Source organism: Armigeres subalbatus, chromosome 2 (genome assembly GCF_024139115.2).
Source record: "Armigeres subalbatus isolate Guangzhou_Male chromosome 2, GZ_Asu_2, whole genome shotgun sequence".
NCBI lineage: Eukaryota > Metazoa > Arthropoda > Insecta > Diptera > Culicidae > Armigeres > Armigeres subalbatus.
In genome coordinates, this window is record NC_085140.1 from 290,451,705 (window position 1) to 290,573,600 (window position 121,896).

General features: G+C 38.5%; 4 protein-coding genes and 1 long non-coding RNA gene across 11 annotated transcripts; 1 reads left to right on the plus strand and 4 right to left on the minus strand.

Annotated features, from left to right (window-relative positions):
• Positions 1-12,407: 12,407 nt before the first annotated feature.
• LOC134212392 (17-beta-hydroxysteroid dehydrogenase 13-like) lies at positions 12,408-49,310 on the plus strand. Of its 4 annotated transcripts, none has more exons than XM_062690183.1 (6): positions 12,408-12,546; positions 12,766-13,019; positions 13,090-13,419; positions 44,951-45,207; positions 45,350-45,463; positions 45,526-47,012. In XM_062690183.1, exons 2-6 carry the CDS (start codon positions 12,831-12,833, stop codon positions 45,599-45,601), a joined length of 966 nt encoding a protein of 321 aa, XP_062546167.1. In that variant the 5' UTR covers positions 12,408-12,546; positions 12,766-12,830; the 3' UTR covers positions 45,602-47,012. The 4 variants fall into 4 exon arrangements, 2 of the variants coding, with proteins under 2 accessions (XP_062546167.1, XP_062546166.1); XR_009979263.1 differs by lacking the exons at positions 12,408-12,546; positions 12,766-13,019; positions 13,090-13,419 and adding exons at positions 28,130-28,368; positions 28,439-28,768; positions 49,188-49,310 and having other exon boundaries at positions 45,526-45,674; XR_009979262.1 differs by lacking the exons at positions 12,408-12,546; positions 12,766-13,019; positions 13,090-13,419 and adding exons at positions 28,130-28,368; positions 28,439-28,768; positions 49,182-49,301 and having other exon boundaries at positions 45,526-45,674.
• On the minus strand, positions 48,064-111,885 carry LOC134212391 (angiotensin-converting enzyme-like). Of its 4 annotated transcripts, none has more exons than XM_062690181.1 (7): positions 111,814-111,885; positions 51,147-51,223; positions 50,858-51,077; positions 49,725-50,795; positions 49,381-49,664; positions 49,161-49,311; positions 48,064-49,104 (listed from the first exon to the last, which is right to left on the minus strand). In XM_062690181.1, the coding sequence occupies exons 2-7, from the start codon at positions 51,155-51,157 to the stop codon at positions 48,961-48,963; spliced, it is 1,881 nt and encodes a 626-aa protein (XP_062546165.1). In that variant the 5' UTR covers positions 51,158-51,223; positions 111,814-111,885; the 3' UTR covers positions 48,064-48,960. The 4 variants fall into 4 exon arrangements, with proteins under 4 accessions (XP_062546165.1, XP_062546163.1, XP_062546162.1 ...); XM_062690179.1 differs by lacking the exon at positions 111,814-111,885 and adding an exon at positions 79,416-79,458; XM_062690178.1 differs by lacking the exon at positions 111,814-111,885 and adding an exon at positions 75,063-75,308.
• LOC134216523 (uncharacterized) lies at positions 89,492-90,931 on the minus strand. Its single transcript, XR_009980706.1, has 3 exons — positions 90,814-90,931; positions 90,133-90,495; positions 89,492-90,068 (listed from the first exon to the last, which is right to left on the minus strand). It is a non-coding gene; the product is annotated as an uncharacterized LOC134216523 (long non-coding RNA).
• LOC134216524 (uncharacterized) lies at positions 96,791-98,878 on the minus strand. Its single transcript, XM_062695390.1, has 3 exons — positions 98,515-98,878; positions 98,252-98,406; positions 96,791-97,156 (listed from the first exon to the last, which is right to left on the minus strand). The coding sequence occupies exons 1-3, from the start codon at positions 98,730-98,732 to the stop codon at positions 96,834-96,836; spliced, it is 696 nt and encodes a 231-aa protein (XP_062551374.1). The 5' UTR covers positions 98,733-98,878; the 3' UTR covers positions 96,791-96,833.
• Positions 111,886-115,277: 3,392 nt separating the features above from the next.
• On the minus strand, positions 115,278-116,416 carry LOC134216525 (serine/threonine-protein phosphatase 6 catalytic subunit). Its single transcript, XM_062695391.1, has one exon. It carries the CDS (start codon positions 116,275-116,277, stop codon positions 115,363-115,365), a length of 915 nt encoding a protein of 304 aa, XP_062551375.1. The 5' UTR covers positions 116,278-116,416; the 3' UTR covers positions 115,278-115,362.
• Positions 116,417-121,896: the final 5,480 nt, after the last annotated feature.

Consider the following 121,896-nt stretch of genomic DNA (forward strand, 5'->3'; position numbering starts at 1 on the left):
ACTTCATCTGCGTTTGCTTAATGAAGCCTCAAGATGATGAGATGAGGAAAAGCCATTTTGAGTAGACCATAAACACATTGCTTGCTCAAACAGGCGTAAAACCGTATTCCTTTCCTAAACATTAGGAGGAGATCCCCCAGTGCCGGACACATAAACCATTTAACGAAAAACTCTCTAATTATCCGGATTATGTTTACATGTACCTATATCATATACACAAAATATGATCATTGATGATTCATAAACACTATATTTGATCATTTGAACTCGTTTTTCGACGAAGTATTTTGATGATGAATTTTGGTGAGAATTGTCGCGGTTCAGAAAAGTGTCCCCGAGTACCGGACACTATTGCATCATGTTCAAATATGACCAAGTTCCTATTACATGAGTGAAGACATCATTTAGAATGGTAATATTTTTCACTTGCTTCAAGTTGTAGATATTAACACGTGTTAGTAGAGCTTATTTGATTCTCCAGCTCAATTTCTTACATCCTGCTCAAAATTCCCTCTATTCTCAATGACATCTTCAATTTTTGTTTTTGCTTATTTCTATGGCTTTCTGATACCTTAGTAAGAAAAAACAATTGAATTGAAGTAAGTTAAACAAAACAGTTGCAAAGAATGGCTATTTGATCACATGAAAAAACTTACTGTCCGGACCCGGGAGACGGACAGCTACCATATACAGAAATTGATTTTGCATCATAGATACATTATATTTATATATCTAGCAAATCTCGCTTAACTTTTCAAAAGGTCCTAAGTAACATTTTTTTCATGAATTAATTTGAATAGCGCAATCAATAGAACAGCATGAAAGCTATTGATTGCTGTATTCAAATAAATTCATGAAAAAAATGTTACTTAGGACCTTTTGAAAAGTTAAGCGAGAAATCATGATCGCTATTTGATATATGAATAATATTGACCATCTCTACATAATCATAATGCATTTGACTAATTTTAATATTGTTGATTCAAACCTTTTGAAATAAGGCGAAACATGAAAATTTTTGACATTTTTGTTCAATTTTAAATTTTGTACAAAGTTTACAACATGAGAATCTGATATTCCATGCAAGTAAAGGACTTTTCAATAGCTTTCTTTTGTACTACATGAGGTGAAGGAGGGACCTCTGCAAGTGTTGTTTTCAGAAGTGTCCGGTATTGGGAGGTGTCCGGCGCTGAGGGATCTCCCCCTACAATTTGTGGTACATATAATAAAACTTAAAACTAAGATTCGTAGTTTTACTTTTATAGCCATCAAGGTACGTCAGGATGTTGCAGGCTCAGCGACGACAGCAATCGAGAAAAATACATCATAGGGGGGAAGACGGCTGTGTCAGGTTTTGTTCTATTATTGTCATGGGGGTTTTTGTCGACCACATTTTATGAAATTTGGCCACAATATTCTTTGATATGCAAAGATTATTTAGGCCAAATTTGAACATAATCAGTCATAAAAAAACCCCTGACAATAATAGAACAAAACCTGCCAAAGCCGTCATTCCCCCTATAACACCTTTAAAAAAACTTTAAAATCGTTGGACAAAATCTCACCTGTGTCATATCGATGCCCCTAGCTTGTAAACGACGTTGAAAAGCAGCACCGGAATGATTGAAATAAAAAAAATGTGGAATACTTCATTAAATCTGGAGGACATGAAGCGGATTGGATCATGAAGGCCATATACCGCATGGCGTTGTTCAAGCTGCAGAAAACCACGTTCACGGAGACTTCTCTCGGGTGCGTATATGTTCAAATGTCCCAATACTTCAGCGCAGTCTATATCACCCACCAGCTCCAGTGAATATATCTTCTTTCTTCTACTGTCTGCAGCCCCAGTAGCCTGCACCGATCTTCGTAGGGTGGTAGATTCTGCGGATCATGATACACGACGCCTAATATGGACACCATATAACGGAGCACGATTCCAATATAGAGCGCACTAGTGCACTGCACCTCCTTAGCCGTGCGGTAAGACGCGCGGCTACAAAGCAAGACCATGCTGAGGGTGGCTGGGTTCGATTCCCGGTGCCGGTCTAGGCAATTTTCGGATTGGAAATTGTCTCGACTTCCCTGGGCATAAAAGTATCATCGTGTTAGCCTCATGATATACGAATGCAAAAATGGTAACCTGGCTTAGAAACCTCGCAGTTAAAAACTGTGGAAGTGCTTAATGAATACTAAGCTGCGAGGCGGCTATGTCCCCAGTGTGGGGATGTAATGCCAATAAGAAGAAGTAAGAAGAAGTAGTGCACTGCACAGTATAATGACCGGAGACATAGAGGATCACGTAATTTGCGTGTCAGTTTGAAAATAAAACCCAGCTGCCTGTTGGCCTTGGATATAATGCTTTCATAGTGTAGTCGGTATGAAAAAGCTGGATCGAGGATGACTCCCAGGTCACGAATATGGTCAGTGCGCTCAAGATGCTGATTCAAGATGGTATAGTTATGTAGAATTGGCCGTAGTTTCCGATGAAATGTTATGACGTTGCATTTTCAATACTAAGAGTTAGTTATTCAACGAAAACACTTAACAGTTCTTATAGCAGACAGCAGTCTTGGATACTATTGTCTACAACTTTCACCCAATCTGCATAGAATAACCGATAGCCGGGGGCAATAGCCTGGACAGTTCGTTGATGAAGATTGAAAATAGCAGTGGACCTGGGTTGCTTCCTTGAGGAACGCCGGACTTATTCGAGAAGAATTTCGATGAATGATTACCGATTTTAACGCTCAGCTTACGGTTGGTAAGGTAGGATTCCATCCAGTCAACGTGATCTACTCGGTCAAATGCTGATTTGAGATCAGTATATATAGCATCGATTTGAGAACCTGCATCAATATATTGTATACAAAAAGAGGAAAAATGCATGAGGATTGTGGACACTGATCTCTTGTGGTAGAAACCATGTTGATCCGAGGAGATATAGCTTTTGCAGCATACAAACAGTAGCTCGTAGATAATGATCTCAAAGCCTTTAGAGCTAGCGCAAATTGAGCAAAATTGCTAAAGGACGGACCACGTTACTTGCACATTTTTTTCAGAATGCATGATGGAATTCCGTCAGGGCAAGCGGTAGTCGAAAACTTCAATTTATCAATGGCCGTCTCAATCTGTTGAAAATCGATTAGTATATTCATCAGCATGCATGTGTTATAAGCTACATAGGTCCAACCTTCTTTAACTTCGTCATTTGATGCGATGAAATTGTTGAAAGCACGTTTGATATGTACTGCAAATAACTCACATTTTTAGGCAGACGTGCTAACATTATCGTTTCCAAGAAACATTTAAACCGGTAAGCCATTTTCTTTGCATTTGGAGTTGTCAAACGTCCAGAATTGTTTGAGATTTTGCCGAAGCTTTTCTTGAGCCCTTCAAGTGTACCTTTGGTAAAACAGCTTATTGTAAAACCGGTAGTTGATGCTCGCATGGCTGAATTGTTGCTTAGCATATGGACATCGAGTTCGACAATACTTCCGTAAATAATTCGACCTAACAGAATATCATGCTCCTGTGGTCCAAGATTGTTTTGAATGGATCACGCTATGTTTAAAGGCAACTATTATGCAAAGTGAATGCACCTCGGATGTTAAGCCGTTAGATCATAGTTTTTGACCTCTAGTTTAAGGATCTGCGTCGATTAAAATATTTCATCGGTGAAATTTTGACTTTTTTACTATTTAAGGTAATATTTTTAACCTAAAAACCTTTTCTGATTTTTTAATTTTTATTTTTTTTTTTTGAAACAAGTTTAGGGAATATAATATCCAATCACTTCTTTTTTTCCTGATGCTTTTAGAAATATTTTCATATAAAAACATTTTTCATATGATGAAAATAGTAGAAGTTATATTAAAATTACTGCCAGTCTTAAATGTTCTTACGGTTTATTATGAATAGATCTGGAGCCTTCCTTAGCCGTGCGGTAAGATGCACTACTACACTGCAAGACCATGCTAAAAGTGGCGGGGTTCGATTCCCGGTTTTGTCTAGGAAATACTGTCGCCTTCTCTGGGCATAAAGTATCATCGTAGCCTCATAATATACGAATGCGAAAATGGTAACTTGGACTCACAGTTAATAACTATGGAAGTGCTAAATGAACACTAAGCTCCGAGGCGGCATATGTCAGAGTGGTTGATGTAATGCCAATAAGAAGAAGTATTACTAGAAGTATTAAATTTAAGAACATAATATCACTCTTTAACATTTCAAATCAACAAAAAATTGAAACCACGAACTAGTTCAAAGCGGTATTTATGTTCTGTAGTTCAAACTTGATTGAACCTCAATGGACGTCTGCATTATGTGACCACTGTTATATGCTACCACCGTGGATAGCAGTTTACTTGCATACTGTTCGTGGTTATCTGGCTTTTTGTAGTTTTGCTAGATAGTATAGAAATTTATGTGGATGGCTTCTGTTGTTTGCTCCGTATACTTTGTAAGGCCTCCCTGTGATGCGCTCAATTCAAGAACATGGAATTTCAAAATAAGAAATTTTTCGGTGATTGGTAGCCCGGCTGCTATCCAACTGTCACAAAAAGCTCGTATGGCGTCTGAATAGATTTCCACCAATGTTAAAACACCCCGTTTAACTAGACTTCGGCAGTCACGCCCAGTGAAACCAAGTTGAGCGTGATCAGTTGCGTTGACCTCTGATGTCCAGACTTCAGATTTGCCTGGATTTTTTTTTTGCTACAGGGCCGAAAATTTGGTAGACCAATCCCACCAGCTAATGTAGCGCTGGAGGAGGGGTTTTGTCTAAAATTGTGTCATAGTCTTCTCCTTTCAGAAGATGATTATGAACACAATTGTAATATAATCGAGCATCTTCCTTGACCTGTCCAGTGTCCAGCGTGAAATTCTGTTTCTATGGTAACAAGTGGTGCAGGGTTGCTGGTTTATTTAATAAACACGTATGAGATATGCAGTTACACAAGAATTCGCTATCGAAAAATGAAGTATATGTGGTGTCAACAGTATTTTTAGTATAACTTCTGCTACTTTCATCATATAAAAATTGTTTTTATATGAAAATTTTCCTTGAATTTTCAGAAAAAAAATGTGGTGCCTGGATTTTATATAACTCGCTTCAAAAAAATTTAAAAAATCAGGATAGATTTTTAAGTAAAAAATATCCCCTTAAAGGGTAAAAAAGTCAAATTTTCACCGATGAAACATTTCAATCGACACAGATCCTTAAACTAGAGGTCAGAAACTATGACCTAACGGCTTAACATCCGAGGTGCATTCACTTTGCATAATAGTTGCCTTTAAACATAGCGTGTGGATTGCATAGCCTCGATGTGTCTGGATATACTTGGCATATCATTCTTACGGTTAGGAAGCAGATAAACAACACCAATGCTTATTTTTTGCTTTGACAATCTGAGTAATACTCAAAGCTGTTCAAGAGATCTGTCAACAGGAGTATGGTCAAGACAACAGTTTAAACCAGCAGAGATAGCAATGAGTATTCCACCACCTCGGGAATTGCACCTGTTCAACTCATTTCGAACATTCCTGAGCACAGTGTACCTGTCCCGAAAAGTTGCGCAGAAAATATCTTGTCATCGAGCCATGTTTCTGTTAGGATAATAACATCGTAGCACGTTTCAGTAACAGCCAGAAAAAAATCATCATTGACCGCAATCCCCGAACATTCTGATAGTAAATGAGTAGTTTTTCGTTGCAACTCGGCTGATTAGGATTAATACACGATGAGCCAGATGAAAGTGGCCGCGAGGAAGACTGGTTGGTTTGAGCACTAGGTACACCAGAAGTAGTAGATTTAGGGCTAACGATATCGCTCTGAAATAATTGAGAGATCGCAGCAAGCCATGCGCTTGGATGGTTGCTTTGAAATTGCTGTCACGTTTTTGTTCGTTCCAGCAACAAATAGATTTGGCTGATGACTATATTTTGCATATATGCTCTAGAAGAAAAAAAGTTTATGTGATCTGAAGTTTAAAATTTACGTGTTTGGTGACTTTTAATGAAGTGTGTTTCTTAATTGAGTGCGCGAAATCGTTTGAGGAGTTTGTATACCGGGACGTCCTTGGTGCAATATGTGTGGCTGAGTGAAAATATCAGAAATACATGAACATACATACATTGATACATTGCTCAGAATAGATCTGGAAGAGTGAAGTGAATTGTTTGTGGACACTAGAAATGATCATCGTTTCCTCAGTTCATTGAACCGGAATTGGATCAATTTGGTGAGATTGTTTCAATATGTTTTTATATGATTCCAAAACTAAATACGCGCTGGATTAAAAAATCCGGAAGTTTGTTTATGGATCCATTATCCAATTGATAATGGTAGCATAAACAGGCGGGGCTTATTGTAAGTGAAAGTGGCCTCGGACTGGACGTGAGTTACCAGGCAGTCTGAAATGGGTCACTGGAGCTGCGATAGAGCTAACACCTTCTAACTCCCGGGCTAAAGCTGACTTTATTACAGTCAGCTTTCTTCCATAATACCACTGCCAGACAGTGGGAGTTAGATTGAAGATACATACATACATACAACGATATCGCTCTGAAATAATTGCAGTCGATTGAGAGCGGGAGCAGCATCTCTATTTACATCGGAAGGACATATACTAAAATCTTAACCTGGACCAGCCAGTTCGATGTGTTGGTATCCTTAATCCTGGGATGATGAATCGGGTCGCTGAGATGATGAATCAGATCGGGTCACATATGACGAGGGTCGCTGATAAGGTTGATTGGTTTGTACAACAAATTCATCAAAAGTCGTTGTGTCACCATGGCTGACAACAAGCGGTAATGGTAAAGTCGCAAAACATGTGGCGAATTGTTGTCACCACAATATCAGTTGTGAATTCACCTTAAAATGAAGTCATCTCACCTACAGATATGCAATCAAAATGTCTATCGCGGTTCTGTTTTCAACATATTCATGCATTATTTCGAGGCACCCTGTGGCGCAAATATCAAACAACTTCAATTATAGCGAAGCGGGCGGCCTACTAACAGCAAATACAACTGATTTCAATTTTATTTATTTTAAGCTATTTATTCCAATTAATACCATGATCTGATATGTATAATAATCGTGCAAGGCACAATTTCTTATCGGTAATGGTGCCTTTCTTGTGCATTGTGAAAAATATTTTAAACTTATAGCCTTATCTAGCCGATTTTAAATAAGAAACATCCCAGGACTTGGAAAAATTCGGGATTTCCCGATTCACGCGATATTATTTTTGAAATCCAAAAAATCACGGGATAAAAAAATCTATGTTCACTTCAGGTTTACTAATTCTGCTCACAAACGTTATTTGTTTGGGTAATAAACCCATTACATCTTTTTGTCTTACTCGTATACTAAGTATACGTAAAAGCTATAGGATCATTCCAAAACTGAACTTTTAATATAAGTTTCGGAAACCCATAGTGTTATATAAAAACCAAATCAGCTCGAATAATCGCGGATTTTTAATACTTTATTGTTGTGATTTTATATAATTATAAGTTCATCACCTAAAAATAATTGAGGTGATGTCTGTACACACAATAAGGCATTTTATGAGACAGATCGAAACAGCTGTTTTTCTCGTGTTTATCTACTTTGACAATTAGTGGGAGCCCGTTTGTTTGTTAATTTCGCGCTGAACATTCCGATGGGTCCTATCATCAATTCTGCCTGTTTTACTTTTCGTCTACCAGGGTTTTAAAACAAAGTTTTTCATACGATTCTTAAAACGTGGCATTAGATTATTCATAGCATTGCATTCTAAGCATTAAATGCTGAAGAAAACACGAATGAAAAGTAAAACGTTACAAACATTATTTTGTGTTCGGACCTAACGGAATGTTCACGCAGAATCATACCAAAACAAAACACTAGAAGTAAATAATCGGGCCACCACGAAACGTCTCATAAAATGCCTTATGTGTACACACAATGCGAGACACACTTTGTTGTACCTGCTATTTTGGTCATAACGATAGTCAACTTTTCTCAGGCCAAAAACTTCAGAACGCATAATGAGCGATCGGTCAAATGTCTGATGTTAAAAACATGTTTTTGCTTTTCTCGTACAACAAATTTGTACTAAAAGGTAATCATGTCACTCCAAAAACGAACTTTCTATAGATGCCTCGGTGAGCCATAGTGTTTTTTTGTTATATACACTGTAAACCCGACAATACTCATTAAAGAGTAAAAAAGCCCCAGTTTTTGCTAATATATGAATCTGTCAAAATAATGGGTACACTGACCCCACAATCATGGGTCACACACTAATATGAATCATTTCCATTTAATCAACATGCAAATTGGAGTGACTAATTATTGTTACAAAGTGACCCATATATGTGGGGTCAGTGTACTTTATTTTTTTCGATAATGTGTATTTTTTCCCCATTTTAATGTTCAAAGCTTTTACCCATTAATGGGTGAAAAACAACTTGATCACATTGTTGGCACAGAAGAATCACATAATGGAGGCTGAAAATATTTCCGCGTATTTCAGTGAGTATTAATTTGAATTTATTGATGTTTTAATAATTTAATGAAATATAATTTGTGTGATATTTCAGCTGATGGAAAGTTCGTGAGTATTTCGCTACCGGAAAAGAGAAAATCGGCCACAACTGGTGCCGACGGGAATCGAGATAATGTGCACCCAACCTGTAAGGACCATCTTTGAGACAGGATGATCCATCGGTATTTTGCTCCTGTTATCGAATCCCCTCCCTCAGAACAATATTAACACATGTTTATCCCCTTCGACGTCGCGAAGGACGGTATCGGAAACCAATGTCAGCACCCAGAAACAATTGCCAATCGCCGACAACACAGGGAGCAGCTCGCTAGGCTGGTGTTTATTGCTGAACTAACGTAATATGTGTTTATATTTATAATGAATGTTTACAAATGAATAAATACGATAATTTTGATGCCAAATATAAATATAAGGTCTTCATACAATGATTTACTTATTAACGGATACAAATTTGTTATAATATTTTCGGGAATAATTTTTCTAAATAATAAAGAGTGGTTTTTACACATTTTCTTAAAAAGGGCTTTGGAAATAATGGGTAAAAATCACTCGGTGATTTGACGTACGAGCGGTTTACCCATTAATGAGTAAACGCTGTTTACTCTTTTAATGAGTTGAACTATTTAAGTTCATAATGGGTACTATTTTACCCATTAAAGAGTACTTTGGTGGCACAGTGTATAAATTATAGATAGTAGAATCTATAGATGAGCGAAAGCATGGCTGAGTCGATTTTTTTGCCCGTGCACACGCGCATATGACGTCACAGCCCTTAACGTTTCCATTGAAATCGTGACGTCATGCTGGTTTGGAGACACGTTTGACAGTTCGTTTGGAGACAGAGGATTTATCTTCGCTCATCTATATATTCCACTATCTATAGTGCCACCATACTTCCTGAAGAATTCAGGAGTATTATAACCGCATTTCTAATTATTTCTTTCTTTTAATATGATAGAGGACATAGTTGGAAAAGTACTATGAAGACAGTCGATATCGCCGCGCTTCAATTAGGCCGACAAAATATTTAAAAACAATTATGTCCCCCCCGTCTCTCGGTTTTTTTTTGCCCAGAAATAATATTTTGAGGGGGCAACAAAAAAAAATCGGACAAAACATTCTTTAACAAATCCGAGGAGTTTTATTGATTTTTCCATTTTATTATTTATTTTTATTATACCCCCCTTTACCTTTCAGAGACCAGTAGGACTTCTTCTTCTTATTGACATTACTTCCCCACACTGGGACAGAGCCGCCTCGCAGCATAGTGTTCATTAAGCACTTCCACAGTTATTAACTGCGAGGTTTCTAAGCCAGGTTACCATTTTTACATTCGTATATCATGAGGCTAGCACGATGATACTTTATGCCCAGGAAAGTCGAGACAATATCCAATCCGAAAATTGCCTAGACTGGCACCGGGAATCGAACCCAGCCACCCTCAGCAAGGTCTTGCTTTGTAACCGCGCGTCTTAGCGCACGGCTAAGGAGGGCCCAGTAGGACATAATTTAAATTAAATATTTGTAACGGCCTTATTCGCTCAGCGCATATGAAAAAACATGATTTCAGACACTTTCCCGCACAGCACCATACCAAAATATTGATGGGAATGGGATGCTTATGGAACTTTATTGAATTGAATATTCACTGCCGAAAAAAAAACTGAAAACTTCATCGGAGAGCAAATGTATACACCGGGACACCGACACACTTTGGATTTCTAATTATTGGAACAATTAATTAAGATGCGGTTTTCGTTGAGTGAAAGCGTAGAATGTAGTATAAGGGAAAATTCAATTTCCATATACGTTCATACAAACTTGAAACGGCTTGTGCCCAGTCAGGGGAGCAAAATAGATTTTTTGAACCACCCTACTAATAATCTTTGCTGTAATAAATACGACACCAATATTACAAGTACAAGTTGCACCAATACCTTTAAAGTTTTGTGTTGGGTACTCAACCAACCTTCAGCTTAAGCAGCACTATGTTCAAGTGAATATGGCATACTCTAAATATGTGCATGAAAATGCATTAAAATAACAAAATATTTTCATGCTTATATAATATTTGAGTTACGTAATTTAGCTTAGAATTCCTGCAGTGTTCGTGCTTGAATGCTCAGCTGCGAGGCGACAATTATCAGCTTTGGGATGCGAATCACTCAATGAATGTTGAAGGTTCATACAGTAGGGGAGACTCGATCCCCTTTTCTCATTTCCGATGTATCACAGCCAAAAGCATATAAACTTACGCGGTTTTCACACAGATTCACTAAGAACTATATAATTTAACTTTACTGATGTGGAGACGAGCCAGCCTGGGAATTAGTTTGTATTTTTTTCGACAGATTGTTGTATGGGTGACATGAGGGCTCAAGTGTCCCCATATTGATGCAACAACTTAAAATACAAATATCCTAAAATTGTGATGGAATGTTGTCAATTGTATCAGTACAGATCATTTAGCATATTTATTACTCTATGCTGTGAGAAAATGATAGCGTTTGGTCACTGTTCTGATAAGTTGTTCAAAGAGTCAAAACACATAAACCATCCTGCACAATAAATACGATTGTCAATCTAAAAACTAACTCACCACTTAACAATCATTTGACTAGAGAATCTATACTTAAAATACGCTAGAACAAATCTACTTTGGTTCTCAGTAATACAGTCTCCCCACCTTCCCTTAATATCGATAAAATAAAAATGTAGTCAACGCTTTCAGAGTAGAATAGCAGTATACTCACTCGGTTCATTATAATAACACATCGTCGACAAGCACTCTTACCATTCGAAAATTTTGTTTGAGCAAATATTCTTAAAACAATACGGGTATTCCCTGAAGAGTTCCGAAAGATGCTATATTTCAGACGTGGGGCAATCAGTCTACCTTTGCATTGCAATGAATACATCTTAGAGGTGGCTTTGAAAAAACAGCTTAGATTCTACCGCTGTTGTGTATTATGTGTATAATAAGAATTGAGTTTGGCGAAATAGAAATAGACATATTTAGAATCGCCTATTTAGTAGCCTTGCGAGCAAAGGCGTAGGATCGCCAATCTGGAGATGACGTGTTCGAATCTCAATCCGTTCTAGGATGTTTTCGGGTTGGGACAGTTTCATTTCAGCTCGAATGTGGCAGTACAGAGGACTATCTTTTATTATAAGTATTTCACCAAACTAATTTAGTTTATCATTTTCTAGAAGGAATAATGGATTATAAATCAATTTCGCAGATTTTATAGGTAGGTGTATTCGAAGAGCACAAAAAAGGCCCTTTTCTCCAGTAAAACTCAAAGTAAACTTAAAAATAACAATTCAATAATTTTTGAATAATCCTTCTTGCGGTGCAAGATAACTGTTAACATACATCGAGTAGTATGTGATTTTAAATTTTGAAATGGTCAATGTTAGGGTAATTTGAGTTTAATTTGTAAATTGAGACAGAGCCAAGATGTATGCTGCGAGTATAGAAAATAAAATTCAGTTTTTCAAAATTAGTATATCACTTTAAAGTTGGCATTGGTTAACACTTAAATTAGCATTCTGTCACTAGTGTCACTAGTTCATTTCCAGCTTATGGCAGTTTACAAGTTTTCGCATACATATTTGTACATATTACATCATACTTTGCAAAGTGCGAAGTGAGATCGCAGTACCTTGCAATGAAATCCAACCACTGTTGTTTTACTTGAGTGATTAGATTCGATGTCTGGTCTGGCGTTTCTTCTCATAGTGTAAGAATATGCATCAGCAGCAACATCAGCAACACTCGGGCCCATAAAAAAATGAATATTATGGCCTCTACTTATACTAAGAATATGTGGCTATTCAATCTTGAACTTAAAAACGATAGTTCAATAATTACACATAAACCTGCTAACAGTGCAAGATTAGTTTAGATCTCATCATAAAGCAGTTGATTCGTATGACCGGATGGTTCGTAGTGTTTGAATTTGATTTGAGTTTAATTCAGGTAGGTACGTCGCCTTGGTGTACGACAAAGGATAAAAGATTACGCAATTACTCAAAATCCTAGAACATGATTCTTATTGCTTCAAAATGGTTTCAATCAATCTCACGGTACTGGTTTACGTAACAATTTTTTCTACATTTGTTGATTGAGATTGACTTGCTAATCATTACAAAATGAAATCGCACTGGTGTTATTTTTCAACGGTTATTAAATTGGCAGCGAATAGTCAGTCACACAGTAGATATCAAATAAGCAACAATCATTCGTGCCTAACTTAAGCGTAAATGATGACCGAAACGCGATCACCAATGCTTGGAAAAGTGACGTCTATGTATAACCTGATTGTGGAAGTGCTGCTCATGATGATCGATATCATCAAAGTGACGGCGATGAGCCAAACGATTTTCTACGGAAGACTTTTCCGTTTAGTTTTTCCAACGAGGCTTAAAAATGTTTCTGGTCAACTCGTGGTGGTAAACTATTGCGCCAAATGTGTAACGCATGCGAAGAAGAGAGTTAAATAATTTGGTTTCGTTCACGTAGATCACCGGTGGCGCTGGCGGCCTTGGGAGAGAGCTGGCTCTCCGGCTTGCAAGTCGAGGATGCAACATTGTCATAGTGGATGTGAATTTGAATTCTGCTGAGGAAACGTGCGAAGAATTGCGTGAAAAAGGCATTTCTGCCTATGCGTACAAAGTGGATGTGTCGTCATACGATGAGGTCCGAGCACTGATGGATACTATTTACAGAAAAATCGGCCCAGTAGACATTCTGATCAACAATGCAGGGTTGATACATTTCAAGTTTCTGCAGGACAGCACTGTTGAAAATATTAACCAATCAATTGATGTGAATTTAAAAGGATACATTTGGGTAAGCATTTTTAAGAATTTTAGCTTTCAATAATTGAAATTAGTACGACTGGGTTTGAATCATGATTCAATGCATCGAATATTTTAAAGTTGTATGCGTATTCTAGTAGACGAAAATAGCTCAATAATGGCAAATCGTAATGAGATATCAAAATGAGACATGGACATGATCAGTGTTGGTAAAATCACTCATAAATCTCAATCAACGAGCCCTCCAGCGAGAATAAACATGTTTGCGATTTTAAAGGAATGGATCACGCCTGAAATTTTCATTTTTATTTCATTTTCAATTACTGCAAAACCATAATTTTGATTCAGATCCAAAGAGAATTCCTATTTTTCAATCTCGACATCTCGCCCATTTGTAGCACAAAGAATGCTAGGGCATCACCTCGTCTCCAGACCTCCATCAGAGCCTAGTTTTATTTTTTGACGTTGGACTTACGTCTTTCTTTACTATACAGGGTGTCATTTAGATTTTTGGAAATTGAGAGCGTTACGCTGGAAGGGAAGATTTTGAACGTTACTAGCGCCTTTATCTATCGATGAATTTTAAGGATTTATATATCAATCAACTCGGAAACTCTCCACCATTTTGCCTATTTCATTGAAACTTAAGATTATTAAGATTATTTCAATTCTTGTCAAAACCAGTAAAAATTTCATATGTAACCAATCCCGTGCATTCCTAACACGGACATCAGAATGCGGTATGTCACAGGCCTTCGGCTCTACTGGAAGATTTTCTTTGTGTATAATGAGCCATCCAGACTACGAGCTATATCACTTGATATAGAATAGCTTGACATCAAAGTTCACAAATATAATCTTCACTGTAAATAATGCATATGACGTCTCATGTCAAGATTCTCTATATCACCAGTCTGAACGTAGTCTAAAAGAAGCAGTGCCTGCCGTGTGCGAGTTATTACAACTTGTGACAGCAGCGCGTACTGACGTGCTTTTTGCTCGCGCATTTTTGTTTCGTTTGTTCGTTCGCTGTTCGTTATGTTCGTTATGGGGCTGTTCGTCCACATTGAGAGTTGACGTAAAGTCAATGTCAACTTCTCTCCACGAACAGCCTAGATAGCCGTGTGATGTCGGCAGCTGGTTATCTGGCTAAGAATAACATTACGGATTGCCTGTTCCAGTGGTAAAAGTCCACCATACAGGTGACCCCTAATTCTCGGTGTGACGCGGCTTTATGCTTACCGTGGCTAAGAATGAATGGTTAGGGGGTCCAATAGGAACCTAATCGCAAACGGAGCCTGTGAAGCACCAGGGCCCCCTTCACAGTATTTAGCCCTCGCTGCGCTAACCGGATCTATGGCGTAGTTGACTTTTTTTCTCCGAGATAATCGGCTACTCTTATTCAATCTCAACGTGTGGTTAAATAAGAGTGGGGTTATGAATATGTGTTTTACTTAATTTTTCAACAAATTGTCACCTATATGGGTTCGCATTATGCGTTTACAATGTACTTTGTGTTTATATGGATTCGCATTATGCGTTTTTCACAGTGAACTCTGTGTTTCGTCTATGAAGTTCGGCTTCGGCTACTTTTGTTTAATCTCAACGTGAGTGTGGGGCTATGAATATGTGTTTTCCTTAGTTTTTCAATGAAATGCCACCTATATGGATTCGCATAATGCGTTTTTTTCTTACAATGTACTTTGTGTTTGTCACCTATACGGATTCGCATTATGCGTTTTTCACAGTGTACTCTATGTCTCGGCTTTGGCTACTCTTGTTCAATCTCAACGTGAGTGTGGGTATGAATATGTGTTTTACTTAGTTTTTCAACAATCTGTCACCTATATGGATTCGCATTCGCATTGGCACAGGAAATGCTGGGTAAAGCGTACCATTGGTACTTCGCGTACCTGAAGGAATAAAATAGACCCCATCTTGCGGCCCTTAGCCTCTTACCCAGCAACTCCTATCCCTACCTCCCCGTGGTGCTGGCCGGGATACGAGCAACCTTAGGGAAGATCGGGTAACCAACCCCGGTGGGAACTATGGTCGTATGCTGACAGGGAAGGGGGGTTTGCTCCTCTCCGGAGGTGCAAATCTTACTGAGCGTCTGTTATCCATGTCAAGATCGGCTCACAACAGCGTCTGTTCTACATGTTAGGGGCGGCTGATCATCGTCCGAGTACCATCGAGCGCAACTGTGCACCATGGTTCACCGGGAATAAGGAGGAATGGTCCTCCGAAAATTTAGAGGGTTTGGTGTCAGGCCCTGCAAGCCGGACTTAAAAAAAACATACGCAACGAACAATCAACAAGAGAGTACGGACCAGAACCATCGGCGAAGACCACTGCGACGAAAAAGGACTAGCGATTGGAAACTCGGTTCGTGGAACTGCAAATCTCTCAACTTCATCGGGAGCACACGCATACTCGCCGATGTGCTCAAGGACTGTGGATTCGGCATCGTAGCGCTGCAGGAGGTTTGTTGGAAGGGATAAATGGTGCGAACGTTTAGAGGTAATCATACCATCTACCAGAGCTGCGGCAACACATACAAGCTGGGAACATATTTCATAGTGATGGGCGATATGCAAAGGCGCGTGATCGGGTGGTGGCCGATCAATGAAAGAATGTGCAGGTTGAGGATCAAAGGCCGGTTCTTCAACTTCAGCATAATCAACGTCCATAGCCCACACTCCGGAAGCACTGATGATGATAAGGACGCATTCTACGCGCAGCTGGAACGTGAGTACGACAGCTGCCCAAGCCACAACGTCAAAATCATCGTAGGAGTTTTGCACGTTCAGGTTGGAGTTTAGACTGACTATTGAAAAGTTCAGCGCCCACCGGCTGACGAACGAAAACGGCCTACGAATAATTGATTTCGCCGCCTCCAAGAATATGGCCATTCACAGTACCTACTTCCAACACAGCCTCCCGTATCGGTACACCTGGAGATCACCACTGCAGACAGAATCACAAATCGACCACGTTCTGATTGAAGTACGGCACTTCTCCGACATTATCGACGTCAGGACATATCGTGGCGCTAACATCGACTCTGACCACTATCTGGTGATGGTTAAACTGCGCCCAAAACTATCCGTCATCAACAATGTTCGGTACCGACGACCGCCGCGGTACGACCTAGAGCGACTGAAGCAACCTGATGTCGCCACTGCATACGCGCAGCATCTCGAGGCAGCGTTGCCAGAAGAGGGTGAGCTCGATGGTGCCCCTCTTGAGGACTGCTGGAATACAGTCAAAGCATCCATTAACGACGCAGCGGAGAGCAACGTCGGGTATATGGGTTGAAGTCGATGGAGCGATTGGTTCGACAATCGTGCAGACAGATTCTGGAGGAGAAGGATGCAGCGCGGGCGGTCGCGCTGCAGCAAGGTTCCCGGCAGAACGTGGAACGTTATAGACGGAAGCGGAGACAGCAGACCCGCCTTTTTCAGGAGAAGAAATGCCGCCTGGAAGAAGCGGAGTGCGAGGAGATGGAACAGCTGTGCCGTTCTCAAGATACACGCAAGTTCTATCAGAAGCTCAACGCATCCCGCGAAGGCTTAGTGCCGCGAGCCGAAATGTGCCGGGATAAGGATGGGAGCATCTTGATGGACGAACGTGTGGTGATCGAAAGGTGGAAGCAGCACTACGAGGAACATCTGAATGGCGCTGAGAGCACAGGCAGTGAAAGTCAAGACAGCGGAGGAGATGACTACGTCAGTTCAGCGGACGATGGTAGCCAACCAGCCCCCACCTTGAGGGAAGTTAAGGATGCCATTCAACAGCTAAAGACCAATCAAGCAGCTGGTAAGGATGGTATCGGAGCTGAGCTCATCAAGATGGGCCCGGAAAAGCTGGCCACTTGCCTGCACAAACTGATAGTCAGAATCTGGGAAACCGAACAGCTACCGGAGGAGTGGAAGGAAGGGGTTATATGCCCCATCTACAAGAAAGGCGACAAGCTGGAGTGTGAGTACTTTCGAGCGATCACCATCCTTAATGCCGCCTACAAAGTGATATCCCAGATCATCTTCCGTCGTCTGTCACCATTAGTGAATGAGTTCGTGGGAAATTATCAAGCCCGCTTCGTTGACGGCCGCTCGACAACGGACCAGATCTTTACTGTACGGCAAATCCTTCAAAAATGCCGTGAATACCAGGTCCCAACGCACCATCTGTTCGTTGATTTCAAGGCGGCATACGACAGTATAGACCGCATAGAGCTATGGAAAATTATGGACTAGAACAGCTTCCCTGGGAAGCTTACCAGACTGATCAAAGCAACGCTGGATGGTGTGCAAAACTGTGTGAAGATTTCGGGCGAACACTCCAGTTCGTTCGAATCGCGCCGGGGACTAAGACAAGGTGATGGACTTTCGTGCCTGTTGTTCAACATTGCGCTAGAAGGTGTCATGCGGAGAGCCGGGTGTAACAGCCGGGGTACGATTTTCAACAGATCCAGTCAATTTATTTGCTTCGCGGATGACATGGACATTGTCGGCCGAACATTTGCAAAGGTGGCCGAACTGTACACCCGCCTGAAACGTAAAGCAACAAAAGTTGGACTGGTGGTGGATGCGTCAAAGACAAAGTACATGCTTGATACCTTCGAGGTGGTCGAGGAATTCGTCTATCTCGGATCCTTGCTAACGGCTGACAACAACGTTAGTCGTGAAATACGAAGGCGCATCATCTGTGGAAGTCGGGCCTACTATGGGCTCCAGAAGAAACTGCGGTCGAAAAAGATTCGCCACCGCACCAAATGTGTCATGTACAAGACGTTAATAAAACCGGTTGTTCTCTACGGACATGAAACATGGACAATGCTCGAGGAGGACTTGCAAGCACTCGGAGTATTCGAGAGACGGGTGCTTAGGACCATCTTTGGCGGTGTGCAAGAAGACGGTGTGTGACGGCGAAGAATAAACCATGAACTCGCCCAACTCTACGGCGAACCCAGTATCCAGAAGGTAGCTACAGCCGGAAGGGTACGACAAGGGCGTAGCCAAGGGGGGGCAGGGGGTGGGCCGTCGCCTCCCTCTAAATTGTGGAAAAATTGAACTGGTACTGAAATGAATTCCCTCAAACATGTGCACTTTACGATCCAATCATATACAGAAATAGGTGGTTGAAATTCAAAAGATTCCCAAAACTTATTAGGGCATCCAGGATCCATAATATATGAAAGTTCAAAACAACTCGAAACATTTCGGGCTCAAAAATTTTCCTTCTAGATCCGTCTAGAACAGAGGTTCCCAAACTGTGGGTCGCGACCCCCAGGGGGGTCGTGGGCTGTTCAGTGGTGGGTCGCGAAAGACAAATCTTAATTCATAATTTTGTTACTATTTTGTCCCACAAATCTATTCCATATTTTGAATTAGGATCTAACTAATGATTGGATGATTAAAGAACAAGAAACCTGACGAGGTCAACGGTCTTTTTTTGTTATACAATATTTGGGCAAGTAGAAAGAAGTCTTATACAATCTAAATATAAGCCCCGAACACAATCCAAAACTAATCCTAATCCAATTCGAATCCGATCTAAATCAAATCCAAATCTATTTAAAATCCAATCCAAATCTAATTCAAATCCAATCCAAATCAAATTCAAATCCAATCATCATCAAATCGAAATCCAATTCAAATTCTATCCAAATCCAATCTACATCCAATCCAAAAAATTGGCGGATTTTTGACAAATACAATGATGGGATATAAAGCAATTTATTATAATTTGTCTAATCTCTAACTCAAACTCATTTTTATCCAATTTCACAAAATCAATGGATTTGGTGCTGGTGGGTCGCAAGCAATATGGAATTCTGCTAGGTGGGTCGCATATCCAAAAGTTTGGGAACCTCTGGTCTAGAAGCTCCCCTGGGAACTTCTGAATTCCTCCGGAAAGTTATCCGGAAAGTAATTCCTCTGAAAATCGTTCGAAAATCCTTCGAACGAATTCCTTCGGAATTTCTTCTAGGAACTTCTCCGGGCATTCCTCTCGGAACTCTTCCTTTAATTCCTCCGGGATTACTTCCTGGAAATTTTACGGGAATACCTCCAAACATTCAATAGCGAAATCATCTAGCATTCCAATCTGGAATTCTTTTCGCAATTACTTCAGAATATCCTTCAAGAAATCCTCTAGAAATATCTTCATGAATTTCTCCTGGAATTCGTCCAAGTATTTCCCCAGAAATTCTTACCGGTATTTTTTCGGAAGTTTCTTCTGGTACTTCTTTAGGAATTCCTTCAGGAAATTCTCCGGGAGATTTTCCGCGGAAGTGTACTAGAACTCCTTCCGGACTTCACTCGGATATCTGCCAAGAGTTCTTCCAGAAATTTCTTCGGAACAATCCGCAGAGATTTTCTTCAGCAATTCATCTGGGAATACTTTCAGGATTTCATCTGGGAATTTCTGCATTGATTTCTCCTGGTATTTTTCTGGGAATTCCTTCAGATATTTTTTCGGAAATTCCTTTGGGAACTTCTCTAAGAATTATTTCAGGACTTCCATGTGGGAATTCCTCCGGAAGTGTTTGTGGAAGTTCCTCCGGGAGTTTTTCCAAGAAATTCTCCGGTAATACCTCCAGGAACTTTACAGGGAATTCCTGGACGATATTTGGCAGGAATTTCACGGGCAATGGGATTTCGGAAGTTCCTTCAGAAATATTTTTTCTCTTCCTCTAGGGTATTCCACCGGATGTTCCTCTGAAGTTCTACCAGTAGTTCCTTCGGGAATTCAATCAGGCTTTCTTCCAGGAATTCATTGAACATTTCTTAAGGCAATTATCTACAAATTCCTCCAGAAGTTCCTCGGAGAATTTCTCTGGGAGTTCTTACGGGAATTCCTCCGGGAGGTTCTTTTAAGAATTCTTCCAGGAGTTCCTCCTGGAATTCTTACGAAAGTTCCATTGGGAGTTCATCCTAGAATTCTTACGAGAGTTCCTCCAGGATTTCCTCCGGAAATTCTTCCTGTAGTTTTTCAATAAATTCCTCCAGAAGTTCCACCGGCAGTTCCTCCGAGAATTCCTCTGATAATTTATCAGGAAATTCCTATAGAAAATCCTCCGGGAGTTACTCCGGAAATTACTCTGGGAGCTCCTCCGGGAGTTCCTTTTCAGAGAAACACCCGGAAAAACTGCCGGTGTAACTCCCGGAGGGATTCTAGTAGAAACTGCTGGTGGATCTCCCGGAGGAATTCCCGAAGGAACTGCCGGAGGAGCTCCCGTAAGAACTCCCGGAGGAATCTCAGGAGGAACTCCTAGAAGAATTCCTAGAGGACCTCCCGGATAAGCTCCTAGAGAAACTATCGGAAGAACTTCGGGAAGAATTTCCAGCTTAATTTCTGAAGAAAGCCTAAATGATTTCCTGAAAAAAGCCTGAATAATTTCCTGGAATAGCTTCTGGTGGAATTCCCGGAGAAACTCCCGGATGAATTGCTGGTGGAATTCCCCGAGAAACTCTCGAAGGAATTTTCTGGAAGAATTTCTGAAGAAACTCCCGGAAAAAAATCTCGGAGAAGCTTCTGGTGGAAAATCTATATAAATTCCTGAAGAAGCCTAAATAAATTCCAATTTTGCCGAAATTCCCAGATGAATTTTCAGAGGAACTGCCGATAGAACTACCGGAATAATTCTCGAAGGAAATCCTAGAGAAATTCTTGGTGGAAAGGCCGCTGGAACTCCTGGAAGAATTCCAGGAGGAGTTTTCGGAGAAACTCCTGGAGGATCTACCAGTGGAAATCTTGAAGTTTTCAGCGGAATTCTTTCAGGATTTCATTGCGAATTAATCTAGGAATTCCTCCGAAAATTCCATTGTTGATTTCATTTTCGGTATAATTTTTTCGGTATAATTTCTGTATAAATTTCCGGTGGAATTCCTGGAGAAATTCTTCGAAAATTTCACAAGAAATTATTCGAAACAATTCACGGAAAATTTGATGGAATTTACACAAGAAATTCGAAGATTTTCGTGAAATTCTCAGGAATATTTACTGGCAATTCTGCGGAATTTCCACGGAATATTCTTATTCTTAAAAATTATGGGAAACAGCACGAAATTATTTGAATTATTGCAGGGAATTTTGCAGAACTTATAAAGAAGTTCGTGAAGATTTTTTTGGAGTAAATAATGGTGGAATTTTCGGAGCGATTCCCGGCAAAATTTAAGGTGGAATTCCTGAAGACACTGCCGAAGAAGTTGGTGGAGGCATTCCTAAAGAATCCCAGATATAATTTCGGATAGAATGTTTTGAAATTCAGATGTATGGTTCTAGTTTTCTTAAACTTATGGAAGAATGCAGGATTTTTATAATAATTGTTACAGCCGATTTTATATTCTTTCTGAATACTAAGCTCGTTAATAACTTTCTCACTTTATTCAAAAATATCTGATGAGCAATAAATCACGCATTTTTAAATCCATTATTGTTTTAATCATTATTGTTTCGATTTGGTTTCATGTGGGTGTATAAAACTACTACGATATAGAAGACGAAAAAATCGGGCCCCCCCCGGCTCGAAATCCTGGCTACGCCCATGGGGTACGATGGGCAGGACATGTTGCAAGAATGCCAGACAGCAACCCTGCAAAGATGGTGTTCGCTTCCGATCCGGCAGGTACGAGACGGCGTGGAGCGCAGCGAGCGAGATGGGCAGACCAGGTGCAAAACGACTTGGCGAGCGTGGGGCGTATCCGAGGATGGAGAGATGCGGCATCGAACCGTGTATTGTGGCGTCAAATTGTTGATTCAGTGTTATCTGTTTAGATGTAAACTAAATAAATGAACGAATGGATTCGCACTATGCGTTTTTTACAATGTACATTGTGTTTGTCACCTATATGGATTCGCATTATGCGTTTTTCACAGTGCACTCTGTGTTTCGTCTTTGACGTTCGTCCATTGTCCCTAGCTTAATGCGTGTGAGTCTACATAATTGGCTTTCCTATAAATGGTATATCATATGCATTTGCATTGTGTGACTTATCCAGTATATTTTATGCTTCGCGTATCATTGAGTTTTACAAAATGCAACGTATGTATGTATTATTGAATGTATCCTCCTTCTCCAGAAACCTGTTCCATTCTCCTTCCAACATCACTTCCTCTTCCATTCCCCTTTTCACTTCCTTTTCCGTCAGGTAAATGATGAGAAAGGCCAGTGAAGGCGATGGCACAAATCTCCCAAATTGAGGGGAACGTGCCTCCTGAGCCGACGTTCTGATACCTGATACACAGCGACAGCATGCAGTCACCATCGGTAGAACTGTCGGTGGGTGGTGGGTCTGCGAATATGCATGAAAGAAGTGGGCGCATTTTTTTTGTCATACTGTGCTTGATGATGGTCGGATGCAGTGGGGTCGGTTGTGATGGATGCAATCGCCTATCGCATCGCTCGGAGTTCACGGCTAGAGGCCGATGATGTCTGAGGCAGCGAGTGCAGCGGTGGTGAATGAAGAAGAATAAAATCAGAGAGATTTGGTCTGCTCATCCAGGTAATTGGTTTCATAATCCACATGATCCCGGGATGGGTACGAGTCATGTCATATGACTGACCATATGTTAAGTTGTGCTTGGTACTAAACAACACGTACATTAAAACATGGTTATACTATAACAGTTCTGATTCCCTAGCAAACTGATGAAAATAAAAATTTGATTAAAATATAATTACTTTTATTTTTCGGAGGTGAACTAGCCTTGGGCTAAAAACCTCTTTAATAAAGATTATAATAATAATAATAACTTTTATTTTTTTGCAGAAGGTATTAGCAATTAAAATTTCGCTGTATTACATGTAAATGTTTTAAGAAAGGCCGCAAAAAATAATATCTAAAAGAATATTTAAATAAACTTTATATTATTCTTTGTTTTTCATTTTCTGAGAAATTGTATTATTTAACTTTGATGTTTTCATGAACATCGATTAATCTAAGAGGAATTAGAAGGATTCATGAGAAGACTGTGGGTGAACTTGGAAAGCTTCCGAACAATTCTTGAATAATTTTGTTTAAAAAAAATCAGGAGTTCTGAAAAAAATTGGTAATTGAGAAAATTTTAATTAACATTTGTTACATTTTCAATGTTCCATAAATATTATAAAATTAAAGCTTAAATGTATAGGAGCTAGAATTATTCTTATATAATCTTGCCTCACACACGCCGTGAAGCCCAAAGTTCGAAGTGTTCCGCGTGTGCACAAGTGAAAGCCTGTTGGAAACCTCACTACATTGACCGGAGTGAATGGTCTATAACAGTGAATGGACGAACGGTGGAATCCGTGATTAGCGATAGCCACGGGCATCGAACCCGCCGCTGTAACAGTGTCGGCAAGTGTGGCCAAAGCCGAAGTTCCAAAAACGTTTCCCAAATCGGGATTCCCCGACCTTCCGCGAGTGCAGTGTGCGCAAATCCCTCCCAAAGCTGAACCATTGCATCGGTACTAGGCCAGGGTTCACCATCCGGCGGCAAGAGGCCGCCATATCAGTAGAATCTGTAGGCTAGGCCCCCCTTGGGATGAGATTAAGGTAAGTCTGCATACTTAGTCCTAGTCTTGGCAAACCCCAACTTGTATACTAATTAGGTAATTTGAGATTTTTTAATCCGGAATATTTCTCTAAATGTTTACAAAGAAAATAAAGAATAAGTTCCATAACTTTGAAAATTCTAATATTGCTATATGTATTGGATAAAAGTTTTCAATCTTTAATGGTGAATAATCGGCATGAATATCTTGAAAAACAAAATTCTAAAAATTCCGAATTTTAACGCACTTTTTGCACGATTTCAGAAAGTGTTTTTGAATAGTGAAAACAAAAATGTACGTCTTAGAAGATCAAAGAACATTATCAATAAAATTCTGAAGCAATTCCATGGCATTCTAGAGTTTCTTTTTAGACGATTATTTGAGTCACTTCAAGGAGGAATTGTGCTTCTGCTTTTTCTTCATATTTAATAGAATATTATACAGGAATTTCTTGAATTAATTGATTGATTGTCTTTTAAAGAGATTTGCTGCCCTAGGCTGACTCATATTTGGAAATTCTCTGTTCTAGAATTAGAATCCACAAAAAATTAATTGCCTCCGGAAGCTCCCCCAATGGCCTCGGAACTGCCTTCATGTTGGCCAATATCCCCAGAATCATATCCGGATGACATTGTCTTGCAAAATGCTGAAGTTTGATACCCATATTGCCATAGTAGTGTTGTTTTGAAAATGGCCGATTTTGAAATTTCCTGAAGCACTTATAAGAGCCTCGGAACTGATCCCAGGGTGGCCAATGTCCCCATAATCACATCCGAATGTCATAATCCCACTTGTCTTGCAAAATACTGAAGTTTGATACCCATGTTGCCATAGTTTGTGACATTTCGAAAATGGTCGATTTCGATGCTTCCGGAGGCTTCCTCAAGGGCCTTGGAACTGAATCCACGGTGGCTAATGTCGTCAGAACCATATCCGGATGCCATATTTTGACTTGTCTTGCAAAATGCTGGAGTTTGATACTCATATTGACAATATTGAGCGAAAATATTGAACTGGCCATTTTGGGGCCGGTTTCCAAAGGGTCGAGGAAACTTATTTTTGGTCATTTCTGGAGCATGCCACACCATGATTTTGGGTTCTGATATAATTCCTATATACAAATATTCCGAAGTGGTATCTGTCGAAACCTATCGAACGACAACGGCCAACGGTGCATAAATTTTGCAGCCTCCCGCGGAATGGTAATCCGAAGCACTTTCTTCCCCCGCTAGAATATCCACAAGGCCACATGGAATTCACCTAATCAAGTAACGGAAAACCAAATCGAACATGTTCTAATCGACGGTAAATTCTTCACCGTCATCAGGAACGTACGCACTTACCGCAGTGCGAATATTGAATCCGACATTTTCGGGGCATTTCAGTGCATTTAAGGGGGGGGGGGTGGGGGGCTGGGTCCGGAGTTTTAATTAAGTCGTTCACGTCTTTGATCTATTACAACATAATTATTCATGTGCATATAGGCCTTTGATGTGAAAAATGTTCTTAAGTGTTCGGAATATGAGTCAAACAGTATAGAATGGAATGATTATTGTCAACCGGTTCATTTTCAGCAAGTCTCCCTTATACGCTGTTTGTGGCAAATGAAAGTGTGCAATTATTCCATTTGTAATGCGAGCGTTGTTGCTATAATTGAACTACACACTTCACCCGATCACTTCAAGAATAGATTAAATAGGGTAACTGTTATGGTACTTCACTGCACAGCAATAATGAGAAGCAAGGCCACTTCTATTTATTTTTTGCAGACAGAAACGCCAAATAAGCAAATGAGAACCGTTTAAACCGATGCATTTATCTTCTGCTTCGAGAACATAGATGGCTAAAACAAAATCAAATTTATGTACATGGTACAGAAAGAATGTTCCCACATGAATTTCAAAGTATTAGACATTTTCTCAATTCATAATCGTTGAGGCATGCTTATTGATTATTTTTAATTACCTTCGTCGGGGGTGACAATTGGTTAAATGGGGTGAGAATGGGTTACTGTTTAAACTACTAGAATGTTTGAATGCTTGTAGAATGTATTGAATGTATCTGAGGGCAAGAAGACTAAAATATAAGAGACCTTTTTGAACGATTTTGCTCTACGACCTCCAGGCTGCCGGTGAGAGCGATGACCCATTCTCACCCCCCAGACGCATTGTCACCCAATGGCGGTATTCCATCTATAGGTTACCGTCATAAAAAAGACATCTTTCTCATTCATCTTGAATCCGAAACAAAAACCAACCTGTTCTATTGCTGAAAACTAAGACAGATTCATTCTACAGTTTGTCTTTACTTTAGGCGTACCTAGAAGATACCTTAGGGCCCTCCTTAGCCGTGCGGTAAGACGCGCGTCTACAAAGCAAGACCATGCTGAGGGTGGCTGGGTTCGATTCCCGGTGCCGGTCTAGGCAATTTTCGTATTGGAAATATTCTCGATTTCCCTGGGCATTAAAGTATCATCGTGTTAGCCTCATAATATACGAATACAAAAATGCTAACTTGGCTAAGAAACATCGCAGTTAATAACTATGGAAGTGCTTAATGAACACTAAGCTGCGAGGCGGCTCTATCCCAGTGTGGGATGTAATGCCAATAAGAAGAAGAAGATAACAAAATTGATAATATTTAAAAAAATAAAAAAAAAATCACAAGTTTTTGAACAGGAAAACTATTTAATTATTCTTATGATTGATAGGTTGCTGTTTTGATAGAAAATGTGGAGAACATTTTTATCGTTTGAAAAGCGACTGTAGTATGATAATTTTGAATGTTAACATATCTATCTTGAAATATGTCCCAACTCTTTTTATTCTCTTTGAAAAAAGAAATGCTAATTAAATAATTTATTTTTATTTTATAAAATTATTTAACTCAAAACAGATTAGTTTTTTTTCTATTTTTAATAATAAGCCATAAATACATATTTATGACTTCTGAATAAAAACAAACTTCCAACTGTTTCGTATTTTTAAGAGATCGTATACTTTTTGTCTTAGAGCAGAGCAAATGCAAGGCAAAGGTTCAATTTTGCATAAGCCTGTCTTTCATTAGGGTATTTAGCCACCTTTATTTAATTAGAGCCATCTATTCGATTACAAATGCTTCAGCTAGGCACATCCCAGTTTCACAAGTGGATGCAAATAAAGGTTGACAAATATTAACGAGAGGTAAAAATATCAACAAACATTGATGTTTAGATCCACAGAATGGGAATCCCGACGAGAATCGACGGTATTACCTACAACCATTCTGTACACTGGCACTAAATATCCACCCGATCAAGCCCATATTTATTATCTCACATAGCGTGCCTAGCGATTATATTCAAATCAACAAGTGGTCGCTAATCGACTGAGTGATTTTCCAAGTATCAGGCGGCCTAAGCATGGTGTGATTGATTCCGATTGTGTGGAGACTTCATATCTCACACGATGCTTTCTCGGTTTCCTGGGTATAAAGTGTCACGTCCATCGGCTTCCAATGTGAGGCTGCAAAAAAAATACAAACATGGACAAACCATATCTAAATAAGAAAAGGGTCGTCTAATATGAAAATATTAATTATTCGTTATTTTTAGTTCTTCTTGCACGGGGTTTAAGTTATCTTTTGGTATAAATTGAGTTATGTATTTGGTTTGGTGTTAGAGCCTCACAACAATATTTGTTTCAATAAGAAAACTTCCATACAATTTTAGAAAATAAACGAATTTAAAATCAGGATGTATTCTTAAAATCTTTGAAGCCCACATTCTCTTGCTTCCAACTTCCTCAATTCGTTCTGGGTATCTAACCATCTCTATCCGCCTTTCATTGCACCGAATTTTTGTTCATGGATCTGTAATTCGGCTTGTTAAATATGATTGTACCAACATACATAGACCGATTATAAGGAAGCGAGCTAGCTAAAAAAAAAATGATGAGTTGATTTATGGTGCAACTTATTTCAAAGTACCGTAAAGCGAGGCATTTTGATTAATCTTTCGCATTTTGTCCCAGATTCACGGTAAATGCATATAAATCCAAATTAATTTCAACATAATCTCAGTTATCTTAAAGTCTGCCAGATAGTTATGCTAGGCTTCCCAAAACGAAACCGCTAAGGTGTTGCTTTTGTTTTTGTTTTTTTTGCAACGGCCGAGGGCTAACATGATACCGCGAACGAGCGAATAGTCAGTCGCATTGAAGAGTTCAAATAAGCAACAGCTAGCCGGGCCTAGCCTAAGCAAAAACCATGACTAATTCTGTTAAACCGCGCTCACCGGTGCTCAAAAAAGTGTGGTCACTTGTTGCCCTGGTCGTGGAAGTTGTGCTCTTAGTGGTCGATATAATCAAAGTGACGGCGATGGGTCAACCGATTTTGTTTCAAAGCTTTTTTCGTTTGGTGTGGCCAAAACAGCCCAAAAATGTGACTGGCCAGCTAGTGATGGTAACAGATTGGACCGAATTTCCAACGAATGAGCAGAGAGGAGCTAATTAAATTGGTTTCGTTTACATAGATCACCGGTGGTGCTGGAGGTCTTGGAAGAGAGTTGGCCCTCAGGTTTGCAAACCAAGGGTGCAACATTGTCATAGTGGACGTGAATTTGAAATCTGCAGAGCAAACGTGCCAAGAGGTGCGGCGAAAAAATGTTTCTGCCTATGCGTATAAAGTGGATGTGTCCTCATATGATGATGTCCAAAAACTGATGGATACTATTTACAGGGAAGTCGCACCAATAGACATCCTAATCAACAATGCGGGTTTGATTCATTTTAAGTTTCTGCAGAACAGCACTGTTGAAGATATCAATCAATCAATTGATGTGAATGTGAAAGGATATATTTGGGTAAGTGATTAAGCTTTCGTGCCATCTAAAGTACTGCGTTAGCGTTTCACATTTGAATCTCAGTTTGATAGAGAAGTGATAATTCGTGCTGGATTATTTTCTCACAACCTCGCGCATTGTGGCGCATTCGAGGTTCAAATCTGCTGAAAATAGAACTGAGCGATATGACAGTTTCATGCTCTTGGATCTCAACTGTTGAAAAACGAATGAATTGGTCGAAAACAATCTTTTTTTGCAATGCCTAAATGTCAGCCCGTTCTTCATTGACCAATAGAAAGAAATAAATGTTAATTTATTATATTTTAATTTTAAATATTTGTCTATCGAGTTTTGTTTTATTACAAAATCTATTCGAACAACGTTTGTTAGATTTTTTGCAATTATAATCTACCGAAGTCTGTATGTACACGAATTGGGCATTTGTGAAAGATTCTTGGCGGCAACTCGAATTAACTTAGTCTGACTTGCTCGAGTTTTCTGTCAACAAAAAGCTGTCAAGTATCTTCAAGCTATTTTTAATTTGATTTTCTCAATGAGCACCCAACGATTGAATGAACAACGACTCGAAGCAGATTTAAGTGGTTGATGGAAAGGCAAAAACTCAAAAGTGGTTGCAATGTACTTCAAGCTCTTGTCGAACAGAGCCGATAATTTTTATATTTAATTCCCTAGCAGCTTTATTTATGGATGACGCCATACTCATGATCAATCGCATATATTTGGATCAATTATCTTCCATTTGCTTAGTACCACGCGCTAGTCATGAGCTTCGAGAGGAACCATCAAAACTGAATATTCAACATCCACTTTAATGATGAACGAAAGCTTCAGAGAAGGGCTATCGTGAGTCGACAGTTCATATTTTGATTGATATAGAGACCGAGAGGAAGATTGAACATCCTTAACCCGGGATGGTTTCAGGTGAACAATTTTGAGCAAAATGAGCATAATTCTTTAGACTTAGTGAAATTGTACCGAGAAGTAAGTCAATGTATCAAGTTTTTAATATCAAATTATTATAGGCGCTTGAAACTCCATGCCTTCCTAGAAGAGCCTAGAAAAATAAGATCCATAAATCAAGCCACTCTAATCTAGAGTGTTTCATAGTGTAACATTTCCATTATAAATATCACGCTTTTTTATGAGTCGTGTTCGCAATAGACATCGCGCGCGTACAAGTAGGTATTCTGTTTTTTCCTTTATGCAAAAACCCAGATTGATCCACCTAGCGGTGATGGTGCCTTTCTCGTTTCTTGTGAGTGAGTAATTTCTACTCACTTTTGGTATGAAAAAAAAGGTATTTTGGCCATAATTTCTGAGCTCATAGTCCAATCCGACCAATTTTTAATAGGAAAAAATGGGACATGATTCTGCGTCGAATGTTGCGAGTAAATCGGCCAAGAGTAAGTGCCTAAATAGAGAAAAATATTTTTCTTGTAAATACTAGCCATAACTCCGAAGCCCATAGTTCGACTGGGTCGGTTTTCGATACGAAACAATGGGACAAGATTCCGCGTCGAATGCAACTTGTTGCGAGCAAATCGGTTGAGGATAAATGCCTAAGAATTGAAATGGTATAAGATAAGTGCCTGAAAAATCAGTGAGATTATTTTGCGCACACACATACACACACAGACATCACTTTAATTCGTCGAGCTGAGTCGATCGGTATATAACACTAAGGCTCTACGGGCTTCCTATGAAAAGTTCGTTTTTGGAAGCGAACATATAGCCTTTAAGTAGGGGAAGGTGGGTAGACTTGATCCCCAGGGAGACTTGATCACCCCCTGTTTTATCGAGAACTAAAGTAGTTTTGTTCTAGCGTATTTTTTAGTATAGATCCTCTAGACAAATGACCTTTATGTGGTGAGCTATTTTTTGGATTGACAACCTTATTTATTCTGCAGGGCGGTTTGTATGTTTCGACCTTCCTAAAGATTTTTTTATTTGCCTCGTAAAATTTGAATAACTTTTCATAACAATGACCAAATGCTTTCGTTTTTTCACAGCACAAAGCCATAAATGTGCTTAATAATTTATACTGGAGGAAATGTCAACATTCCATCAAAGTTTTAGAATATTTGGATTTGAAGTTATTGCCTCAATATGGGGACATTTGATCCCCCATTAATCACCCATACAAAAATTCAAAAAAATATAAATCTGTTCTCTGGCTGCTGATTTTTTGTAGATTTGGCAGATTTGATGAAGGGTTGGCAGGAAACATTATTTATTGGGTAGTTGTCATAGAAAGAGGATCAAGTCTCCCCACATTTAAAAATAACATGTGCTGTCGAATTCAATAACAAAAATCGTTCATGTATACGCACAGCAATTCGAAAATTGCGCGTGTTTTGAAGGAAAAATATTTAAAAAATCTGAGGGCACCTTTCTAATTTTAACAAAGCAAGCTCTTGAAGAGGGATCAATTTCCCCCGAATATTTTAAAAGTAGACTTTTGACAGCACTCTAAAAAATCGATTATGTATCAATAACAACAATATTTTAAGGACTGTCATACATCAGTAAGGTTAAATACTATATTTCATAGAGAGTCAGTGTGGAAATCGCGAATGTTTATTTATTTTTGGCTGTGATACATCGGAAATCAGAAAAGGGGATCAAGTCTACCCAGTCTCCCCTATACTTTGTATACAAGAAAGGCTAAAAGAATTTTGGTCATAGCTTCTAAGCTCATAGTACGATCGGGTCAATTTTCAATAGGAAACAATGGGACAGGATTTTGTGTCGAATGCAACTTGTTGCGAGGAAATCGGTTAAGAATAAGTGCCCAAAAAGTGAGCTAGACTTTTTAATGTGCTTTTATGAAAAAAAAAGTATTTTGGCCATAACTTCTAAGCCCATAGTCCGATCGGGTCAATTTTCAATAGGAAACAATGGGACAGGATTCTGCGTCGAATGCAACTTGTTGCGAGCAAATCGGTTGAGAATAAGTGCCCAAAAAGTGAGCTAGACTTTTTAATGTGCTTTTATATGAGTTTTTTTTTATCCATAACTTCTAAGCCCATAGTCCGATCGGGTCAATTGTCAATAGGAAACAATGAGACAGGATTCTGCATCGAATGCAACTTGTTGCGAGCAAATCGGTTGAGAATAAGTACCCAAAAAGTGAGCTAGACTTTTTAATGTGCTTTTTTATGAAAAAAAATCTTTTGGCCATAACTTCTAAGCCCATAGTCCGATCGGATCAGTTTTCAATAGGAAACAGTGGGACAGGATTCTGCGTCGAAATCAAATTTGTTGCGAGCAAATCGGTTGAGAATAAGTGCCCAAAAAGTGAGCTAGACTTTTGCGCACACACACACACACACACACATACACACACACACAGACATCACTCCAATTCGTCGAGCTGATTCGATTGGTATATAACACTATGGGTCTCCGGGCCTCCAATCAAAAGTTCGTTTTTGGAGCGAACATAGTCTTTACGTATACTTTGTATACGAGAAAGGCAAAAAGTATTTTGGCCATAACTTCTAAGCCCATAGTCCGATCCGGAAACAATGGGACAGAATTCTGCGTCGAATGCAACCTGTTGCGAACACATTGGTTGAGAATAAGTGCCCAAAAAGTGAGCTAGACTTTTAATGTGCTTTTTATGAAAAAAAGTATTTTGGCTATAACTTCTAAGCCCATAGTCCGATCAGGTCAGTTTTCAATTGGAAATAATGGGACAGGATTTTGCATCGATTGCAACTTGTTGCGAGCAAAACGGTTGAGGATAAGTGCCCAAAAAGTGAGCTAGATTTTTTGATGTGCTTTTTTATGAAAAAAATCAGTTTGGCCATAACTTCTTAGCCAATAGTCCGATCAGGTCAGTTTTCAATTGGAAATAATGGGACTGCAACTTGTTGCGAGCAAAACGGTTGAGAATAAGTGCCCAAAAAGTGAGCTAGACTTTTTGATGTGCTTTTTTATGAAAAAATGTATTTTGGTCATAACTTCTAAGCCCATAGTCCGATCGGGTCAGTTTTCAATAGGAAACAATGGGACAGTATTCTGCGTCGAGTGCAACTTGTTGCGAGCAAATCGGTTGAGAATAAGTTCCCAAAAAGTGAGCTAGACTTACGTGCTTTTATATGAAAAAAAGTATTTTGGCCATAACTTCTAAGCCCATAGTCTGATCGGGTCAATTTTCAATAGGAAACAATGGGACAGAATACTGCGTCGAATGCAACTTATTGCGAACACATTGGTTGAGAATAAGTGCCCAAAAAGTGAGCTAGACTTTTTAATGTGCTTTTTTATGAAAAAAAAGTATTTTGGCCCTAACTCCTAAGCCCAAAGTCCGATTAGGTCAGTTTTCAATAGGAAATAATGGGACAGGATTTTGCGTCGATTGCAACTTGTTGCGAGCAAATCGGTTGAAAATAAGTGCCCAAAAAGTGAGCTAGACTTTTTAATGTGCTTTTTTATGAAAAAAAGTATTTTGGCCATAACTTCTAAGCCCATAGTCCGATCAGGTCAGTTTTCAATAGGAAATAATGGGACAGGATTTTGCGTCGATTGCAACTTGTTGCGAGCAAATCGGTTGAGAATAAGTGCCCAAAAAGTGAACTAGACTTTTTGATGTGCTTTTTTATGAAAAAATGTATTTTGGTCATAACTTCTAAGCCCATAGTCCGCTCAGGTCAGTTTTCAATAGGAAATAATGAGACAGGATTTTGCGTCGATTGCAACTTGTTGCGAGCAAATCGGTTGAGAATAAGTGCCCAAAAAGTGAGCTAGACTTTTTAATGTGCTTTTTTATGAAAAAAGTATTTTGGCCATAACTTCTAATTCCATAATCCGATCGGGTCAATTTTCAATAGGAGACAATGGGACAGAATTCTGCGTCGAATGCAACTTGTTGCGAGCAAATCGGTTGAGAATAAGTGCCCAAAAAGTGAGCTAGACTTTTTAATGTACTTTTTTATGAAAAAAAGTATTTTGGCCATAACTTCTAAGCCCATTGTCCGATCAGGTCAGTTTTCAATAGGAAATAATGAGACAGGATTTTGCGTCGATTGCAACTTGTTGCAAGCAAATCGGTGGAAAATAAGTGCCCAAAAAGTGAGCTAGACTTTTTAATGTGCTTTTTTATGAAAAAAAGTATTTTGGCCATAACTTCTAAGCCCATAGTCCGATCAGGTCATCAGGATTCTGCGTCGAATGCAACTTGTTGCGAGCAAATCGGTCGAGGATAAGTGCCCAAAAAGTGAGCTAGACTTTTGCACACTCACACACATACACACACACATACACACATACACACACACACAGACATCACTCCAATTCGCCGAGCTGAGTCGATCGGTATATAACACTATGGGTCTCCGGGCCTCCTATAAAATTTCGTTTTGGAGCGAACATATACCCTTTTACGTATACTTAGTATACGAGAAAGGCAAAAAGTATTTTGGCCATAACTTCTAAGCCCATAGTCAATTTTCAATAGGAAATAATGGGACAGAATACTGCGTCGAATGCAACTCATTGCGAACACATTGGTTGAGAATAAGTGCCCAAAAAGTGAGCTAGACTTTTTAATGTGCTTTTTTATGAAAAAAAGTATTTTGGCCATAACTTCTAAGCCCATAGTCCGATCGGGTCAGTTTTCAATAGGAAACAATGGGACAGGATTCTGCGTCGAATGCAACTTATTGCGAGCAAATCGGTTGAGGATAAGTGCCCAAAAAGTGAGCTAGACTTTTTGCGCACACACACACATACACACACACACACACACACACACACACACACACACACAGACATCACTCCAATTCGTCGAGCTGAGTCGATCGGTATATAACACTATGGGTCTCCGGGCCTCCTATAAAAAGTTCGTTTTTGGAGCGAACATATAGCCTTTACGTATACTTTGTATACGAGAAAGGCAAAAATAACGTTCCATATGTTAACTGTCAGTATAAGGATCTTTACGAAACACCACAAAAATTCGTTCTAACAATTTTTGTTCATTACGGTTATATACTGGACCTGTCTGAACTGGGCTATTAGATTATGTAATGCACGAGGGGAAGAGCTGCGGTCAGACTTAGCACTTTATGAAGTGCGATATCGCGATTAGGACTCCCGATCGTATCGCAGTCTTCACCGCACTTATTCTATAATATCCGAGGAAGTGGCCTTGAACGCACATGGTATTATGTGTAGAGGGGACAGATAAAAACTTGTTCCAATTCAGACTGCGTCGCAACTTTTTATTGCATTGCAGCATCTGAACTTCAACGATAATTTGATCACAGACAAACATACATACATCAATCTGAAAACAAAAATCCTAAATGATCACTTTTCAACATTGATCAGGAACCGGCGGCGTTCGCATTGGTTTTATTCGTGTTCGACACTTGTCATCTGGCGGCCACGCAGGACCACCTGTTGGCGAATGCAGTTTATTCTAAATCTCTGTTTTTATCCTAAGAGGCCGTAGACATATTACGTAAGCACTTATGGGGGGGAGAGAGATCTGTCGTTTTCTTACGCACCATATAAATTAAATATCATTTATATCAAATTATCGACTGGGCATAAAAGTATCATCGTGTGGGCATAAAAGTATCATCCCTGGGCACGTTTTCGACTTATTTTTTGTCTTTTTATCTGCAATATTGAAATCTGCAGATTGAAATATGCGATACACCGTTCGACTAGAAGTGCCTTCCTTCCTTTGAATCCAACTTTGGCTGAGCTGGCGCTACTTCCGAAATCAAGTTCACGAAACGCGGGACTTCTGGTTTAACGACCAGAACAGGAGAAAACTGCAGCTGAGCAACTCGGCTAACCGGATTTTAAGTGGATTCATAACTTCAATATTGTTTTTTTTTTGTGGTGCATCCAAGTATAAATATAAATTTTATTTTTGTACACACCCCGAAACATCTACCTTGCAGTCCAAATTATTAATATGGAAGTCAACCGATTCATCTGGTAGAGTAAATACCAATCGGCTCAGACCGGTCAGAGTCAGAAGATTTGTTATCAGATTTGAAATCCATACCTTTCCGGCCCTGTTTTTATTGATTTTCTATTAATTCTGTATAATGATTTTAGTATTTGGAAAAGTTGTCTAAAAATCAAATATGAATTAGAAATTATTGAGTTCCCGACCAGTTAGTCACAACAAAATTATATCAATATGTGTTACACATAACAATATCTGAAATAATTTTATTATAAATTCTCTGTCTTAGATGAAGAAAAGAAAAAAATCATGATCGTCATAACAAAATTATAACAATATTTGATCTAATTAAAACGAATAGCAATATTTGTAACACAACTAGTTTAAATTTTGTTCTTCCCAAAACATAAATTGTAAAAATTCTAGATATTTTTATCACATCAAGTTATATTTTTTGTTCCATAGTAATTTTAAGTAATATTTTTGTTAAAACTAGATTTTTTTGTTATTTTAACTACTAATGGTACATGTTTTTTTCATGTCTTTATTAAGGAGACTTTCAGCCCGAGGCTGGCTCGTCTCCGTAATGGTAAATGTTTTATAACAACCTTTGTTATAACAAAAATTGCTGTAACTGAATAACAAGTTCTGATATAAATCTGTTATTATCTACTGGTCAGATTCCAATGTGTGTTATATGACACATTCCAGCGTAACGCGACACCATGAGGAGCCGACTTTCAGCGAGAAATTAGGTCTGCATTCGAAAATTAGCCTCGGGGACATATGATTAAACAGGTGTAAAATTATCCTTACTAAATTTCCTTTCTGATAGAATATTCATTTTGTGATTTTTCGCTTTGAATATGATAAATATAGCGCGCTGCATTTCGTAACGCGTCACCATCGCTGAATTACACTTTTTCGCATTTTGAAATGCAATTGCGTTTTCAGCTCTGGTATACGGTTTGGAGTATCGATTTATTCTAAGCATTTCTCGTACACACCAGCAGAAATGAGACTGTGAATTAAAATCGCAGGAAAAAACGGAAATTATAATGAAAATAACTGAATTGATATGAACACCGCCGCGTTACGCTGATCGACAAACAGTCTCCTGCAAATGGTGTCGCGTTACGCAAACGTGTTTATCGTTGATAGAATACGTAATTTCAGCCGATTTCGATGCGACACGTTATATTCGACACAGAATATTATCACATTATCTATCATTGAATGTAGTTCGAGTTGGTGGTTACGATCTGGGGTTTCAGTTATTAAAGTTTGAGGGACTAACCGGCACAAATATAGAACTGTACCAATTCCATTCGTATCACATATTCAGTTTTAGAAACAAATTAAATGGTAATGGGTTTTCCTATTTTTATATTAGTCACACCCAAGTATGACCCGGATCGGTTTTTAAGTACGTGTTCAGACGATCGATCCCCCTAGAAGTAAGTTTTTTTACACTGAAAAGTTATATTGCCTTTTTTCTACGTTAACCATTTTGAAAGGTGATGATGGCCCAAGAAGCTCAGCAATGTTGAAGAGGAATATTTCTGTCGTTTTTTGTTCTACGTTTCTACTGGAACGTTGTCTGTTTTCAACTTTTTATTTATTTCCGAAAAGATTGGAATACGTCTCATGTCTCAATCAATGTTTATCACAAGAACGTATACGTCGTGCCCTGAGTGCACTACTTTTAACTACATTTTCAATCTTTACGCTATCATCAACACAACTCAGAAAATAATTACTAAATTTTGAAAATAGTGTTTATGTCCTGGTGTAAAATAATTCTCGCTTAACTTTTCAAAAGGACCTAAGTCACATTTTTTTCGTGAATTAATTTGGATAGCGCAATCAACAGAACAACATGAAAGCATATGTTGGGAGTACTCAAATTAATTCATGAAAACATGTTACTTCGGTCACTTTGAAAAGTTAACGAGAATTGTGTTAGTTTTGTATATGCATTTAGGTCAAAGCGAAGTTAATGAGGATGCCAGATAAAAGATGTGATGTGCATCGTTTATGCACTGCAAAAGATAAAAAAAATGCTGGCAGCAATTAACTTCGTTTTGGGGATAATTTCCAATCAGCCCGTAGACCATTATTTCAATTTCTGAAATAGTCTTAGTTCTGTCGAGACACTCCGGTCAATGAAACCAGCTAAGCACGCATCTTATTTTCTTACAAACATAAGAGAGAAGATGCCTGATTTGGTCGAAATATCATTCAAAATTACCTTTGTATGGGTCCCATCCTACTGCTCAATCTATGGCAATGAGAAGACGGACTCGCTAGCAAAGTTAGGTGCACAGGAAGGTAAGGTTTATGATAGAAAATTCTCGAGCAACGAGTTTTTCCCATTAGTCCGTCAGAGTACTCTTCAGAGTTGGCAAAGGAATTGTACGCTATTTTCCATAGCTCCAAAAGTTTCTGGGCGAGCGTGGTTCAGAGGTGAGGACATAAGTCGAGGCTTCATTCGCGTGAAGTTGAGAATTATGCCCAATCATTGTTCACTAAACGCACATCTTGTCGATAGCAACTTATGTAGGTTCGGAGTCAGTTATGATGACATCGATCACGTAGTTTGGTTCTACTCGGAAAATAACGTCTCCAGAGATCAATTACTGAATACCCTTGTGACCCGAGGTAAACAACCCTACAAGGAAGTTCGTGGTGTTTTGGGAGTAGTTTTCTTTGTACTTCTGACATCAAAATCTTTTTGCCTTTCTCGTATACAAAGTATACGTAAAGGCTATATGTTCGCTCCAAAAACGAACTTTTTATAGGAGGCCCGGAGACCCATAGTGTTATATACCGATCGACTCAGCTCGACGAATTGGAGTGATGTCTGTGTGTGTGTATGTGTGTGTGTATGTGTGTGTGTATGTGTGTGTGTGTATGTGTGTGTGTGCGCAAAAAGTCTAGCTCACTTTTTGGGCACTTATTTTCCACCGATTTGCTTGCAACAAGTTGCAATCGACGCAAAAACCTGTCTCATTATTTCCTATTGAAAACTGACCTGATCGGACTATGGGCTTAGAAGTTATGGCCAAAATACTTTTTTTTTTTTCATAAAAAAGCACATTAAAAAGTCTAGCTCACTTTTTGGGCACTTATTCTCAACCAATGTGTTCGCAATAAGTTGCATTCGACGCAGTATTCTGTCCCATTGTTTCCTATTGAAAATTGACCCGATCAGACTATGGGCTTAGAAGTTATGGCCAAAATACTTTTTTTCATATAAAAGCACATTAAAAAGTCTAGCTCACTTTTTGGGAACTTATTCTCAACCGATTTGCTCGCAACAAGTTGCACTCGACGCAGAATACTGTCCCATTGTTTCCTATTGAAAACTGACCCGATCGGACTATGGGCTTAGAAGTTATGACCAAAATACATTTTTTCATAAAAAAGCACATCAAAAAGTCTAGCTCACTTTTTGGGCACTTATTCTCAACCGTTTTGCTCGCAACAAGTTGCAATCGACGCATAATCCTGTCCCATTATTTCCAATTGAAAACTGACCTGATCGGACTATGGGCTTAGAAGTTATGGCCAAACTGATTTTTTTCATAAAAAAGCACATCAAAAAATCTAGCTCACTTTTTGGGCACTTATTCTCAACCGTTTTGCTCGCAACAAGTTGCAATCGACGCAAAATCCTGTCCCATTATTTCCTATTGAAAACTGACCTGATCGGACTATGGGCGTAGGAGTTATGGCCAAAATACTTTTTGCCTTTTTTCATAAAAAAGCACATTAAAAAGTCTAGTTCACTTTTTGGGCACTTATTCTCAACCAATGTGTTCGCAACAAGTTGCATTCGATGCAGAATCCTGTCCTATTGTTTCCTATTGAAAACTGACCTGATCGGACTATAGGCTTAGAAGTTAGGGCCAAAATACTTTTTGCCTTTCTCATATACAAAGTATACGTAAAGGCTATATGTTCGCTCCAAAAACAAACTTTTTATAGGAGGTTCGGAAACCCATAGTGTTATATACCGATCGACTCAGCTCGACAAATTGGGGTGATGTCTGCATGTGTGTGTGTATGTGTGTGTATGTGTGTGTGTGTGCGCAAAAAGTCTAGCTCACTTTTTGGGCACTTATCCTCAACCGATTTGCTCGCAACAAGTTGCATTCCTATTGAAAACTGACCCGATCGGACTATGGGCTTAGAAGTTATGGCCAAAAGATTTTTTTTTATAAAGAAGCACATTAAAAAGTCTAGCTCACTTTTTGGGTACTTATTCTCTACCGATTTGCTCGCAACAAGTTGCATTCGATGCAGAATCCTGTCTCATTGTTTCCTTTTGAAAACTGACCCGATCGGACTATGGGTTTAGAAGTTATGGCCAAAAAAAATTGTCCATATAAAAGCACATTAAAAAGTCTAGCTCACTTTTTGGGCACTTATTCTCAACCGATTTGCTCGCAACAAGTTGCATTCGACGCAGAATCCTGTCCCATTGTTTCCTATTGAAAACTGACCTGATCGGACAATGGGCTTAGAAGTTATGGCCAAAATACTTTTTTTTCATAAAAAAGCACATTAAAAAGTCTAGCTCACTTTGTGGGCACTTATTCTCAATCGATTTGCTCGCAACAAGTTGCATTCGACGCAGAATCCTGTCCCATTGTTTCCTATTGAAAATTGACCCGATCGTACTATGGGCTTAGAAGCTATGACCAAAATTCTTTTAGCCTTTCTTGTATACAAAGTATAGGGAGACTGGGGAGACTTGATCCCTTTTCTGATTTCCGATGTATCACAGCCAAAAATAAATAAACATTTGCGATTTCCACACTGACTCTCTATGAAATATAGTATTTAACCTTACTGATGTATGACAGTCCTTAAAATATTGTTGTTATTGATACATAATCGATTTTTTAGAGTGCTGTCAAAAGTCTACTTTTAAAATATTCGGGGAAATTGATCCCTCTTCGAGAGCTTGCTTTGTTAAAATTAGAAAGGTGCCCTCAGATTGTTTAAATATTTTTCCTTTAAAATACGCGCAATTTTCGAATTGCTGTGCATATACATGAACGATTTTTGTTATTAAATTCGACAGCACATGTAATTTTTAAATGTGGGGAGACTTGATCCTCTTTCTATGACATCTACCCAATAAATAATGTTTCCTGCCAACCCTTCATCAAATCTGTCAAATCTACAAAAAATCAGCAGCCAGAGAACAGATTTATATTTTTTGAATTTTTTCGCCAAATTTTTGTATGGGTGACTAATGGGGGATCAAATGTCCCCATATTGAGGCAATAACTTCAAATCCAAATATCCTAAAACTTTGATGGAATGTTGACATTTCCTCCAGTACAAATCATTAAGCACATTTATGGCTTTGTGCTGTGAAAAAACGAAAGCATTTGGTCATTGTTATGAAAAGTTATTAAAATTTTACGAGGCAAATAAAAAAATCTTTAGGAAGGTCGAAACATACAAACCGCCCTGCAGAATAAATAAGGTTGTCAACCCAAAAAATAACTCACCACATAAAGGTCATTTGTCTAGAGAATCTATACTAAAAAATACGCTAGAACAAAACTACTTTAGTTCTCGATAAAACAGGGGGTGATCAAGTCTCCCCGGGGATCAAGTCTACCCACCTTCCCCTATTTAAAGGCTATATGTTCGCTCCAAAAACGAACTTTTTATAGGAAGCCCGTAGAGCCTTAGTGTTATATACCGATCGACTCAGCTCGACGAATTAAAGTGATGTCTGTGTGTGTATGTGTGTGCGCAAAATAATCTCACTGATTTTTCAGGCACTTATCTTATACCATTTCAATTCTTAGGCATTTATCCTCAACCGATTTGCTCGCAACAAGTTGCATTCGACGCGGAATCTTGTCCCATTGTTTCGTATCGAAAACCGGCCCAGTCGAACTATGGGCTTCGAAGTTATGGCCAGTTTTTACAAGAAAAATCTTTTTCTCTATTTAGGCACTTACTCTTGGCCGATTTACTCGCAACATTCGACGCAGAATCATGTCCCATTTTTTCCTATTAAAAATTGGCCGGATCGGACTATGGGCTCAGAAGTTATGGCTAAAATACTTTTTTTCATACCAAAAGTGCGTAGAAATTACTCACTCATAAGAAACTTGAAAGGCACCATCACCGCTAGGTGGATCAATCTGGGTTTTTTTTTTTGCAATTCCTCATCATAATACTTGGTTTACAGTATACGTCTTTGAGTGATAAAACGGCCTACTTTTCCATACCAACCAAATGGGTCTTTAATGACCATTATGCAACTAAAATCCATTATAGCCCTTATTTGGGTGCTATAATGAAAAACTAACATCAGAACAGTAGCTACATGACCATATTTTGCCGACCAAGCTTTTTCGTCATTGCAAAAAATAGCGTGTGCAACTCGTTGCAAAACTCGATTTTTTCAGCACTCGTAGTATTTATCCAACTCGGCAAGCCTCGTTGGATAAACGTACAACTCGTGCTGAAAAAATCATCTTTTTGCAACTAGTTGCACAAACTACTATTTTTTGTTTTCTTTAACGTTTTTTTTTGTTTAGTCCATGCCTTTCTGCTCCGTAGGATAATGGTGTGAGATATGAGCAAGGGTAGGAGCGAAAATCAAAGAGTGTCGCGCTCGCGAGTGAAGGTGAAAAAAACGTTCCGTTCTATCAAACTGAAATTTTCAATTTTCGCGAATTTTATCATAAAGTTACATATTTCATTTGATTTTGGTGATGTGAACACGGAAGAAATAAACTACCCAATAGTGAGTTCAATTCACCCAACCTCGAACATCCGTACGGGAAGCCAAAATTGAGTAAACTGGGTCGAAGTAGTTAATTTAATAATTTATTTGGGTAAATGGAGGTTTATTTCACTCAATTTCGACCTCAGGTAATAAAACTCAAAATTGGCTTCCCGTATTGAACTGGCGTCGTTGGATTGTTTCGCTCTTTTGTTTTTGACAACAGAAGAAAGAGTGGATGAAAGAGAAGAGAAAAAATAACTCAAAAGTAAGTTTAAAAAAAACTCAACGCTGGGTACTTTTTTTCTTCCGTGAAGAGCAAAGCATCGCGAGTTCATATGAATTTGGGGCCCCACACACGATCCGACATGTTGTACAACTTTGGCTCCGCCTCCAGGAAATTTCGTTAGGGGCCCCACACACGCTCCGACGTGTTGTACAACTTCGACTCCGCCCCCAGGAAATTTGGTTCGGTCGGAGGCAAGTCGGATCGTCTGTGGGCAAGTTATACGACTGTTGGACAGTACAACTTGCCCACAGACACTCCGACTTCACTCCGACCGATCCTAATTTCCTGGGGGCGGAGTCAAAGTTGTACAACTCGTCGGAGCGTGTGTGGGGCCCTCTAGGGGCGGAGTCAAAGTTGTACAACATGTCGGAGCGTGTATGGGGCCCCTTAGGTCGGAGTAAAGTTAGACCGTCTGTGGGCAAGTTGTACTGTCCAACAGTCGTACAACTTGCTCACAGACGGTCCAACTTAACTCCAACCGAACCAAATTTCCTGGGGGCGGAGTCAAAGTTGTACAACATGTCGGAGCGTGTATGGGGCCCATTTGACATCACTAGATGAGTATTTTCGATTTTCAAGATCCTTCAATGGAAGAAGAGGACCATGCTGGTTAATAATGAAACTTTGAACAATAAAGCTGATGTGTTAAAAATAAGACATGTTATTCATACGTATGAATATATGTCAAATCGAATTAATTAATCATGGTGGTTGCAGAAAAAGTGTTATCGTGATGTTATTTTTGCCCATCATCATTGGAACGCTTCTGTTCTTCGTTATCCTGAGAAGAAAAGCTGAACGATGAAGAAGACCAAAGAAATCGAAATATTCTACGCAGCTCAACGGATTATGCGGTGAGCTCATATCATGCTATTTATTTGAAAGAATTTTGCAAAAAAAAATCAATACGATTTCACTATTTCTAACATCCATCAATTTCTTTTGGTATCAATCGTTCTTCTCAATACATTTATGAAATGAAAACGTTTGAAAACAGATGGCAAGGTTTGAGGAGGAAATCGTGTCAACGATTTCGTGAAAAAGTTGCACATTTAATTGACTTTCTACTAATTGATACAAATTTACTAAATCAGATTGTTAAAATTTGTATCGCGTCCAGTCGTGTTATTTATTCAGACTAAGGCCGAAGTGGCCTGTGCGGTATATAAGAGTCTTCTCCATTCGGCTCGGTCCATGGCTACACGTCGCCAACCTCGCAGTCTACGGAGGGTCCAAAAGTCATCTTCCAGCTGATCGATCCACTTCCGCTGCGCACCTCGCTTTCTTGGGCCCGTCGGATCGTTGTCGAGATCCATTTTACCGGGTTACTGTCCGACATTCTGTCTACGTGCCAGGCCTACCGCAGTCGTCCGATTTTCGCGGTGTGAACGATGGATGGTTCTTCCAGCAGCTCATGCAACTCGTGGTCCATTCACCTCCTCCACGTACCGTCCGCAATCTGCACCCCATCATAGATGTTACGCAGCACTTTCCTTTCGAAAACACCAAGTGCTCCAAAACTCCACGAGCATCGTCCAGGTCTCGTGTCCGTAGAGGAGTACCGGTCTAATGAGCGTTTTGTAGATTGTCAGTTTGGTACGGCGGAGAACTCTATTCGATCGTCTTGCGGAGTCCAAATTACGTACAATTTCCAGCCACTATGCGTCTCCGAATTTCTCTGCTAGTATCATTTTTGGCAGTCACCAGTGAGCCCAAGTCCACAAATTCTTCTACCACCTCGATTTCGTCACCACCGATGCAGACTTGCGGTGGATGGCTCACATTGCCTTCTCTTGAACCTCTTTCTATCATGTACTTCGTCTTCGACGTGTCGACGTGTTGATGACTAGTCCGATCCGCTTAGCTTCCCTCTTCAGTCTGATGTAAGCTTCCTCCATCTTCTCAAAGTTACGTGCCATAATATCTATGGAGAGGCAACAATGAATACTAGTCTATCAAATATGGTCCGTTGCAGCATGCACGAAAAACTGATTTACAGATTTACTGATCGCCCCATAATTGACATTTACGCGCTTGAAAACGCGAGATGAGGACTAAAACGAGCATTGTGGCAGCCATTTTTGGATTTGGTCGTAATATAAGTTTCACAAGGAATAGCTGCATTATTGAGACATTCAAACAATAAATATATTCTTAAGAGCAGTAATAAATAACCAAACCATTTAATTTATTTTTCAGACAACCAAAATCCTCCTGGAAAAAATGAAAGAAAGGAAACGTGGCCACATTGTGGCCATTTCTTCGCTGTCCGGTGTGCACGCTTTTCCCTGGGCTGTTGTCTACTCTGCAACTAAATTTGCCGTCAACGGCTTCATGCAAGCGATAACTGAGCAGCTGCGTTTGGAAGGCTACGCTGACCAAATTCATACGACTTGCGTATGCCCGTACTACATTGCGACCCGAAAGGATATCGTCGACTTTCTGCAAAAACCTCGGTGAGTTCTTCAGCCATTGACTATTTAAGGACTATTTTAACAAAAAATGGAAAGCGTTGAACATTTTTTCTAAATTTTCATCAAATTCAATCTCAAAGGAATACATTTATGGATTTTTGTTGATAAAATTGTACTGTTTTAGATTCAAACTGCTTTCAACACAGTACACAGCACGTAATGCAGTCGAAGCGATTTTACGAAATGAATCATTCGTATCTGTACCACCAATGTTCGACCTGGGTATAAAGATAATGTAGTAAGTATTGCCAAATCAACCCGAGGATTTTATTTTTTTGATTCTAAAAATTTTCGTTTCAGTTTGTTTCCACTAAGAATACAACAATTAGTCCGAGATTATGTCATGAAAGAATGTGAACTGCATTCATTACTATGAAAATGCGGTTGCCGGCTGTGCATCGAATAAACTAGAATAAAATAATCATGGCCTCATGGAAATCTACCTAGAGGTAGTTGCATTGTATTTTAATTGGAAGTTGCCTCCGTCTTCTGAATAAGTTGCAATTTGAATGTCAAAGCTCTGTCGACCGCCGCTGTCAGATGCACTCGAATGCACTTTCGTCATTCGTTTGACATAGTGCGTAAATTTGAATAAATTACGGGTCTGTCTCATTTGGAGAATTAAATCGAAATTGACCTTAAAAGTGACATTTTAATAATAATTATTGAAATGTCACTTTTAAGTTTAAATTCAGTTTAATTCTCCAAATGAGACAGATCCTAATAACGTTTGCTTATTGGAACGGTGACATGTTTCAATTAGCAACTTTATGTTGTGTACTTACTTTAATAATAATAATTTCTTAAGAATCATGCGATAGAATATTAACAATGTTATGACGAATAAATACATCATGAAATGAAACCATTGTTGATTACTTAGTACTTTTATCGGTTCCAGTGAAGACATCAATCTTTGTGATTCATACTACCATTTTTGTCTTCATTTCTGGGAACACGAACACGTTTCCTAAAACACGAGTAAAGCTCAACTGGTGTACATTTGCATGCTCTTTCTTGATGATCGCTGTTCACTAAATATAAGAGCTATTTATTACCATAAACTTACACACTATGCCCAGGGAGTCAAGAATGCTTCTCATTCGAAAACATCCTGGACCGGACCAAGAATCGAACTCACCATCTCCAGATAGGCAAGGACTGGACCCAGAGAGACTAACTGGAGACTGGAAATCCAGAAAAAAGGCATTTGACCGAAAACCACAACACAAGTTCAAAAGTTGTTTGGCCGGCTATGCCATTTGGCCACATATACCACTAGACCGAAATCATCTCGGCGAAAATGTCATTTGGTCGAAATGGGCATATGTCCGACAACGTTGTTCGGAAAAAAATCATTTGGCCGCGCGGGTAGATATTTTTGACTATATGATTCAACAAATGACATTTTCGGCCATATGACCCGTTCGGCCAAATGGTCCTTCCTGCTTAAGGACTTTTCGGTCAAACGACATTTTCGGACAAACGATCTGTTAGGGCGAAGACATTTTTGGCGGCTTCTGGCCTGATGTCAAACCAATTTCGACCCGTTTCGACCGAATAGAATTTGGATAGATAACGTTCGACTTAACGTGCTATTCGGTCAAGTTGCACTCAAGCAAATGGTTATCCGCGGAATTACTTTAGGCAAAACGATGGGGGTGTCAGGCCATTTGGCCAAAGGTCATTAGGCCGAATTAGCAAAAAGAAGCAAAAAGTGAAACATGAGTAGTTCTTTCTTCACCTTACCCCTTCTTCCTTCTTCTATCTGTTTTCTTCTTTCTTCCTTCTTCCTTCATCCTTCTTCCTCCTTCCTTCTCCCTTTTTCCTCCTTCCCTCACCCTTCTTCCTTCTTCCTTCTTCCTTCTTCCTTCTTCCTTCTTCTTTCTTCCTTCTTCCTTCATTATTCTTTTTTCATTCTTCCTTCTTCATTCTTCCTTCTTTTCTTCTTCCATATTTTCTTCTTTCTTCTTCCATATTTCTTTTTCCTTCTTTCTTCTTCATCTTCCTTCTTCCTTCTTCCATCTTCCATCTTCCTTCTTCCTTCTTCATTTTTCCTTCCTCCTCTTACTTCTTCCTTCTTCCTTCTTCCTTCTTCCTTCGTCCTTCTTCCTTCTTCCTTCTTCATTCTTCCTTCTTCTTTCTTCCTTCTTCCTTCTTCTTTCTTCCTTCTTCCTTCTTCCGTCTTCCTTCTCACCTCTTCCTTCCTCGTTTTTCCTTTTTTCTTATTCCGTTCTACTTCTTCCTCACGTCACACTATTCACTTCTCACTCCCCAGTGCTTATTCAGCCTAATGGCCATTCAGCCTAATGGCCATTCGGCCTAATGGCCTTTAGGCCTAATGACCCAGCATCAACGATGGGTAGGCCGTTCAGACATCATCATTTGGCCGAAGGCTTCAAGGTCGAAAGTTGATTGAATAGATCATTTGACCGAAAATACTAGTCGCTAGGACCTGTTCAAAATGTTATTTGCCTGAAATGGACAAACGGCCGAAAAGTCGTTCAACCGAAATAATCCTTTAGTCGGAAAAGTCGTTTGCTCTAATAGGGCATTTCACCGAATCCCAAGTAGTTGGTCATTGTATAGCAAAACCCCCATTTCAAGACCGTTCCTTTTAGCTGATTAAGAGGCTAAATAAGTCTTAAAGTCTTAAAGCTACTTCTGGCTCCCGAAAGCTCCAATGCGAACTATAAGCAACTTCAAGTTCAAGTTTCACCTTAATTCAGAAGAATTTTAGAATAATTTCTCGTAGAAATTCGGAAAAACAGAAGAATTTTCCGTCGAAATTTAGAACAATTCTCGCTTAACTTTTCAAAAGGACCTAAGTAACATTTTTTCATGAATTAATTTGAGTAGTGTAATCATTGCGCTGCTGTTGATTGCGCTATTCAAATAAATTCATGAAAAAAATGTTACTTAGGACCTTTTGAAAAGTTAAGCGAGAATTTATCAACGTTTCTGAACGAAATGATTCGCGGTTTGCGGGAGCCTTTTAAAGCGATTCTGTCGTCGTTGATATGGAAGCGTAAATTGAACATTACCGGCGTCGCGACGATGAAATCGCTTAGGTCTGGGGGAGCCTTAAATGTGCGGCTATCATCGTGGTTGATACACAGAATACGAAACACTATTTTTTATCGATTTATTCATGTGAACTTCGTTGCCGTGCAGTCAGCGGCGTCAGTCGTCTTGCGTGCTGTGTAGTGTGGGCTCGACTTCCGCTCTAGTAAAGGAGAAAACTTTTCGTAAAGCGGAACATTTTCCACTGGTCCACTGGGTGTTATGTGAATGTACTGTCCGTTGTCCAATGCTAGGTGTTGAGTATTTAGTCTGTGCGACCTCTGGTCGAAGACGGCGACCCTGTCTATTTTATATACCAAAAAGATTTATGTCAGAAGTTACAAATCAGATCCACTCTACAGCAGAAGAAACGCGTAGAAAAAGGGAAGGTGGTTATGGTACGAAAAATGTTGAAGTAGGAATGTCACAAGCAATGGGGAAAATAAATAATATTCTTCCATCAATCTAATGTCACGAGTTGAGTTGTACTGAAACTTGAACAGTATAAGCTTGAACAGTGAACAGTAAATTGACTGGTGGAATTAAATGGACAGTACTTAATTCGTCTTAGACGGTTGAATACATTCCACTAAAAGAGCTTTATATATTTTTTTTTGAACAGTATATTTACAAATTAAACTTTTTTACTTAAGTAAAAGAACACATAATTTTTTAAAGCAAGAAGTATGTCGATAAGAAGATTAAAATACTGGAAAGAATATTAGAAGTCATGTTTCTTGCTAAACTTCTTCCATTTCGATCTACCAACGGTTGAAATAATGCAATATCTTCCATTTTGGAGCTCCATCCGATTATCTGCAACAAAATAAATTTTAGTATCCGCAATATCACACGTGCCTATAGGAAATTACCAATTCGCCTCTATTTTGCAGTTCCAGCCATGCCTCCAGGGGCCTAAAAAAGTCCAATAATGGTTCCACAGATAGACGAGAAGTTTTACCCCTTGTTAAGAGTTTTATCAACTGTGTTGTTGTAAGAGATGCCCCTTGTTGCATTACATCACTGGAATTGAAACAAACAAGAAATTTTATTTGTTTTATTTGAATGAATCCGAAATGCCTGCAAAATTACCTCAGTATTCTACCGGCTTCGCGCGAGCGATAGAAATCGCACGTGTGCAACGGTCCAACGTGATGCGATGCCTGACATAGTTCCGAGAATACCTGGAACTGTAGCACAGTGGCGACGAAATACCTAATGTAGTCCTGATCAGAGATAACGTGATACTTCGCCCCTGGGTCGAAATGTTCAAAGCCTCGAGCCACGGGAGGAATAATGCCTTGATATCGAAGCCGAAGCTCCCACCAGCGAGCATTCATGCCGACTGGACCTTTCTCGAACACATACCAGCGCCACTGAAAACAATAAACCAGATTTAGTTCATTTGCTCATTCAACATAGCATTGTTTCTTAACCTTTTCAAGAGCCAAACTGAAAGCCATGAACGGAAGTTTGTCCAAAGCCACACCTAAAAGGTATTCGATGTTAACCATAGTATTGCCATTTACTACCGATACCGGTGTATTAAGTAATCCCAATTTTTGCAGATGATTTGGGCCTCCGACCGACAAACTAATAGCATTTGCAATGGCTTCATGGAATGCGGGATTCGGTCCTTCACGGTACAGAAAAGGCTGACTCGTGTATTGCATATAATACTGCACGTGTGTCATTTCATGATGTGCATTAACGAAGTCCTCCAGGTTGACTTGCGTACATTGTTTAATACGAAAATCAACCTTATTGCAAAAGTCCCAAGCGGATGCAGTGCAATGACCAAACATCTCATTCGCCTGTTGCAGCACCGAATTACGCCAAAACTCCGGTGCCATTGGAGGAAGACCAATAGATGTAAAGAACTCCTCAGCTGTTTGAAACATCTTCAACGGGGTGTAACCTTGCCGCACTAGTTCCCCTGTGATATCTGGTGTCTCAGGTGGCCCTGTTCTAACGATGTCCAAAATATTCCTCCAATTTTGAGCCCATATGTTACCTAACAGATGTGCCGGAAGCGGTCCGTCCCTACGAATTACATGCTCACCATATTGTCTCACTAGACCCTTCCTGACCAGGGTTACAAGCTGTTTGTAGAGTGGTTGCACTTTGGTCCACAGATCACTTACTGTGAAGAAAAAATCGCTATCATCATAAACCGAACGCATTTGGTCTCCGGCGTCGCTGAACCCATGGCGTTCAGCAGCTTGGTTCGCTAGGTCCAAATATCTCATGAACGTATTTTTCACCGGTGGTCCAGTTTTCTCATGCCATGATAACCAATAATATCTCAACTCGGGTTCAACGCGACTTGTTTCTATTATCTGTGCGACGTCCGGCTCTAGCTTCAGGTCGCAATACGCCGTATAACCGGTAACGTAATTCGACGGTTTAAAACTGTCTGCTCCCAATGATGTAGGGTGTGTTCCTTGGATTGGACAAATTTTGGCATTGTTGTAATTTTCCTTCATCAACGAAATGACATGCGCTAACTGAAATTGACCGTTTTGATGAAGTGAAAAAATCTGCTTACTGTTGAAATACACGATCATACCTCAGCGTACTTATCTTCTCCCAAACCGCACCGTCCAGGTTGAACAATCCGTCCCAACTGTCGCCGTATGCCGGAATCCACAATAGTAGATGAATCGAACGAAGCGGCCCGTCTCCAGCTAAGGCATTCGAATTTGGACGCCAGGTTCTGTTGTTCGCGCATGCGGCGCTTATTGAACTCCGTTGAATTGGTAGCGTACTTCCATTCACTGCTAGCAACTCTGTGGTACGAATGATATAAGGTGTTTGAATTGTATAAATACATGATACTACATAAAATATTGTCTTACCGATTGCACATTTCGGCAGCTTCACGATCAAAGTCCCGTAGAAACTGGATGGCATCTCCCAAGTTATCATTGGTTGTCTGTTAAATTATAAAGGAAAAAAGATGGGACATAAATTACTTGTAGGTAATCGTGTATATAAATAATGAAAACCTTAAAGAGCACGGGGTTGATTTTAACAATAAATTACATAAAAGAAACACAACTTTGTCGTGGAATGACACCCTAGCAACTCGAGCAAACCGAAGTCAATCTTTACAGAACAATGCACATTGGTCCAGGTAGCATACAAAGCGGTAATAAGTTGTTCAAGCCGAACATAGCAGAGATAGAAAAAACTTTGTTCTACAAAGTTGCTCCTAACTGTGAAGGGCTTTTTGAGGTTTTCATAAAAATTAGGGTGGGCCACATTTGAAAAAAATAAATATAAAACTTTTTCATTTGCAGAGATACGGCTATACAATGTTCCGCGAAGTTATAGTTCAGCCAGATTCCAAGAATTTTGCTAAAAATTATCTCTCCCGCTCTTAAATTGACTGATTTAGAGCAATTTTCCCAAGTTTACTTAGGGTGACCCTCAAAAAACAGTTTTTCGCTCCAACTTTTTTCTTTCAAATTTCTCAGCAATATGATGTTCAGAGCACTTTTGTGCTTTGCAGGGCGCAACTTTTCATGGACTTAGCGTTGCCATATCTCATACAGATCAAAAGTTATTGAGGTTTTCTTCGAAAAACGTTTTCTTCTAACGGCTCTAACTATGAAAGGCGCAAACATTTTTCAATCTGTTTTCTCGACCTTATTCTACTACTTTCAGGCTTCATTTCAGGGTGTTTAAATCGAGGGATAATTGAAAATAACCCCATATTATTGCAATGAAAATTACCGTTTTTTTTATTTTTAAACACTAATTTGCTATTTTTAAGTGTTTTGCTTCCATGGCTTACTTTGTGATATGGCAAACGCCACACCATTTAGTTATAAAGCCTGAGCAGAAGCTAATATCTTGAAAACAGCAGTTTTTATGAACTTGATATGAATAAGAGGTAACATGACAAAAAATAATAACAAAAATTAATATCCAAAATAAATACTTTAGGCATAATATTATCAGATATTTTAATACAAAACAAAAATAATTATGATATTGTAATAACAACATATGTTATGCTTTGAATATTTTGTATATTACTTTTTGTTATTTCGTATCTTATACATGTCAGTAATTTTCGCTGAGACCGAGCCACTATTTGCACGAGGTCTTTGAAAATGCCCAAATTTATGTTCATTAGAATGCTTTCGGCGAGTTTATTAGGGACAAGGATGTTATCGATCATTTAGTAATCTGCCTTCGATCATTTAGTAGTTTTTCAATAACTCATTCCAGAGGCTAAATTTCAAAATGTGTTGTATGGTGGAGTTCTAGTGAAAAGGTTTATCTACAACTCTGTCTAACAGTTCGTTGTTTAAATTTCACTAATAACGGAGCTATAGGGCTAGTGGCAGTAACTTAGACTAAATGATTCCATATTTTGTTATCATTTAGTATAAGTATAGCAACTAGCACCGTAACTCCTTTAGCAGTGGAATTCGAACATCGACCTGTTAAGGAGAGTTGTAGAAAAACCTTCGCACTAAAAGTCCACCATACAACACATTTTGAAATTTAGCCTCTGGAATGAGTTATTGACAAACTACTAAATGATCGAACGCAGATTACTAAATGATCGATAACATCCTTGATTAGGGATCCGAGTTAAATTTTTCAGAAAGATGGACCCCTCGTTAGTTATGGACGAAATCACTTTTATGGACCCCTCGATTTTTGTCAATTCTCGATTCACCAAAACTGTCATAACTCCAACATTTCTCAACCGATCTTATGGATCAGCATATCGTTGGAAAGAAGAAGAGTGTATCCTCAATTTGCAATAGTAACAATGGGGCAATCCAATATGGCTGCCAGCTAAGGCTGAACTTCTCAAACATGGTAGTGAGCAGCTTTATGAAGTTTTGCACCATATTATGTCAAAAATATGGGAAGACGAGGAAATGCCTGCTAGCTGGTTGGACGGCCTCATTTGCCCTCTCTTTAAGAAAGGACACAGACTGGATTGCGCCAATTATCGAGGAATAACCCTCCTTAATTCGACTAGTAACAATGGGGCAATCCAATATGGCTGCCCCATTGTTATTATTGCAAATTGAGGATACACTCTTCCTCCTTCCAACGATATGCTGATCCATAAGATCGGTTGAGAAATGTTGGAGTTATGACAGTTCTGGTGAATCGAGAATTGACAAAAATCGAGGGGTCCATAAAAGTGATTTCGTCCATAACTAACGAGGGTCCATCTTCTGAAAAATTTAACTCGGATCCCTAATAAACTCGCCGAAAGCATTCTAAGGCAGACCCACACGAGGCATATATTTACAATACTTTTTCATCAAACTTTTCATCAAACTTTTCTTCAATATTTTCACTGATTAGTCATGCCGTAGCTGAAAAAACTCAATTGTTTCTTGAACTAATACGAATCAACTAGCGGTATAACGCACAAAACACGCACACACGCAACCGTCATCGACTACTGTGAGCAAACTGCGGGGAGATGAGGGGAAATATTGAAAGGAATATCAAACTTTTCTGATTTCCCTCAATATTTACTTCAATATTTTGGGTTCGCCCTCACACCATCAATCTTGTTCTTCAATAATCAAGAGTTTGTCAAACTTTTTCCGTCATGTGGGGTCTGCTTAATGAACATAAATTTGGGCATTTTCAAAGACCTCGTGCAAATAGTGGCTCGGTCTCAGCGAAAATTACTGACATGTATAAGATATGAAATAACAAAAAGTAATACAAAAATATTCAAGGCATAACATATGTTGTTATTACAATATCAAAGGCAAAACATAACTATTTTTGCTCTGTATTAAAATATCTGATAATGTTATGCCTAAAGTATTTATTTTGGATATTATTTTTTGTTATTATTTTTGTCATGTTACCTCTTATTCATATCAAGTTCATAAGAACTGCTGTTTTCAAGATATTAGCTTCTGCTCAGGCTCTATAACAAAATGGTGTGGCGTTTGCCATATCACGAAGTAAGCCATGGAAGCAAAACACTTAAAAATAGCAAATTAGTGCTTAAAAATGAAAAAAACGGTAATTTTTCATTGCAATAATATGGGGTTATTTTCAATTATCCCCTCGATTTAAACACCCTGAAATGAAGCCTGAAAGTAGTAGAATAAGGTCGAGAAAACAGATTGAAAAAATGTTTGCGCCATTCATAGATACAGCCGTTAGAAGAAAACGTTTTTTTCGAAGAAAAACCTCAATAACTTTTGATCCGTATGAGATATGGCAACGCTAAGTCCATGAAAAGTTGCGCCCTGCAAAGCACAAAAAGTGCTCTGAACATCACATTGCTGAGAAATTTGAAACAAAAAAGTTAGAGCTAAAAAACTGTTTTTTTGAGGGTCACCCTAAGTAAACTTGGGAAAATTGCTCTAAATCAGTCAATTTAAGAGCTAGAGAAATAATTGTTTTAGCAAAATTCTTGAAATCTGGCTGAACTATAACTTCGCGGAACATTGTATAGCCGTATCTCTGCAAATGAAAAAGTTTTATATTTATTTTTTTTCAAATGTGGCCCACCCTAATTTTTATGAAAACCTCGAAAATCCCCTCACCGTTAGGAGCAACTTTGTAGAACAAAGTTTTTTTCTATCTCTGCTATGTTCGGCTTGAACAACTTATTACCGCTTTGTATGCTACCTGGACCACTGTGCAATGGCATGCTGGCTAAGTGCCCGGCTCACCGCAGTCGTCCGATTTTCGCTGAATGAACTATGGATGGTACTTCCATCTGCTGGTGCAACTCGTGGCGTGGTTCATTCACCTGCACCCCACCATAAATAGTAGCACTTTTGTCTCGAACATTACAAGTGCGTTTTGGTTCCCTGCGACCATTGTCCAGGTCTCGTTTCCGTAGAGGACTACAGGTCTAATAAGCGTTTTGTAGATAGTTAGTTAGGTACGGCAGCGACTTCTATTCGATCGGAGCGTCCTGCAGAATCCAAAGAATGTACGGTTTCCTACCACGAAGCGTCTCCAAATTTGTACACGAATTCTTAAATCACCTCAATTCCGTCACCACCGGTACAAAGATATGGTCAGAGGCTCAAGTTGTCCTCTCTTGATCCTCTTTATATCATGTACTTCGTTTTCGACGTGCTGATGAATAGTCCAATCCACTTAGCTACCCATTTCAGTCTGATACAGTCTTCTTCCATCTTCTCGTTAATTAACTGACATCACTTCGTTATAACCGTACCACTCATGCCAATCCATGTCCTTTGTATCACCCCCTTTCCGTAACCCTCTGCGCATTTAAAAGGAACTCAAGAATGCACCTGACTGAACCTTGACTACGGCCCTTATCCGATCTATCGTCGTGACCATCCGTGTCACTTACTTACTTATGGGTCCTGTGCAACCCGAATGGTGCAAAGGGCCAACTGTGTGGCTGATCGAGCCCACTTCCGTTCCCGAATTTCAATTGCCATCGGTTTCTTGTTACAACAAATATGACGCTCGTTGTTTGAGATCCATGGCTACCTAATTTAAGCACAGATTTTACTAGTCTATGATGGGCTACACAACCATGTGGCACCATTGCCAATTCAAAGTAAACTATTTTTCTCAGTGTTTCACATTATCAATACACACTATGTAACACACACACTAACTCACAATCATTCTGCACGCAGAAAAAACTATTTTAAAAACAATAATTTCTCGCTTAACTTTTCAAAAGGACCTAAGTAACATTTTTTTTATGATTTAATTTGAATAGCGCAATCAACAGAAAAACATTAAAGCTTTTGATTGCAGTACTCAAATTAATTCATGAAAAAAATGTTACTTAGGTCCTTTTGAAAAGTTAAGCGAGATTTCTTACATAAATTCAAAAAGAATATCGCATTGTTTTGGCGGTAATAAGAATTCTTATTGAATCAACAATCCAATATTTTTGTTTTTACAAGACATTGGAAAGCTTGAGCTTTGAAAAGCTTTTTTGAAAATTTCGAATAAAAATAGAATTGTTGATTCAATAAGAAATTGATGTTAAATTCAAATATATATTTTTTTAAATAAATGGATTTTCATTTCATATTATTTTGTTCAGTTATAATGCATAGATTTATTTTGATTGGTATTCATGATACCATTAGTATATAATTTTTATTCAAGTTTCTGGAATCTCTAAATTGATACAAATCATTATTATTTGAAATTTCTGGCTGTGTTCCATGGTGGCTGGTAGATTAACAACTGTGCTCAATCAAATATCTGTTGATCTGAAACAACATTCGTCTTTGTACTACAAGTTCGGAATAAATTTTGAATGATTCGCTTACCTAGTTAGAAATATCAGATAACTATTATGTTACTTCTGCTCCAGATGATAGCGGCTGAAATGGTTGGATTCTTAAAATCCAACAAGTATCCGGGATATTTATGTCATTCCACTGAAATAATGAAAAGCAAAATAGTAGTTTGTGCAACTAGTTGCAACAAGATGATTTTTTCAGCACGAGTTGTACGTTTATCCAACGAGGCTTGCCGAGTTGGATAAATACTACTAGTGCAGGAAAAATCGAGTTTTGCAACCAGTTTTTTGTAATGACGAAAAATGGGCTTTAATATGATAAATCTATACCGAAATTGTACAATCGAATTTACTCCACATGATCATTCATGTCAATAAATTATGTTGCGGCAGAGAACAATAAGATTCCATCTTATCGTGCCAAATTGCATAGCTTGAAAAGCTATGAAGCGATGGATGCAATTGCCTTTGCAAAATTGTGATGTTATGTCCAAGAAACCCTTTCATTTATTACAAGACGTTTAGAGTACACTATTTAAACACTCACCCAAACTAATTCAGCTAAATGTAGTCATGTAACTACTGTCCCAATGTAGGTTTTTCATTATAGCACCCAAATGAGTGCTATAATGAATATTATGCAACCCATTTGAGTTGCATAATGGTCATTAAAGCACCCATTCTGTTGGTATGGAAAAGTAGGCCGTTTTATCACTCAAATGACAACTGTAAACCAGGTATTATGATCAGGAATTGCAAAAAGTAGATTTTCTAACAAGAAAACATATAAAACATACCTTGATTAATGGAAATAAACCCATTCGCAATAACTTGTATATTTACTATCCGAATATTTGTAAAATTATGTGATATGACATCAAGTGCAAGTCTATCAAATTCCAAGTTAAATGTTGACATATGGATCAAGCCGTGAATTTCAAAATGCCTACTTTTTTAACAAATATGTTACATGAATATATATAATATAATATAATATACTAACATAATATAAATTTATTAAGTGGATGTCTTCCACGACGGCAGTGTTGTTAAGAAATGAATTATAGTAAACACCAAGTGTTAAAAAATTACAAAATTAAAGTTGAACTATTATCAAATTATAAAAAAATTAAGTGTGTAATACTTGGTGTAATAACATTTCTCAACTTAGTAATCGAGAATATTCTAATAGACGCATAAAAAGATATGAATAGTTTTTCTTGGGCCCTCCTTAGCCTAGCGGTAAGATGCGCGGCTATAAAGCAAGACCATGATGTGGGTGGCTGGGTTCGATTCCCGGTGTCGGTCTAGGAAATTTTCGGTTTGGAAATTGTCTCAACTTCTCTGGGCATTAAAGTATCATCGTGTTAGCCTCATGATATACGAATTCAAAAATAGTAACTTGGCTTAGAAACCTCGCGTTTAATAAGAAGTTTTTTTCTTATTTCTTGCACAGATGTACACATTAAGGATCCCCCAAACACGAGCGACACAATTCTATCGCATGGCAAAAGCGATTCTTTTGCAGTTGGTATGGAAGCGTAAATAGAACATTGCCTGCAATGACCCAACGATAGAATCGTGAATACTTTATCGCGGCGATGAAATCAACGAAACCAAATATTATATTTTGTTTACAAAAACCTGCTCAGGCTATTTTCAAATGTATGTATGTATGTATGTGAGCTTTTCCAAAAAGCTCATTCTTTCAAGTATTGTTAAAATAATAATACTTCATTATTGATTTTATCTTAACAAATCTTATTAAAATAATAAATTTTGTAGTATGTTCTATAAAAAGTGAGGATATGAAAACAACAATCTTTTTTTTTGGTTCAATGTTATCAATTTTCTGTCCGTGTGCTCAAAATAAATTTTCTTTCATTCGTTAGTAGTCGCTTACCATATACGCACGTTTTTCATTTTCACTGCGCAACCCTTTACTCTGCGTCAGTCTATTCTATCTATCTATCTTCTTCTTTCTTCTTCTATCTTCTTCTTCTTCTATCTTTTTTTATTTATCTTTTATCTATATATATAAAAACCAATCTATGTATGTATGTTCGCTAACTACTTCTGAACCACTTGGCCAATTACAACCAAATTTGGTACACGTACATTCTATATCCTCAGGGGAAGTTAACAAAGGGGTGGGATGGTCATTTGGAAAAGGGGGAGGGGTGGTGGGAGGAGTTTTGTTCAGAAAACGAACAATTCTGTGTAACTTTCAACTCCCAGGACCGATTTCAACCAAATTTTGTACACATATTCACTACGAGGAGGCGATCATATGGGAATAATTTGCGAAAGAGGGGAGGGGTCTGATGGGAGGGGTATTGTTCAGAAAACGGGCAATTTGGCGTATCTTCTGAACCCCTGGACCGATTTCAACCAAATTTGGTAAACACATCCTCTATCCCAAGCAGAAGATTGCAAAGGTGGTGGGGTGGTCATTAAGAAAGAAGTAAGGGTATGGAGGGAGGAGTTGTCTTTGGAAAATGAGCAATTCAGTGTAACTCCCAACCCCCAAGATCGATTTCAACCAAAATTTGTACACATATTCACTATGAGGAGCCGATCATATGGGAGGCTAATTTGGAAAATAGGGGAGGTGTCTGGAAGATGGGTTTATGTTCAAAAAACGGACAATTCAGTGTAACTTCTGAAATCCTGAACCGATTGCACCCAAATTTGGTACACACATTCTCTATCCTTAAGGAAAAGATAACAAAGAGGGATGGTCTTTGGGGGAGGGTAAGGGGGGAAGGGATTTTCTTCGAACAATTCATTGTAACTTGATTTCAACCAAGTTTGAAGCACACATTCTCTATTCCCAGGTGAAAATAACAAATGGTGAGGGAAGGTCATTGTATAAAGGCGGAGGGGATAGGGGAGAGGAACTCTTTACAATACAAAAAATCAGGATAAACCCCTGGAAAAGGGGGAGGATTTACGGAGTGTATTGTTTAGTTAACGATCGTTTGTAACTTTTGAGCCCCTCAACCGATTTCCACCAAATGTGGAACACATATTCTCTAACATAAGGTTATATACTAGATGGGATGGTCAAAGGAGACAGGAGTGAGGGACATGTGAATGAAACGAACGTTTTACGTACTTATTAAATGCATGGGTCCGTTTGAACCAAATTTGGGACACATACTTTAAATCCTAAGGGGACGCATCAGTACGTCAGGCGTGAAAAACGTAAGACAAAATGTACGATAGGCATATCTAACGTTGGGCATATGTACTTCAAATTTCCCATTCTTTAGTTATATAATTTGGAAAATTGCCTGGAAACCAATCCTTATAATAAAAAAAATCACCAAAAAAATAAACTTTCTCCCGGAAATAACATATCCCCGAAAATAAAATTTTCCGCAAGTATCATATCCTCGAAAACATTTCTTCGGAAATGACATTTCGCACGAAAATGAAAATTCCTCGAATATGCAATTCCTAAAAAAATACGCAGATATCCGAATCCGAAAATGGCACTTTCTCGATCGTGACATTTCCCAGAATATAACATACGTTTCCCCAAAAATTACAATTTCTCTAAAATGATATTTCTCCGAATGTGACATTTCCCCGATTATGCCATTCCCCTGAAAATGAAAATTTCTGAAAATGCCACTTCTCCAAATTTTTCTTCTCCAAAAATTACATATATCATTTATACCCAGAGAAGTCGAGACAATTTCCAATCCGAAAATTGCCTAGACCGGCACCGGGAATCGAACCCAGCCACCCTCGGCATGGTCTTGCTTTGTAGCCGCGCGTCTTACCGCACGGCTAAGGAGGGCCCCTGTCATATTCTCCGAATATGACAGTTTCGTAAACATTTTTATCTCGGTAATATCATTTCCTAGAATATCACCAGCATTTATTTGTCGGAATTATTGTTTTAAAAGTGATATCTACCTTCTTTTAATCATTGGATGTTCTTTAACCAATCCTTTGATCTTCTCATCAATTGAGGAAGTATCAACAACAAAACATGGGGGTTATCGATTACCAACTGGTTTTAGCGAAATCAAATTGGCAATTCCAGCAGATGCGAAATCAAACTGCCAATCCTGGACAAGGCCGGGTACATACAGCTAGTAAATTAAAAAATCCGGATTTTGGCGCGTTATTTATATGCCTGTTTCTCCAGATTTTTTTTAAACTCACAAAGGCAGCCCTTGTCTTTTTGATCCGTGGGCCTATGTTGAACTTGGGTCCGCTGTCTTACACCATTTGGTTACCAAGATATTATAAGCTTTAAACATTCTATACTGCCGCTAACCGCAAGTCGAGAACATCTGTATATGGACGCCATATACAGATGTGCTCGACTTGCGGTTAGCGGCAGTATATAGCCGTGATGAACTTACCTTTAAGATAAAAAAATCACGTTAATAAAGCATTAAAAAAAACTTTAAACATTCTCCACTGATTGCGCAACCACTGTGAAGTTAGAAGGAGTCACCGTGTTCACATCCAAATCCAACGATTTGGCAAGTACAATTCTCGGTCCGGTATAGGATGTTTCCGGGTGGGAAACATTCTCGACTCCTTGGGCATAGTGTATCCATTGGACATGTCACACAAGATGCATACTCAATATACTCATGTAATCGTTTAGAACCTTCATGATTATGGCAGCTCGCGGTTTGGTTTACAGTCAATCGTCGATTACGACGAGGAATAGTAGCGGTGATAGAATATATCCATGCCTGACACCAGCTGTGACCCGGATGGGGTCGGACAATACCCCGTTGTGCAAGACTCTACACGGGAAGGACTTATATTGTGCCTCTATGAGGATGATAATTTTCTCGTCTTAAAGTGCCCTACTTATATTCTCGGGATTGATATGGTCGAAAGCTTTTTCGTAGCAAATGAAAACCTAATGAAGGGACCCTTGGAAAACCAGCTTCAGAATGATACGGAGCATTACATACTGCCTCGCCAGTTATCTCATGCAGTCCATTCTCCATATATTTATATACATATATACGAAATAAGCGATGCAACTGTTGAACGTATGTCATGGGATCAACTTTGAGCATATTGGTTGACATGCAATCGTCCCCGGTGCTGTGTTGGATTTCCGGCTGTTTTGCCACATTGAGAGTTGACGTAAAGTCATTGTCTACTTCTCTCCCCGAACAGTCAAAATAGCTGTGTGGTATCGGCAGCCAATTATCTTGCTAAGAGTTGCATGTTCTAGTGGTAAAAGTCCACCATACAGGTGAGCCCTAATTCTCGATGTGACGCGGCTTTATGCCTACAAATGAATGGTTAGGGGGTCTAATAAAAATCCAACCGCTAACGGAGCCTGTGAAGCACCAGGACGCCCTTCTCAGTATTGAGTCCTTACTGCGCTAACCGGAGCTATGCTGACTTTTTGCTTCTCCGAGATAATCGACTACCGTCGTCGGGGGTGACAATGGGTCAAATGGGGGTGAAAATGGTTCACATTTCAACTACTTAGAATGCTTGTAGAGTGGATTGAATGTATATGAGTGCAAGAAGATTAAAATATAATAGATCTTTTTGAACGATTTCGCTCTACAACCTCCAGACTGCCGGTGAGAGCGATGACCCATTGTCACCCCCGATGGCGGTACTTTTATTCAATCTCAACTTAAGGTTAAATAAGGGTGGGATAATGAGTATGTTTTTATTAGGTTTTTCAACAAATTGTCACTTATATGGATTCGCATTATGCTTTATACACATTGTACTCTGTGTATGTGCTGTCAGAATTTATGCAACTGGGACGTCAGGAAATTCGTCTATTGTTCGGTTTATTTACCACATAATATTGCACTTCAAAAGGCCTTCCACTAATTGTCGGCAGTGATACTAATGCTGATCACATCATCTGAATTAGCTCGGATATCAATCTGAGAGGCTCCAGCTTGATAGAATACCTAAGTAGTACCGAACTTGGTTTACTCAGCATAGGCAATCGCTCAACCTTTATGGTATCTAATAAAGCAGAGGTATTAGACACAACCCGACATAGTCACGAGTTGGCGAATTGGCATGTGTCAGATGAGGAACCCATATCTGACCATCGATACATCTACTTTGATCATTTGGATGTTACTTCGGAGACCTTGCGTTTTGGAAATCCTCGTTCAACCAACTGGTATCTTTATTCAGAGTTGCTCTCCACCAAATTTCGTGGATATCTACCTTCCATAGAAATTCCTACCGACTTGGATGATGCAGTTGATACTACAACGTTGCACATCATGGAAGCTTTCAAAGAAGCTTACCCTTTGCGTTCTGTAAATCCTCAAGAGTAACGCTCAAGAAGCAGTGTAGGAGGAGTTGGAACATACGCCATTCAGCAGGGACGGATTCTTTCAAGTTGGCTCGGAAAAGCTTACAAGAAGGCTCTACGATCTACTGAGCGACCCGACTACAATTCTTCTGATGAAGAATCTTTAGAGCACTCATTTGATACGCACTTCCCTAAAGGTGTCGATATAACATCTTTGGATGTTCCTGATGTCTTTTTATGTAGGTACGGGTGAGCCCATGTCAAGCTCGTAGAATGAATCGATTCAATGGGCACTTGACAGTTTTGCTCCTTACAAATCTCCAGGAGCAAATGGGATCTATCCCGTTCTTCTTCAGAGGGCTTTGGAGCATATTAAACATGTTTGAAAAAAGCTTTTAGTATGCAGTTTCGCAACTGGGTATATTTCCGTATCCTAGCGGGATGTCACTGTAAAGTTTATCCCAAAAGGAGGACGTGCTTCGTATGAAGAAGCAAAGAGTTTTAGACCCATAAGTCTAACCTCATTTCTTCTGAAATGCTTAGAACGTATTATCAATCATCACATTCGTGATACCTGTTTGGCAAACATGCCTCTTCATGTTAATCATCATGCTTACCAATCCGGAAAGTCCACCGTGACTCTTAAACACAAGGATGTCTACGATATCAATAAAGCATTCGCTCAAAAGCAATCGTGCTTGGGTGCTTTCTTAGATATTGAGTGAGTCTTTCGATGCAATATTGGAAGCCGCACGTTGTCATGGGCTTCTCAATAATGGCGGTTTCCCTACCTATGGATTTGCCGACGACTATCTAACATTGACAGTGGGTTTGTGCATTACTATCTTATTCGATCGATGCAAAACGCTCTTCGCTTGAAAGTTGGTGTCGCCAATATGGCCTTACGGTTAATCCAAAAAAAAAACATCTATTGTTTTTTTCACGGAAAAACTTAATCGTAATGGTATTCGTCCATTACATCTTTTTGTTTCTGAAATCAATGTAACTGATCAGGTAACGTATGTGGGTCTAATTCTTGATTCAAAGCTTTCCTGGACTCCTAACATTGAGTTCAAAATCAAAAAGACGTGTATGGTTTTCGGCCAATGCCTTTCTTGTACTTACTGATTATGGGTACTCGGCTTTATGGAGGAGAATCCTGTAAACCGCAGTTCTACACACACTACGCTGTTACCTCTTATGGTTAATTGGGACAAAATTTTCCTCGCTCCAAGTGATCTTTAGAAGTTTTCCTTATAGGACATTTGCAACACAATTTTTCTTGTGGGATGAGTGGACATCTATCTATTTGGAGAGAAGTATGTCGGACAGCATTGTTTTTTACACTGACGACGACTCCCACCTCGGAGGTAGAGCAGGTGCAGGCGTCTTTTCGCGTGAGCTGAGATTGGAACAGTCCCACTCACTGGGTAAACACTGCACTGTCTTTCAAGCTGAATTATTTTTTCATTATGTGTGGAGTGCTATCCACACTGTAGCGACGCATTATGGGCAAATTAATATAGGGGAACTGTTCCGTTTTTCATCTCACTGAACATGTATTCATCTCATCGCAAAACAAAGAAATACAGCAAGAATCTTTTCGCTTGTTTTTGCTAACAACCGTGCTCACTGGTGAAAAAAATCACAAAAATAAGAAACAAACCAAATACGATTTCATTGCTTTGTTTTTGATGGGATGGAAATAGGAGCTATGTGATGAAGTGCCGAACCGTTCCCTTACTTCTGTTCAGATAGCCAAGCAACTATTAAAGCTCTCGCTTTGGACACTCAAGGTTGAAGTTAGTAATCGCATGTCGAACTCAAATTGAGGAATAGAATTCAGTTGGTACTTTACACCCATTGGCGTAACTACAGGGGGGCCAGGGGGGGCTATAGCCCCACCTAGGATCTGGCTAGCCCCCCCTAGAAATTTTTGTAACTTTGTATAAGTATTGCACATATCTAGTCCACTGATTATATACAGGGGTAAATGCAGAGAAAGGATTATCTTCATTATCCAATCCCTCTCTTCAACACACTACAGCAAGTTGAATCAATTCGCTCAAGTTTTTGAACTTCGAGCAATTGTTAAAAGGCTTGCTCATGACAAAATCTGGACCCCTCAAAACACGTTATAACTTATGAAATACCAAAGGAAATACCTCATCAACAAGTGTATTAAAGAATATATTATTTATTAGTATTACAAGTACAGTAGACGTTCTATAACTGCAAGTCATTTAACTGCAATTCGATAGTTGCAACAGTTTTGCAGTTATCGGACCGCTAAACTTCAAACTCAATGACAGCTGCAGCTGACGTCGATTGACAACTGTTTGACGTCTAGAATGCATTGCAGTTATCGAACGGCATTCGTTCACTGAAAAGTAAACATTTTGCAGTTATCGAACGGCTACTGTACTTAATGGATAATGGACAATTCCTTGAGATTTTCAAGTTTTTCCAGGGTTTTGTGAGTAATTGTTATCTAAATCGAGCGTATGATCTTAAACTTCCTAACTAATACCAATCCTAAAAGCTGCCGCGCATTATTATCACTGTAGGCTTCTTGAGAAAGGTTCGGTAAAACTCTTAGATTTCAAGTAGAGGTAACTAAAGTTGAATAAGAAAGAACTTTGTATTCTTTCGGATGGATTTTAGAAACTCTGCATACTATTTAATTCTCTTAACTCCTATTGTCGCTGCAGCAATGAAACCAGTGAAAATGTCTCAGTAGGCGCGAAACAGAAAGATGTGTTAAATGTTCTTATGTGTTAACAAATGCTCCTATAAGTTAATTTGTTGCAATTTTTTTAACTAAATTGAAAATTAACGACCAATAAGTTGTATTGGGATGTAAAACTGATTTTTTTTTAAACCATCCTAGAAGTTATTCTAACAGAAAAGAAAGGTTAGTTTGTTGTGGTCAGATCGTCGTTTGAAAGCTCGTAGGAAGTGTCAGGCCACTGAATTGAAAGCTGTCGAGAAGAGTTTGAATTACTAATATTTAATTTATAATGTATTCTGGGTTCGAAGCAAATAAAAAAATCCTTTGAAAATCAGGATCGTGCTTCACATTCTATTTACGGCGAGCGCAACACCTATGGTTTTTTGAACCTATCAAGAATTTTGGAAATCCTACGAGATTTCTAGATTTTTGAAACTGGGCTGAGCGTCGATGAACATCATTTGAAATATTTAAGTCGTCCATTGATATCTGGTAGACCAACAATATACATCAGTTGAATCGAGCAAAAATGGTAAACTTTCTGTCTTATTTGTTGTAAATTAGAAAAGTTAAAAAAAAAGTTAGCCCCCCCTAGAATTTTTCATTAGTTACGCCAATGTTTACACCTTATATGGGTACCTGCCCATTCTTCAATAGCTGGAAACGAGCTCAGAATGGAGCATCACATGACTTTATTGGTCCTGAGCCAGCTATTCCAATATCCATGTGTTGGGTGAAGCTTTTGATTAAATCTTGGGCTGTCACTAAGCACAAATGGCATTGAAATATTCTGGATTCATGTCATCAAACACAATTGTGCATCCTGGATCCATCTCCGGTAGTAGCAAGCTATTTAAATGATCACTGCAGTGTCTTAGTGAAGGCCTTGACAGGTCACTGCCGACTGAACTATCGTTGTGGTAAGAAGCTATGAGCTTTTGTACGTTATTACCAGGGGGAGAAGGTGGAGCACTGAATCCCTACCCCGACATGTTCTGGTTCTAAAATGTAAACAACAGTGTTAATTCTCTACCACCTTTTAGTTATGGCGAGGGAATTTTTGTGCACACTTTAGTTTTCGATATTTTATCAAAATTAAACACTCAATCATGTAGAAACATAACGAGGTGGTATGCTTGAGATACCTGCTTGATTAAAGGGACTCGAAAAAGAATTTATTTGCAGTAACTAACCGAATATAAAAATGTTCGCATTAACGATTGCGCCCTAACAGTGGTTCTAAGCTTCGATGCGTTCGATGCAGAGTACACGAGCTTTGTTCGCCAGTGACAGGCGTATGAGGCCCTTGGTTATTACACGTACATAATTACTTTTATTTTTGATTACTTTATTTTCCGTCAGGTTTGTGATGAAAAAGGCTGTGAAGGCGATGGCACAAATCTCCCAAATTGAGGTAAACGTGCCCCTGGAGCCGACGTTGTGATACATACCTGATACCCTATTTGGGCGCTGTGGGGCGCTGGAGGGGGGGGAACATACATTTTCAGTGCAAAATGTAAACAAACGAGCATAAATTCCATACAAAAATCCAAGATGGCTGAGTTGGGGATATTGACAAGTCGGATAACCTGTACATAAAAAAATCTTGCAGCAAGCCATGACTCTGCCTCTTCCAGTCAGATCTCCGCGGCGTGCACACGCATCCACGGAGACTTGCTGTCATAACTTCGTTCCGGCCATTTATGCTACGTTTTGACAGGGCAAGTGAGTTGAACAACTCAGTTGAATTCAATTGACTTGCCAAAAGTTGAACATGTTCAACTTTCTTTTCGTTCAAGTGAATTGAATTAAGGTGTTTACACGTTCAGTTCGCGTTCGATTCAAGCGACTTGCTCAATTCACTTGCCTTGTCTAAACGTAGCATTATGGTCATACATTTTGGCGATCCTGCCAGTATATTTTTTGGATCCTGTCGCTGATTTCATGAGGTGAGTTGAATTCAAGTGATTAAATTGTGACGAGTGATATATTGTAGTTTGCAAAAACACAAGGCGCGTCTCGAATACCGTCGGAAAATGGATTGTGGTTTACTAAATTACAAGACGCGTCTTGAAGACCACCGGAAAATGGTTTGTGGTGGCGCGTCTGAAATGGTTTGTAGTTTGAAGAACCACAATGCTCGTCTGGGAGACCATAGGAAATAGGTTTTGTGGTTTGTAAAATCACAAGACGCGTCTGGAAAGCCAGTGGAAAATGGTTTGATGTTTAGAAAACTATAAGGTGTGTCTGAAAGGTAGCTGAAAAATGGCAGTGGCAGTTTGTGAAACTACAAGGTGCGTGTGGAAAATGGTCTACAGTCTAGAAAATTTCAAAGTCCTGTGAGCATTGATTTTGATAAAAATAAAAAATAAAATTTTGGTAGCCACTTAGCGGCATTAGTGTACATGAGACTACCAGTTGAGCTATGGTATAACGAAATCTGAGAGAAATGAAGAAATATTCTGCACTGTTCAAAACTATTCGGAAAACCAAATATATTATCTGGAAATTTATATTGGAAAGTACTGAATTGGCTATTAACCATAGCTGAATTACCTGTAGGATCGCATATCTTTGACTTTGCAAAATAATAAGGTTGCCGGATTCCACAAAGCTATTCGGAAGTTCAAATTTATTATGCGTAAGAATAGTTTGGAGTAATTGGCTAGCAGTACAAGTTTACACGTCTATCATTTGGGAATAATATCTCGGATTTTGCGGAATTTAAGATAAATGTCATTTGCACGGAGTTTGCTCGGAAGGTCAACATCAATATGCTGAAGTTCAGATTGATGGTGATACGCGAAACTAAAACTTGGATTTAATGAACGGAGTTGGATTGGATTTGGAATGGATTTGAATTGGATCTGGATTGGATTTGGATTGGATTTTGATTGGAATTGGATTGGATTTTTATTGGATTTCGATTGGATTTGAATTGGATTTTGATTAGCTTTGAATTGGATTTTGATTGGATTTGGATCGGATTGGATCGGATTGGATTTGGATTGGATTTGGATTTGGATTGGTTTTGGATTGGAATTGGATTGGGTTTGGATTGGATATGGATTAAATTGGATTTGGATTTGGATTAAATCTAGGTTGGATATAGATTGGATTTAAGCTGTATTTGGATTGGATTTGGGTTAGATTCAATTTGAATTGGATTTGATTTTATTATCGTTATTAGGTTGTTTTTAAATCTTATTAGTAATGTAAGTTCAGCACCGCTTAGTTTTGGATTGCATTTGGGTAAGATTTGGAACGTTTATGGAAAAAATTGGTGTTGTATTTGTTAAAATCTCGGATAACAAAAAAAAACCATTGGCTTCGTAAATTTGTTGTTCTCTAATCATCCATTCATTACTTAGATCTTTAAAGCTTGTATAGATTTGTACCACGGAATAGGAACGAAAGTATAAATCACGTTTTATATTTCTCGACCCACAATTTGGGGTGGTGTGTAGTTCTTTTTGTGTGTAATTTTAAATGGAGTTAACCGTTTGCTCAAATGCAACAGATGTTCACCTTCGTTTTCGTTTAAAATACCCAGGAGAAAAACATTGCATTGCTAGAAGATTTTTTATTGCGTTTTTAATGAGAGAAAAGGAAGAATGTGGGGTTTGAGTAAAATGCCTTCAGCGTGTGTTTATATAGATTTCACACCCCAGCGTGACACCATCAGCGAGCAGCAAGCCATGACTCTGCCTCTTCCAGTCAGATCTCCGCGGCGTGCACACGCATGCACGGAGAGTTGCTGTCATAACTTCGTTCCGGCCTTTTAGGGACACACAGGTGCCTCCACTAATATATTTTGCAGGAATAATTACAAAATAAGCGATGCAACAGTTGAACGCATGGGCGTAGCCAAGGGGGGGCAGGGGGGGCCGTCGCCTCCCCTAAATTGTGGAAATCTTGCACGGGTACTGAAATGAATTCCCTTAAACATGTGCACTTTACGATCCAATCATATACAGAAATAGGTGGTTGAAATTCAAAAGATTCCCAAAACTTATTAGGGCATCCAGGATCCATAATATATGAAAGTTCAAAACAACTCGAAACATTTCGGACTCAAAAATTCTCCTTGAAATCCTTCTAGAAGCTCCCCTGGGAACTTCTGAATTCCTCCGGAAAGTTATCCACAAATTCCTCTGAAAATCGATCGAAAATCCTTCTCATGTAATTGTAATTCCTCCTTATCTAGAAACCCCTACTATTTTTTTTAGGAAATTCACGAGGAAATTCCTTAAAGATTTCTTTTCTTCTCTCCAAGATTTACTTCTAGATATTTCTTCGGTTATTCTCTCTTCAGGAAAAATCCGGCATTTCCTTCAGGCATGCATTCGAGAGTTCCGTCAAGAATACATACGGAATTTCTTCCCAAAATTTTAACAGAAGTTTCTTCAAAAATTTATGACGGAAATCCTCCGATTTAGCTCCATAATTTCACTTGTAAATCTTTAAGAAATTCCTTCGGAAATTCTTCTAGGAACTTCTCCGGGCATTCCTCTCGGAACTCTTCCTTTAATTCCTTCGGGATTACTTCAGGAAGTTTTCCGGGAATACCAATTTTTAATAGCGAAATCATCTAGCATTCCAATCTGGAATTCTTTTCGCAATTACTTCAGAATATCCTTCAAGAAATCCTCTAGAAATATCTTCATGAATTTCTCCTGGAATTCGTCCAAGTATTTCCCCAGAAATTCTTACAGGTATTTTTTCGGGAGTTTCTTCAGGTACTTCTCCAGGAATTTTCCCGGGAGATTTTCCGCGGAAGTGTACTAGAATTCCTTCCGGACTTCACTCGGAATTTACTCGGATATCTGCCAAGAGTTCTTCCAGAAATTTCATCGGAACAATCCGCAGGGATTTTCTTCAGCAATTCATCTGGGAATACTTTCAGGATTTCATCTGGGAATTTCTGCATTAATTCCTCCTGGTATTTTTCTGGGAATTCCTTCAGATATTTTTTCGGAAATTCCTTTAGGAACTTCTATAAGAATTATTTCAGGACTTCCATGTGAGAATTCCTCCGGAAGTGCTTGTGGGAGTTCCTCCGGGAGTTCTTCCAGGAGTTTTTCCAAGAAATTCACTGGTAATACCTCCAAGAACTTTACAGGGAATTCCTGGACGATATTTGGCAGGAATTTCACGGGAAATGGGATCTCGGAAGTTCCGTCAGAAATATGTTTTCTCTTCCTCTATGGTAATCCACCGGATATTCCTCTGAAGTTCCACCACTAGTTCCTTCGGGAATTTTATCAGGCTTTCTTCCAGGAATTCATTTAGCATTTCTTTAGGCATTTATCTACAAATTCCTCCAGAAGTTCCTCGGAGAATTCCTCTGGTAGTTCTTACGGGAATTCCTCCGGGAGGTTCTTTTAAGAATTCTTCCAGGAGTTCCTCCTGGAATTCTTACGGAAGTTCCTTTGGGAGTTCATCCTAGAATTCTTACGAGAGTTTCTCCAGGATTTCCTCCGGAAATTCTTCCTGTAGTTCTTCAATAAATTCCTCCAGAAGTTCCACCGGCAGTTCCTCCGAGAATTCCTCTGATAATTTCTCCGGAAATTCCTATAGAAAATCCCCCGGGAGTTCCTCCGGAAATTACTCTGGGAGTTCCTTTTCAGAGAAACACCCGGAGAAACTGCCGGTGAAACTCTCGGAGGAGGTAAAACTGCTGGTGGATCTCCCGGAGGAATTCTCGAAGGAACGGCTGAAGGAGCTCCCGTAAGAACTCCCGGAGGAACTCCTAGAAGAATTCCTAGAGGAACTCCCGGATGAGCTCCCAGAGAAACTATCGCAAGAACTTTTGGAGGAATTTCCAGCTCTGGGAAATTCTGCTCTGGCTATTTCTGAAGAAAGCCTAAATGATTTCCTGAAAAAAGCCTGAATAATTTCCTGGAATAGTTTCTGGTGGAACTCCCGGAGGAATTTCCGGAGAAACTCCCGGATGAATTGCTGATGGAATTCCCGGATGAACTCTCGAAGAAATTTCTGGAAGAATTTCTGAAGAAACTCCCGGGAGAATTTTTAAAGGAACCTCGGGAAAACTACCAGAAGCATTCTCGGAAACAACAGAATTCATTTTATAGACAAATCTCGTCTAGCTGAAACCTTTGTTGGGGTTTGTAGCTGGACCATCATCATCATCAGAGGACCTCCCGGAGAATTCCCTGAGGAGGTCGCAGAGAAATTCTCGGAGGAGCTTCTGGTGGAAAATCTATATAAATTCCTGAAGAAGCCTAAATAAATTCCAATTCTGCCGAAATTCCCGGAAGAATTTTCAGAGGAACTGCCGATAGAACTACCGGAATTATTTCTCGAAGGAAATCCTAGAGAAATTGGAAATGCCGGTGGAACTCCTGGAGGAATTTTCGGAGAAACTCCTGGAGGATCTCCCAGTGGAAATCTTGAAGTTTGCAACGGAATTCTTTCAGGATTTCATTGCGAATTAATCTAGGAATTCCTCCAAAAATTCCATTGTTGATTTCATTTTCGATATAATTTCTGTATAAATTTCCGGTGGAATTCCTGGAGAAATTCTTTGAAATTTTCACAAGAAATTATTCGAAACAATTCACGGAAAATTTTATGGAATTCACACAAGAAATTCGTTGATTTTTCGTTAAATTCTCAGGAATGTTTACTGGCAATTTTGCGGAATTTCCACGGAATATTCTTATTCTTAAAAATTATGGGAAACAGCACGAAATTATTTGAATTATTGCAGAGAATTCTGCAGAACTTATAAAGAAGTTCGTGAAGATTTTCTTGGAGTAAATAATGGTGGAATTTTCGGATCAATTCCCGGCAAAATTGATGGTGGAATTTCTGAAGACACTGCTGAATAAGTTGCTGGAGGCATTCCTAAAGAATCCCTTATAGAATTTCGGATAGAATGCCAGGAGCAATTGTCGAAGGAATTCCTGGAGAAAGCTTGCATATTGATTTTTCTGCCTATTTTATAATAAATATTATTTCAGAGAGGATTTGTTTAGAAATTCAGATGTATGGTTCTAGTTTTCTTAAACTTATGGAAGAATGCATAAGACAAGACTTATGGAAGAATGCAGGATTTTTATAATAATTGTTATAGCCGATTTTATATTCTTTCTGAATACTAAGTTCGTTAATATTTTTCTCACTTTATTTAAAAATATCTGATGAGCAATGAATCACGCATTTTTAAATCCATTATTGTTTTAATCATTATTGTTTCGATTTGGTTTGGATTTGGTTTCATGTGTTAATATTCATGTGTTTTTATAAAACTACTATAAAACTACGATTTAGAAAAAAGTTGCCCCCCCCCCCTTCTCGAAATCCTGGCTACGCCCATGGTTGAACGTATGTCACGGGATCAAATTTGAGCATCTTGATTGACATGCGATCGTCCCCTGGGACTGTGTTCACTTTCATGCTTTAGATCAGCGGTGCTAAACCTTTTTCTTTTAAGGTACCTCCTCAAACTTTTTCACTCATTGAGGTACCCCCAATTTTTGTCACCGTTAATGAAAATAAGTGTAACATATGAGATATACGAAAAACGAACCTTGGAATCAACAGTATATATGACCCTCCATTTTTCACATGTTTTTTTTATCCAAAAATTAGTCTAATTTTTTTGTTATTCCGTGAAACTTTCCAAATTAAACTAAGTTTATACGTCAAGCTTCCTACAAGACACAAAAGGCTTCCGATTGTCTTGAATGTAGGCTTCTGAGTCTTGCCGCCCGAGCCTCTTGAAATGAAAGATTCGAGCCTGTTGAAAGAGTGCTTCCAGGCAGTTTTAAAGGGCGTCTCTGAGCTTTTTGAAAGGAGGCTTCCGAGCCTCTTGCAAGAACGCTTTCGAGCCTTTTGAAAGGAGGATTCCTAGCCATTTGAACGGAGGATTTCTTGAAATAAGGCTTACGAGCCTGCTGAAAGGATGCTTCACGTCATTGCAATGGTGTTCTATGTGTTTCTTAACAGGAGGCTTCGGAGCCTGTCAAATGGATGCTTCCGAGCCATTTGAAAATTCTAAGCTTCTCGAAAGGATCCTTCTAAGCCATTTGAAAGGTGGTTTCTGGGGTTCTTGGAAGGAAATTTCCGTGCCTCTTGAAAAGAAACTTCCATAGCTTTTTAAAGGAGACTTCCGAGCCTCTTGCGATGAGGCTTTCGACGCTTTGAAAGTAGACTTCCGAGGCTCTTCAAAAGAAACTCCGGACCCTTTTAAAGGAGGCTTCCAAGCCTTTTGAAACGGATCTACTCACACTATCGGAAGAAAGTCGTGTTTGCCTCTCAAATAGGGGCTTCCAATCCTTTAGATTTTAGTTGAAAAATATATAAGATTTTTTTATCTCAATCAGACATATTACATGAAATATTTTCAAAATTTGTTTCTTAATCCTTCTGTTCTTTTCACCTTTTGTCCCACATACCTTCATACCCTTTGCTGGTTGTGGTATAGGCAAGATTAACTGGGTTTCAATTTACTAATCGCCATGCTTATTATGTACAATACAAAATTTAGAAATAAAAATTAATCAATTATCGAAACCTTATAGATAATTTTTAATTAGAATTGTTTTGTAACCGCAATTCTGCATTTTGCCCGAGGTACCCCTTTGGGCCAGCGGAGAACCGCTGCTTTAGATGGGCGTTTTGACCTGTAGCAGGATCTCAGCTGCTCAGTTGGGTTATAGTAAGGTTTCGAACCCGGGTTCTAAATCTGGCAACGATTGCATTAACCTTAATAGGAAGGTTCCAACTTGGCTTAGTAGGAAGTTAATTCCATGATGCCGAGGAGCGCGTTCTCCTCGTAAACCAGAGTATATCAGAATTTGTCCCGATGGAATTCTGTGTTTTCCAAAATTTGGCATACGGGTTTCATGTAGCCCTAGGATCTCAAGCTTCATGCGGCATACCAATTAACCCTGCTTGGCTAGAAATAAAACGTTCAATGTCCCTGTTTATTTCTTGAATTGCACCAACAGATTAGATACAGTCCGAATGATGATTCTTCGACTAACACGTTTATACCGAAATGAACATCAGCAATAAAACACACAGCATACAGTGACAAAGTAACTTCCTCAAAAACAACTTAGATAAATTCAAATTTATCACAAATATTCACAATCCATCCGATACAGTTTCAGACCGGTTGTTCTAGTCACAGTTCGTTGAGTCTTAATACCGACAATATCATAGCATAAATAAAATATAGTAGAATTACAGGCGAAGTAGAATCAAACTTGTACATGAACGTTAACACTTCTCCCAAGAAAGCTGATAGAACACTTTGGTGAAAGAAACTGGTCGCGCTTGGATGCACAATAAGGTCGTAGTCTGTAGTGCGCGAACCGTTTAAACGGTGCGACACAGTATAACACACCCTCGAGGCATGCGGCTTCAGCCTTTAAAATTTCCATGCCGGCTGTGTCTTAGAGAAATTTACATACTCCAGTTACGATGGGTATCAATTATCAAATTTTTCTTCACCTACTGATTATTACCTCTGTGTATCTGAGGTCACTTATTTGTGCACTCGTTCCGTAAATTAACACATATGCTAAGCACAACACTAGAATAATTCTGGCACCCATCTTCCTTCACATCACAGTTCTTGCATGTATCACAAATATTCCTGAAGATTATCGAACAAACACCATTCGATGAACAGCCGCGACGTGATCCCACATTCGATACCGTTGAATTCCGGACTGGAACTAACTCCAACCGAAGCTGCTCACCAGATGCTATCCCCGTGGGTATGCCTCAGAAGCGCGCGTACGCGCTATGTATGTACAATTGAGAATCATTTCCTATACATCTCTCACCGCGATCCGGTAAGATAGATGTACTTACATGCGGTGATTATTATGATTGTTTCAGGAATCACTCATTGTGACGATATTTTTTCGTAGATGTCTCCGCAGCGTAAGACGCAGACAGTTCTGAATGAGCATAACCTACCTGATTTGAATAAATATAATTGTTCGTATCTTGTGTAGCTATCAGGGGGAGAAGGTGGAGCACTGAATCCCTACCCCGACATGTTCTGGTTCTAAAATGTAAACAACAGTGTTAATTCTCTACCACATTTAGTTATGGCGAGGATTTTTGTGCACACTTTAGTTTTCGATATTTTATCAAAATTAAACACTCAATCATGTAGAAACATAACGAGGTGGTATGCTTGAGATACCTGCTTGATTAAAGGGACTCGAAACAGAATTTATTTGCAGTAACTAACCGAATATAAAAATGTTCGCATTAACGATTGCGCCCTAACAGTGGTTCTAAGCTTCGATGCGTTCGATGCAGAGTACACGAGCTTTGTTCGCCAGTGACAGGCGTATGAGGCCCTTGGTAGCTATGCAATTGAAGATTTATTTTATGCTACTTGGAGTTTTTTTTTCGTTCATTTTCTTTCAGAAGCCACCTAGGTATTTATAATCCAGCAAAAAATGTCCATATCCTAAATAACCCTAGATCGAATCCATCAATGTATGGGCCGGTATATTTCTGTACAAGAATCGGCGTAAGTATGCCTGTTCAAAAGTTACATAAAGCTCTATAGATGAAGCCCGGGGTCAATCAAAATCTATGCCATTTCGTCGAAAAATATTTCGTAGAATGACATTCGGTCTAAAGGACATTTTCTTTTTTTGGTCGAAAGGACGTTTAGTCGAAATGAAAAAATCGATGGAGAGAAATCTATCAATACAGTTACGCCTTAATAATCCTAAGCGCGAGATTTTGTCGAAAGCAAATTTTGGAATGAAGAATCTGGTAAACATTTGGTCGAATTTCCGTCGAATGGATATTTAAAAAGAAAGGAATTGAAACCAAATGATTTATTTCGGTGTTTCAAAATGTCACATAATTATTGCTCCGATCAGTGAATGAAACAAGTAGGACATGTCCTACACATGAATTTTCCTGAGTCAAAGCATTGTGCTACTCATAGTTTGTAGATCATATAATGTGGGCTTCGTGGCCGTGCGGTTAAGCGACGTCAATCGTCTAAACGCATGTGCTGTGAAGTGTGGGTTCGATTCCCGCCTCGGTAAGAAGAAAACTTTTCGTAAAGTGGGTGTTGTGTAAATGTCCTTGTCCGTTGTCTCATGCTAAATGTTAAGTGTTCAGTCTGTGCGACCTCTGATCGAAGACGATGATTCTGTCTTTATAGATCATATAATGTAGGTTTTTATTTTAGCTACAATGTTGTTTGATAAATTTAATTTAGATCCTCAAAAATATCATTCAATCATAAGAAAGCTTTACACATTTAAATAAATCTCAGATGTCGATTAATTATTACCGAAAACTCAGCAGCAGAACAAACGTGCAAATAATTTCTCGGATTTTCGGTGATTGGAGAAAAAGTCACAAAAAATACAGTGACATTATTACCGAACTAATCTGTTGTTGTATCAGTAGCTGAAAAAGAGCCTAAATGAGCCTCAATTTAAGATCACAAGAGATTTCTGAGATCTCAAATCTTAAATATTTATTCTCTGAAAAATCTACTTAATGCTCGTGAAGTGCTTAGAGCAAGGGGTTGTCGTAATCTGCAAAGCGTATTATACAAAAGCATAACCATGCATGCTCATAGCATAGCATAGTTACGGTGTTTTTCTTTTGAAATCCTTATTCAGATTGCTATCAGAAACCAAGGTGGGTGTGAAACTTGATTCCAATCTAGGATAAAAATCACAAAAGCATGAGGATTACTACTCCTGGCCACGCCCATCTTCACGGTAACTTAGGAGGGGAAGGAAATGTTGGTGTAGTACTTACTTAACGAGAGGCCCCCGACTCAGCGACACCCTCATAAGTACCACGGAGTTGGATATTGGGGAAGGTATACGTTGGGTCAGGATTTGCCTGTAGCTGACAATGTGACCGTGGTAGATCTTACACCGTAACACACCACGCAAAGGTGTCTACCCAACGTTACGGGGGTCTACAAAAGCGTATTATAACAAACGACACAAATAATCTGAGTAGCTTGTGTTATTTCTTAATAATAGACAATCAGGCATAAATAGCGTTGACGGTTATATCATATCCTAGCAGTTAGATAAACACTGCTTCGCTTCTCAGTTAAAGTTAAAAAGTACTTGAGTGATAATTACTTGAAACCATTAAAAATTTGAAGAAACTTCTGGGATTCGTAACCTCTGCTGAACGTTTGTAAAAATATTCAAATAACATAGCATTCCAGAATGGAAACCAGGGAAAGCTTTTTCCACAAGCAGGGCTTACGAATTTATGAACAAAAACAAAAATTTAAAAAAAAAAACAGGTTCGTCAAAACTCTAGTGGAAATTTTTAGTTTTCCCCGACACAACAAACTTTGAAAAATCATAACTCAAAATCAAACAAAATGTTTAGGTAAAAACGCAAGAAAATGTTCTAAGTGATCTGGGAAAAATAGCTGAAGTCGTGCGGTAAGATGCGCAGCTGCAAAGCAAGACCATGCTGAGGGTGGCTGGGTTCGATTCCCGGTGCCGGTCTAGAAAATTTTCGAATCGGAAATTGTCTCGACTTCCCTGGGCATAAAAGTATCATCGTGTTAGCCTCATGATACTTGGCTTAGAAACCTCGCAGTAAATAATTGTAGAAGTGCTTAAAGATAGGCTGACCATACGTATCGTATTTAACGGGACAGTCCCGTTTTTTAGACCTTATTGTGCTGTCCCGTCGTAATTTAAAAAATCCTCAATTTGTCCCGTTTTTTCATTGATTCTTCCAAGAAGCTCGAAAATATTATTTAAACCATTTCAATATTTTAGGCAGGAATCTAAAATCAAATACAAAGAAAGTGTTTTTATTGGAGTTTTATTAGAGATATTTGCAGCCCTCGGCATGCTCTTCTCTGTACAAAGAAAGTGGACGAAACCCATAAAAAAAAGTGTGAGATGTTATGTTATTAGTGTTGCTTTTAAAAGAAAGCTATCTATACCGTTTTGTATTTTCCATTGATCAACTTTTATAAAGATTATTAACAGTTAATGACAACAGGTACTTCTCTGGGAGATTTTTTCACACATTTTCATTTTAACGATTTTTTTTTCTGCTTATTTCGGAGGCATTAAAATTTGGCCAATTCCATCAGTGGATTGGATTGAACGGAAGTATTTCCTGAAAATCAGGTCACGCCTCAACGTCAATAAAATGAAGCGCAGGGACGGACATTCTAATTGTCAGATTAAGTTCATTTTCGACTATTGTTTTTGAATCTTCCGAAGAAAGATTCATTTTTTTTCAAATCTGCTTTACCACATAATTTTTATTCATTTCATTCTTTTCGAAAGATTAAGAATCATTCAAAGTCTTTCTGAATAATTCTGAATGTTTCAAAATCATCCACTGTAAAAAAAACGAAGGTATGAACAAAAAATTTATAAATTAACTGAACAGAATCGAGTTTAAGGCAGTTTCAACTCGAGGAAAAATTTGGTCGGATTGAAGGCTAGATTAAGGTCCTCACGAACTTTAAGGCTAGTTTACACATCAGGAGCTTGATTGCAAATTTCGCTCCCATGTGTATGGACGGGATTTATGAGAATCTATTACGAAAAATTAGCAATTCGGCCTTATTTAAAATACAATCGGGCGGAGATATCAAGGAGCCCGAGCTGTAAACCAGACTACAAGCTGGCCAGGTTTTTTACTTTTCGCGACGAATTGCATGAATCCCGCTTTTATTGGGAGCATATGGGAACAATATCAATGGACAAGCTTCCCGGGCTTTTAACGTAATTAAAGTACTGTGAATTAATTAGATTTGCATTTATTCTCATGCGCCAACCATATTCATCGAAATTATTAAAATTACATTTTATCAATGTTCTTACCTTCTTGAGACTCTTATCCGCTTATTATTTCCTACCTATATTCATGGAAATGGGATTTGGCATGGGAAATCAATAATCCCACCCTATTGCTTTTTTGCATTTGACTTTTAGTCTTTTAACATTTTTTCTAAAAACTATTTTTTAGCCTTTTAATGTCCAAAATCAACCTTATAGCCTATTCAGATTGGGCTATTTATGACTTTGTTAAGTGAGAGGGTATCTAATTATTGTTCAGACTGCAGCAAGATAATATATCTTGACGTTTCCATGTTTCCTCATTTGCACGCTAATACAGGGTTGAATTCAAGGAGAGATTTAAAATTTAATTTGCGAAATCAAGCATTTGTGTGGCGGCAATCGAACATTTTTTTCTGAACAAAGTTTCTACGAAAAAAAAAAAATATGAAAAGGGATTTTCGAAGAATATTTTAAGCTCTCATTAAAGATAATGAGCGAAGCTACATTCATTAGTTAGGTGCGCCGTTCTTCAGGGAATCAGACTATTCCTCAATTTATTTTAAATTTAAAAGTATTTTGATTCTGTACTATGATCGAACGGAGATTTGATAGAAAAATTTAGATACTTTTGGGAATTCTCTCACAAATAAATAAAAAGGACGATTGGACCAATTTTCAAGAAATATTATCGAACTAAATGTATTTCCACCAGTATCTCCATGTTTGAAGGGCAACTCAGCAATTTTTTTTTTTTTCAAAAATGGAAACTGAACCATTGCGTTCTACTCGACAATCAATGATACAGCTTCTAACAAAATCGAATCGTGTGAATGTGATATTTATAATTTAAACTGGATTTTGGATGAATTAATGCATTACCAATCCATGTTTTATTTAAGGTTATTCTACTTTATACATACATCCCATTCAAATCGAACAGTTGTCCCACGTGAAAAATGTTGAAATCCAAAGTAAATTAAGCCATTCAAGGAGCAGAATTGAAACAATTTATGAAATCATGTTTATTCATCAAATATATTCGTTTTACAACCATTCCTACGTTTTAAATTGTCTTCCGCATTGGCCCTTGAACTTTGAAAATTTATTCGATTTGTTCTATTAAATCTAGGTTTAAGTTAAATACTTCATGTTAATTCTAGAGAGCATCTGTTTTTTAAACAATTCATGTTGAATAAGTGGAGAATAAATAATTATCATCATTATTTTTCATCATATAAAATGCTTTCCACAAAACCATCACAATCCGAGTTATTCTTCAGCGCTCAGAAGATTTCCATCTAACATGCATTCCTTAGCCGTACGGTAAGACGCGCGGCTACAAAGCAAGACCATGCTGAGGGTGGCTGGGTTCGATTCCCGGTGCCGGTCTAGACAATTTTCGGATTGGAAGTTGTCTCGACTTCCCTGGGCATAAAAGTATCATCGTGTTAGCCTCATGATATACAAATGCAAAAATGGTAACCTGGCTTAGAAACCTCGCAGTTAATAACTGTGGAAGTGCTTAATGAACACTAAGCTGCGAGGCGTCCCAGTGAGGGATGTAATGCAAATGAAGAAGAAGAAGATGCATTCGACCCTGCTGCGACAGAAAGAGCATGACTGTCAACTACGAAACGAAATGAAAACAGAGAGAATTTTCTCTCTGGCAAAGAGAGCGTGACGCTTGTCAGTTTTGTTTTGTTGAATTTCTTCCTGCATCCCAGTTAGAACGAAAGCTCTCTCGTAATAATTGTTCGTAATAAATTCTTTATGACTCTTTTTATAGCCTATTCAGATTACGTCATTAATGACATAATAATTGGCGTTTCAGGGTAAATACGCTTTATGATGTCATTATTTACGTAATATTCCATACATTTTGCGCTGTCAAAAGATACCCGCTAAAAAGAGTCATAAAGAATTTATTACGAACAATTATTACGAGAGAGCTTTCGTTCTAACTGGGATGCATGGAGAAATTCAACAAAACAAAACTGACAAGCGTCACGCTCTCTTTACCAGAGAGAAAATTCTCTCTGTTTTCATTTCTGTTTCAGAAGTTGACAGTCATGCTCCTTCTGTCGTAGCAGGGTCGAATGCATGTTATATGGAAATCTTCTGAGCGCTGAAGAATAACTCGGATTGTGATGGTTTTGTGGAAAGCATTTTATATGATGAAAAATAATGATGATAATTATTTATTCTCCACTTATTCAACATGAATTGTTTAAAAAACAGATGCTCTCTAGAACAAATCGAATAAATTTTCAAAGTTCAAGGGCCAATGCGAAAGACAATTTAAAACGTAGGAATGGTTGTAAAACGAGTATATTTAAACATGATTTCATAAATTGTTTCAATTCTGCTCCTTGAATGGCTTAATATACTTTGGATTTCAACATTTTTCACGTGGGACAACTGTACGATTTGAATGGGATGTATAGGGGTAATGACTGCTTTGGCAGGTTTTGTTCTATTATTGGCAGGGGGTTTTTATGACTGATTATGCTCAAATTTGGCCCAAACATTCTTTGCATATCAAAGAATATTGTGGCCAAATTTCATAAAATTCGGTCGACAAAAACCCCCCTGCCAATAATAGAACAAAACCTGCCAAAGCCGTCTGTTCCCCTATAGGGTATATAAAGTAGAATAACCTTAAATAAAACATGGATTGGTAATGCATTAATTCATCCAAAATCCAGTTTAAATTATATCACATTCACACGATTCGATTTTGTTAGAAGCTGTATCATTGATTGTCGAGTAGAACGCAATGGTTCAGTTTCCATTTTTGAAAAAAAATTAAATTGCTGAGTTGCCCTTCATACATGGAGATACTGGTGGAAATACATTTTAGTTCGATAATATTTCTTGAAAATTGGTCCAATTGTCCTTTTTTTATTTATTTGTTAGAATTCTAAAAGTATCTAAATTTTTCTATCAAATCTCCGTTCGATCATAGTACAGAATCAAAATACTTTTTAAACTTAAAAATAAATTGAGGAATAGTCTGATTCCCCGAAGAACGGCGCACCCAACTAATGAATGTAGCTTCGCTCATTATCCTTAATGAGAGCTTCAAATATTCTTCGAAAATCCCTTTTCATATTTTTTTTATATTTTTTTTTCGTAGAAACTTTGTTCAGAAAAAAATGTTCGATTGTCGCCACACAAATGCTTGATTTCGCAAAATAATTTTAAAACTCTCCTTGAATTCAACCCTGTATTAGCGTGCAAATGAGGAAACATGGAAACGTCAAGATATATTATCTTGCTGCAGTCTGAACACCTCGTAATAATTGGATACCCTCTCACTTAACAAAGTCATAAATAGCCCAATCTGAATAGGCTATTAGCGGGTATCTTTTGACAGCGCAAAATGTATGGAATATTACGTAAATAATGACATCATAAAGCGTATTTACCCTGAAACGCCAATTATATGTCATTAATGGCGTAATCTGAATAGGCTATTAGGCACTTAGGCAGGGTGCTTTTTTTCAAATGTTCAGAATTGGAAAAGTTTTTGATATTGGTCAATAATAAAATCCGTAATGTCCTATGTCTAAAATAAAAGTAGACTAATATAAAATTTCAAAATTCCATATTTTTTTTAAATATTCGAAGATGCGTAATTTTCTGTTCCTCGTGTTTTCGTCCGCGTCCCTTTGAAGATTGAAATATTTGTAGTTGTAGTTTGTACTAACTTAATACAATAGAAGGTTATGGTGGTAAATGATTCCGTATAAATTATTTCTATATTTAATATTTCTTCTACGGAAAATGAAAATTAAGCCCATAAATTTTGAAATTTCCACAGCTCTTGAATTTTATCACAAGGTTTTTTGACATGTCCCGTTTTGCAAGCGCGTTTGTTCCGTTTTTTCACCGAAATGATCTGGTCAGCCTATTAAAGAACACTAAGCTGCGAGGCGCCAATGTTGGCTTATTTGTCTTATTTGTCTTATTTTGCCAGTAACATCAAGCATTACATCATCCGCGAATCCGTCTATTTTCACGCCGGCCGGGAGATTGAAACGTAATACTCCTTCATACATGATATTCCACCGTACCGGTCCGAGGATCGATCCCTGTGGAACACCTGCTGACACCTCAATCGACTGCTGATCAGCATCGATATCATACACAGTGTAATACTAATGACACACTGGTGGTATAAGTACCATGGTACAAGAATCTTGAAATGAGTACCATACCATTTATTGTCTTTCAAAGATAGTCTTGGAATAATTTTCTTGTCCTCTTGTACCATGGTACAAGTACCACAGGTGTGTCTTTAGTATAAGTTGAAATTTAGCTTACGTAGGAATATATTGTAGATCCAGTTGAAACCCGAACTGAGCTCTCGCGACAATCGCATTTTCTCCCATTTCTGGATGTCACAACTGCATCGCAAGTAGTGCGCATCTATGCCATAGCCGTGCGCCATCATGCGCACCACCCGCGATGCAGTTGCGGCACTTGGAAATGGGAGAAAATGCGATTGTCGCGAGAGCTCAGTTCGGTTTTCAACTGGATCTACAATAGAACATGCGACTCACCTTTTGGACTCATCCCAGGGGCAATCTAGCTTTCCTAGCCGAGTGGAAATTTCTACGTTGGGAGAAGGGCTTCTCCTTTCTGCCGCCTGCCCCTGTAACCGTGTCACTCCGCACTATCGATCGAACTCGACCCGTTCACGTGTTACTTCCTTGGACGGGGAGGTATTCCAACAACGAGAGATCACGAAATTTCACAATTTCACGACAGTTTTGCACTACGGGAGATGAATAGGGGGAATCTTCACTCGCGATTGTTATAGTGATTTTTGGCACTGCCTCGTGGATCTTCAACCACGCCCTATGGACCAGTCTCTTCCACGATCGCGTGGGGTTTTTTCGTTAGTCACTACCCTCGTCACATGAAACCCCCGGTTTTGGACAATTCGCGAATAAGAGGGCTCTTCACTTATACGGAACGCCACGTCGGTCACGAAACGGAACGATCTCACCAGTTACTTTTGAGGGTACTCGACTACCATAGGCGTAACTAGAGTCTCGGTCTAGGGGGGGCCATGGCACCAGCTGGTGGGATGTAATTTTCAAAGGCGATTTAAAGCACTGTGCGCATGGATTGCAATAGAAATTGTTTGACTAAGTTTATTGCTCATTCGTCCTAGAACTAACATAAAAAAATCGCGAATAATACAATTGATTTCCAATGATGCTGTGATTGCTTCAAAACGCTGTGTCTGTGTCAACTTGTCTTCTCCATGTTACTAAATGTGGATAAGTGTGTAATCTAAGATTCAAGAATCTTCTTCGAATTATTTATAAATGAAATTCGATATGAGTATATTTCTGAAACTTTTCAAGCATTTCCATGATTACTTAACGCATAAAGATCTCGATTTTTTGGAACTTGAAATTTTTGAAACTCTTTAGATGTGGAATAAATTCCACGAAATTTTGTCATAATCAATATAAGTATTCATGCAATTCCAAAATGTATGCTATGTGTTGAAATAGTTAAGTATCGATGAACAGAAACTTGGAATCCAAATGTGTTTTTATGAGTCATAAATTCCATGAATCATAAAATTATGAGTCATAAATCAAATTCGAGAATAACATAGGGTTTTTGTAGTTACTGACGTTAGGAATAGGCTTTATTATGGTTTTCTGAATAGGTTAGAGATTTCTCTGCAAAAATCAAAGGGACTTGAGAAGCAACCAAATCGATCTGAATTGTGCTGCAAAAGAAATGTTTTCTGATGCGAACTGGTTTCTAAATCTAATTTTTTTTTATCCTAAAAAACAAATTCTAACTAAAACAGGCACAAAAGAGTTTTCCGATGATCCTTAAGAAATCGCCAAAAAATTAAATGAAACAAGATCCTTTAAGGATTATAAAAATATTTCTTTAATGCAATCTCTGTTGAGAGTGCGAAGGTTGCCTAAGCTTTATCCTAATACTTTCAATGGAATGCGTTGTTGATTTTTCTGTCATTGTAACAAAGATTCTTAAGTTTTATAATTTTATATCTTTCTGTGCCAGAATTATATAGCGAGAGCAAAAAGCTCCATAGGAATTTGATCAACTGTTTTGCGGCATACCTTGCGATTAACTCGAAGATTTTCGGAAGAATGGTCGTTCGAAATTTCATTGACCGGATTTGTGTAAATGTGCTCATTTTGATGTTGCTTCAGTCTTTTTTGAAGTGGATGGTAGTTTAATAGAACAGAAATATTTATATCTTAATACAATTATGTTTTTATGTTTCTGCGACCAGAATACTAGTCAAACAAATGCAGAACAAATTTATTATTTTAAGCTAGCAACTGAATTAGAAGCAGCATTGATTTTAGCTTAAAAATCGAGAAAATGTTCCCGGGGGTCCAACTTAAATATTTCGATGCTTTGCTGAACAAATGGTCATAGATGTGATAACCCAACAAAAAATATGTTTATAAAATTCATAATCAAAATTAAGAAATATGTAGGAAAAATGTAAATGAAATAAAAACTGACTAGGTTGAATTACTTTTCAAAACTTTCTGGGGGGGCCACAAGTAGCTCTGGAGGGGGCCAGGCCACCCCCCGCCCCCCTCCCCCCTTATTTACGCCAATGTCGACTACCGAGATTTTTAGAATTTACTCGTCTTATCACACTGACGACTCGAACAGAAGAGAGTGAACTTAGTTTGCATGATCCACTAGAACCCCCCTTGTAGACCGAGTTTCATTCGTTCGGGCGGAAGACACCTACCGTCAACTGGGGGGAAGATGATCACTGAGGTGAAGATGATCATTTGATGTGTCAGTCAAAAGCGCCATTTTTTTTTATTAAACGGTAGTCAACAATATTCTCCGTTCAAGTAATGTTACCGCTAGGTAGAAACCCGAGTTTTTCGATTATAATCATGAAAATGTATTTTGTGGAAGAAAGAGAGAGATAGTCATAAATGACACTATTTTCCTTCCAAATATTGATTTCGTAGACTTCTTTACGCAGTAAATTCAACATTCATACAAATAACCTAGTGTATTTTGACTACTAGGTCATAATTATTTTAGTAGAGCTGTCTTGATCAACTTCACCCCAAACCAGATTACTCAAAAAATGTGTGATAATTTAATTTATTTTAATAAATGCAAATGCATTTCAGAAAACTAAAGTTGTTGATTATTGCAACGTTTAGCAGTACATGTTTTGAAAATATTTGTTTCGATTTAAAATGTAAACACACATTGTTATTGCATGTTTTGTCTTAAAAATGATCATCTTCCCCCCAGTTGACGGTACCAAACATTTTTGGCATTGCGTTTTTCGGCAATTTCGTATTGTCGGAGTGGGATGGCGGTGGCGGTGATACCAAATAACAATTTTTTAACAATAATAACAGTTTCCTAGTTCCTAACGAATAAATTTTATAATAGGTTTTAGATAATTTTAAGTTTGTTATTATGAGACATTTGTTGAAATGTAACAACAGATAATCCGGAACTTGTAAGCAGTGTAGTGAGTCAGCAATAGCTGCCCAGCTTGCGTCATTAAGAGCATTTTTACATCTAATGTAATCAATGCACAGTACCTAATAGGGAGCGTCCACAAATTACGTAACGCTTAGAGGGGGGAGGGGGGTTGGGCAAAGTGTGACGACCCATACATAATGTTTAGATGCTTCATACAAAAAGTGTGACATAAGGGGGAGGAGGGGTTGAAAATGCCTAATTTTTGCGTTACGTAATTAAAGGATCTTCCCATACCTGTTCTGTTCAAACCACGCGCTATCCTAGCCGTACCGATTGTATTGCTTCAACGGTAGAACGACCTTTACCGAACCCATACTGGTTACTTGATAAGTCGCCAGCACATTCCGTATGAACCGACAATCTATTCAGGATCACCCTCTCCATCAACTTACCATTTGTGTCGAGCAAGCAGATTGGTCTGTAGGGTCTCCCGGGGGCTTCCCGGGCTTGGGCAACAGAACAAGTTTCTGCCGTTTCCAACTATCTGGAAAAAAAATCTTCATCCAGACATCCTTGGAGGCAACTCCTGAACATATCCAGATTAGTAAGAATCGCATGTTTAAGGACCAGGATTGGAAATCCATCAGGTCCTAGTGCCTTGTTCATCTTAAGTTTTCTTGCAGCGATGATAAGCTCGTCGTCACTTGCGGTACCACATCAACTGACTCGTACGGTGTAACAGTCCGATGCGTCATGCTTCGGAAACAACCCTTCCTTCGACGATCCTGGCAAAAATCTCCTGGGACTTTTCAGAAGGTGTGTTATTAGTCCTCTCACTACTATCCTATTACTATTACACCCAGGTTTTTTTTACACGGTTTGGTTTCAGTCGTTTAAGACCTTCAGCGTCAATGAAACAATGAGTTAACCCCACGAAAAAATTCACAAAAAATCAAAGAAAATTCAGGGGGTATTTAAAAAGCTGTGAAAGTTGAGGTTAACCGAGAAATTAATGAATTCCAACCGTGTAAAAAAACCTGGGTGTACTATGAAAAATCCGAATCCGAAAAAAAATTCGTTGGAGTTACCCAAAAATACTTATTGGAGTTTCCGAAGGACTTCCCGTGGAATGATTTCCCGTAGATATTCGGAACAATTCCCGAAGACAATTCTGAAGAATTTCCTATGGACCTTCCAAATAATTTTCCACGGAAATTCTAAATAATTTATATTAGAAATTCCAAACATTTTCGTTTGAAAATTCCAAACAATTTTGCTTAAGAATTCCAAACAGCTAGAAATGTTCAATCAAAGGTAATTGCCTATTTCCGGGGATTAAACCACCCGACTTGGACGTTAATTTACAATGTTATGAAAACTCATATGTGAATATGTACGTTATGTGGAAGATATTGATTTGGAAAATGTATTGGAGGTAACCACTTTCCCTTCGATGGGACACGAACCCATGACCCTACAGTACGCTAGACTGGTGCTTTAACCAACTAAGCTACGAAGGACCTCCGTCGGCTAGAAATGATTTGGTAATCATTTAATTATTTTTGGTAATTGAAATCCATAGCTTATTTGAGACCCATCGAATCACAACGCCATTTACCATAAAGGCATATGACATAAAGACATAGAGATGAATCTACCTACATTGTGTTGAAGGCTTATCTGTTCATCTTACATATATAAGGCTCTATTATCGAGTAAGGTGGGTAAATACATACACAAAAGATCTGGCAAAAGTTAATGCGCATTTGTCACACTAACCTCAACCTTAGTCGGAACGGTTCCGACGCGACGTTTCTGTGTCGTTTGACATGGCTGGCTGCTCACGTGCCACCATCACCGAGAGTGCGGGTAATTGTTTCCCTTTTCCTAACATTGTCACCAAGCATCAAGATGATCTTTCGGCGAACAAATCTAGACAAACATTTCAAATGGGCCTACCTAACATCTGCCATAATCTGAGAAATATGGGATGCAATATTTGCCAGACGAAAATAAATCTGAATTAAAATTCCGACTTCGTTCAACGATTTTTAAATCGTTGACAGCCAAAATAATAGTCGTAGAACTGAATAAAAGTTATGGTTTTCTAGTACAGGTCATTTTTCTTGGATTTTAAGATACTTTTGTTACTTCGGACCCTTTGCATTAGAACAATCAGATGGGACCTGTTATATTGGACATTTTACTTAAATCAAATTCACATAGGACCTTGAATGAAAATTACTCAAACTTTGAAAAAGAAAGCTAGTTTTAGGTGGATAGTACAGAGGATCATGCATAATTCAGCGAATATTCATATTCTTCAACATTAACTTGTTGCATATTGGAGCGGTGTATGTATTTCGACAAGAAATCGCATCATGTACAGGACATTGATAGCTTTGTTGATAGGATCTGATACTTGAATACATACATTTAACATCTAACAGAGTATCCCGTCTGTTGCAGGGCAGTCCCGTCTTGCATTATAGTAGCTAATACTGTGTATATACCTTCCATTTTTGAATCCACATCCTTAGAGATAAAAAGAAAAGGTGAAAATTTCGGAGTAATGTCGAACCGGGGTTTCCGACTTTTCCGCCCGCCAGCAGTGGCATCGGGACGACGGATACTTTATTTGTTCGAATAATCTACAAAGTAACTTATCCGGGAATGTTATATTTCGAGAAAAGCATATTGATCTCGGGCATACCGGAAATCTTCGAATAACTGTTACCTCGCAAACAAAGGATCGCCAGCGATACCAGTGATGAGGTTTTTACGGCAGGTGAAGCGACATAGAATGAAGCATTCTGATACTTATGTCGGAAGTCATTCGTGATAGAGTACAGAGCAATCTTTTCCGGATTATCGTTGGCTATAATCTCGAAGTCTGGAATCGTAAGGGCATTCAAATCGGGTCGATCGAAACACACCCGATATTAACTGGACATCACATCAATCGCCTCTATGGTTTACGTTAACAGACCATCCTGAGGAGAACGCAAAGGAGCCGTCACCTTAGTGCCTACCGAAAGCTGTTGAGGAATATCATTGGGAAGATTCCGAACAAAAGAAAGCTCTTCTGATCGCTTGGACTGCAGTAGCTCAATCTTACGCCGCTTGCGTTCCAACTCACGACGTTCCTCCTCTAGAACGTCTACCGAACAACATCTTGGTTTTCCCATATTCCTTCGAATTTGGTCCCACTCAGCTCTGAAATTTAAAGATATATTTTTATTTATAAACCCGCATTCAACCCGAATTTAATTCCTCGTACCTTGTCAAATGCCTTGTTTTTCAAATCCGGTTACATTTCCCTCGGGCAAAACTGGAAGTCATTCTCGCCCTCGAGCAACGCTCGCTCGATATTGGCTTTCTTGTCCAGCAGGGCCACCGGATTGATCACCCGCAGTGCACTCGTCCCTTCATCCTGATCTTCATAGCCTTTCTTCAAACTTTCCTTTATCTTGACGTACCGCGATATCATTTTCTTTTTCCAGAACGAGTCCAATTTTTCTCCGGAGTTAACATTCCCTTCTGTGCCGCCGAACCCGTCCCCGGGGGGGTGCCACCCTTCCGTAGGCTTCCCTTTGGTGGGATCCGATTGTTGATGACCTGTTTACTGTTTCTGAAGCGGGTCCTGTAATTTGTTTGCTTAATATACCATAACAACTTAAAATTCTAGAGTGCTTTGAGAATAGGTCGTATGTGCAAAAGAGAGCCTCTCTTCGGTTCCATTCTCTTTCGATTATTACAAAGCTATGCACAAATTTACGTTGGATTTTTTGGCAGAAATCTAAAGACAATAGCTTTGTCTAGCGTGCTAAAGTGAAAATGTTGAAAAAAATGCTAAACTTGCCGATCTATTAGCGAAAGAGAGCGTGAACAAAGAGAGTCTCTCTTTTGTACATACGACCTATTCTCAAAGCAATCTAGAATTATGCTTGTACAAACTTACCTTAACAGCGTGTCTTTCGTGTCAGATATCAGATCGGATATATACCTTAGAAATAAATTTAAATCTTTAAAATTAATAATTAAACCCTATTAAACCGACGGACAACCGAAGGTCCAATCTGATAATTTGACAATGTTTTGGTGAATAGCAGATTGGACTGTCACATTGCAAAACGGCCAGTCGACAGATCTGTGCGATATTTTCGAAAAGTCAGATTGGCCGTTTTGCACTACTATATTTTTTTTAGTAAAAAAAAAGTAAAAATCGATCTGATTCAAATTTAACATAAAATTTAAAAGGTAAGTAATGTTAATAAACTAACAACTCGATTTGTTTACTTTTGTTAGATAGGACCATATGAAATATTTCTCTAGAAATGCTTAAATTTACTCTCAAATAGGTAAACATTAACTGATGTAATGAAGACAAGCACTATAGTTTTTCGGCAGTAATACTATTGCGATTAAACATTATGTAGACTAACAACACTAAAACCTCTAGTATTTCTAGTACTTACCTAGTTTTTACTATATGTATACTAGGGTGGCTCAAATTAGTATGGGAATAACTTTTTTCAATTTTTTTGATGGTCCGCCCTCTTATTCGGTTCTATTTGATCAAGGGCCTCATACGCCTGTCACTGGCGAACAAAGCTCGTGTACTCTGCATCGAAGCTTAGAACCGGTGTTAGGGCGCAATCGTTAATGTGAACATTTTTATATTCGGTTAGTTACTGCAAATAAATTCTTTTTCGAGTCCCTATAATCAAGCAGGTATCTGAAGCACACCGCATCGTTATATTGCTGCATGATTGAGTGTTTAATTTTGATAAAGTATCGAAATCAAAAGTGTGCATAAAAATTGCCTCGCCATAACAAAAAGGTGGTAGAGAATTAACACTGTTGTTTACAGTTTAGAACCAGGTGCTAAACTCGTTGGAAGTTTATATGCAAAAATGTATGCAGAAACATCCAAAAACAGTAAATTGTAGTTGGGACGGCACAACTTACGAAGAAGAACTATGATACTCATTCAGATATTGAAAAATTCAATACAGAATGTTATGCAGAACCGAATAAGAGGGCGGCCCATCAAACAATTTAAAAAAGTGTTTTTTAACCCACCCTAATGTATACACTTTTTTTTTTGCTACGGCTCGCCTTAATCTTGGCCTGTTGCCAGGTCAAATTACCACCAAGTTTTGTTTTTTTTCGCCTCTAGCTGGAAAAGTTTGGCGTGCACAAACCCACAATATGTTCTTGTTAAAGTTGCTGATGAAATCTATCGTTGTGGAGCATTTGGTTTGATATCTGAGTGCTAGTCCAGTAGGGGAAGGTGAGGATACTTGATCTCTTGGGAGACTTTTTTTTATCGAAAACCAAAGATGATGTTGGTTTGCGTGGGAGTGCTATCACATTTTTATTCTTTGTTCACTAAAGCAGATAAGTCGTTTTGGAAATTTGGTATTTAATTGAAACTTCTTATACTATTGACCAAATCCTATAAATTTTTCACAGCACAAAGCCTTACATGTGCAAACTGATCTGTACTGATAAAAATGTCTTTTGTGATCAAGTTTGTCATTGTATTATGTAAATGGAAAACGGGCAGACAATTCTTTCTGTAGCTAAAGAGTGAACAACTGATCTAGTGTAGGATGTAAAGTGGACTGAAGTCCGTTTATTATTCCTTCTGTTTAAAAGCTATCGGATACAAATTTTCTGAAGGGATGTTCGTGAGTTGCGAGTGATAAACCGCAGACAGACGTTTAAGCTCATACATTTGAATTCGATTTTCTTGTGTAAATTTTCAAATATAAATACGTTGGAATTGCATAGCACGCTAGCGCCGCCTATACAACTTATTGCTACATGAAAACTGACGTTTTGCCGATCGCCTTCTATCTCACCCACGTTTGCCACCCACCGAACCATGGAAGCAAAACAGAAACACTCAACAAAGATCACCCCGCACGGCCGCAAAAATCCTTTCTATTATCTGAACGATTTTACAATCGACTTAAACAATGTAGCTAAGCGAATCACTTTACTTGCAGTTCTTGCCACGATATAGTAAAGAAATTGTGAACCTGCGTGTATGCTATTACCATCTTTTCGGAACTATCGCGTTGGCTCTTTTACCTTAGATCCTTTCACATGCGTGTTTTTTGGCGGTTGTGATTCAAAACATATGCCAGGACCGAAAATCGTAGATTTTTTCATTGCAAAACCAACGAATAGTCCAGTCAAGTAGGACATGGAAAAGAATTTAAAAATCAAAAATGAATTAACCCCTCCTGAGTAACTGGCGTGCTGAGCTTTCTTCGATTCATTTTTCAACAGCGCGTGTGTGCGTGTTCATGTATTTTTATTAAGAGTCCCATTAAAAAACCGATCAAAAAACTAAAAAATTTGGCGAAATAAAAATCAAAACAAAACGGCAAATAACATTTTCCGGGTTTGCCGTTTTGACATGTGGCGCCATCTCTTCGCTTATTGCTACTTGGCAATCCGACGGCCATGTTTTTTACACAAGTTATGTCGAATTCGTTTTAAAAAAGTTCCAACCTAGGTTGGAACCAGTTCCAACATAAGTACTGTCAAAGTGTTTTTTTATTCGCTCAGGTTGGAACTAGGTTCGCACTAGTTCCAACCCCAAAGCTGTCGGGTTCGCACTGTGTTGTTTCACGGTTTCGCACCGGGTTCACCAATACAACTGTACTTCAACTGTCAAAACCATGTGAGTGGGTGGGACTGGGCGGAATAAACAAGCAGAAGGGAAACACGAAACTGTATGTTATTCAAATTAAATGCGCGTTGAAATTTTTTTCCCGCTAATTTTGTTATATTTGTTTTTGTAGTTTTAAATGAAATTATTCCTGTACTGTTGTCTTAATTCAGTTTTAAAAATAATTGCTAGGGAAGTTGCAAGTTCATTCAGGGTTTTCCTCACAGATTGTGTCCTAAATTAGGTCGGTGGATGGAATTATAGTACGTTCAGATTATGCTCTGTATTAGTTGATATAGCGAGATTATATACTATATCAAGAAAGGTGTTCACACTACTGTATACTTGATATAGCCTGACATTTTGATGTTTCCGTATCTGATATCTGTCACTGACACAACACAGAGTATAGCAGGAAAAAAAACAGCCAATTTAGTGTGATTCTGATAGTAATTGGTAAAACATTCAATTTTGAGCTTCATGATGAGCAATGAAATCAAATTGTCTGCTCTCGCTTCTGAATATCGTCAAAAAATGTTGAATATGAAAAATATGTATCGGTTGTTGTCCGCGAAAAATAAGTGGCATCGAAACAAGAAGAAGCAACATATCCACAACATTATGGCCCAAAAAAATAAAATCTCCATACTGTCGTCTTTCATACTGTCCGAAAACGGTGGCAATAGGTCAGTATGGAAAAAGGTAAGCATTAAAATTTTCATTTATAGATGTTTATATAATCGTCACATTTACTCCGATTTTCAGAAAAGGACTGGACGATTCTATGAAGAAGATGCTCAGCTAAACGGGGATGACTTCTTCAAAGAGAATTTTCGCATCAATAAAGAATCGTTCGAAATACTTTGCTCCAAATTGAAATCCCTGGAGAAAGAGGATACACAGTTCCGGAGATGTATTCCACTTAAGAAGCGTGTGGCAATATGTTTATATGCGTTGGGATCCTCCGCGGAGTACCGCACTATAGCCAATCTCTTTGGTGTAGGGAAGTCTACCGTTTGTGAACTAGTGCAAGAGTTTTGTGAGGAGGTATGGCGGGTTCTTCGAGGAGAACATATGAATTCGTTTCCGCTTCATGAATATTACATAAAAGAGTGTATCGATGGAATGGAACGTCTAGGATTTCCCCAGTGCTTTGGAGCAATCGGTAAATTTACTATTTGAAAAAAAATATTACACGTGTTGTTGGAATTGTGTTGGAGTGTTGGAATTTTATCCAGTTTTGATTCCCTAATATTCTAACTCATTTGTCTTGTAGATGGCTGCCACATCGAAGTGAGGCCGGAAAGAGAAAATGCTGTGGATTACTATAACTATAAAGGATGGTACTCAACGGTCTTGTTCGCGTGTGTAGATTATAGGTAAATTTATAAACTATAATTTAATTTCTAAAAAATATGGTACAGATATACGTTTTCGTGCAATATATTTAATCATTATATTCAGTATCAAGCAGTTGGCGAGTCTTTTTGCACACACACATACATACACACACACAGACATCACTTCAATTCGTCGAACTGAGTCGATTGATATATAACACTATGAGTCTCCGGGCCTCCTATAAAAAGTTGGTTTTTGGAGCGAACATATAGCCTTGACGTATACTTAGTATACGAGAAAGGCGAAAACAGCTTTTTAGGGGCCGTTTACTAATTACGTAAGCACGTATGGAGCAGAAGGGACTCTGCCATACTCTCACGCTCCATATACCGTGCACCATAGTTTGCGCAGTTAAGGAAATGCAAAATTTAACCAATACGTAAAACTTTTAGAAGGTAACTATCATGAGATGGCTTCAACAATGTTATATATAACTATAGTTATTGGTTCCACCCGTAATTAGTCGTCACCGAATGTTAAAATTTATAAAAATTAAAGTTTTTCGAATAGACCGTAACTTGTCATTTGTGCTAAGAAATTGAGTTCTCCAAATGAATAAAAGTGTGCGTAATTTCGCGGTACTTTTCTGGAAGTGTGATATTTTTGGTGCAACTAGATTACCACCTACTTTCATTTTATAATCGAACATCGTGACTTTAGTGTTAATGATTCTAGTCTTGGATAACTCAATTGTAGATCATTGATATAGGAATAACGATTTTGTCAGGTTCAGCCTTACCATCCAAATATGTTAAGTCACACTTTCTGAGGCTTTGTCAAAAGACACTTTTATTTTCAATGTTCATTCAATTTTAACCGTTAATAAAAAATACCTTGTTTTTACACAACTTTGTTATTTTCTTACAGATATCGGTTTCAGTTTATAAGTGTAGGCAGCCCTGGACGGTGCAATGATTCGAAGATATTCGAAGACTCCACACTTAAGAAAATTCTCCAAGAACCGATTCTAAAACAACAATCGAAACTTATTAATGGAGTCAACGTACCCGCGTTGTTGATTGGAGACTCAGCATTCCGATTATCAGACACATTAATGAAGCCCTATCCATTTCGTGCTGATGCTACAATGAAGGAGAAAACATATAATTATGCATTATCGAAAGCAAGAAGAGTGGTAGAAAATGCATTCGGCCACCTAAAAGCACGGTTCCGTCGTATAGGAAAAGGAGTAGATAATCATATCCAGAACACATCGCTTATAATAAAAAGTTGCTGTGTTCTTCATAACTTCCTGAATAATCACAATGATAAAATTAATCAACATTGGTTACAACAACTGCAAATCATTGAGCAAGCAAAAAATCTTGCACCACCGGATCAAATAGTTACCATCTCAGACAACAACCAATCAGCGCAAATTATTAGGGAAGCAATCGCTGATTATTTAAGTAAGTATTGTTGTATTAAATTGTAAGCACTTACTTAATCGTTGCATTAAATTGCATATCAAAATTATTACCTTCTATTTTAGATGTTTCTGCCTTCTATGTTTGTGATTCGAATCATTGTTAATTTTTAACTAATTCATCTAAAGATTTTTCTCATTTTATGAATAATTTTGTATTTCTAAATTGTTTTGAGAATAGGTCCTAAGTGCAAAAGAAAAGCTCTTTTGGTTTACGCTCTCTTTCACAAATAGATAAGCTATTTTAGCATTTTTTGCTTCATTTTTATCTCAGCAAGATTATATCTGTTATCTTTAGATATCCTGCCAAGAATATCCAAAATTAACTTCAGTGTAAATTCGTAATAATCGAAAGAGGAAGAAAGCAAAGAAAGACTCTCAATTGCACATAGGACCTATTCTCTCAACACTCTAGATTTGGGTATTTATGTTTTATTAACATCAAAGTTTTCAATCATTTCATTATTTAGGTCATTTTGGACAGCATAGTTATGAATGCATCATTGAAAGCTTTAGTGTTCTCATTCATCTCCTTTAGTAATGTGTTTCTCTCTTCTTCCAATTCTATGATTCGTTCGTCAGTAGCTCGTAGTCGTTCGAACTCTGCTTCGATGATCTCATTGCTTTTCTTCACCTCTTCGAGAATATGTTGTTGGACTAATTTCTTCTTTTTTGCAGCTGGAGCGGAACTCGATGCAGTCGGCGATCTTGGTCGTGACGATGATGGTGTTGGTGTTGGTGGGATTTCCGAGACATTTATCGATTCTTCGAGCCATTCTTCGTTGGTATCTATGATGTAGATAATAATTGTAAAAATTAATGATTCGAAAAATATAGATAAAATAATTGAATAACAAAATCAATTAAATATACCCAAGAGAAAACAAATAGAAAATTATGAGGAATTTATTGTAGTTTCAATTGAAAAACGAAGTGAGATCTGGCATTGAATTACATAGTCGAATCACGTGAGAATAGCCAAAATCGATTCTCCTCACGTCCCTCCATTCATAGCCCAAGCAAGTAGTTCAGAAACATTTTCTTCTTCCATGGCTCTACATTCAAACTGGAATTTAGCCTGCTTTTCAACTTAGTATTCTATTAGCATTTCCTCAGTTATTAATTGAAAGCTTTATATGCCCGCCATTGCATGAATATGTATCTTGTGTGGCAAGTACAATTCATACACTTTGCCCAGGGAGTCAAGAATGTTTCCCACCCGAAAACATTCTGGACCGGACCGAGAATCGAACTCGCCATCTCCGGATTGGCAATCCTACGCCTTTGCTCGCAAGGTTATCTGGAGACCCTGGAGATCTGGAGAGTTCAAAAGCATATTTATATAAATAACAATGTCGTTAAAAACGGAATAGTGTTTCTACAGTATATATATTCAATCAAGTTGAAAACCGGAATGGCGGACTATCAATTTATAAATCCGTACGTTGAACTATAAGTGCTTACGTAATTAGTGAACGGCATCTCAACAGCACACCACTTAATACTGACGCGTCGCACAACTGTTATTTTTTATATTCAACGCATGCAGCGACGCAGCTGAAATAAAAAAAAACTTGATTGAGTATATTAAATATTGAGAAACGATTTACAATAGGTAATTGCTATATAGAAGCACAAGCTACACTAATGTATCTATGCTCAGAAGAAGGTTAAAACCGAAGTGAGCTCTCGCGAAAATCGAGTTTTCCCCCATTTCCTGTTGTCGCAACTGCATTTCGACTAGTGCGCATCTATGTCACCGTCATGCGCCATCATGCGCACTAGTCGCGAGCTAGTTGCGACATAAGAAAATGGGGGAAAACGCGATTTGTCGGTTTTCAACTGGAAGCACAACATTTGAATTTTGACACAAGTAAAACTTACCTTCAGGCGCCAGGGCATCATCCTCGAAGATGCTCTCCTGTACTACCTCGCTAACGTTGTTTATTCTAAAATTCCCCAGAATTTTATGAATTTCTGAGAAATAGGGCCACTTCGATGGAGCCCCACCGGATGGACCGATTTGGCTTTTCTCTTTTCTGAAAATTTTAAAGTGAAAACCTCTTATTAATAAATAGTCCATTTTATTTAATTTTATTAATAAATAACGAAATAATTAATATTAATACACAAAGATGTTCACTTACCGGTATCGCGCAGTCAAATTATGTATTCTCGTCTTGATCTCCGAGGACGGAACAGAGAAACCGTGTTCTTCAAAAGTGATCCTCATCTCCTCGATCACGTGGCTGTTTTTCCGCACACCACGGAGGTCAATAATTTTGTCCGCCCACAATTCAAATAACAGCTGCATTTGAGCAGCAGACCAGATATTTCTGGTGGATTTTTTTTTTACTTCCGACATTTTTTTTTTCAAATTCGATTTTAGTTGAACACACAACAAGACACACTTGAAAATGCTGCTGACGTAGCGCGAAAACAACTATCAACTGACATATGTACACAAAAATATCACCCAGCTCTATGTGAACTGGGTTGCCAGCCGCAACTTTTCATGTTCATAACAAGTACAGAACTTGATATACGCTATACCAAGTTCCATTCGTGATATAGAATGCTATCAGATTTGTATGGTATATCAAGTAACATAGAGCTTGATATAGCTTGTATATCAAGAAACCTTCTATATTACTTGATATAGAGCATAATCTGAACGTACTTTTAGTTTGGGAATTCCCCTTGAAACCCGTTCACAAAATCCGCTAAGAATGGTCAGAAAAATGTATTGAAGGAATACCGAAAAGAATTCTTAAGGAATACCGGAATAAATTTCTTAAATAATATGCAGAGTTTCTTTTGAAATTCTTCCAAAAACTCTTTCGTGCGTTTCAGAATTTAATTCCAGTAATTCTTTCTTGAATTCTTGTATGCATTCTTTGGCGATATCTTTCAGGTATTCCTCCATATTTTTATTCCAAGAGATGAATTCCTTTGGAAATCTTCAATGAATATCTTTGAATATTGTTCCAGATTTTTCTCTTAAAGTTGCTCCAGGAATTAATTTGGAGGAATTCCTCTGAAAGTTCTTTGAGGAATTACTCCGGAAGTTCCTTGAAGAATTCCTCCGGAAGTTCCTTGAGGAATTCTTCCGGAAGTTCCGTTAGGTCTTTAAAGAATTCCTCCGGAAGTTCATTGAAGAATTCCTCCGGAAGTTCCTTGAGGAATTCTTCCGGAAGTTCCTTGAGAAATTCCTCAGGAAGTGGAGGAGCTCTTCCAGAAGTTCTTGGAGGAGTTCTACCGGAAGTTCTTCCCAGAAATCCTCCAGAAATTCCCCCGGAAGTCCTTCACAAGTTTCACCGGAAGCTAAAACAGAAATTCTTACGGAAGCAGGAAGTTTTTCAAAGAAATTTCTGGATAAATTAATGGAGGAATTCCTTAATGGACTTTCGGACAAATTCCTGAAGGAACATCCGGAGGAAATCCCGAAGGAACTTATGGAGGAAATCCTGCAGGAACTTTCGGAAGAATATCCTGAAGAAACCTTCGGATGAATCCTTCAAGGAACTTTCCGAGGAATCCTTCATGGAACTTCCGGAAAAAATCGACAAGGAACTTTTGTAGAATTTCCACAAGGAACATGTAGAGATGAAACCTGCGGGGAAATTCCTGAAGGAACCTCTGGAGCAAAACGTTGTTATGTTTTCCATGTTGGACTATTGAAAGATAAGGAATTAAAAGAAGAAAAGGAGAAAGATAATGAATTTCAGAAGGAACTCCTTGCATTAAGGTAGCCTCACACCTCGGATTTGGGCACGGAAAATCAAAATCCCGGTCCCATTGAAAATACATGGAGCCCAAAATCCGGTGGAAAATATTCCCGAAGTGTGAGGCCCTCCTGATAAAGGTAGCCGAGGCGAGGAAAAAAAATCAGCGTATCCTGAAGAATTTTTATTACATGCTTTTGAGTGTTTTCCAAAAAAACGACTTTGGCAGAAATAGTGATTGGAATTTCAATATGATTTATTAGATGAATTCTTGTAGAATAAAAAATCTCATTTATATGAATTCTATACGGAATTCTTGGTATAAAAATGAGCACGGGCTATAGAATATAATTAAATACATATATCCGCCGCACAAAAGTGAATTCCATTATCTGCAAAAATGAGTTCACGCACTTAAACATTTTCATTTATCATGATCTGATTAGTCAAGGTCAACGCACTGCCAGTGCACTGGATGTCCTGGATCATATGTTTCGAACCAAAACAAACACGATGCTACGCACACCAACATATCCAATGACAGATGGAACTGAAAATGTTTTTTTATTCAGGGTTCGGGTTGGCACTGACCCAGGTTTAAAAACGAATTCGACTAGTGAGTCGAACTTGAACGTCTGTCTGCGGATAAACCTACACTGCCAAAAATATCTATATAATATATATGTGTCGCCGTTATAAATTTTTGCAATAGCTCCACCCTAATATAATCGATATAGAACCACACATAAATTAAATAATTGATAACTCGAGACCACACATAAAGTTTATTTGGGCATATATTTTATTGATAGTTCGCGTGGAGAATGATTATGTGTGCGCTGATATCCATCATAAGTTAAATCTATGGACTTTTGCCAATGAATATGTGTGGATTTTTAGTAGTGTAGCACTGTGGTTCGATATTCATTAACTCGATACATACCCATTTCACCGAACATCAGAGGCTTCAGAAGAGTTTTACTCTAACAATTCTCAGCGTAGGAAGTGGAAATTGACGGTTGCTTGTTAATTTTGGTTGGATACAGCGGTTTATTAGATTCTGTGATAAGGTCAGTAACGACTTAAAAAGTAGAGAGGTTACGGAATTTTGTTCAATATTACCAAGCGGAATTTTGACAACTGATCTGCATGGAGCAAAATGTCACTTGTACTTACGGAATAATCGAGCAGAATATTTTTCCGAAAGTAAAGTGACAGCTCCCATTACTTTGCGTGGGAACTTTACAAATTCCAATTTTATTTTTTGTTCTTGTCGGGTGCATACTGTTGAAAGAATTTTGTTTCGATTCTTTACTTTTCCGATTCAGTAAACGGAATTTAACATGTGATTGAGATAAAGAAAGAAATTTCTTTTGAACACGATACCAACCTATAGTTGTTACTATCTGCCATCTTGTTCTACGCAGTCGACTTCTCGTGTGTTCTCAACTACCATTAGGAGAACTCAATGTTCACTCGGTCTGCGTATTCTAAAGCACCTCTCACAAGTACAGAGCAGACGATGAGTAAAAACAAAACAACATCGGTGCTATCTGCTGCTGTCCCTGCCAATACATCACAGAACTCTAAGATCCAGAGGGTCTAAGGTCTAAGGCTAAGATCACCACAGATATAGATGACCATGTTGGTTCGCTCGATGAGCTTTTACTGCGAATGCAACAAATGTTCGAAAATACTAACACCAGGATAGAAGCTAGTGTGGAAAACTGCAAAGCCGATCTGCAAGCGAAAATAGACACACTGCGGACTGACGTGCACAAAATCAAAACAGAATGCTCTTCAGAAATACGGCGTTTATCTGATTCTATTAAGGAAATTGGCCGAGACGTGCTAACCAACAAGAAACGTATCATAGCAGCGGAAAGATTGAACGATTTGTTGCTTTCTGGAGTTCCCTATCATGCTTCTGAAGATCTTATGGGCCATGTTAGCAAAATTTCAAGTGCTCTTGGATCGAGGGGCAATCAACTCTAAAATCAGTTGAATTGTAAATACATGCATCTGAAAATACATGAAAAAATACCTAAAAAATACAAAAATTCTTTTTGGTTCTTCAATTCGAAATAATTCATCAATACGCCGACAATCCGTCAATACGACATAAAGTACAATTTTATTACCTGATTAATACGCCGATTTACCAAAAATACGTCAATACCAGTCAATACCAATTTGCTTATTTTGACAGATATGGAAATGGAATAACATATTGTTTTGAAAAGGAAAATCCGGGGAACAACTTGCGTAGGCGTGTCATCTCCATTCCACTATTACCGACACGATCAGCGGTATCTGCCCCCAGGAGGATGGACACAATCGAGATGGAAAAATCTCTTAGAATATTGTGGAGGTAATCCCTGGGGAGCCAATCTCTCTGTGGGATTTGCTCGCATCAACGTAATTAAGACAATTTCGGATGCGTTCAAAGCGAGTTTCAAGGTAGAGCTGGAATGTTTTGTTCGTGAGTTACGGAATTTTAAAAATCATCGCAATCCACATGATTTCCGGATTGTCCCAGGACATTGGAACCTATACTGGCCTGCAGAGCTCATATATACCTGAAATTTATATAATAAAATATTGCGGTAAAACTAAAATGATTTTTTCGGCAAGAAATAGATTTTTGAACATCTTTCCTATCATTCAGTGCCAGTTTTTCTCTGAAAGTCTTCGTGCATTGATCTCAATGGAAAAATAAGCACTGTAATATGCTGTAAAATCATCAATAATTTTGATTTCGGGATGTCTAGATTTCAAATCGAATCAATTTGCAATGAGTCGAATGATACGAACGTGATCCATAACATTATTGATCCTTTCACTCATTTTTACGAGCTTCCTAGATATTAATCTGGAGGTCGTAGAGCAAAATCGTTCAAAATGGTCTCTTATATTTAAGTCTTCTTGCCCTCAGATACATTCAATCCATTCTACAAGCATTCTAAGTAGTTGAAACAGTGACCCATTCTCACCCCCATTTGATCCATTGTCACCCCGCCGACGGTAACCGAGCTGGACATTGATAATTCCTTTTGGAATAGCATGGAGGAAGATTTGTTGGGAACCAATCTATTTATATTTAGAAAATGTGACAGCTGTGGGATTCGTTCCCCACTATGTATAAAAGATAATTTCGGATGAATATGTACAAAGTTTAGCTGGAATCCTTTGCTTGTAAACATTATAGGAGTTTGTAAAATTAGCCGAAAACTTTCATATTTTGTATGGCAAATCCACACGGTTTCCTGGTTGTCACAGGACACTGGAACCTATTGCGAGAGTTATCAAAAAAATGCCAGAGAATATGTTCTTGAAGGTACGTTGATTATTAATATTGTAAGTTTATTTATGCTGGTAAACAACCACTCATTTACAGCACAAGATGACCGAACCTCTCTTAAGTTGGCTGCTCAACGTATTCAAACTTCGAATACGATGGAAAATGTAATCCAGCTTTCCACGCTCGGCAATGGCGGCTTGTCGCTGTGTAAAAATCAATCGGTCACTGTACTGTTTGACACTAGCTGGAGGAAAACTCACTGGCGAAAAGGCCTTTTTTCCCTTCCCCTCATCCAGGAACGCCAGTGAGCTTTCCTCCAGCTAGTGTCAAACAGTACAGTGACCGATTGATTTTTACACAGCGGCAAGCCGCCATTACCGAGCGTGGAAAGCTGGATTGGAAGCAGATTGACAAAGCACTGTCGGTTCAAATCGAAATCTTTTCCAATGGGTTGCCGAAAGATAAGAACGTGACCATAATATTGTTGCTGCTTTCACTCATTTTTTAAATATTAATCTCGATGTCAACATAGCAAACAAAGTCTTCATACTGTAAATACCAATAATATTCCATTATCGTAAATAAATGTTTTCATTTGATTGGCGATAAAAATGTATAGAAATGATCTTTACGTCGAACGTGAAGAAAACAATTTGATGATTTTGACAGATGTGAACGCGAAATGAAAAAAATACCTTCAACAATACGCGAAAAATACAATTCGCGGTGAAAAATTCACGGAAAATACAATTAACGATGAACTTAATACACCACAATACAAAAATACACAAAAATACAACAATACGGCGAAAAATACGGAAATTCAAAATAATTCCTCAATACGCCTTGTCAATTCAGGCAGATGAATCGTAAATACGTAAGTTGACAGCCCCTCGTCTTGGATATACACAAGATGGTTTCCCGCTAATTTATGCCAAACGTTTAGCGAGAACTCCAATTGCTGCCGGTGCTACACCTCCTATTGCGCTGCAGTTTGCATTCAAATTTGCTAGAGATGATTTCTACGAAGAGATGATGTTAGAAGGCATTTACCGTGCGGGACCGAAATCCGTACAGCACCGAAATCCGTCCACCTCATGAGATATCATTAAATTAAAGAAGGTTAAAGATAATTATTGTAGAAATAATTTATCTTGTCCTGTTCAGATAGTTGGCAGTAAGCTTTTAAGAAATTGAAATGGAAAGAAGGTATTGAAATTAAAACTACAAAAATCAAAAACGGAGATTTGTTTCCCTCCAAACGCGTAGTTTTTGCCGCCATATTGTTTTCAGGTAGAGCATAATTGCACCAAAGTAACTGTGCTTTAATTGCTAATTGCGAATGATTACATAAGATAAGCGGAATACAAATCGGAGGGATCGCTTCTCAAGGTGCGTATCAAACTATTCACAGAGCTAGTTTATTCAACCAGACTGCTTCAATTTAAATATTTAGTTTAAAAATGGCTGTACGGATTTTGATCCTTTGATTCTAAATCCGTCCATGGTGGACGGATTTCGAGTCATGAGTAGTTGATTTTATTCATTATTTTATCATGTTTTTCGTAGTTTTTAATGAGTAAATGTGAAACACTTCAAAAGTAGAAGCCTTCATGCTCCTGTGTCAATGACAAACGTTTTATTTACACTTGATTCCTATTTTCTAATGATTTTTTATATACTGGGGTGCTTAAGTGTACGGATTTCGATGTTCCACGGTAATTTACTCTGTTGTATAACAGAAAACACGAAGTGTGTTTAACGTGCTAGTATAAAAATGTCCACATTCTTTCACAATTTTAGAATAATTAGATCTTTTAAGTTAAAAGCATTTTTTGTCGTCTTAGGCCACGTTTTTGCCTTTCTCGTACAACTAAGTTGTACCGAAAGGCTATCATTTCACTCCCAAAACGAACTTTTTAAAGAAGCCTCTGAGACCCATAGTATTATATACCAATCGACTCAGCTCGACGAGCTGAGCACATGTCTGTCTGTCCGTGTGTATGTATGTGTGTATGTGTGTGTGTATGTGTGTGCACAAAAGCTATATAAAACATTAGACAACTTTTCGTATAGTAATCCTTAACCGATTTTCTCGCAACAAGTTGCATTCGACAGGGGACAAAGCCTTGTTGATCACTATTGAATTTTATAACGATCGGTCATTGCGTTAAAAAGTTATGAAGAAAATGGTACATCAGACCATAACAACCCCATATAAGGTTGGTGTCTTAACTAAATGCGAGAAAGGCACCACCAACGTTAGGTGGATTAATCGGGGTTTTTTTTTGATACGTTTGAAATCGTCCCATTCAAGTTTTTTCTTCTTCCACAAACATTACGATAAACAAACACAATTAAAGCTATCTACCATGTGATAAATTTAATATTCAATTTAATAAAATCAACAGGATCTTGCAGTGTTTTGATTTGGCTTCAAAAGGGAAACAACCGAACTCTGTAGTTTTAACCGAGGTTTCAACAGTTCAGTCGGTTTTATTTGCCAGCTTCCGGTCAAGTTTTTCAAACCGATTTTCGGTTATTGATATTCCGTGTAAACCTATAACCAGAGACCGGCGGAGTGAAAAACTATCGAAATGGCAACGTATGAAAATGCATGAAATCGTGAAAATGATACTGGCAGCACTTGAACTTTTTGCTTGCTTCTACACACCAGTCAAGCAGTTTGACGAACATTGACTCCGCCCCCAAGAAAACGCTTCGGTTGCTGCTTCGTTTGAACGTGTGTGAAGTTGTTCGAACAACCATTTGACAGTTGGCGGCTCGGTTGGGAAAAATATAATGGAACGTACACACGGTCAAGCAGTTTGACCAACATTGACTCCACCTCTCGTTTATTCAAACATCCATCAAGTTTTATCAACAGCGACACGAACAATCAATTTATTCGACCAACAATATCACACAATCGACTGAAGCGCCAACTTGAGCACCAACCATCAAAAAATATATGGGGGTTTGTGCAACTTCACTACAAATGCTCAAACATGTTCGGCGAACCTTGACTCCACCCCCGACAACTCAAACCAAAATCAAACCGTTTTAATTTTTTCCAACCGAGTCGCCAACTGTCAAATGGTTGTTCGAACAACTTCACACACGTTCAAACAAAACAGCAACCGAAGCGTTTTCTTGGGGGCGGAGTCAATGTTCGTCAAACTGCTTGACTGTTGTGTACGTTGCATAAAACGGTTTGATTTTGGTTTGAGTTGTCGGGGGTGGAGTCAAGGTTCACCTAATGGAACGTACACACAGTCAAGCAGTTTGACCAACAATGACTCCACCTCTCGTTTATTCAAACATCCATCAAGTTTTACCAACAGCGGAACGAACAATCAATTTATTCGACTAACAATATCACACACGAACGACCGAAGCGACAACCAGAGCACCAACCATCAAAAAATATATGGGGGTTTGTGCAACTTCACTACAAATGCTCAAACATGTTCGGCGAACCTTGACTCCACCCCGACAACTCAAACCAAAAATCAAATCGTTTTAATTTTTTCCAACTGAGCCGCCAACTGTCAAATGGTTGTTCGAACAACTTCACATACGTGCAAACTAAGCAGCAACCGAAGCGTTTTCTTGGGGGCGGAGTCAATGTTCGTCAAACGGCTTGACTGGTGTGTACGTTGCATAACATGTTTGAGCATTTGTAGTGAAGTTGCACTGACCTTCGTATTATCCTGTCCAAAGCGATGTTGAATAGCAGACACGAAAGATCATAACCCTCTGCGTGTTTCGAGGTAATTGATGCAATCCAGCTTATCGCCCTTTTGTAGCTTCCCAAACCCTGGTAATTACCCAGTGCATCACCACCGTGTTTAAATAGCTCTCCGGGTAGTTGGTCAAATCCAGGAGCTTTATTGTTTTTCAGCCGGCCAGCCGGCCTTCTGGATTTCTTGGAGATCCGGAGCGGGCAAACGTATGCCCTGCGCGCGTACTCCCAAGTTTGCCACCATGCCGCCATCGTTCTCTGCCACATCGCCATTCAGGTGCTATATCTCACCAATCATCTTTAAGAGAAACTGCACCAAGCTGCTCTTCCGTTGGGAGTGCCTGTAGTGTCGGGAGCGGGAGATAAAGAAAACACGTTCGATTCTTGGATTCGTTGTCACAAACTGATCTTATATTTTCATGACTACTATGATTACAATTATTCTCATCGAAGCATTTCATTGACACATTATGCAAAGCGCTAACCATAATCATATCCGATAGTACAACTCCTCCTATTCTTTAAGAATGTTCTTATCCCCAGTTGTTAGATATTTCTTAAATTGTCTGTTAATCACAAAACCTGAAAATAAATAATGATTTGTATTACGTTTAAATTACCTACCATGAAATACTTAGCTTTTATTTCTTTTTCGTGTTGTTGACAAATGAATACAACCATTTCCATAGTCTGTGACTTTGAACCATGGTTTGCTATACCTTGTATTCACTTGAATGCTATAGAAAGATTTTTTCTATATTTCCTCATCAACTACACAGATGAAGCTCATCCCTTCATACCGCATCAAATGAGTTTTAAAACAAATTATCTTCACGTCTTAAATTCTATTGTATTTTATTTATTGTATTATGAAACTGATTAGGCGATTTATAATTGCGGATCTCTGGAATCGCCTACGTGTGCTTATTTAAATCATTAGTGTTTTTTTTCATATTGTTTATACGTTTACACAAGCAAATCTATTTATGTTAAAGTCTACATAACATTAAACAGCAAAACGAGTTTCAACTGTGTGATCAACATTTCCAAAGTTCGCAAAATTTGTGGATAAACTGTTCGTTTTCCATCCGAGTAAAGGATTTTTTCCTTGAGCGGGAAAATCGCCAGTGGTCTAGCGGTTGTTATATAAGATTCATCCCTTTTGTCTAGTACTTGGTGTAAGGTGTCTAGTTTGTTCTTGATCTTGACGATAATCTTCTCCAGTAATCCATATTACCCAGAGTCTTATAATTAGCACAGCTCTTGTGAAAGCTTTGCAAGCTTCGTCTGTAATTTCATAAAATCATAGACAAATATTACCCAAAATAATAATTGACTATGTAGACTGAAGTTTAATATACGTACTTTTATTTTATAATCCTATAAACTACCAAATAAATTATTCTTTTTAACTACCAAATCAAAGATTTTTTTCAAATATTTACCTTCTCCAAAAACGAGCTATAAAATTGGCAATGTCATACTTAAGACTCACTTATGTTAATTAAAAAACTGACTAGCATTCAGAGTGTAAAATAATAGAATATTGTTGGTAAAGTCCACCTTTCTTCACTTGTTAGCTCACCGCCAGACACATTCATTGTTGGCCCTGGACTGACAATATTCGGTTGAATATTAGTCATTGAATATTTTTGCACATTTTACAAATTGATAAATTATCTGAAACGTGAACATCAATTGTTTATGCAAATTATGTTTTTTTTTGCACATAGTAAGCACACTCAGTGACAGTCGAATGAAGTAGTTGGTGGAGTAGTCGTCTGACTATGTCATTCTATGTTTTGAATAATCATGCGAATTTGCTTCATGAAGAAAAATATTTTAAGCTCTGCTAGCATTATGATACCACATTGATGAACCGTGACAAAGTAATACACAAACTTTGAAAATACTTCGCTTTGATAAATGCACTGTCTTACTTTTGAGATTGAATCACGTATCCACAAAGTAACAAAACTATGGAAGCAAGTATAGATTCACTCTTATTACTTATTACTTAGTATGGAATCACTTATTACTAACTCGTACCCACATCTTCAACAGCAAGACTGACTGGAGACCCGTATCTTGCTATCCTGTTGATGATTTCAAAACCCCCTGGCAGCTTGATCGTTCATCTTAAAATATTATCACCATGCTGACAGTTTCACATAACCTTTCCATTCAAATTGTTCTAAGTAAAAAATACGAACTGTGTTTCTGTATGAAGCACCTCAAATCTCAAATCTCTGCAATATGGTTTCCATGTGGTTGCAGAAGAGATATAGTAAATCGGCCTGTAACACGGTTAAACTGCTATTATCAAACAATTTGCAATACAGTGTTGACCCGATTTCGTCACTCCCCGATTTTGTCTACCCCCGATTTTATCACGTTTTCGACCCGATTTTGTCACCCCAAAAAATTTTTATTTTCGTAAATAATACCACAAACAACATTGATTGTCATGAAATAACTTTCACCGCTTGTAGTTTATTACGAACGACTTCTGAGTACCTGGGAAATATTCTGTAAGCAATTTCGACAATAAATAACAGGTACCGATCACGCATATGGCCTTTCCAAGGCATAAAATGATTCATATTTATGGAATGAATTAAAAAACTGGAAATATATTGGAAAATGGATTTTTTTTTTCAATTTTGTCACATACCCTGTTTTATCACCCCAAAATTCACCAGGAGGGTGATAAAATCGGAATATTACTGTATTCCTATTTTTTCCAAACATTTCTTCGATTATCAACAACTTACCATTTACCGATTATTTTCAAACGACGAAATCGCCATTTAGTTCTGTGGCTTTTTAAAATGATGTCCCGAGGAAAGACGTTTCTACTTTTACAGCTGCCGGCAACTGTACTATTCCATTGTATCAAAATAGATAATTCGGTACATTATTATTTTGTATTAGTCTCTAGCTGTATTATCTTATATTACTGGTATTGTTCTTACTGAATGCTTACTAATGCTTTCCAGTTCACATAGCTAACAAGTATTGGTTATAGATCTGCTGTCCACAATATATCAAAACACATAGTTGCTGATAATTGTAATTTAGTTCACAGTTACTCTCCATAGTATCTAGTATGCCTGACACTTATTTCTATCCTCACTTGCCTAATAGAACATGGCTGGAGTTGCTCTTTATCGCCCACGGTAGCCGTGGAGAGCATAACACGCCGTTGCTCACCATGGCACACGGCTTCGGCGTTTTTTTTATAAATAGCACACAGTTGCTCTCCATGTCACACAATTGCCAACAATAATCAGCACACAGTTGCTCTCCATGTCACACAATTGCCAACAATAATCAGCACACAGTTGCTCTCCATGTCACACCATTACCAAACAATAAATAGCACACAGTTGCTCTCCATGGCACACAATTGCCAACAATAATTAGCACACAGTTGCTCTCCATGTCAAACCATTGTCAGACAATGAATAGCACACAGTTGCTCTCCATGGCACGCAATTGCCAACAATAATTAGCACACAGTTGCTCTCCATAACCATTGACAAACAATAAATAGCACACAGTTGCTTTCCATGGCACACAATTGCCAACAATAATTAGCACACAGTTGCTCTCTACGGCACATCATTGTCTATCGATTTAAACCATAAGGACCGAACTTCCTTTCTCTTCACACCAATCCGATGGTAATTGCATGGTAATATTGTCTATCCGCTATGAAATAAAAAGACTTTCATCAAAGTACAGGCAAATTACTCAACTTCGAAAGAGGTGCGCTTGACGTACGTTTACTGGGTACGCTTAAAGATGTGCTAAACAAAGCATCACTTAGTTTAACAGATAAAACTTCAGAAGTCCCAACTTTTGAATTCTAGTTTTGCTACAAACGTATTCTTGAATAGATTTGTATTACTCTTAGGTGATCACAAAACTTGGAAAATAAATTTAGCTTTAATTATGAAAAATCTAATATCCTTTCGCAATTGGATTGATATCTCCATATCCGTCAATAACAACACAGCTTTAATAATCATCAGACAGAAGAAGTGTTATAGCATCAACATTAATATTAATAATCCTTTATCGAATCTAAATGAGCACTTTATCTAATACACATCAAAAGTTGCTGGGTTTACTCGTCCAAATAAAACAATTTTATTTTAATGAACCTTACATTTTAAACACTACAGAATCATTATTTGAAAAACTTTTTTTGGAAACTAAACACAGTCTGCCAGTTTTCATTCGTCATCCAACCAGCAAACGTTACGACCACATGCAACTCGACTTGAATCATTTGAATAAGTTTATTGAATGAACTATAATAACATAGTAGCTACTCTCTTGCGCTTCTCCGCACCATAAGTTGGAAAACATGACGACTTCCATCATAAACCTCATGTGATGATTGTACCGATTAAAAGATCGTAGACTTGACAGAAGTACATCGCAGTATGTCATGCATGTCTCTGGGTTGCCTAGCGACTAAATTGAAGGTATTCCGTTATCGGAAAAGAGACGTCAAACTTTTTCGTAATAACGCATCGAATCAGGCCAATTGAAACGAGCTAATAACGAAATTCATGCAAATATTCTCCGCCATCCAACCACAGGCTGATATTTTGACGATTATAAGGGGTCATTCATTCATTTTATTTAATCGCGCAGCACCTACCTTGAATCAATCATACTCAATCCTATCGCATTTCACTAAATCTTCTTTCCAACACAACAGCACTAAAAATAACACTCCATTCACTCGCGTTTAAATATTAACTTTACTTTCTCCTCGTCGCCAAATGTAGTGTCGGGAGCGGGAGATAAAGAAAACACGTTCGATTCTTGGATTCGTTGTCACAAACCGATCTTATATTTTCATGACTACTATGATTACAATTATTCTCATCGAAGCATTTCATTGACATATTATGCAAAGCGCTAACCATAATCATATCCGATAGTACAGTGCCACTTCCAGTTATTGCGCGTAGTCTTGGGCTAGTCTATCGTCTGGTAGCCGCTCAATATTAAGCAGCGGCGTTTGGCTTCGACGCGTCGAGAATTTTGAGCGCATGCAGACTGCAACGAGGTAGTGGTTGCAATATTCGCACTGCGGTAAGTGATGTCGGAGAAGAATTTACCGTCGATTAGAACATGGTTGATTTGGTTTTCCGGTCGTAAGCTTAGTTTCAAAAGCGTTTAAAAAGTGATTGATGATTCACAACCTGGGTTTCCGAACCATTTTAAAAGTGACCACTTCTCCGGAGGAACTAAGTTCCCGAAGTATCTGTAACCGGATTTTGGAGGTCCAAACATTCATTTTTCATTCCCAGTATTGCAAAGTGATGAATGAAAATGATATGGAAATGCTAATACCATCTTCCAAACTTAGACGTACATGTTCATAATAGAATTCTCGCTTCACTTTTAAAAAGGACCTAAGTAACACTTTTTTCATGAATTAATTTGAGTACTGCAATCAAAAGCTTTCATGTTGTTCTGTTGATTGCGCTATTCAAATTAATTCATGAAAAAAATGTCACTTAGGTCCTTTTGAAAAGTTAAGCGAGAATTAGAGGCGAAAGTATAGAATTGATAGTTCCGTTAGGATACGGCGGGCATGAAGAATGTTTTTATAGAAGTCGATTTGAAAGCGAGCGGAGGGCAATATTTGTGATGCATATATCGCACGACCTTCCTTCTGCCAAACTCCTGTATGAAGGGAAGAATATCCAGTAAAGTGGAGATATTCATACTTCTAGCACTGTGCAGATTTTGATTTGATTGGAACGAATGCATCGGCTGATATGCGATCGACTCCTTTTTTTCGATTTCATATATGCTTTGAATGGCTGTTTGAATCTCTAGCAGTGATGGAGCTTCGATATTGACACGTGTTATACGTAATATACGTCGGATCCTAGGCAGATCATGCTGAGGTGCTGGTGGCCTGGCTGGCACTTGAAAAAGTTGTTCGAAGTGCTCGAACCAGCGTTTCAGCTGGTAAGTTGGGTCGATCAATAACTGACATGCTTCGCGTCTTTCGTTGCATTCATCTTCACCCCGCTTACCCGATCAGGAATCCATAACAAAATTATAACTCAATTCTATCAATGGTTGTTATTTAAAACAACGTGTGTTATAATTAGATAATTCGATAAAAATGTGTCTTCTGCCAGTTTTATTTCATATCAAAATTATAACAACATTAGTTATGTATATTTACACAAAATAATTGCCTACATGTTTTGATATTGGAAAAAAGCGGAGGTAATCACCTCCAGTATAACTTGAATCAATGTTCGATGTTAATAGCTAGTACAAAGTTAATTGCCTACATTATGGATGGAAATCCGGCTTTGTAGCGTACCACATTTTTATACGTGATGTAGGCAATTACCATGAAAGTAGATTTTTGTACCTCATAGACATATCAACGGTTGTTAGAATGTTGAAATGAAGGTAACAACCTCTGATATAATTATGTTACGGCTAGAGGGAATTTTGATATAATTTTTGTTATTTTAACAACTAACCAGCCAATTTTATAACACATTTTGTTACATTATTTTTCTGAAATAAATAACTCCCCTTGTTATAATTTTGTAATGCATTCTTGATCGGGTAAGCATCGTGAGATATCGTAGAGGAGGCGAATATTCCCGGTTGCTGCGGCTCTCTCCTCCGTCGGCCAGAGAGTCCGCCCACGCTCGCTTGTCCCGTCGTCATGAGCGTTTCGTTTCCTTCTCCAGAGCCTTGTATCGTTGACGGGCTAAGACATTGTCTCCTCTGGTTTTTGTTTGCTCTACCGCGGTTTGGCTTCTCTTCGCTCCTCTATCTTCCTCCAGGTCCAGTCGATGATCCATTGTGGAATATCTACAACACGTGTCTCCAGTTCTTCAACGAAGGGCCGTTTCACCGTGGCAATTTCCAGTCGGCGTGTGTTGAACCGTTGAATCGGCACTACGTATATTCCATACATCAAGAATGTTCCATTTCCATTTTCGACTAACGCAGATGTGGTCGATTTGATTTTCTCTAAAGCCGTCACGGGAGTCCCACGTGACCTTGTGAACCGATCGATGAGAGAAGAGCAATCGTTATTACAACAGAATTCTGCGAACAGCTCTACGTTTTCGCTCATTTTTCCGAGACCATGGCGTCCCATAATACGCTCATAGTTTGAGTTGTCGGATCCAATCTTTGCATTGAAGTCGCCCATACAGATTTGTATATCTCCCTTCGGAATTCTATCTACGGCGGCATTGGGTTGGCTGTAGAAGTTCTCTCTGTCTTGCAGATCGACAGCATCGGTTGGTACATAACATTGGATTATAGCAAGATAGACCCGTGTTCTAAATCGTAAGCCAGAGTATAGCAGAATTTGTCCCGATGGCATTCTGTGTTCTCCAAAGTTTGGCCAACGGTCTTCACTCAGTCCCAGGATTTTAAGCTTCATTCTGCGTGTCTCATTGTGCCAATTTACCCTGCTGAGCTAGGGTTAAAACGTTCCATGTTTCTTTTCGTGTCCGTTGTTTCGCACTAATAGTCGTTGCCGTAAAATCAGTCCGTATATTCTTTCACTTTGCACTATTGACTATCGTATGCGCTAACGCCGAGGAACAAATACATTTTTCAAACCCGAGTTACTTTCTTCAATCCCACTCCTTAAATTTGTAGGAAATTTATTTAGATGTTTACTCCTCGCTAGTTTTTAATATCGTGTGTGCTGATAGTAGCAAAAGTATCAAAAATATGCAAATCTTAAAATTTGAGAATACTCATTTACATGAATAAGCAGCCATCGTCGGTTAATCTAAACGAAACTAATCCACTGACCTTTGAGAGTTGATTCAAAAGTATAAGATTGCTAATGTCGTTCCTGTTCGCGTGACTAACATCTATGCTACTTTGACCTGGCAGCCTAACTACCGGACTACACATCAAACCGATGTTGGTGATGAAACCAAACATGCACTACAACATGATGCATAAATTGTGGCCAATTGAAGCTTGTTGAAGCATAATTTGGCAAAATAATTTAAATGACTACAGCGCCACTAGCGTTCTAGTATGTAAATACTTATGCCTCACTCCTTTGTGTGCTGTCATCATGTAAAATTTATCATGAGAAAAGGCTTGTAATCACATAGCGTATTTTATTCACTTTTGGTTACATAAATAATTCAATGCGTTCGAACGCTGCGTTAAGAGGCATTTTATTTTACAGAAAATACGGCGTAATGCGCTGACTTGGCATGACCCTTTCGTTATCCGGAACGGCCTTGAAAATCTCTACCAAAGAATCCTTCGACGTGTTGAACTTGAGTATGGCTGCAACATTTCCGCAGCGATAGCAATAATTCGGAGCAGACCAAACGGTGACCAACTTCTGGTCGAATAGATAGTTTATTCCTTCATGCACCAGCTGATGGGCGCGGCATATCAACTCCAAGTTGTTGATATGAATAAAGTCGCGGGTAACTGCGGCACCGAATAGCCAACCTGCTCCTCTTGGACTTTCCGCCCACGTCTCAATGTCCTCCGGGTCCGACCAAACCAAGTCGCAGAAAGCACCCTTATGAGGAATTTCCTGCTCGCGTTTGATGGATCGTATCTGATCCAAGGTTTTGATTTCCGGGCTTAGTCCGCCGTGGACGCAAAAAATTTCTTCATCGATCAAGGCAGCAATGGTCAGCAAATCGAATACCCGACAGCAATACTTCCAAGGATTCACATTGCCATATTTGGTATAACATTCGTCGTAAAATCCGTACACTTTGGTTATTTGGCGTGATTCATGATTGCCCCTCAGCAGAGTAATTTTGTCCGGATATCGGGCCTTCAGCGTCAGCAAACGGGTGAAGGTTTCCAAACTGTAATAGCCCCGATCAACGAAATCGCCCATGAAAATATAATTCGTTTCCGGTACATGGCCTCCAGTGCGGAACAGTTCTTCCAGGTCATAAAATTGACCATGGATATCCCCGCAGACGGTCACCGGACTGCTCACTGGCTGGATGTTCGACTCTTCAATCAACAAATCACAAACTATGTCACACAACTTTTTCAGGTCATTTTCCGGCAAGTATTTACAGTGTTTGGTGATTTCTATCCACTGATCCAAGTCTGCAGTCATTTTGAATTGCAAATAATGAAAATAACCAGATGCTGTTCTTATCAAGTTTATCGAGAAAAAAAGTTTTATCAGAAAATGAATGTGCACCGTGGACTTGATAAAACCGATAAAACTTCACAATAAAAATAGAACTGAAATGTCAAATCAAAAAAAGGTTGCCAGCACCTGCCATCAAAGGTTCCTAGTCAACCCCGTGGCAAGAGATGCTTTTCAGCGTAGCAAACATCTACATGAATATGTCCAGCATACATTTTGAAAAGCACTTCTTCCGAATCGTGCGTTTATAACAACTAGATTTTATCCACAATATTGGTGGCTACACATTTTTAATTTGATCGAAAATAATACCAGCTATTATGGGCATTTAAATATAATCCTAAAACATCTTTCTGCACACCATTTATTTCATTTCAATTTCACTAATGAATGTTGTTCGATTTGCATCCCCGGACCATTTCAACTGTGATGCTCACCACAGTATAAACAATAATAATATCTTTTGTTTGATTCGGAGCGGGAGAACAAGTTACGAAATATGATTTCGTGTAGCGTTCGATTTCACCTGTTAATTCACTCCAATTCGTAAGTTTATTATATTTTATCATCAAATAACATAATTCCCATGGTCAAAGATGCAATTCTTGCAAATTATTTTGAAAACAATTTTCAGATTTAACCAAAACAAATAGTAAACAAAACACATGTTGTTTACTTTCGTACAATAACAACGGACGGTAATGAGCTACCGTCCGTGGACATGGTGGCTATTGTCAAACCCCTTGTGATAGTATAGGACGCCAGGGGGGTGTTCCTAGTTGGTCAAACGGGTCAAACGGTTATTTGCAGGGCTGCAACAAAAGGCATATACACACAAAAAACGAATATTGTTTTACAGAATGTTTAGCACTTTATAAAGTGTATACATTTGAAAAGTGCTCTGTTTTCCTAAAACCTGGGACGGGACTTGCAAAGAGGAAAAAATGTAACTTCATCTGCAACCAGCAAGCGCTGTCACGAATTGTCAGATGCAACCAGCACCTTTTTGTGTAAAAGTATTGGTATCCCTCAAAAAGTATTCCGAATAATTTTGTTTTACGAGTACTTTTTCACTTTGAAAAGTATTCTAGAAAAGCCGGACAGCTTAATATTGACCTGTTATGAATACGTGTTTTATTTCCGATAGGAAAATCTTTATAAAAATCAGTTTACAAATCCGTAAATCACAAACACTTTTATTGTGCTCAGAAGATTTTACCCGGGATTTAGGTGAAACTATAGATAGTAGAATCTATAGATGAGCGAAAGCATGGCTGAGTCGATTTTTTTGCCCGTGCACACGCGCATATGACGTCACAGCCCTTAACGTTTCCATTGAAATCGTGACGTCATGCTCGTTTGGAGACACGTTTGACAGTTCGTTTGGAGACAGTGGATTTATCTTCGCTCATCTATATATTCCACTATCTATAGGTGAAACACTCAAGGAAACAAAACAAGGAAAAAGAAGCCGTCTTTGCAGGTCTCGTCTCAGCCTAAAACTAAAAATAAAATTGCTTTTGGTCAAAGTTATTTTTTCATTTCTAAGGTTTTTTTCAAATGCTTCCATTGCATAAATAAAAGTTCATCCATTCAGTGTGAAAATGGTAAAACTGTCAAAAGTACTGAGGAAAATCATTGTCATTTTCGCTCTCATCTCTATCCGTCGCGAAGCTCTTGTCATCGTCGCCCATCAAAACAATACCACAGTGTTTTTTTTTGTTTTTTCTTGTTTCAAAGAAAAGGGATTTTTTCAAGGGGTGTCTCACATAGAATAAATTGATTTTATCTGCTAAAAAATAACCAAGTAACCGAAGCGACTTTATTTCGATGTAAATCGAAATTATTTAGACTCAAAAGTTGATTTTAGCAACGCAACGATTTTAGCATCTGTCAGATCAAACAATGACACTTATTGCACAAAACAGATAGACATCATGGAACAAACTGCAAATTTCAAAGTAGGCTTTTTGTGTATCAACAATCGACGAACGGCACTCCCGTATATCCAGGGCGACAGAAAGAGAAAGCAAAGCATGCGATGCTGTTCTGTCTTATGTGCGTTGTTCAGTAAAGCTTGACTTCCACCGCTAGGTTCGCTAGCGTTCCAAAATCATCGAAGGACCACATTCCACGGCAAAGATGCCTATATGTTATGTGCTTATTGTCAAAATATATTTAACGACGCCTGAACAAGTGTGCAATCGAATTTGTTAAGTTGGAATCCCGTTCGAAAAAGTAGAGCTGCCCGACAACAACGTCTCTTCCAGAATGATGCACGTGAATTCTGTCTGATAGCCATAGTATTAAGCTTTCCACGCTCGGCGGCTTAATTGCTCACAGCAATTTTTAAAAAATGTGGCGGTTATCAACATTTTGTTCTTGGATGAGAGGTAGAAAAGTCGCCTTTGTCCTTGCTTTCATCCGTGAGTTTTCCTCCAGCTAGTGTCACCGATGAGCCGCCATTACGGAGCGTGGATAGTGTAGGGATTGAGAGGGGTATGAGTAAATATATTAGGGGGATTCAGTTAACGGCGTAGGTTGCTGTGTATCTGTTTATGGAAATGTTTCATAGGCGATTTGAAATATGTCCCTAGTGATTGAGTGTGAAACATTTCTATAATCAGATACGCAGCAACCTACGCCGTTAAGTGAATCCCCCTAATATATTTACTCATACCCCTCTCAATCCCTACACTATCCACGCTCCGTTATATACTCCGGTATATAGTCATGAGCACTAGATGCGAGAGGTGACAGTTCAACGAAGTGAGCATTCAGTTTTGTGGATGTATTTCGCGGGAAGCAGTTGTGCTTCGGAGCTGCCGCGGATCGAGCAGCAGCTGGAGACGGCTGATTCGGATGCAGCTGTCTCCTAAGGACACGAAAATGGCGCAGCCAATCCCTACACAGAGCAAAAAAAAGTTGGGATTTCTACATTTTCTACTTTTCATTTTAAGAGTAAGGAAAATTTGGTATTTTTGAATGCTATAATGTTTAAATTGAATGCAAAATGTTTAATCTGAATGCTTTTATCTCAGTGTAAAATTGTGGTTTTCACAGCCCGCATGGAAGGATGTCTAAAAGCGAACAGGAATCTACCTCGAAAAGACGCAAGCCACCTTAAGCCCCAAACGCAATACAACGGAACGGTGACGGAAACGGCAAATTTGACAGAAAATATATGGGCCAACTGTCAAATTTTCCGTTTCCGTCGCCGTTCCTTTGTATTGCGTTTGGGGCTTTAGTCAAGATTCATTTATACGTGGTCCCGTGTAATAGTACTTTCGGCTATTTACAATTGTGTGTGTATCTACCGGTGCACTCGTCGAAACGGTTCAAATGCCACGCGCCACGTTGGAGACTTTACTAAAACTTGTCACTCACATTCCAGACTTGCTTGATCGTGGTTTTCACTTCGAATAGGAACATCTAGCGTATATAGTGACACTGTTCGAAACTGGCCTGAAGTCAACTGCACGTGTCATTCGCCTGTTTAGAAAATCATCATCGGAAAACAAGGTATACCGAAAGCTGGAACTTTTGGGCCAAAAGCATACCGGATAGATCTTGGTTCGACTATCACCAACAGGAACGGTTTTTTCTGAAGGCCAAGCAGCAGTTCAAGTACACGAGGTCATCATAGAGCAATGGTGGTAATTGCAAATAATCACCCGCTCGGAAAGATCTTCTAGAAGTCTTCTGTGATATCTCTGAGACAAAAAAATGAGTCTCCTACACGTAAAAAAATAACCTTACATGTTATGGCAAAAACCATTCGAAAATACTTATACTCTTCATTATGCCACCTAATTAATGATCCCATATCAAAAAGCTTATAACATTCATAAGTTAATGAAAAGTATAAGTTTCCGAATGTATGTGACTAATGCGATGTATAAGTTTTTTTTTATACATGTCATTAAGCGCCTGCTTTGGCAAAAAAGTATTAGAAATATTAATAATAAACAACATTTAATTTTTTTTACGTGTAGATTTTTTTCTACGATGTCTAGAACCTGTAAGACCTCAAATCCGCCTCAAATGCAACAACCGTTTCAACCGGTGTCTACCTCAAATTTTAGACGAGTAAACCGTTTGAACCGGAAAGGATTTGACATATCGGTTCTCTTAGAAGACGCAGAGATATCTCCTAGACATGGGTACCCGTTTGGAAATTTGTTCTAGACATCTCCGAGATATCTCTGAGACAAATTCTACCTCAAATTTGAACCGTTAGGATTTGGCTTCTAGATGTCTTCTCGATATATTCTAGACACGAATACCATGGTGCTTCTAGATATCTCATAGATGTGGGTACCTAAATTTAGCCTTTCCCTCTTCTTCTTTTTTCTTGGAATGTCATTTCCAAATCAAAACATTTAATTTTCATTCACTTTAAAGTAGGATTTTATTTGCACTTTCTAAAAAAACATCTGCTGATAAAATCGATAAAATGTAAACCCTATAGGTACCTACCACTAGCCCTGTCGTCGACTGGAATAGTCGGGATGCCGGAAGCGTCCAGATTTTGAAAATACTAAGATGGTCCAGATTCTCGCCTGCGATAATCCTTCGGAAATACCTGTAGAAGGCGGTATTAAACAGCTACATCAATCCACGGACTAACTCAACTTCAGAAAGAAAGAGTGATTATTTCTTCTGGAATCTAGTGAGGTTTCCTTCTGTAATCCAATGGGAATTTTTCTGGTATTCAGCAAGAATTTCTTCTGGAATACAGTGGGTAGTACTTTTTGAATTCAGTAGGCATTCATTCTAAAGGCAGCGGGATTCCTCTGGAATCTAGTGGAATAACTGTTGGAATCCAGTGGAGATTTCTTCTGAATCTTGTGGAGTTTCCTTCTGGAAATCGCGGGATTCCTTCTGGAAATCAGTGGGGATTCCTTCTGAAAATCAGCAGATTCCTTCTGAAAATCAGCTTCTCGCCTCCAGTGGGAGTTCCTTCTGGAAACCGCGGGGATTCATTTAAAAATGAAGCGGGGATTCCTTCTGAAATCAAGCGGTGATTCTTCCTGGAATCTGGTGGAAATTACTTCGTGAATCCAGCAGAGTTTCCTTTTGAAATCTAATGGAATACTTGCTGGAATCCAGTAGGGATTCCTTCAAGAAGCCAGCGGGGATTCCTTCTGGCATCCACCGGTGATTTCTTCTGGAATCTGATGGGAACAACTTCTTGAATCCTGTAGAGATTCCTCTTGAGATCTAGTGGGGATTTCTTCTGGAATCCAGCGGAATTGAAAAAATCGACTGGAAATTTTTGGAAGTCTTCAGCGATTACTTCGGAATCTTCTAGCGATTCCTGTTGAGATATTTTAGGGATTCATTTCAGAATCTACTAGGGATTCTTTTTGGAAACCTCTAGGTATACTTTTTGGAATCCTTTGGGATTTATCCAGGAATTTCTTTTTGGAATCCTTCGGAAATTCTACTGGAATACTTCAGTCATTTTTTGGAATCCTTTAGGGATTGCTTTTGTAATCATTCAAGTATTCCGTTTTGGATCTTTTTGGAATAGGAGTAATGACGGCTTTGGCAGGTTTTGTTCTATTATTGGCAGGGGGG

Bases quoted from the DNA above. Each gene is read 5' to 3' on its own strand.
- LOC134212392 (XM_062690182.1), top strand. From the start codon at position 28,174: ATGACTAATTCTGTTAAACCGCGCTCACCGGTGCTCAAAAAAGTGTGG. The intron at 28,369-28,438 runs GTAACAGATTGG...TCGTTTACATAG, and splicing joins TGACTGGCCAGCTAGTGATG to ATCACCGGTGGTGCTGGAGG. The intron at 45,208-45,349 runs GTGAGTTCTTCA...GTACTGTTTTAG, and splicing joins GACTTTCTGCAAAAACCTCG to ATTCAAACTGCTTTCAACAC.
- LOC134216524 (XM_062695390.1), bottom strand. From the start codon at position 98,732: ATGTCGGAAGTAAAAAAAAAATCCACCAGAAATATCTGGTCTGCTGCT. The intron at 98,407-98,514 runs GTAAGTGAACAT...TAAAATTTTCAG, and splicing joins AATTTGACTGCGCGATACCG to AAAAGAGAAAAGCCAAATCG. The intron at 97,157-98,251 runs GTAAGTTTTACT...TCTACATCATAG, and splicing joins TGATGCCCTGGCGCCTGAAG to ATACCAACGAAGAATGGCTC.
- LOC134212391 (XM_062690178.1), bottom strand. From the start codon at position 75,152: ATGGGTGCCAGAATTATTCTAGTGTTGTGCTTAGCATATGTGTTAATT. The intron at 51,224-75,062 runs GTAATAATCAGT...ATAATTTAACAG, and splicing joins GTGACCTCAGATACACAGAG to ACAACCAATGATAACTTGGG. The intron at 49,665-49,724 runs GTTAAGAAACAA...TATTGTTTTCAG, and splicing joins TCAGTTTGGCTCTTGAAAAG to TGGCGCTGGTATGTGTTCGA.
- LOC134216525 (XM_062695391.1), bottom strand. From the start codon at position 116,277: ATGACTGCAGACTTGGATCAGTGGATAGAAATCACCAAACACTGTAAA.